At 49.7% G+C, this 121687-nt stretch overlaps 2 protein-coding genes across 3 annotated transcripts; one reads left to right on the top strand and one right to left on the bottom strand.

Moving 5' to 3' along the window:
* Nucleotides 1-3803: 3803 nt before the first annotated feature.
* On the bottom strand, nucleotides 3804-4650 carry OR2AT4 (olfactory receptor family 2 subfamily AT member 4). The gene is given in 3 exon segments (XM_074901631.1): nucleotides 3804-4216; nucleotides 4219-4326; nucleotides 4329-4650. Coding segments are annotated over 3 exon segments (843 nt in total).
* Nucleotides 4651-25546: 20896 nt separating this feature from the next.
* On the top strand, nucleotides 25547-92016 carry SLCO2B1 (solute carrier organic anion transporter family member 2B1). 2 transcript variants are annotated; one of them, XM_074919359.1, is made up of 16 exons: nucleotides 25547-25637; nucleotides 39835-39938; nucleotides 52164-52301; nucleotides 52402-52564; nucleotides 53947-54174; nucleotides 55277-55375; nucleotides 57808-57938; nucleotides 68539-68647; nucleotides 75074-75238; nucleotides 76841-77033; nucleotides 77804-77963; nucleotides 82783-82952; nucleotides 84711-84775; nucleotides 85739-85859; nucleotides 86887-87093; nucleotides 91393-92016. In XM_074919359.1, exons 2-15 carry the CDS (start codon nucleotides 39858-39860, stop codon nucleotides 87059-87061), a joined length of 1998 nt encoding a protein of 665 aa, XP_074775460.1. In that variant the 5' UTR covers nucleotides 25547-25637; nucleotides 39835-39857; the 3' UTR covers nucleotides 87062-87093; nucleotides 91393-92016. The 2 variants fall into 2 exon arrangements, with proteins under 2 accessions (XP_074775460.1, XP_074775452.1); XM_074919351.1 differs by lacking the exon at nucleotides 91393-92016 and having other exon boundaries at nucleotides 86887-87476.
* The last annotated feature ends 29671 nt before the right edge of the window (nucleotides 92017-121687 follow it).

The raw sequence follows: 121687 nt of genomic DNA, 5'->3' as shown, positions 1-121687 counted from the left end.
ATATGCTGCTTGGATGGAGAATATTATGCAGTGTTGTTCTGTCTGACATACAAATTGGGTACGGGAAGGATTTGTGGGTTCATGTTCACAAACAGACTGCATCTCCTGGCTCCAAAATACCCAGCTACGTCTGGAAAACGGGTGCTCAGAGTTTGCAGGTTCTGCTCAGTGTAATTCTTACTTATTTCTTTGTTTCATAGAAAACTGAGATGAAGGTTTGGAGCAGAAAACACATTATGTGAATGCAATGTCTTGTAAAAGGCAGCTGCAGGACCCTCTGGATATTAGTATAATGCTATTGCTGCAGATAACAAATAATATTAGCTGGAAATGGTTTCTAGCTGTTAGGCAAAATTATTATATTGTCAAATGTGATGAATGAGGGAAGTGGAGAAGGCTTTAGCATCCCATTTTGGTAGTTATGTTCTGTAATATTATTCTGAATGCTTCTTGCAAACCTCTCCCCTCCACCTGCTCCAACCTTCCCCTTGAATGCAGCCTGAGGTCTTTGCTTCCCTCTCGAGCAGCATCAGGCTTTACCCAGGTAAAAAAGTCCAGTTCCTCAAAGCAAACGAACAGCTCACATTGTAAAAAGGGGGGAAAACTCGATTTGAAAACTGTAAAATCCTTTGGGTGGATTTCCTTCTTTTCTGCGGTCATGCTGGCAGTGAGGTGCCGCACTGGGGCTCTTCGTTTCAGGCTCCACTTCTTCTCAGGAGGTCCTAGAAAGGTCCCCTCCTCCTCGAGGCTACGTCCCAGCAATACAGCGTGCAAGGAGGGACAGAAGTCCAAGAAATGGCTTTATATTAATAATTTCCAGAGATAAAGGCGCATGCGCTGGAAATGATGCCTCCTGGGTGAAGCTCCTGTGAAGGACACAGCGGGGACCCCAGTGACTTGGGGGAGGTTTATTCCCTTATAACAAAACAAAATTCTAAGAAGTGACAGGTGATGTTCATTTTTTTGGTCCATTTTTGGGGCTTTTTTACCCCCGTTTGCCCATAGGCGATGGAAGGGGAGGAGCGGTGCTGCTGGGGGGTCTCAGCATCTCACCCCTGTGGCTGCAGTGGCTGGTTTCCCACTACAATTCGTGGTGATGAGCCATCACCCCAGACCACCACGGGATTTTTATGGCAGCTGGTAACATCCTACCCGCTGGCGCTGGGGAAAACCCAAATTCATCCTTTCTCCACAGCTTAATTTTTCTTTTCCTGATGACTAACCGAGGGGAGAGCACAACACTCCCCATTTCCTCATAGACCGTGCTCCCTCTCCCTCTAGATTGCAGTCAATTTTGAATCCTTTCCAGTGCCCCATCCCAGGGATTGGGGAGGAATTTCCAAGCTGTGGATGAAAAAGGCATGCAAGCCTTGAGGGGTTGGGGGATGGCTAAGCACCTCCACGACGCTGGGCTCTGCACAGCTCCCTGCTCCATGCTCTGGCTGCTTCCCGTCCTCGGGGCACTCCCTGCAATTAAAATAGTGACTAAAATTAGTATTTTTTTCTTTTTCTCAGAAAAACTCATCTCTGCAAAATGACTTGTAGAGAGGAGCAGAACAATCCTATATGTATCAGGAGGGGAACGCTGGAATCATTGTGTAGTGATAATCTGTGTTTGATGATGGTGCAGCCAATACAGGATTATTACATCAAGTTTTAATGATTATCCTTCAAGAAGAATGTTAAAACATAAAGAAGGTTGGGAGAAAAATCATGAGAATGGTTAAAAGTTTGGAAAATGTTTATTACAGTGGGAGCCTCTGGGCACTCATTTCATAAGGAAGAGTATGAGCATCTCGTACATGGATATACACGGGCAAGAGGGATCTGGCATCAGAGAAAAAATAAAACAAGATCTTGTGGTGGGAAATGAGTAACGAGTGAAGTGGAAATAAGGCTTTAGTTTTTAACAGTGAGAGTAATAAAAAAGAAAACAAACATTTTACTGGTTGTTATGAACGGTTCTTCACAGCTAAACAGTCTCTTAGGAGGGGATTTCAACTGAAAACTCCACTCTAGTGGAACTAGAAGTGATAGAGCTTCGTGCTGCAAGGAGACGTCAGCTCTCCCAGACTGAAGGGCCACCGGGGCCAAGGGAAGATTAACGATCCATGGCACCCACTCTCCAACACAGCCTAATCCTGGAAGTCCCCAAAGCTCTTCAGAGACCTCCTGGTCCCATGAAAGCTCTTCAGGCCCCTGGCCTTGGCGTGCTCCTTAGGGCGTCTGCAAGATCCTGGGTGGAAACCTCCTTAACATGTGTACAGCTCTCCTCTCTTGTGAACAGAGGGTCAGTGCTGACTTTTCACGTGCTAACGAACACACAGGCATCTTTTTTTCCCTGTCTGGAGCCCATGGTGCCTCCTCATTTGGAGCAAGAGCTGGTACCCAAGCATGGTGGCCGCTTTTAGTCAGCCAAGAGGCCAAAGCCTTCAGTGACTCTTACAAGCTCCTGCTCCTACGCTCATGACAGAGAAGATGCCTTGCACGTTAGGGACCCAATGTAGTGGGAAACTAAATATTTAAAAACCATTTTAAACCCCTCCATCTTCCACCAAAATCAACCACCATGTTCAGATGAACTCTTTCTTAACTCTCTTTCAATGAATTCCCAATCTACGTGCAGGAGAGTGGCTGTGTCACGTCCTTGCCTGCCTGGCAGCATCTTCTCCTCTCCAGCCTGTTTGGCTGGAGGTTCTCTGCTCAGAGGCAGCCAGGAGCATTCAAGGTCGATCACATGTGGTAAAGGTGTTAGTACACTGGAAATGGAAACCCTTCTAGTCTGACATGGGTGGTGGGTTGAATCTGAGTTGAATCAACATCTCAAGTTGCAAATATTAATGGAAGAATGAGTGAGGAGACAGCCCAAGCCTTCCCCCAAATCTCTGTCACAGACCCCAATGCCTTTAATGAGCTTTGAAAGGTTCTCTTAAACAGATGCCGTAGGAAAGACACGTATTTCAGTATGTTAATCTCAGAAAAAAAAATCAGGCATGTCTCAAAAGATCAGACATGCTCATTTGCACTAGACTATCTGCCTGCTCTGGAGGAAAAAAATGAATTAAATAAGCTCTAGATAAACAATCACATTTTCCAATGCTTGATAGAATCTCTGCCTAAAATTGGACGTTCCTGGTGTTTCACTGACCGTTGCTTCACATTGACTCCTAGTGCAGGAACCTGCGAATCAGGCTGTTGGACATAAGAGGTGGTTGATGGCACCGTATTGCACACAGACAACCTGTACATGCTGCATTTTAAATTTATCCTTAATGTTTCCCACGGTTCTGCAATCCTGTAAAGTGATTTTGTAGTTTCCTCACCCAGGAGTAACAGTCCAGAGACACCACTGTCGTTTGTAGGGAGAATAACTGCCACCACCCCTGAAACTCTTTAATGGAGGAATGAAATTAATGCATCCTCCACAGTGCAACGTGGAGGGGAAAGTGTAAAGAAATGTGGTACTGCTCCAGTTCAGCTTTATTTAGTGCATTTTCAGCTTTATTTAGTGCATTCACAGCTTTATTTAGTGCATCAGTGAATCAGTCACATCAGTGATTTAGTGACATCAGTGATTTAGTCACTGAAGGATAGAAACCAGAGCAGAAAATTATAAATATTACAGAAAGTCTGCTAAAACCTTCACAGGGACGGGCTGAAATGCACTAGCATAGGATGTACCGCAGTTCAGGGGAACCAAACAGAACTCCAAAGGTGATGATGTCTTAATTAACCAGATGACTGACATAAACGCCATGAGGCTTCCACACTGCTGTGAATTTTACCTAAACAAATAAAATTTTTTAGAAAGGGGAAAGATTTTCAGAAAAAATAGACTTTTTAACAGCAGATTTTACTTCCTTTTTCCGTAAAGTGTAAATGATGGGGTTTAACAAGGGCGTCAAAATAGAGAAGACAACGTTACTCATGATATGGACATCAACGGGGATGTTCACTCTGTAGGACGTGTACGCCGCAGCAGTGGAGGAGTAGTAAGTGCCCTCCACAAGCAGATGGGAAGTACGTGTTGAAAAAGCTTTCACGTGTCCTTCTTTGGAGTTGATCTTCAGTACGGAGAGGACGATGTGTACGTACGAGAGGGTGACAAGCAACAGAGGGACAACCGACACTGTCATGGCGATGGAGAACCCCGAGAAGGTCTGGAAATGGGCACTGAAGTCCGAGCATGTGGCTTGTACCACTGCCAACCCCTGGTTGTGTCCCTGTAAGCTTGCCAAGAGGTCTGCGTGATGGCGGGCACGGGAATTAGCAGCGTGGTGATCCAGGCGCTCGCTGCCAGCTGGATGTTCACTCTTCTTGTCATCTTGGCCCATGAAAACTGTACATCTGCAGAAAACAGCCCCAAAACGAGATGGTTTTAGCATTGGCCAGGAGCATCAGCAGCATTTTGGGGATGGTGGTGGTTGTGAGTAGCACGTCTAACGCAGAGAGCTTAATCAGGAAAAAGCACGTGGGTTTGTGAAGCGTATGGTCAGCCACGCCCACGGTGATGATAACGGCATTACCGGCCAGGATCAGCAGGTAGAATAGCAAGAACACAATGAAGAGAGGGGTCTGGAAATCCTGGAGAGCTGGAAAGCCCACCAGGAAAAAGACTTTTGAGGAATCGTTGCCGCTGCAGCTCTCCATGGTGGGGCTGGTCAGAACGCCTGCAAGGATGAAGAGGGTGTCAGGAAACAGGCTGCTGTGCAGGGAGACGTTTCTCTAAGGAGCTTTGCAGAGGTTCTGCAAGGAAAACACACGTTGGGTGAAATCTTGCAGAGCCGAGCACGTTGCAAGGCACAGCTCAGCCCCTCTTGTCTCTAATCCACAATTAAGATGATTTGGGTTCTCTGTGGATGATGTGTCTTTCAGCTTTGGGTGCGAAGAGCAAGGATTCTTCTCACCTAGCTTTGGGTGCTCGCCATGCAGAGCTCCCCCCTCTATCTGCACTGGTCCTCCCGGGTCCCTTTTCTGTGGGGAAAAGGGACATTTGGGTGGATGCAGCCCCTTTGCCCCATTCTGCGCCGAGGAGGAGATGAGCAGCGTTACAGAAACACCCACTTCTCCTCTCTAAGGGAATTCAGGGAATTAGCTCAGCAGGACTCAGTCATCCATCTCGCTTTTGCTAGTTTATTATGATCTTTGCTACCCAAAGTCATTCTCATCACTGTTTTTCATGCCCATGTTACCTCTGGTTGGCTACTTGCGTCCCACTGCGTTTCCCACGGTCACTGCAGCACGCAGCCGATTCCTGCTGCTGTTACTGAAATTCAGATGAAAATTCAGAATTCCTGTTAGCTTCCAGGTTGGTTTTTGGTACATAAAAGCAAAGGAATTTTCACAGTGGGGTTTTTGTTTGGGTTTGGTTTTTTTTGTTTGTTTGTTTTTTTTCTAATGCAGATCAGCATCATGTCTTTTACCATAGTAAGAAATGTTTTAGAGATTCGTGAGGTTCAAAGACACTCTAATAAAAAAGTAGGGATAAGTATCTGTCAGGGACTTCAGCTCAGACGGAGCGGGACACAATGTATGACAGCTTACAGCCCTTACAGATATTTTACATAATGTAGCTCCACAGTTGCATTATTCATATAAACTTGTGATACTTTCTGGATTTATCCAGGAAGGGTAAGAAAGCGTGTGCCATACTTTTCCATTTATTTTACATTATGAGCTTTTAAGATTCCTGAGTGACAAAGATTTTCTTCCCTCTCAACAGAAAGACTTCCTTTGTTGCTCATAAAGATTTAATGCAGATTGGAAAGGACTGTTCTGCCCGAACCCTATGGAATACGCTGCAGCAAAATAAAGCAGCGTTTTGGAAACTTCCAGCATCTTCTATTCAAGCACTTTCATAGGCACCAATTCCTTTGGAATTTATCTCTTTTCTCTAACACCGGGTAAATCAAAACTCAGACAATGTTCAGAAGAAAACCACCCTTGTTTTGATTAGGTTTATGCTAAAAAAAAGAAGGAGAAATTAAGCTTAATTAAGTTTTCATGCCTTTTCTTGGTTTCCTTACCCCAATTTAAAAGAGGGGAAATAAAGCTCCCTTGGAAATGTTTTGTGCTTGTCCTCAAGTAGTTGAGATTAATGGTTGGCCTCATGCAATTTCCTAACATTATTAAATCTCTGGTAATTTTCCAAGAGTTTTACCTTTCACCCAGAAAGTCATCTCCATAACCATATAGGGGAAATCTATTTAATATTACAAATAAATAGATTTTCTGCCGCCCTGAGATTTAAATACAATTGATATTTTGTTTACTCTCTACCTCTCGTCTAATCTACCTTTCTCCATTTCTCTTTCTTGTTATTATTTTTTCCCAAGGGGTAAGCTTCAAGGATGTAATTTGTATAAACAATGACACACTATTAAAACCCCCAAGATAATTTATTGTATTGAATTAAAATTGCTGGCATGAAATGTCCTTAAATTAGCATTGATTGGAAGTTGTTTTCAGACATAGATCAAATTCTCGTTCTTTGGAGCCTGTTGACATGTATTACAATCACATTTTTCCATCCTGGACCCCGTGAGAAAAAAGTAAATCAAAATGAAACACTTAATTACTCTGAAAAATATGATCATATTAACAGAACAGTACCAACAATAACTCACTTGCGTTTTGAAGTTATAACAAGGTCTTTTCCTTCCTTAATTTTATCCTTGGTGGGAAGTGCACAACTCCTGCAATAAATCAACGGGCAAAGCCACTACCATTATGGAGCATATTTGAATGTGCTGCCCTGCTCCCCACCCGGAGATGCTCCCCAGAGATGACCTCTCGCCTTGAGCTGGGAGACCCACACATTTTCACAGAATCGTCTAGGTTGGAAAAGCCCTTGAAGATCCCCTAGTCCAATAATTAACCTAACAGTGACCCTTCCCAACTCCCCCAGATCCCTCAGCGCTGGCTCAGCCCGACTCTTCAACCCCCCCAGGGATCCCGGGGACTCCCCCCTGCCCTGGGCAGCCCATTCCAACGCCCAACAGCCCCTTCTGCACAGAAATCCTTCCTCAGAGCCAGCCTGACCCTGCCCTGGGCAGCTTGAGGCCATTCCCTCGGGGCCTGGCGCTGGGGCCTTGGCTCCAGAGACTCATCCCCCCTCTCTGCCCCCTCCTGGCAGGGAGTTGCAGAGGGCCAGGAGGTCTCCCCTCAGCCTCCTCTGCTCCAGACTGAACCCCCCCAGTTCCCCCAGCCGCTCCCCAGCAGACCTGTGCTCCAGGTCCCTCACCAGGCTCCTTTCCCAACAGAGCATCTCAACAGTTTTGAATCCCCCAGCTGCACACGGCAGTTCGCAGCAGATGGAGAGCATACAGCAGATTTGCATAGTTAAGGGCAGCGAAGGAAGAGTTTTCACTACACAAAGTTTATCATGTGATGGGAGTGGGCTGTTGTGTTGAGGCTGGTGGAGAAACATGAGAGGAAGAGCAGGCTTTTCTTCCCACATCTAGAGGAGCTTCCCATGGTTCAATATTGGCCCTTCCTTTGGCATTTTCTTTCCAAAGCCTGGCTCGTGATCTGGAGGGCGTAAAGTTCTCCACCTTCCCCTCTACGCCACCCAAGGCATAGACCGAAGGTGTAGCGCACAGCCAAGGCAGAGGAGCAGCTCCCAGGTAGGATCAGCAGCAGCTCTTCCAAACATGGGCACAGCCCAAATGCAAATCCAACCACAGAAGATCCCGGCCTGTGCCTGTTCGGCTCCATCTCCTTTCTCCAGGATTTTCAGGCCCAGCCCGGTGCACGGCTCAGCTGGTGCAGGAGGAGCGGGCACTCACAAAGCCAGTGTGCGTGGGACTGGGCTGGGCAATACATCTGCCTGCTTGGGAGTCTGCCTGGGTGCCAGCCCCGCAGGCTGGCCTCTTAATTCCACCTCGGACAGGAGCTCAGGACTGCTCCATGCACACCATGATCAGGTATGTCTGGGTGTGGTGGCCAACATACAACCCCTTTACACGGACAACGAGGTGACTACTTCGGCCACCCCTGCTCTGTGAGCAGCCTATCTCCTGGCCCTTCTCCATCCCCGAGGCCATCGCCTCTAAACCTCACAGCTCCTTCTTTTGGAGGCTTTGTCAAGTGTGGCTGAGGCCAGGGGGAAATGGCAGCCCTTGAGAGCTGTGTGGACTGGGAAACCCAGGCATGCGGCATGAGAAGACATTGCCACCTGGCTCTATAGTCGATGGAGGGAGACGTTCCTTTAGAGGGACAATTCATGGCTGCTAAATTAAACTCCTCTCCAAATGTCCTCCCAGACAAGTGTCCTCTCTCTCCAGATGCCCACATAAATGTCTTCACTCTCCCCTAAGCAGCTTCAGTGAAAGCTGTTGGATGGCAATTAGAAAGGCTTAAATCCTCTCCTGTGTAAATAGGTTCTGAGGCACTCGGGCTTCTGTGGCGCAGGATGCATCCTTGGGCACCATACAGAAAAATACAGATTTGATTAAAATATTAGCAATTCATGAATGATGCACCCACCTGCATCTCGGGAGCATCTAGATACATAACAAAACCTCAGACTGGTCTCACTTCCATTGCTCCAACCCAATTATTCCTCCAAACTGCAGCCCTATCTTTGATAAATGAAAGCTGGAGAGCTCTGCCAGGTGGTGGGATCTGGTGGGTGCTCCTGGACTGTGTCCCCATAGTCATTTTTGCCCAGGGTGATCCCTGGGAGGAGACATCAAGCCAGGATATAAGTGAGGTTTATGTACCAGATCCTTGGGTCCGATGTCTGGGGCTGAATCCTCAGAGTGGGGAAGATGGGGTCAGCAGAGCATCACTGGGGGCTTGGGAAGAGGTTGAGATCTTCTGGGGATTCTGAGGACACCAAGATGGATCCCAGTTTGGTCTGACGTGTGAAGCGTGAGACGGATTCATGCCAGCTTGGATCAGATGATAGTTTTTAAACAGAATCTTTGAAATAAACTTTTACTGTACTGGGTGATTTACATGTGTCCTTGATTCCTCAGTATATTTTCATGAATATCTCACCCCCTGCCAGTCTCCAGTCACGTCTGGACCAAAAGCCGTCACAGCCAAAACCAGTGATATGGTGAAGCCGTGCAAAGCCCCACCTGCGTGAACTTAGTGTCCTTGACAGCCTCCCAAGCGCTCACACCATTTGTCGAGGTTTTGGTGTGGGATTCACACCTTCTCCACCACATTTCTGCTGTGGGTGTTACCCTGCAGTCCACATCTTTCTCCAGGGACTAACAGGGGACACCAGCTACGTTTCCAAGCAGAAAACCCCACATAACTATGGCTTCCCGAGCTCAGAGTATGGGTGAGAAAAATCTCCCCTGCCTTTGGTCACCTGAACATTTAGTTCTAATATTCTTCTAGAACAGGTGATAAAACATCTCTTCCACGGCATGAAGGAGGAATTCATTGATGATCATAAACCATTCGAGCTGTGATCTTGTCTCTTATAATTTAATTTTTAACTACAGGTAGTTTCAGATACACCAACTATAGATGATCCTGGCGTTATCTACCTTCTGCTCATTCTCAACAAAAGTGGTGGGAAAATGTGTTAGAGGACAACCACCCCTCCTTCAGGATGGTAATTTTATTAAACTGCCCAATCCTGTGAAACATCCACACACTCAGGACTGACCTCTCTGGCTTAAAATGTCATCCCTGGGGACAAGATTCTCAAGGTGTCAGTTGGTTCACAACAGTCTGCTAGACTTGAACGTTGTATGGTCTTGAGCACCCCACTGGTGGTATCTGAGATACCTCCTCCCAGGAGTGCAGCGCTGTAGGAGCCTGGTGCTGTCACCACCACGGTGTCTGTCCCAGGTGGGATGGGGCCATGGTGGGGGGAAGATGGAGAGGTCAGCACAAGCGCTCACACCCTCAGCAGATCTGAGGTCCCTGTTCCTGTTCTGGGCCATGGTGGGTGAGATGCTCCTCTGGGGAAGCTCATCTCCTTCGGAAGCAGGTGTCTGGGATAGCTGGAGAAGTCGCACCGTGAAAATGCTACACATGAAACCACGGGGACTTGCTCAAGTGTGAGTAGTAGATGTCAGCAAAGGAGGCTGCTAAATGTCAGATAAATGACTGAATCACAGAGCTGTGGAGGTCGGAAGGCACCTCTTGAGATCATCTGGATCACCTGCAGCAGGTTCCCCAGGCCCCTAGCCAGTTGGGTTTGAATATCTCCACAGAGGGAGACTCCACAACCTCTCTGACCAACCCGTGCCAGTGTTTGGGCAGGGGACAAATCCCTTCCCTGTGCTATGGTTGCACGGAACAGCAGCGTCCCCGTGCCATCCCCCCCCAGCACATCTGGCCAGGTGTGGGACAGGACAGCAGAGCTGTCAGAAGCCAACCAGACCTTCCCGAATGAGACCATGGTGCCTCTTGAAGGCCAAGTCCTTCCCCCGGGGAGTTTCCTAGCTGGGATCACCCACTGGGATGGCAGAAGAGCCAAGCCCCATGCTAGTTCAGCTCAGTTCATTGCTTACAACCCATAAGATATTTCTTTTTATCTCCTTTTCTTCTCCCTCCCTCCATCTGCCCTCAGACTTGTCAGAGCTGCCCTCTCCTGCTGCCACACCCTGCTCTTCCACCTCATGAATCACTTCTTCTCTGTCTGCCATTGAGTGAGTCTCACTGGTGCTCCCTATGGGCTTCCTCCCCACTCCTGGAGCCCAAACCCCCCCCATATCCCACCCTCACCTTCCCTCCGTCTGCAAATCTGCAAATATTTTTTTTTTCCAAATTTTCAAAAATTGCTGATTTTCAAATCAACACTCCTACCCCGTCCCCCCTCGCAGGCTCATCTCTGCTATCTGGTTTCTGCTGTCACTTCTTGGAGCACCTCTTGGTGCAAGAAGCCCAAGGGCATGTGTCTCCTTTTCCCCATGCAGGAGGCAGGATCTGGCCCTGCTCATGGACACGAGGGCACGTAATGTCAGCGCTAAGCCATGATCACACTCAGCACAAACAGGGCAGGTAACGACTCTGCTCGTTTCACTGCGTTTTCTAACGTACAACTTCTGGAGCAATTTCCCACTTCAGGTTCCGATTGCATCCGAGTGGACGTGCTGCCCCTGGCAGCAGAGCTCCTGGGTCCTCGTGTTAAAAATCCTCCCCGCAAACATTCGAGAGAAGTTGTATTTCCAAACACATTTGTTTCAAAACACTAATTCTTCCACTCGGGTGGCAACGCCAGTAAAAACAGCGCAAATTGGTCTCTCGGTGACTTGGAGATCTTTGGGGCTTCAGAAATGTTTTTCAGAATAATTAATATCCAGGGACGGTGACATCACGGTTTGCACGGCCGGTGCTGGAGTGTGATGAAACCTTGGGGAGCCCGAGTCTCAGATTGCGTGGGTCCTAGGGAGCATGCAGTAAGAGTTTTAAAAGTCTTAAACTCTTTTAAACTTATTTATTTATTTATTTTTCCCCAGCCCTGACCTGTTAAGAAGCTCTGAGTCACTTGGTCTTCAGGGAGAGGTTACACTTTGGGCTGCGCTGCATCTGTGGAGCATCATCCTGGAGCCACTTTCTTCTCCCATAAGTAAACTCATGAACACGGCTGATCCCTGCGGATATCCCAGAGCAGTGCAAGGGCTTTCATTCTCCTAATTATAACTTGCTGGAAAATACTTTTATTTTCATATATATACTAGATTTAAAGAGAAAAGACCCAGTGAAGAAATCATTTATGTAAAATTTTCTTACATTTATGCCATCTGAAATAACTTTCTCTTTATTTCATTAAAAAAGAAAACAAAAACAAACATGTCTGCATAAAAATAAATTAGCAGTGTTTGGCCAAGACCATAAGAGCACAGCTGATGCCCAGGCGTGTCAGACCATGGCCCAGCTCACCCCGTCTGCCCTCTGCAGTGGGGATGCTGGCGGGGAGAGCCCCTTCCTGGGCTCCACTGCCTTCACGCCGCCCCAGCAGCCAAAACTGTCACACTGGCCCTTCGCCGCCTGTTCACAGACCTTGTGTCTTGTGCCCATCAACTTGACCTGGTTTTCTGCATCTCTCCAAGCTCATGGGCTGCAAATCCCCAGGAAGCTCTGTCTGCTGCATAAAACCAGGACTTTCCTGTTTTAAACCATTCCCTTACTGGTTTTGGTGAGCATCCCCTGGTCCTACTGTTGGGGGGTTCAGATGTCAGATCTGCGTTCACCTTCTCTCCATCCCCCTCACCCTAGTCCTTCCTCGAGAGATCCTCCATAGGACCAAATTAATGCTTTTGGAATAACGAACCCAGCTTGCCCCAGTTTAAAAGATTATTGACCACACCATTGATTTAGAGTTTCAGAAGTTCTGGGGAGGCAGATGCTCATTTCCCTTTGTGTGTCTAAAACGCTGAATGTCCCTCTTCAGCTATGCAATTTCACCAAGCCTGCACAACTGATAATTAATAAAATAGCTGGATAAGGGAAGATTAATAAATGGATATGCTATGAGCAAGGTGAGCGACGCAGCCAGAGCCAATCAGCCTTTGATGCCATAAAAATATATTTCCCTTCAGCACGTGAATTCTGTGTAAATCACCCCCATAGCTCAAGCTGCACAAACAAGAACAGAGAGGGGTGTTGGGGCAGGATGAGGGTGACACCTTCCTTCCCCCGCTGCTGTGCTTGTTTTTTTTCTGTGCACCAGGCATGTGCCATCCTGTTAAAAGGGGGTAAAGGACCCAGCAATTCCCCAAAGCTCAGCTGGTCCCATGCAGCTCGTACCCCACAGCCTCCAGGATGCCCTTCAAGTGAGCAGCCCCAAATTTATAGGCAGGGCTGGGGGGTTTTCTGTGCAGGGGATTGAGAGGCGGGTGGCTGTGACTCGATGCATTGGGCAAGTTGTCTGAAGAGCCCTGACTTTGCAGATGGGGAAACTGAGGCTGGAGGGAAGCTGAGATGTGTCTAGGAGCCACTCAAGGTGTGGGTGGGTGCAATCCCAGCTCACACAAAACTGTGAGTAGCAGGAACCCAGAACTGCTGTTTGGTTTTTCCTTTTGCTTAGCTAAAAAACGTCAGTTAAATTATTTTTTTAAAATTTCTTACATTTCCTCTCTTTGCCCAGAGATAGGCACAGAAATAAAATCCATCCCTAGCCCCTGGACTCTCTGGAAAGCTGCGGCGTGAGGATGCTCGGGGCTGGGCGTCCCGACTCCGGGACTTGCATGGAGGGAGCGTCCTCCTTCCCTGCTCTAACACTGCCACCCCCCGGCACACCGGCACACAGCTCCCCGGGCCTGGCGGGGCCCAGTGTCCCCAGGACCCGCCAGACCCCTCCTCTCTCTGCCAGTGACAGGAGAGAGGTCATCCGTCCATCCGTCCGTCCATCATCCATCCATCCATACATCATCCATCCATTGTCCATCTCCACCCCGAGCTGCGGTGCGAACCACCAGCTGATGGCTCTGCATGTTCCCACCAGCTTTCCAGCAGATAAAGAGCCCCCACATAGTTATTTTGGGGTGTATATCGCCCAAGTAACTGGCATTTGGGGAGAGTCCCTTGTGCCTCCTTGCAGTGTCCATCAGCTACAAGCAAACCCACTGTCTGGATACAGCATTCAAGTTTCCACCCGCGGGCAGATTTATGACTGATGGACACGTTTTTAACACTCCCTAGTACAGTGCTGTGAGATAAGAAGGGATCTGGGATCATATCAGCACAGCCATGCCTAGCCCAGGGACTTAGATAAATGCTCACCAGGGTTTGTAGCATCAGTTCTGGACTCCTGGTGCAGACCCTGGAAGAATTAGCTGGAAAAACCTTTGTGGCCACCGACCCAGCCTCCCCCTCCAAACGGGACTGTCACCCACATGGGTGATGGCATCACATCCTTAGAACATCCTTTTTTTTTTCTTTTCCCTGTTGAGCCCAGAGGAGCTACCTGGAGGTAGAAATCTCCCCTTGGTCAGGTGAAGGCCCACCATGAGATGTGGGCTGGTCAGGGCCCTGCAAACCTCATGTTACAGTCACAGGGGGGGTTGGGTTGGAAGGGACCCATCTAGTCCAACCTCCCTGCCATGGGCAGGGCCATCTTCAACTGGATCAGGCTGGTGAGAGCTCTGTCCATGATTTTTTCCAGGGATGGGGCATCTACCACCTCTCTGGGCAACCTAAATGCCCCAATTTGCCCTGTGACTCCCATGGAGCCACCAGCGGGTGCATCAAAGAAAGAGGAGGTGGCTCTTCATGTGGAGTCTCATCTACCCTGTTGTAAAACTCCCTCCCAGGCGACACTACGAGATAAAGCTGACACAAGCTCCAGGAAGGACCTGAGATGTCAGTGGAAGAGAAATTCAGGGTTGCTAAATAGTTAATGACCGTCCTGACTCAGGGAAACGTCGGGTTGTAAATGATTATACTCTTGGGGCCACTGTTGGACCATCTCATGGACGAGGTGGGCTGCTGGCCACCAGGATGTGGGTGTCCACTTCTTAATTGCTCCTTAAGCCTGTGAGAGTTCATCACAAGCAGGATGATTGCTTGGATGTGGACATTTTCCTCTCCTATTTAGCAAATCCAGCTAGTCTGGCCTAAATGAGAAGGTGCCGTTGTGTCTGGGAGGTATTTTACTGATGTTGCCACAGCTGAGCTCGGCCCTTTGGAGAGGTGGCCAAGTGTCCTGCTTGTCGGAGACTCTCTTGGTGTAAAGCAGAGATCAGTGATGTGATCAGCTTTGCTGCGAGACCTGATCATCACTTGGAAATCAAGAAAAAAACCAAAAAAGTTAAAATTTAATACTTTGAGGCTATTTTGTGTCATCCTGCTTAGGCAGAGGCTCTGACTAAGAGGACTTCGGAGCTTGTTGAATGTCACCATGGCACTGCCCATGCTGACCTTCCTCAGCTGTCAGCAATAGTTGGCTCTAAGCTTGGCTTATCTCTGCGTTCAGCCAGCATGGTGAGGCTTAGCGTGGCTCCTGCCTGTTTTCTCAGCTGTTTTCTCTCTGCTCTCTTTCAGGTTTACAGCCTCTTACTGTGACTTTCCAAAGTCAGCACTGGAAATAACCCTGTCCTTAAGTCCTCCAAAATAAGGCCCAGGCAATTTTAAAATACTGAGATGATCTAATCACTCCCAGAACTCCTCTTTCACCCTTTTTGGCTGTCCATTCCCCTCCACTGTAGGTGTCTACTTTGCTCACAGCTGCAGTTGACATTCTGGTGAACAGTGATGTGAAAAAGCCATTAAGCAGTGTTGGCTGGCAACGCCACCATGGAGCAGAAGATCAGTTCCTCCCTGGACTTCCTCCTTTCCCTGTGCTGGTGGCCGTCCTTGCAGCTCTGGTGGCCGTCCTTGCAGCTCCGGTGGCCGTCCTTGCAGCTCTGGGTGCCATCCTTGCAGCTCTGGTGGCCGTCCTTGCAGCTCTGGTGGCCATCCTTGCAGCTCTGGCGGCCGTCCTTGCAGCTCTGGTGGCCGTCCTTGCAGCTCCGGTGGCCGTCCTTGCAGCTCCGGGTGCCATCCTTGCAGCTCTGGTGGCATCCTTGCAGCTCTGGTGGCTGTCCTTGCAGCTCTGGTGGCATCCTTGCAGCTCTGGTGGCCGTCCTTGCAGCTCTGGTTGCATCCTTGCAGCTCTGGTGGCCGTCCTTGCAGCTCCGGTGGCCGTCCTTGCAGCTCCGGGTGCCATCCTTGCAGCTCTGGCGGCCATCCTTGCAGCTCTGGTGGCATCCTTGCAGCTCTGGTGGCTGTCCTTGCAGCTCTGGTGGCATCCTTGCAGCTCTGGTGGCCATCCTTGCAGCTCTGGGTGCCGTCCTTGCAGCTCTGGTGGCCGTCCTTGCAGCTCTGGTGGCCGTCCTTGCAGCTCTGGTGGCCATCCTTGCAGCTCTGGTGGCCGTCCTTGCAGCTCTGGTGGCATCCTTGCAGCTCTGGTGGCCGTCCTTGCAGCTCTGGTGGCATCCTTGCAGCTCTGGTGGCCGTCCTTGCAGCTCCGGTGGCCGTCCTTGCAGCTCTGGTGGCCGTCCTTGCAGCTCTGGTGGCCATCCTTGCAGCTCTGGGTGCCGTCCTTGCAGCTCTGGTGGCCGTCCTTGCTGGCTGGATCCCCCCTGCCCGCTCCTGCTGCTCTTCAACATTGTCCCAGCAATCTTGCCCAGCTCCCACCTTCTCTGGGTTTCCTTCTTGGCTTGAAACCAGAGCATCAGACCACGCTCTTACAACACTCCTATCCATCCCTTGAACTGACAGTCCCTCATATCTGTGAACTCCAGGCTATTGATGTTGTTAGTTGCCTGCAAAGCTTCCTCCACCTGATCTTCACGGCTCTGAAGAATCCTCCACCAACAGTGTTCATTTTCTTGTCCCATCTCCTATGGGTTTTCAGCCGGTCTAATTCATGGCATGGTCTGAACTTCAGAATAAATCTGTCCCTCTGCAATGGTGCAGAAACCATCATGCTCCTCTTTTGCTCCTGTCTGCCCTTCCTGAAGTCATTAGTCCTTTTTCTATTAATATTCTCATTATGGAAATTGTTTTGCTGGGTCTCTGGTGGGACAGTATGACCCATGTCCAGGCTTCAGGCTCTTCCTGTTCCCCTCCGCGCTCCTTGCATAAAGATACATCTGGGATGCAGAGTGGACTGACCCATCATCATCTTCATCCCTCTTTTCTGCCCATGTTAGGACTAACCCTATTTCTACGTGGATTTAAATCCTCATCCGGGTCCTGCTCCTTCCCTGCGCTCCCTGCTTGCTGCCTCTGCTCCTCATTCAGGATTTATGGATGAAATCCAGTGAGGCTTTGTGCAGAGATGCTCATCGTCAGATCAACTCTCTCACATCACCACTGGCCTCCTTCTCCCCAACAAAGTCTGCTCTAGGCCAGAGCAATTTCAGGACTATTTTGGATATTACTGAGTTTTCCTGGTGAGGATATGATAAAAAAATTAAAATCTTTCACCTGCAGTATTTGCCCTCCCCTATCCCCTAAAACCTTGTGATATCCAGCCTGTGGCATCACAGAGAGCAAAACCCCAGAGTCCTTTTCTTCCCCCAAGGCTTTTCATATCTCATTTATTTCATGGAATGCATTTCTCAAAGGACGGTGTCTCTCAGTCCTGCAAATTTTAAACTGGAATTCTCCCAGATGGATTTTTTGTAATGTCAAAATGGTTTTTTAAATTACTTTAGCCCACAGAGTAAGTGTCTGGCTTTCCTTCCCAAGGACTTTTCCATTCTAGAAACCGACTACCATTTCTTCATCCCTTTAGGTTTGAGTGGGTCTGGGCTTGGTGGGATTATATTTCAACTGATAGGTGATAGTAAACATCTTAAAAAAAAAAAAAAAAAAAGAGAAAAAAGATACTGGTGAAAACAGGAAGGCGGCGCTTTATCAGGGCTGTAACAACACTTACATACACAGCAATTTATTTAGCCTACTCCAGTAAAGACAAAATGTATTATAATTTAGATAACTTTGAGGGCTGATAACAGCACAGTTCTTCTAAGGATTTCTTTGTATAAATTCCTGTAAAATTTCACTTCAATAGCAACTGCAAATGATAAACGCTTCCAAGAAGCAGGAACTCGTTCAATTATTAAGCATCCGGCGGTGCCCGCCTTGCACTTGCTGTGCAGTCTGGCTCAGTGACTAATTACTTTTCAGTAAGATGCTTCTTAGGAGGAACTCTGCCCCTCCTCATCGCATTGCTATCGGCACTCAGGTCATTACAAGCAATTAAGCCTAATTGTAAGCCTGCATGGACAGAAGGGCTTTAGGGAATGGCAGGAGATGGCAGGACCTTGCATCTCGCCTTTAGATGTGGAGCAAGCTGCCTACACTGGACATGGTTTAGGGGCTGTTTCCCATAAATTAAGCTTCAGTAAATCTGTTGCCATCCCAAATGCCATGAATTAGCACCCCTCAGCAGAAAGAATATGCAGGCAACAAAGGTGTTGCAAAGTACCTTCTGCAATTTAACGCTGAAGGGAGGGCGGGTGGAAGTGGTCACCCAGCTGACATCCTCCACCAAGGAAAGACCTTGTCTTCCACGATGCTCTGAGCTGTATGACGTGTTTCATAAAAAAAAAAAAAAAAAAAAAAAGAAGAGAGAAAATAGAAAACCAGATGTTTCCTCAGTGCATTCTTGCTGTGTGCATACTCCTGTTTTGGCCACCGGCCTTTATATAATGCCATTAGCTCTCCTAATTAACACCTGGTGCTCAGAGGTAGTGAGGGGTGGGAATCTGGACCAGACTGTGAAGGATGATGACTTGCAAGCTATGGTGGTTTTTTGTTGTTTTTTTTTTTTTTTAACTGAATTACAAACAGCACGATGGCCTCTGTCCATAAATCGCAGTCTGTCTGACACCACGTCCCCGAGGAGTGAAGTGCATTAATAGACTTGAAACTCTCCGAGAAGTGCATCTTGTGCAATTATGCAGCAACATAAATGCTCTGAGCTCAGGCAGCCTCTGAGTGCGCTGTTAATCCCCCGCTGGAAGATTTTCAAGTCGAAGCACATCCTCCAGGAAATGTTATTCATTCTGTGTTATTCATAAAAACCCATTCTCGTCTTTTGAAAGACTTTCCGAGACTGAAGGCATCTCACACATCGCAGGCGATGCTGTCCCAAAACAGTTATGCCCAAGGGAGTGGGCTGGTAGTTTTGCAAGAACAGAATGGGGGAAACTTGTACTTTTTCCCCTTTCTTTGGCTTTCTTCTTCCTTACCCAGGGCAGGAGTTCTCTCTGTCCCTTTCCAGCTATTGCTGCAGATGTTGAAACCCAGCTCTTTCGCAATTTACTCTCCCGTGTGTCTCTATAGCACTGCCCATTCATAAAAATTGACATTTCTGTTGAATATATGCCTCGAAATTTCCCTTCTCTGCTGCTATAGAAGAATTCCAGGATGAAGTCTATCAGCAGAATAATGAGGATAGTTCTCACTGCATTTGCACAGCCCACGAGATCCCTCGTTCTTCAGGACAGGAAGGAAAGTCCCGTGGTTGAAGGACAGGAAAGGGAACCACGAGTTCAGCCTCTGCTTTTGCCTTTGGCTTTCCTTTTCTGAAATCAGCCTGCATCGACATCTGTGCCACCACAGTTGCTGACAGCTCTCAGTGCAACTCCTACGTGCAGTACAAGGCAGGGCAGGGATTCAGAAAGCAGCCCCAACGTATATAGAAGCAAGGCGGCTAATTACCACCAGTGGACTCCAGCCACCCGGTTTAGATCCCAGCTCTGCAAACAATTTCTGCAGAATTCTAAACATTTGCATCTGGGATTTTGGCTGGTTCCCTGTAAGACGTCAGCAGGGCTCAGATGTAAAATCCCAGCCCTAATCCAGCTGTTTTTTCCTAACCCCACAGGCAGAAAAGGATCAGCCTCAGCCCCACAGTGGAGAGGTGTCCCATTTTCCCATGCAGGACACTGAGCTGCTCCTTTGCAAACCCAGTTTAACTCTTGGACTGGGAGCAGAGTTGGAGTAACCAGCAGAGCCTGGGCAGATAAAAGCTCACAAATGTGGCCTCTTCCAGGCTGGAAACCCCAATTTATTAATCTGTGGACATCTATAACCTCAGACACTTGAGATTTTATAATCTCTTTGCACAAGTGCTGGTGTTGTTTGCTGCAAACTTGGTTTAATTGATCCAAGAAATCATCCTTCCACCACAACCTCCGGCGGATTTAACACCACTGAACTGATTGGAATGAGATTGGTATTTTATATTATAAAGCGCTTTGCTTCATGTGGCGCACTCAGGTTTTAGTCACTGGGTCTTTCTTAACGCTCAGTTTTCTGTAGGAATTATCCTTTCCACTTATACGAGGTCTGCGTGTCCAAATATTTGAAAGTCAAAGACTTGCAGTGACCTAAAAGCTGGAAGAGCTGCAGGAAAGCTCTTGGTCAGAGAGTGGCAGCAGCAGGCAGGAGACTGCTCCGAGCTGGGAGCCTCGGGGCTGGTGCCCCAAGAGAAACAATTCCCTTCCAAGGACTTCAGGGGTTTATTAGAATCATAAAATAATTTGCGTTGGAAGGGACCTTTCAAGGTCATCTAGTCCAAGCTCCTGCCATGAGCAGGGACATCTTCAACCAGACCAGGTTGCTCAGAGCCCCGTCCAACCTGGCATTGAATGTTGCCTGGTATGGGGCATCTAAACCTCTCTGAGCAACCTGTGCCAGTGTTTCTGCTGCATCCCTTGCCCACATGATGCAATATTAATTCATACTGCTAATATACCTAATGAATGTATTGCTAATTGAATTCCAGCAGCCCAGGAGGATGGCAGCTGTTGGTCACCCCTCGCACAGGAGTGTGCGTGGTGGCCACGGCCAGGCTGCATGTACCCACTGACCCGTGGCATCCATTACAGACTCCCAGAATCATTGTGGTTGGAAAAGCCCTGCAGCTCCTCCAGCCCAACCATGACCCTCCCCCTGACCGTTCCCAACTCCCCCAGATCCCTCAGCGCTGGCTCAGCCCGACTCTTCAACCCCTCCAGGGATCCCGGGGACTCCCCCCTGCCCTGGGCAGCCCATTCCAACGCCCAACAGCCCCTTCTGCACAGAAATCCTTCCTCAGAGCCAGCCTGACCCTGCCCTGGGCAGCTTGAGGCCATTCCCTCGGGGCCTGGCGCTGGGGCCTTGGCTCCAGAGACTCATCCCCCCTCTCTGCCCCCTCCTGGCAGGGAGTTGCAGAGGGCCAGGAGGTCTCCCCTCAGCCTCCTCTGCTCCAGACTGAACCCCCCCAGTTCCCCCAGCCGCTCCCCAGCAGACCTGTGCTCCAGACCCTGCCCCAGCTCCGTTGCCCTTCTCTGGCCACGCTCGAGTCATTCAATGGCCTTTTTGGGGTGAGGGGCCCAAAACTGAACCCAGGAATCGAGGGGCGGCCTCCCCAGTGCCGAGCCCAGGGCTCAGATCCCTTCCCTGGCCCTGCTGGCCACGCCAGTGCTGACACAAGCCAGGATGCCGTTGCCCTCCTTGGCCCCCTGGGCACACTCTGGCTCATTCTCAGCCCCCCCAGCCCCTCTCTGACCGGCAGCTCTCCAGCCACTCCTCCCCAGGCCTGTAGCCCTGCTGGGGGTTGTTGTGGCCCAGGTGCAGAACCCAGCATTTGCCCTCAGTGAAGCTTTAGCTTAGACCCAAATTCCCCTTCCGCTCTAATGCTTTGCAGAAAGCTGTTTGCATCCTACAAAGGAAAAGCTGAACGAGAAGCCTCTGGGGCTGCAGGAGGAGCCCACCTGACCATGGAGGTGCAACCCGTTTCTGTGCCATGCAGTAGCCAGCTTGGACCAGTGGGACAAGGGCACTTTGCTCCAAGGAGACAAAGCTCCTCTGTCTTCAAGGGTGCTCCGGCAAACACCCGGGTCCTGGGGTGGAGCAGCAGGCTGTGCACTTGTAAAACTCATGCTGGCTCGCAGCAGCTAGAAATGAGATGCTGAGGAAGAGGAGTCAATAGATGGTGCTCTTCTTTCATGCAATATCACAGCATGATGTTGCTGCTGAAAGGGGTGTCCACCTTTTCCTGCCACTCTCTAGGCATGGAGGGTGATGAACCCCTCGTCCAGGCCATTTTGGGTCTCTGCGTCTTGCTCCTCTGCAACTGGAGATTCTGCTCTTCCCACCGGGTAATTCCCCCCGCTTGAGGAGCTCCAACCTCCCATCCCCAAATTAATCCAGTTTTGTGGGTCCTGGGGGGCTGCCTGTGCTCGTCGCACAGCCTCTCTGGAAAGAAAGGAGTTGTGCCACTGTAAAATATTAATAATACTTTTTTAGATCTAATAATGCCTTCCTGAGATACCGCAGAGCCGATGAAAGCTGATAAAGTTTATTTTCTCTGCAGTGCATTATCTGTCTGATGCAGCCCTCCTTGGGAGGACAGCTCAGGGTCACTTGGGCAAAGAGTATTTTTGAACACAGTGATGTGGCTGTCTCCTACTTAGGAAAATGTCTCACTGCTGCTAGAGCTAATAAAGCGGTTGTTTAATTATTATTTAATGAGCTTGTGCAGGGAAAGTAGATAATCTTCCCTTTGGAAACATTTAAGTCCCTCTGCCCAGCATATCCCGTGTCCCAGGGCTGGTCATCCCACCTGTCAGACCCCAACAAGAAATGCCGAAAGGAAAATGTTTGCTGTCCTTTCTGGGCTGCTGCTGCACCACAACCCTGAGTTGAAAATATCCCATTCAGAGTTTCCATCTGGGAGCTTGTTGTGGCTTTAGGGATGAAAAGAGAATGGCAAACCCACCAAAGGTCTTTCCATCTCCCCCAGTACCTTATATTCTCCTTGGATGTGACTTTGCAGCCGTCCTGGTCCCCAAGCTGCAACACCGTAAAATCCAAGTGTGAATTCACACCCATTTGCAGCTGAGACAGCCCTAGAGACCGATGTTCAGGGCAGCTGAGGCTGTGCTCACCCAGACATCCCTGGGGAAGGCAGCGGGAGGGACCGGCAGCAGCACCTGGGCAGGGTGCAGTGCTTTGGCCAACTGAAGGGATGGACTCAATCCTCCAGAGCTTTGAAATAATTTGAAATCCAGGTATCTGAAGAGGTTCAAAACACCTGTTTGGCTCTTGTGTTTTGTTTTGTTTTGTTTTAAAAAAAAGATGCCCACAAATGGCTTTTATGGAGGCTATAAAGTGAACTTGCACAAGTGTGTGCAGAATAAGGGTGCATGATCCACTGAGAGTCAGCAGCTCATGGAGTCTCATGGCATTTGGTCCTGAAAATGTTCCCTCCGGAGACTGTGGGTTATCAAGCAAACCAGTAAAACACCTTCAGCATGAGCTGTCCAGACCCAACACCTTATTTCAGCCTTGCTTTGCCCTCTTCAGCCCATCAAAAGCTCAAGGGAGGCAACGACAGCCACAGCAGCCTGGAGCGGTACCAAACCAGGGCTCCCGAGGGCATGTCTGAGCCATGGAGGATCCATAACCGAGGCTGCTCTGCTTGGTCCTTTCCCTCCTTGACCTTTTTCCAAGCTATCAGGTCCCCGAGGAGCCCCTGGGCTTCCCACCTCCATGGCACAGCAGCAGGCAGAGAGTGAGAAGGGAGGGAGTTGGAAGGCACCGTCTTCACAGTCCCACCTAAAAGCTCTATAAATTGGACTCTTGCACTTGAGCTAGTCCATCTGCAGGTTGTTTTGGAGAAGCTTTTGGATTTTCAGAGCAGGGAAATGTATGAGCAGGATTAGGGCTGGTGGGGGGAGCCAGGTTTCCCAATAAACTGTGGGAATGCTAATTTTTGAAGCTGTAAAAGGCCAGCGGGACTGAAGATCCGGAGGATGGAAATCCAGGGACTTGTTTTTGAGAGAAACAGTTTATGCCACTCTCTGGAGTTCCTGCAATACCTTGTTTTGCTGATGAAGGATGCCAATTAGACTGGGACACCAGAGTGAAAAGAGTAGGCGCATTTTACTAGTGATAACCAAATAATGTAACAGAGTAAAACATGCAGTAAGAAAAGGCAGAATAATGCACCTAAAGCAATAAATAGGAAAATGCAGGGTAATGCATCAAATCATTACTACCTGAGAGAGAGAGAGCAGTGGTTAAGGAGGATCCATCACCACCCGCACCCGTTCCCAGCATCCAGCCCCGCAGTCCCTGGGCAGCCCCGGGTGCAGCGAGGGTTTGCAGAGCCTGTCCCGGCAAGTGGGGGTCCTACGGGGTGCGTCCACCCGCAGCTGAGGCCTCCAGAGCCGCTGTGAGCGGGCCCGGCCTTATACACCAGAGATGGGTGAGCCAGCGCAGCCGGCACCTTTGTTTTGAGCAGGAAATTTCTGGTTCCATTCTCCTGTTGGATTCCACCCAAAGCCTGGCCAGGGCCCAGCGGGGAAACCAAGGCAGTTTCTGACAAGGGCAGATACTCGGGTTCTCAGCCCTGAGCAAGGCTGAACAAGGGACGCTGGACACATTCTCTCCTCACTCCTGATTCTATTCCGCCTGAGCTGCACCCTTCCCCAGGCAGCTTACACACTGTGGTAAGGATTACAGACTGGTAGCAGCTTCGGCTTGGGCCTGTTGGTCAGGCGGCAGCGGTTCAATGTTTCAGCACTTGTTCCACCAGCACAGGGGGGTTGTGGTACCTCAGTACAATACCCGCTAGCACAAGGGTTATCAGTTATACATATACAGGATTAATTTATAGGTGAACTCTGGCCTGGGCCGGCTGTCCAAGGCACTTCACACCCCCAGCAGTGGTTGGTGATGTTCCCATCACCTCCTGCAGACAGAGAAAAGCCTCCTGGTGTGGATCAAGCTTCTGGAGTGAGTAAGGCGAGTGTCCTCACCTGGGCTCTTGGCCATATTTCCAAGCCCACTGGAGAAATGCTGGGGTTTCAACCCCAACCCCAAATTAAGGTTGACATGGGGGTGATTCCCACAGCCCTTCCCAAAGGGGGGTGAGTTTCCCTTTAGGCTTCCCTCCAGGGTGCTGCGGCCTGGCAGACAGAGCCATTGGGTAAAGGAGCCCCAGGGGTCCCGCAGTGAGTAACCCAAGGTCAGGGGTCCCACTTGGGGATGAAAGCTGGGACCCCTGGCAGGAGGGGCAGTGTCTGTGTGTGAGGGGGATGCCCTGTGCAGAGTTCCCTGTTGGGGAAGGACCTCCCGCCTCCCTGGGACTGGGCTCCACTCAGGTCTGGCTTTTGTAAACGCGGGCTGTGTGGAGATTCAGTTGTGTGGCTTCCTTGGTCTTATGTATTGGGCTTGTTGACCTGGTTGTCTCCCCTCCCTTCTATGGGAAACTGCATGTCACCATTTATCCCACCCATTGTTGGTCGAGCGGTGTCGTTGTTGGGGTCAGTGGGGTTGATGTTGATTATGTATAATCTGTTTGTACCCCCAGCGCTCACCCATGTACTGACCCTTTTGTGTCAAACACAATTTGGTTATTGGTTCATCTTTGTGCTGTTGTATCCTTTATGCCAGGCCTGATAATTGGCAAAGCAGTGGGTTAAACACAGCCCCTCCAGCCGTCTCCTGGTGGGGACCACATCCTCATGCTACACCCCTCTGCCTCCACCAAAGATTGTGGGTGTCTCCTCAGATGCAATGAGATAAACCCCTTCTTACTTTGCCTCGGTGGTGGGTCCTGGTGGCTCCTGGGTTGTACAACTAGTTTTTATCTGGAAATGCCTTAGTGATTAGTGCGAAAAAGCAATGGGGAGAGTTATTGAAAAAGAAATAATCTGGGGTTATATAAACAAACACTCCTGACCACAAATCCCAGGCTAACACCACGGTTTTGAAAGTTAAGGAAATAAATGCAGCTAAAGCAAATGGAATAAGAAAACGAATGTGAGGGGAAAAACCCCAGAGGGATGGGACCCTTGCACGGAGGGGAGGGGGGACGGGAGCCAGGAGACAGCAAAGCAAAGACCAATTTGGACTGGGACTGCGTAAGCAGTTTGCAAAGCCCTGTATCAACAAACCGCAAGGACAGCTCTGTCATTTTTGGATTGCAATTTCAGGAGAAGGAAATTAAAAAAAAAAAAATAAAAACATCAAAAATCCTATTGAAAGACATTGCAAAAGTTTTTTGGTTAAAATGTACTCCGGCTTTTGAAATTGCAGCCTAAGCCCCACCTCCACACACCCATCCCCACCTCCAGGCTGGGAAGTAAAAGTAGTGAATGGCCCCAGCAGCGGCTGCCAGAGGAAAACTTTTGCTCCCAGTGCGGTGGGATTGGGATCGGGAGAGCCCTGGAATTGTGAGTATGGCAGCACCTGCCCGCTGCGAGGAGATGCTGAGGCTGCTTCTGGTACCGAGCTCGCTCGGGGTCTGCCTCTGAGCTGCAGGACAGCTTTAAGGGTTTGGGACATGTGAAGTTTCTCGCTTTTTTTTTTTTTTTTTTTTTTTTTAATTCCCCGTGTTGTTTTGCAAGGCTCCGTGAACTCATTTGGCTCAGGAGCTGGATTTTTCCAGCAGCTTAAAACCTAAAGCGGGGGGAAAAAAAAATGTTCTGCACGCCTGTTCCATGCCGGCTTTCTGCACATGTATTTTGTTGCTTCCCCCTCTGCTTGTGCTTATTTATTTATGTCTTTTTTTTTTTTTTTTTTTCCCCAATAAGGCAGCTCCATTTATATTCCCAACCCCTGAGGCTGCTACAGTTGGTTTCTCTTAGTTTTGCTTCTTTTTTTCATGACAACGCCTCTTTTGAGCCCAGGTCTTGGTGGGCTCTTGGGGAGAATGCCAGGCAGGTGGGGACCTGGACTGGCCCAGTGTTGGTGCCATACAGGGACCCTGCTCAAACCCAAATTCTCCAGCAGCACATTGCTTGGCAGAGGCATCGATTCACCCCGAGCCAAAGCAGGATCGCAGTGTCAGTTACAAAAAGCTGATGTGACCTCCTGGCTTTGGAAAAAAAAAAAAAAAAAAAATCGTGGCAGGGAGCAGGAAAGGGTTAATGCAGGGGGAAAGCCTTTGTGCAGCTCTGCAGGCTGTGGGTGAAGATGCAAAGAGCTCAGTGACCGAGGGGTTACATCCCTCTTGTTTGCTTTGTGGTTTTGCTGCTCAGGAGAGGTGTGGGCTTAGCCTGGGGGTCAGGGCTGAGCTGCTGCCTCTGCCCCCTCCTGCCAGCATCCTGCTGAGTTTTTCTCCTCTCGGGTGAAGCCGCCGCCTTGGCTTCTCCTGCCTCTTGCAAATGTGGAGCTGGTGTGTCCCTTAAAGCCTTGGAGGTGAGAATAGCCTCCTGCTGACCAGCCTGTCCTCCCTGAAAACCCGGATTTTTAACAGTGAGAGATGAGATTAAATGCTGGAAGAAGGCTCTTGTGCTTGGCACAGCCCAGCGTTGGCCACGCTCGCTGCTTCTCACTGGATTCAGCTGTATTGTCCCCACTGGGCTTGGGGACAAGGGGGCTGGGACGGGCTGGGCAGATGTCCCACCCTGGGTGGGGGCCGCTGCACCCCTCGGCTTCCAGCCCCCGCGGATCTGGGTACCAGGGGCAAGGCTGCCCCATCCTTGGCGGCAGATCCGGGCTGTAGGGAGAGGGAGCGGAGGTTTATCTGGGGAGACCTCAGGGTGCAGGCTTGGGGTCACTCAAGGATGCTTTAGGTCCATCTATAGAGGCTGTAAAACCTGTCACTGGTCCAGTTATTGAGCTGGTTTCTCTCCCTGTGCACAGATGCACCCCGGATCTCTTCTATTTCTGGTGTTTGGGGTAATTACTGTGTCAGAAAGGCACATCCCTCCCTCCCTCCTCCCTCCTGTCTCAGTCCTGTCTGAGGCGCCTTCTCCCAGTCAGTGTGTTTGGGTTTGCAGCTGTGCCACGGGCTTTCTCCACCTGGAACCCCCAACAGTGCCCTGGGAAACGGGTGGGATCTCTCTGGACCACGGTGCTATCAGGTCCTGCTGCTTCGTGTCCAACTCGCGCAAACTCTGAGCTCTTCAGTCCGGTGCTTAGCGCTCCAGGGCTGCAGCAAAAAGGAAAATGCTGGTCAAGGATGTTGGAGTGAGTGAAAGAACAAGGGCAAATGAGGCGAAAAAGAGGCAGAGAGCTGGTTATGAGCAGCACCCAGGGTACCCTGTCATACAAACAGATCAGAGCTGAGCTGCTTCAGGAGCTTATCAAAATTCACAGCTTTATTTCACCCCTTGTGTAACATTTGTCTGAGGCAGTACTGCCCATGGTTACTGGTACAGCTCCAGTGGGCGATGGAGCATCCTTTATCCAAGCTCCCATCAGGATCTGATTTCTCACCAGAGGTCCAAGCCGTATCGATCTGCTCCAAAGGACCTTTAATCAGTAACTTGCAGAAATTCATCCCTGCATTTCTTTTTCACACCCTGCCCTGGTCTACGGTGTCCTGTGCTCAGGCAGAAGATGCCAGAAAAGTGAAAAAGCATTAGAAAGGAGAATCACCTCCCCTGCTGAGGTGCTGAAAAGCCGTGGAGCCTGAGCGAGGGTTTGCCCCCCACCTTATTTGCACAGACATGTAGAAACCTGTGCTCTGCTTTGGCCAACTCCCTCATCAAGTTTCTGAAGGGCTGTTGGGGCAATCACTGGCTGTGGTTAGCCGGACTCGAGAGCTGGCTGTGAAAACCCTCCTGACTCCCAATGCTCCTGGTTGTTATTTCTTATTTGGTTATTTTGTAACATACTCTTAATTTCTCTTCATTTTCCCTCCTTCCAGTTTTCTTGCTTTTGCCAGCCGTGCTGCTGGGCATGGGTGACATTTCCAGGCTCTGAAATGCTTCGTCCTGGCTCACCCGAGCAATCCCAACCCACCTGTTGAGCCTTGCTGGGCTGCTTGGTTTGCTGCCTCCCCTGCAGAAACCCAGAGCTCTCTGAGGACCTTGGTCTGGCCAAAAATAGATGCCAACCCCCCTCTCTTTGTGGTTCCTGGCTCCCAGTTTGGTCCCAGTGCCTCCCTGGGGGTGCTGGTCTGCACTGTGCTGCTCTCGCTGTAGCTCAGCAGCACATCCCAACTTTATCCTGACCCTGCTGTACGTGCCCTGGTTTCAGCCATCCTGTGCATTAAAAACTTGGTGTCTCTAGCCATTACCTTGCTAAGCGTGGACTTGAGGGATGGCTTGGGAGCCTCATTGCCCATCCCAGGACCTGACATTAGCTCCCAGGCTTTATAAAAGTTAATTTTCAAAAGAAATAGAGACAGTGGTGTAAGGTGCTGCAGAGCAGCGAGGGACGCAGGGAAATTCTGTCTGAAACATGATTCAAACACTGCAAGGCTCTGAAATATCCTCTGGGATAAACTGATAGCGGGTGGATGGTTGGAAAAACCCAGGGACAAATCTCAGCCAGGGGTGCAGGCAAGGACTTGCCACCCTGCAGACAGCCAGCTCGGCTGGGGCAAGATGTGGCTCCAGCCGCAGGTCTGGGGACTTCCAGTAAATAATCTCCATTTTCCCTGGGCTTCCTTGATCTGTCTGAGTCTGCCAGCCCATACCTGCTGGCGGGGTGAGCTGGAGATGCTTCCTCCAAAGGGTGTAAAAAAACCTGGCAGCAGGGAGACCAGAAGCACCATCCCTCCGTAAGACAGACTTTCTGCAGTCCATTAATATTAAATAATGGAAGAAGGACAGTTAGTTGTGACATGAATTAATTCCCCCTGCTACTCAAAATACCAATGTTTCTTCCCTTTCCCATGCCAGCCCCGGATGGCTGCACTGGCTCGGGGCTTGCTCCTTGTTCCCCATAATGTCACCAACAATCTTCTGGCCACAGCATTTCCTCGTGGTTGTTTATAACCAGCTGTTCTCTGCCTCGTTTTTGCTGGTTAAGGAAGTTTTTCACTTCTCCTAAGCTCTACTCTCAGTTCCCCCCCTGTTCATCGTAGCAGCATTTCACCTACCCTTGGATCAATCCCTCTTGTGTGCGGGTGGCTGACATCATTCCTAGCTCCTGGTGAAGTAAATCTTACTGCTCTCACCCCAAAATTTGAGGATGCTTTGATTGCTAATCTGTGGATTAGTCTGGAGGGAGAAGAGTTGCCCTTTGATGTCCCGTGGAAATAAATGAGAAGAAAGCAAATCAGTGTGTAACTGCTCCTCATGCAATACTTAGCATCAGTGTGGGGGATCAGGCCCATGGTCCTGGGCAGACCATGTGTGCAGATGGAAAATCCTCATTTTGTTTCATTTTTTGGAAGTTTTAGACAATATATTAGTGAACAGCATGTGGATTGCTCCAGGAAGAAATGCTCCAGGTGGCTACTGGGACTTTCAGTCAGGCTGCACGTACCAGGCACGAGGGTTCTGCAGCGTCTCCTGCTTTTCATTTTGCAATAGCTTCCCCTTCAAAAAGTTAGTTTTTGTCATCGGAGCGTGTCTGCATCCTCTGGCTGCAGGAGCCCCTCTGGCTGCTGCCTTTTTTCTCACTTTCATACGTTTCCTCCAGCTGCTCGTTGCAAAGGGCACTGCAAAGTCTTGCAGCACTTTCAGAAAGACTTAGCAAAATGCCCATCTTTTTCTCAGTCTTCGCTCCTGTCCAAGCATCAGTAAAGTATGAAGAGAGAAAAAAAAAAAAAAAATTAGCAGAAAGGTATTTACAGTGTATAAAACCCTAAATTAGAAAAACTCTGGTTCGGGATCACTTTCCTTCAGACTTCTCTTGGCAAATGTTTCTCTGCAGACTCGAGCACCATGTCTGCAGCCTACAGAAAGGCAGGCCCCCGCTGGGGAAAGGACTTTTCATACTTCATTCATCATTTTAACTCCTATCCTGAGGTTTTGAGCTGCTTGGAGCAGGGAATATTTCCCTGCCAAACACACAGGAGGTGGTGCTAAAATAGAAAATCCCCAACGAGGACATATCACTTTTTTGTGGTACACACCACGTCTGTTCGCCCCCCATACATGAGTATGCTCAGCATCTGGCACGGTCCAGAGGAGAGGGATAACTTTTTATTCAATATAGTACATAAAATGGTACAAAGGAGGAGTAAAACTTGCCGAGCCCTCAGATCCCTGTCTGGCAAACGTCCTTGAGCTGAACAGCACAAACACACCCGTAGCTCTTGGGGAGAAACAAGGGTAGAGCTGCTGGGAGGTTTACACAGCACCCTGTGAGAGCTTGGGGTGCAGCAGGAGCAAGTGGGTGGCCAGGGGGGTTTCTGGGGTTACCAGCACCCCCCCTGACAACTGTAGCCCTGGGCAACCTTTGTAAACTAAACCACGGGAATGATTCATGGCATTATGCAATTCCCAACCTTGCTGTTGATAGCTGGCTGAGACGGGATCTCAACCACACCACCTCCCTCGCCCCTAACTCAGAGATTCCTTCCCTCTGCACTCGGAGCTGCTTTTGCTCTCGGGTGCTGCACTCCCTTGCAGGTGAGGCCACCGCAGCCCGTGCAGTGGGTGCTGCCTTCTTCCCAAGGATGCATGACGGTGGCAATGCCACCACGAAGGTCACCCAGCACACGGGGACAGCCCCACGCCGTGCTTACGGCACTGCTGGCCTTGATCTGCAGAGCTGCAGGAAAGCTGCGTGCTCCTTCCGAAATTACCGCCCAAAACTAACCCTTTCTTTTTTTTTGCAGTGGGGAGAGGAGAGCCTCTCCTTACATCCTGCCAGGGAATGAGTGGGACTGCGCCTGACCTCACCTTAGATCAGAGTGCTGGACTTTGCGCAGTGTCCCCAGGCTGAGGATGTTGTCCCCTTTGCCCTTAGCAAACACGCCATGAGGATGTGGCTGGCTCTCACGCTGCTTCTGGTGGCCACGTTGGGTTGGGGTGGGCCATGGGAGCGATGGCTGACCACAAGTGTAGCGCAGGAGGTGGTTCAGGGGCAGGTGTCCCCAGTGCAGGTGTAGGGTCAGGCGAACCCCACAGCTGAGTGACGGCATCTGCAGCTCCAGCTCCTCCACGTCACCCTTCTGCAGTGCCTCATGGCCGCGGGGGACGGTGTGAGAGTTCCCATCTCGGGTTCGTAGTGCCAGGTGGGCTCCAGCCCCTTCACCGCATCCTGCAGTGCTGGAGCAGGTGAGGGCCCCTCCAAGAAGGGCTCCAGCATCTGGCAGGATGTGCCGAGGAGGACGGGGAGCTCTGTGAGACAAAGGTGGGGGGGAAGGCTTCATCCTTCCCGAGTCAGAGGGGGTCAGGGCTGGCAGGGACCTCCAGAGAGCAGTTGCTCCTGTCCCATGCTGGGGCAGGGCTGGTGCCTCTCCCTCATCACCTGTGCTGGTGTTTCATGGGTTTCCACATCAGTTTTTCTCTTTCTTCTCATCTTTTAAAATCTCAGTAACAGATTTCCTTTTGTTTAGCTTCTCAGGAGGTTCCTGGGATGTGTCATCCCTGACACATTTCTCATTACAACGAGTCACCGAGCTGGGCTGATCTCATTTTCACTTTCTTTTTGCCAGTTGGTGCTGGATGGAACCAGCTTTTGGGCACATCTACACATCCCTTTTATTTCTCAGTCTTTTTCCAGGGAGGGAATGATCTGTATACACTGTCTTTTCCTTCTATTGGATTATAAATCATCTTTGCACCCATGTTTTCCAAGCCAGCTTCCCATTTCACACAGGCATGCTCATAAATACACATACACTATTCCAGTTTTACTGCTGGTGAATGTGAATTACCTAGAAATTCAGCAGAAGGAAGACAGATTACTGGATATTTGCTGGCATTTTGTCTCCCCTGCTGGGATTTAATTTGCTGTGTTACATTTGCCTTTATTTACTCAAGCTCTGCTGAGCCCAGCGCGTGATTTTCCTTGTTCAGCTAACAGGAGCAGCGCTGCTATTAATAAAGGCGTTGTGATAGATTTCTGTCCTCAGGAATGGGACAAGACTCTGGTGTCACCAAGCCCTGTCCCCTGCTATTGCAGCCAGGGCCATTGCACAAGTTCCAGAGAAACTGGGATGTTTTAGGGTTCTTCCGCTGCCCTGGTGTCAAAGGAAGGACAGTTTGGGGACAAGTGGAGCATCTTAATCTGTGCTGAAAAGGTTCATGAGATTATTTGGCCAAGCTCTGTACATATGGGGGTTATTCCCCACATTGTAGCCCCCTGCTTTGCCACTTTGGAGGTCGGTGTCTCCTGGGAGCGTGATGAGATGTCAGGCAAGCAAGGCTGTAATTAATGGCAATGTTTTATTGTAGCCTGGTGGCATCAGTTGGTGTGGGACTGACATGCTGGCACATCCCAGCTCAGCTCCCTGTACCCACAACACCCGGAGCTTGTTGTGCCAGGCTCTGCCTTCCTGAGGGATGCTGTGACCCAGGACAAAAATGTGGAAAAAACCAGGGCTCTGAGGACAAATCCTTCATCTGTAGTTGAAGGAATGATATCAGCTGGTGGATCTGCGGCATCAGGCTCCTCTGCTCTCCGAATGAGCATCCATCCATCATCTTCCCTGAAGTATGTGGGTAAATCCCACGGGTGCTTGGTAGCTGCAGGCTGGGGTCCTGCTGCAGGAGCCACTCCACCGAGGCCCTGCCCTGGAAACATCGGTCACCCTCGGTGAAACCTCGCTAGACTCTTAAGCACTGCTGCTGAGCACGGAAAGTCCCTCTGAGTTTTATGGGAGAAGCAATTTTGCTTGAGAGTTTACTTGGAGGCATATAAGGAAGCAATTTTCTGCTTCATCAGGGTGCAGCGCTGGTGTTAAAGGGCTTTGTGCCAGGGTCAGTGACACGGCTTGTGGTCACGGATCCTGCCACCTCCGCCTGTCACCCTGCGTCTCACTGACACCAGTCGCTCGGTGGCTGTGGCTTCCCTAGCAAACGAAGCTCCTGTGATTTGAGGGGGGAGGAGAAAAGGTGAAACACAGTCTTGAGAGCTCCAGCAGAGCAGTGTTTGGCGTCAAGGAGTGCCTCGCTGGGCTGAGATAACACCCGTCTCCTCTGGTGATGTGTGTAGATGAATCGAGCTGTGTCGGAGCTGATGGATACAGCCAGAGTGCTGAAATGCTGGGGCTGGCTGCTCTGCCGTGGGGCTTCACTCCTCGTGGTCGAGCAGGGGGAGGGAGGATGAACAGTGAAGCGTTTGGATGCCGATGTTCAGAGGGGTTTCTCAGAGCAGAACTGCAGTGCCAGGCTAGCGAGAGGGGAAGGTGTGATGGGGAGCAGCCGCTGGCTGCCCTGTCTCTGCTTGTTGTCCATGGTGAAGACCATCCCAGGAGGAGGAGACCCCCACTGGGAGGGGTTCAAGGAGAAACATGCCTTTGCCATCACTCCTTGCCCCAACCACTGTGTTTCTCAGAGGTCCCTTCCCATCCATGTACGGGGTAAACTTCAGTGCCCAGGAGGCCATCAGCTCCCCAGTCAGGCGTCCAGGAGCTGCCATGTCCTGACTAACAACTTGCCAGGAGCTGAGGGCTGAAGTTAAGATGTGGCACCTCCTCCAGCTTTGCAGAAACGGCCCATCACCAGCGCCAATAGACCAACGTGCAGAAACCGTGGCTCTGCGGTTGGCTGGAGGGGGCTCGGGAAGGAGGGGGGATGAAGGCAGCTCTGCCCTCACTCTTGCAGGCAGGGGTTTGCCCGTGGCCGTTGGCCACAGCCTGGTTCTTCAACCAGGACATTGGTTGAAGGTTGACCACAGCCTGGTTCTTCAACCACCCCAGCCCTCAAGACAGTGTTCCCCAGCTCACAAAGAGCAGACGCATTAAGCATGTTGTATAATCATGGCGTGTTGTGCAAATGCAGCCTAATTGCTCTTGGGTAGCTAATTAAGACACGTGGGATGGCCACTTTGGGCTTGCTGGCCTCCTGCATTCATAATGTCTGCAAGAGCCTGGCCTTGCAGAGCCAGGGTTAGTTCCTTCCTTGCGATGCTGCAGATGCCGTATCATTGCTTGCAAAAAAAAAAAAAAAAAAAGCCCTTGCAAAATGCTTTTCTGGGAAGGAGCTTACTCACCTCCCGCAGCTGTAAGAGGCACCAAAGCTGCCCCTGTCACAGCACCCTGAAAGCCAAAGGCAACGTTTTGTTGCTTGGCTTAAACCCCCCCCTGCGTGTGGGGTAACCTTGGCCCGACACCCTCCCGGTGGTTGTGAGCTGGATGAGGTGGGTTGGCACGGAGCAGGTCCTGGGCTGGAGGGATGCTGTGGAAGCTGTTAGAAAGTCCAAGCTCTTGTAGCAGCATCTCAGCTCGTGCTTGGTTGTTGAGGACAAAGTTCCTTTCTGGGCACAGCTGGGTGCAGGATGCAGAAGTTGCATGGAGGAGTAAACAAGGCTCTTTGCAGCACCCTTCCCTCCCCAGCACAACCGGGGAACAACCCACGGCCTTGGCTGTCCCAGTTTATCCAGCGCTCCCCAAACACTTCATAGAGACAGGCAGGATCTATTCCCTGGCTTCTTGGGGAAACTGAGGCACAAAGATGGGAAACTACTCGCTCTGGACTCAAGGTCGGGAGCAGGTGCTGTTGGTCCTGGTCCTGCAGGGCTGGTCTAGGAGCGGGTTTGGGTCGGGCTTTCTGAAATCAAGGGGTGGTGTCATGGCCCAGACTGGAAGCCCAGAGAGTCACAATGGTTCTGTGATCCTCTCGGGTTAAATTAAGGTGAAATGACAGTAAACAACCGGTTTAAATGTTTTACTTGCGGTAGAAAACAATTTAAACTTGGAAAAGGATAATAAGCAACGTGATCTGTTATAAATCTATAAGAGGGAAAGGAAAGGGGAAAGGAGAAAGGAAAGGAGAAAGGAGAAAGGAAGGGAAAGGAGAAAGGAAATGAGAAAGAAATGAGAAAGGAAGGGAGAAAGGAAAGGAAAAGTCAAAAAAATCCAGATCACTGTCCCTGGATCCAGGGTTGTCTCAGTCTGGTAATCTTGGGTGGTGGGTGCACACCCAGCAAAGATTCTGTCGCCTTTAAAACTCATTTTATCAGCTGAGTCGCACACTAGATGAGGGGGGGCAGGGATTCCACCCGCTCATTTCCATGGGAGACGAGGAAAAACGTGGAGCAGGGGGGTTCTGCACATGCACTGGGGGGAGATGGGGTGCCACCACCCCTTGTCCAGTTGGGTCGGTGGCCGCACTCTCGCTGCTCACCTTTGGTTTTTCCTCTGGTCCCACAGATTTTTGCTGCCTTGATGCTTCTTGAGCAATCATCTGGGGGCAGCAATGCTCACCTCTTATCAGTTCTTGTCACCTCTTCAAGGGTGAAGGGACAGAGCCAGAGATTAGCGGTGCCTGTGCTTGAGGGGAAACATTTGGGTTCACTTGGTCCAGTTTCCCCCTTTGAGGATTTGTCAGTGCAACTGCAAGGGAGAGGGGGGGTGTGCATCCTTCACTCCCTCTCCCTTGGGTGACGTTCCTTGGACTAATCACAAAGGCCACAGCTTGTCCTTGAGGTTTTCTGTATCAGTGAACGCTTGAGGCATTCCTTCCTTCAGTTCCTTGCAGGTGACACTCAAGAATCGCCTATTTCTCCCCTTTTCCCATTGTGCTGGCGCGGCCCCACGGGTACCGCAGCGAAGTGCTGGGTGCCTGGAGCGGGAATAGCAATTCCCACTCTGCATCCTCGGCCTGGGGAGCCGGAGGGGGCTTGGGCCATCAGGGACCTGCAGACCTGAGACAGGAAAATCCCCCCCCACCAGTCCCCTTGGGTTTTGCCCTTTTTGCTTGCCTCTCTCCTTACTCTGATGCAGGTAAATGTGCTGGTATTTGCTTCTCCATCCCTCCTTTCTGCCACCTCACCCCTCCTTCCCTGCCGTACCCAGCCTGCAGCACTAATCCTGCAGCACCAGCTCTACTTCCTTCCTGCTGCGGAGTGGATTCAGGGAGACCTCTTGACCTTAGGAAAAACTGCACTGATCAAAAAAATAAATCTTTCTTTGCATCTGGAGATGTCCATCTACTAGGAGAAAAACACGGCTCTCGCCAAGCAAGTGCCATCCCTGGAGGGTGCTGGCATGGCTGGGCATGATCCAGTCGAAGGAAACAAGAACTAGACTAGCCTTAGCATGCTGCTGTCTTCATGCTTTTTTTTTTTTTTTTTTTTTAAATATCAGTTAAGCCTTACCTGCTTTTTAATTTGGTCTGCTCATTATCCTTTGTGCTGCATCACAGTACTTCTCTGTTTCATTTTATTAAAGAAGCGTTGTGGATGAACCGCATCTCAGGTTATTCTCGGTTTTATCTGCTGGCAACCTCTGCAGCACTTCAGATCTCTGCCGAGTGTTTCCCCTCGGGTCTCTTGGACTCGCACCAACCCTCCCTCTTTCACACTCCCAGGTAATCCTGCAAAGGCCACGGGGAACCTCGCCGAAGGCGAGATGAAGGTGTGTGGGGTGGGCTGGAGTCGGACGGGGCTGTGCATCCTTGGCCACCGCCTGCTGACAGATGATGCAGGTTGTCCTTAAGGACACCCCCGGAGAAAGAAGAATCGAGTTCTCCCATAGTGGTGTGGGAAATTTGGGATGATTATGGTGCATGGCAAAGGGTGAGGGGCTTTTACGCCCTGCTGGATTAGTGGAAACATTTCTACCAGTGTTTCCTACCATTTCCTGCTAACAAGAAGACTGTGACAGCTGGCTAGGGAAGAGGTTGGACTAATTCCGGGTGTAGCAGCTTCCTGGAGACCCTGAAGGGTTAAAGGCTGCACGCGTCTAATGGCAGGCCTGGAAAGGGTGGGCAGGGTGACCAAAATGCTCCTACAAACCCCAGCATTTGTTGTTTGCAGGTCTAATTAAGTGCATTTTTTGTGAGTAGGGCTAGCAAAGACATTAATAGAGAGAACCAGGGAAAGAAGGTCATTAAGGCTACAGTGGTTACCAGCTCCATGAACATGCCCATGCTCAGAAATCCAAGCTCAGGCTCCTTTTAGTTTCTTCTCTCACTACCCTGGCACCCTTTTTCTTCCTCTGTGTCACTCCTGGGCTTTCAAGAGGCTCCAGCAGCAAAATGTAGCTGTAAATAATTAATCACAGTGCTGCTTCCAGAGACAGACAATATTGGACACCATAGTCCGGAGACAGGCAGGTGCTTTTGTTCCTGCACTGCTTAACCCTCCAGGGGTTAAGGGGAGCTTTTCATGGATGCTTTAATTTACGATCGAATTTACTTTATTGATCCCGTCCTGTATTTTGTTGTAGCAATATCTCGTCTCTCGAAATGGGGCTGAGGGCAGCGATTGCTTTTTGCAGAGGATGCCGTGGAGCTTGTAACTCAGCGGTGTGCAGGTCCCCCTCTTGAATTTATTTCTCCTGTGCACTGCACTTAAGGGTTGTATAAACAGCACAGTTAAGACAGGCTCCTCTTTCTAGAATTTACATCAACCCATACACGCGTTAATTTGTTTGAGGCTACGGTACTTGCTCCTTTGCCTCTCATCATGGGGGAAATAGAATTACGCAAAATAATAATGTAAAGCCTTTCACCCCATTTGCTGTAGAGCTTGCAGATGCCGCTGGGATGGAAACATCTATTAAGAGTGTACGGAACAACAAGCTAAAGCCTAATGGGTTTAACATGCCTCCAAACAATGCAGCTTCCTGAGCAGGAAGTCTGCGTACTAAAAACCCAACAAAGACATCATCCTCCTGCACATCATTCACTCCACAGATGTAGCCGGTGAGAGGAGAGGAGGGCGCTCAGGTCTGAAGGGAAAGCGGTTAGCGGTGCACGGGGCGGGGGGGATGGTGGCTTCCCATGGATTTACATTTCTTTGTGTGGTTAAATTTAGGTGGTGGTTGGGAGCCGGGAAGCAAACGTGGAAGGATTCTTCCAGGGGAGATGCAGGTGAAAAAGAGAGACAGGAAAGGAGGACTTTAATCCCTTGGAGACCCGGCGTATGGAGGGATGGAGAAGGGCTTGCTGAGCCCACCTCCTGCAGGCAGGAGCTCCTGCCTCCGAGCCTGTGGGGAACCCCAAACCCACCCTTATTTAGGCAGAGCAATGGTTGTCTGTAGCCTGCTCTCGGGAAGGAGATTTGGCCAGCCAGCATCTCCCAAGGTGCTTGATCTCATAAGCGCAGTTCTACCTGTTACGGCCCAGTACAACCCAGCTGAAACCAGTTACATTCTATGATGACGTATAGCAGCCAGTGTGACCTCAGCCACAGCTGGTGGGCTTGGCCGTGCCTTGGGACCTTCACGTCTGGGCAGATCCCTCACACTTGGCCCAAGACTGCTCCAGCACCGTTCAAGGGCCGGGCTGATGCTCAGCTGGGTTTTACCTCTCACCCCTTTTCCTATCTCAGGGCTGCAGATATTTTTCTCACTTCGTAGCACTGACCTTCAGCTACAACTCACGGTGTAATGAATATTGCAGACATACCTAGACAGTTAAGGCAGCTTAATATAGTGCAATAGATAATGCAGAGGCTGGATCCTGGTCTAACCGAGGTTAGACTAACAGGGTTCTGTCTAACCAAGTCAGAGGAGCTGCTCCGGGGTTTGTGGAGCTGCACTACCATGAGAAGGAGAACAAAGCTCAATGAGATTTGCACCAGCACAGTGGAGAATAGAGCCTGCCCCAGGCGCTGTATGAAGACCCTGGGATGCACCTTGTGGCTGGGGTTCAGGGTGGAATTAGGGGAGGTCTGGAGATTAATTGCTTATTAATAGGTTTATTAATTGACATGGTTGATCTAGGTGTGTGGTTGATACCAGACAAAAAGAAGCCGAGATGTCTTGTGTGATTCAAAGATCTGAAGGGGTTGATGAGAGCAGTTAGAGTCCCATACCTTGGGACAGTAAAACCGCCCACCTTCCTCCTATGGGTATTGAAATGATTATTACAGGATCACAGGACGGCTGAGGTTGGAAGTGACCTCTGGAGATGGTGGCAACACTCCTAATGCAGCCTGGCCGGCTTTCCTTGCTCTGAGGGAGTGTTGCTGGCTCGTGTTCAACCCCAGGTCCTTCTCTGCAGAGCCAGACTGTGCTGGTGCTTGGGCTTGGTCCTCCCCAGGGGCAGGACTTTGCACTTCTCCTGGCTGAACTTCGTCAGGTTCTCCAGCCCATTGAGGTCCTTCTGGATGCTCATTTCTCCAGCCCGTTGAGGTCCCTCTGGATGGAAGCACAACCATCACTGTGTCAGTTGATCCTCCCAGTCTTCCTGCCAACTGACTGGGGGTGCACTTTGCCCCATCGCCCAGGTCATTGATAAGGATGTTAAACATCAATCACCCAGATAATGTTTAAATGATATTGTCTGTGATTATGTTGAACAGCCTTAGCCCCAGTTATGCTCTAGTGTGGCTGGAATTCAGAAATATTGGGATCCCTGCCCAAGCAGTACTTTGTTGCTTTGAAATGAAATAATTGATAATTTTTAACCTCTCGGGTGCTCTGGTGATTAGCACGTTAGTGTTTTGCATGCTGCTTTGCTGCTTTGCAGAAGCAAAGTGCTAAGAGCAAGTGAAAAACACAAATAATTAATAATTGCTTCCAACGATCTGTGGGTGTTTGCAAAGCATGACAGGATTTTGCTGCGCTAGGCAAGGCGAATTCAGGCAGAGCAACTTAGCATTGTGCTGAATGATTTATTCTGGCAGGTGGATAAAGCAGACCTGACAGAATGACAAGTACCGCTACGAAGAGCAGCTATCCGGATCGTTCCCAGAAAACACTCTGCAGGAACCCATTTCTCAGTATCAAGGTAAATACCTCCTGCTTTCTCTAATCCCCCCTTAGATTACTGGCCTGGTAAAGAGGAGTTTAGCTTTCTGCAGAAGGCACTGATAGGATTTCTGTTTACCAAACGTGTTCGGAAAATGCCAGAAATACCACTGGATGTGCGGCCGCCTCCGTCCAAAAGCAAGAAGCAGGACGGCGATGTTGCAATGCAAGTTTGAACTTTCAGCTTCTGGTGTATTTAACTTCTGTCAGTGAAACTCCCAGACCACAAAGCAAACGTTTAGAAAAAACAAATCCCAGATCTTAAAGCAGCTATGAGCCTCGGTCTTTGTGGAAATAATTTTTCTATGATATCCATGATAAATGCATGTATGTAATGGGGGCAGCAGCAGTGGAGGAAAAGGGGAATCGATGCTCGCTCTTGGAGCTTAGCACAAAGCAGCCTGCAAAGCTTTGGGTATTAGTCCTCATTTAGGCAAGGAATAGTTGACTTAAACCCTGCCTTTGCTTGAGTTTATTGAAAACATATGTCCTGAGCGATGGTTCAGGTCCCCTGCCCTGCAGCGCTGCCTGACCCCAAGCTCACCCGGCTGCTTTGCTGTTGTGGGGCTGGGGCTGGGCAGGGGGGTGGTTCCCCCACACCTCCACCCCCGAGCTCTGCCAGGCCCGGTGCAGGCAGCCGGACGGGTGGACTTCGTGAAGCCCTTTGGAGAAGCCCCAGAAGTTGGTTGTGGTGGGAACGGCGGGGGGGGTGGGGGGGTGGTCACTGCTGCACGGCCGTCTGATGGGTGCCCGGGGAAGGCAGAGGACCAGCTCGACTTGCTAACGTGGGCATGAAGCCATGTTCCCTCTGTCCTGGGGCTGATACAGAGAAAGATGGCTTGTTTTGAGACTTACTTCTTTTCTTATAGCAAACTGCTTAGCAACTTATTTACTTACTTATAGCAATTTATAGTATTTTTGAATGTTGCTAAGAATCCTGCTTGCCCAGACTGTTCTGTGGAATTTTGCCCAGGATGACTGTGTCCATCAAAACAAAGCAGTTCACTGTGAAAGTCTACCAAGAACTGCAGTGTTCAGCAAAAATTATACTTTTGCCCTCGAGGAACAGGTGTGCTCTAACGAGTTAGAATTTTGCTAATGAGTAAAGGTAGCCGCGTACGGACGGGAGAAGTTCCATTGGTACCTTTAGATAAGATAGAATGTGTAAACCGGCTGAAAAACACTCTTGTTGGACAAGAAATTGGCCAAGAGAGTCTGCACATGCTCTGGGGAAAAATACAAGGTGAGAAAGACCACGAGCCTTCCTCCCAAGGCGCCCCAGAGACGCGCCCCACGGGCAATGGGCAGGTGCAAAGAGAATATCAACTGCTGCCACCGGCCTCTAGAACTGACCCAGCCTCATCCTGCACACGGGTGTTTGTGTGATGGAACCCGATGAATATGGACATCCACACTCGACCAGTTGTTGGTAAAATGTGCAGTGCGGGTGCGAGCTGTGTGGAGAGATCCCCTTGCACCCCGGCGCTGGAGTCAACATCCCTGCCGTGTAGAGTCTGTTTTCCACAAATCAGGGCACCCAAACTACTGAGCCATGGGAAAAGCTGGGCGAAGGTCCTTTTTTCTCCCCTTATCAAAGCTGGGAAGAAGCGTGAGGCTGGATGCAGTAGAAGCTGAGATCTTCTGGTGGTGGGGCCAGAGCTGCCTGTTTGGGATTAGCACACTGACCTTGAGCTTGCCTGCACACACACATGGCTTCTTGCCTCCTACCTGCGGCTCTGTGGGCGCCAGGGGGGCTCCTCAGCTCCTTATTTGCATTCTCAGTTGTTTGCAGAGGATCCTGGGTTACGGAGGTGGTGGGGAATCCCTTTCTCTTTGTATAGTGCTAATGGCATTTTTTTTGAAAAAAACCCTGTGTAACGATGATGATCACTTGTGCAACTGCTGGTCTGCTGCAAGGTACTTTTGGAGAAGTGTAGCACCACTCAAACGAAGAAAAGGTGCAAACATTTTGATAAGACAAGCATTTGCTTGTGAAAATTAAATAATCAGCGTTGACCCCGGTGATGTCGAAAGAAGCGGGTGCTCAGCTTGCATCAGACTCACGTTCATTTTTCCACCTTCTTTTCTACAAAAAGGACATTTCGGAAGGTTTGTGCTCTTTTCTCACAGATCACAAGGAAGCAGGAAACTAAAACTAAGCCAGCTGTCCGTCTAGCTGGATGACAATTGCTATGTTCAACGGAGCATATAGTTTGAGCTTGTGAACACCGGCTTTCGAGATGCTCTTGTTTGAACAGAGATGACAGGTACGGAGTGTTTTGCTGTGGGAATAGACTGCTGCGAGGTGGGAGCTGGAGACACAGACATCTCAGGGAGCCGAAGGTGCTACGATGTGGGAGAAATCGAAACCTGCTGGGTGAATAAACAGGGAACAAGATGGAAAATGTTTTTTCTGTTATTATGCAGCCACAGGTTTGGGGATTGTCTCCGCACACGTGCAGTAAGCACATACGTGATTTAGCATGAGCTTCTCTTAGCATGTCACTGCAAGCGTGTGCAGGAAACGATGGTTTCATTTCCTCGGGAGAGTTGGAAGGGACTTGGTAAGATGGGAGGTCAGATTCTTCATTCTCTCTGTTATCTTTTCATTTAACAACGTAAGCCAGAGCCAGTCATACAAACCTCGCTTCGGCTGAATGTTTGGGAAGCTCTTTGCAGAACCACGGGCTGCACTTGGGGTGGCTCCCTCTGTCCTTCACCATCAGATTTGTTCTTTTTTTTGGCTGAATAGTTGCAATTTTTCAGTAACCATAGCATTATTATCCATTTATTGCTACATTCAATGTAGCTGGTGGAAGCCTATTACCTGACTCATTAGAGAGTCTCACCAGGCTGTGGAGCAAAAAGTGGCAGCCAGTGTTAAAGTCTTAAGATTTCTCTGTCACTTTTGTGGAGAAGATTTTGGATTTTGTTTGTTTGTTTGTTTGTTTACAAAAGCTGGTGAATTTAATCACCCTCATCCTTTGTGACAGAGGGGAAATGAGCTCAGAACTCACTGAGGCAGAGGGTTACCAGAGCTGCAGAGGCTGGAGGCACAGAAGAGGGGAGAGCTTGGTGCCACACAGTCCTGAGGTTTCTCCCTCAATCCTCTTTTCAGTCCATTCAGCTGTTTTTTTGTTGTTGTTGTTTTTGTTTTGCTTTTACTTACCAGCAAGATTATCTTTAAAAGTAAAGTCCCATTGATTTTTCCTTCTGGAGATATTTGAACGGGGTTTGGAACTTCAAAGATTAAAGCTGCTGAGGGGGAAAAGTCAGCTCGGGTCTGTGAGCAGAACCAACATCTATTTTGCTGAGCCAAGGTATCGGTGAAGGTAGAGGTAGAGGAAACTCTTGGCGGGGAGTGTTGCAGCCAGACCTGGGCTGGGCAATGGGCAGCTCTGAACTGCCCCTGTCTGCTGGAGATTGTGGCTTTCTGAAGGGTCCCTGGAACCCACCCGGAGAAGGGCAGAAAGTGAGGGATTTTGGTGGAGACCAGTTCTGTCCTGATGGACACCCTGCTGTTGGGTTTCTTCTTGCAAAGCTCAGCAGGGGAACCCTGATTAATCCTTCCAGGTCAGAGCAGCCTTGCAGGAGGCTGCAGGGATGATTGCAGTCCCAGCAGGCTGGCATCAGCCTTGTTGAAGCCATCGCCAGGCGTTATCCCGGCTGCAGCTCGTGGCCAAGGAGAGCAAATTCTCTCTTCCAATTGTATAATTCTCATTAAACTGCTGAAGGACTTGTTTTTACCCCTAAGCCAGAGGTGACCCAACCATGCGTGTTACCAAAAGACACAGTTATACTCAGCACAGGATGTTTTCCCAAGATCTGTTGTGGTTTTTTTTTTTTTTTTTTTCAAGAAGTTAGGTCACCCTGTCCGGTTTCTAAATGACTTCCCTCCGAAAACATAACTTCAAGACCAGGGTTTGAATGATTCTTGCAGAAACGCAATGCTATTGCACAATGTGGTTTATGTGTTTGAAGTGGCTGAAGGACCAAAAATCACAGCGCTGCAATTTATATATATATATATATATATATATCTCCAGAGAGACTGCATCATGAAAACGAATTGCCACGTGTCAAAATGCAGCTGAGAGGCATAACTCAAAGTCATCCTCTGGGGAATGCTCCTGGGGCTGAGGTCCCTGAGCCTTTATTGATACCTGGCATGAATTCCTGCAGTCCCTCAGAGCAGATTAAATATCTTTGCTGCTGCATCCCTTAAAGTCCAACATCTTGTCTTGGTTTCAAGGAGCATTAAGCATTCCATGCTGGACACACAAGTTCGGGAAGAGCGGTCTTGCCAAAGAGCTGCCTCCCTGCAGGGTTTTTCAAAGACGTGGAGGAGAAGTTTGGGATCCTGTGATGGAGACATTTTTTCTGAAAGATTATGTGTGTTACGGCACCAGTTCTCCCGTAAATGAAGAGGAGTCAGACTGAGAGCGATGACTCGCCGGGCAGTAAAGCATAGTGCGTTGTAGTCAATATAGAGATTTTGTCCAATAAAACTGGGATATCTGGAAGATTTGAAAGGCCAGTTGGACATCTGAAGACTGTGGTTGCTCAAGGGGTCCCTGCTGGGTTATTTGAGGTGCACATGTTTTCAGGCACCGTGCTGTTGACAAGGTGGGTGAAACCCCTCCTGGCAGGGACACGTGTGGGAAGGTGAACGGCCCCAGGGGAACGGCAAGGACACGTGTTTCCCATCCCTGCTAGACCTTGCTGGTTGCCATCCTGCACCTTGAGGATGTGCCTGATGACCTTCATGCCCCAGAGGTGGCTTCCAGGTTCATTTGCAGACACAGCTGTGGCTCCAACACCCCTCCTCAAGGGATGGCGTGCATGTTCCCTCTTCCTAAAGCCATCGAGGAGCTGGCTGAGGACATTCACCCTCTGTGGGAGCTCCAGCCCTTGATACTTTCTGCTCTGTGCTGTAGTTCAAGAACAAACTAGAGCTGTTCCTACCCCGTGCCTTTATTACAACAGGATCTGTGCAGTGGCAGGGACTTGTGCTCGCTTACACACAACTGGTTTCAATTAAACAAGCTGATTCTTCCCAGACTAATTTTCTCCTCTCTGTAAGCTCAGCCCAGCGCATGGGATTTTATCACGTGCTGAAGCACAAAACCGTTTCTTAAAATAGCCACAAAAGTCTCCCAAACCCATGGAAACAGTGTAATAGGGACTTCCCTGTGACAACTGGGGCAAGACTCTGTGTGCAGCTCTCAGTGCCCTTACATGGAGGATTTGTTGCCAAACTGCATGATCAACACTAGAAACAAACGAAGCTTTGTGAGTTTTCATCCAGACCACCTAGAGAGGAGATGTTGGTGTTTAGTCCCCAGTTCTGCAATTTATTGGCTGCTTAGATCTGAGTACATCTCTGTGTTCTCTTACACATGTGGAGTGGGAGCAGCAATACCTCCCTGACACGATGTAAGGCTTAGGAGAGCAAAGCCTGCAAAAATACATTCAAAAAGACAGAAAAAAGCAGAAAAGCCATGAGAGCATGCTCCTCTGAGAGCGTGCGAGTGCAGGGAAACTCCTCTTTCAACTTGTCACAGAGCGCAGACGCTCTGATCCCAGTGCTGCTTGCAGAGGGTGTAGACATTGAGTTGGGACGTGGCTGCCTGTGGGTGAGGGCACCTCAGCGAGGGCCTGGCGGGGATGCTGCTCTTCCCTCTGGGGCACTGGGAAGGTACCTTGGACACTGTCCGTGCCTCGCTGGTGGTGGGAAGCGGCGGTGGCACATCTCTGAAGGAGGAAGGTTGCTCTGCGCCCTGGCGCTGCAGGGAGGTTGTTTTTGGCAGGGGTACATCAGTACCAAGGACCCTCTGGCCCTGGTCTAGTGCGATGTTTGATGTTATCCCCACACAGAGCCTGAGCAGGTTCTTCTGATAATGATTCACGGATGTTTACTGAAAAAAAAAAAAAAAATCCATTAAAAAACCTCTCCCTTCCTTCCTCCTCAACCTACGCAAGCGCTCGGTTGGATTCTCCGAGTTGTTTTAATTCTACTGCTGTAGAGGGGAAAGGATGTGAGCGTGGCTTGGCCCATAATGGAAGAGAGGTGCCAGACAGCTGCGCTTCCTTCTAGGACCACCCAGCTCTGGGGCTGCTCCTGTCTTTCTGTGGGTAGGTCCTGCTGTCAGGGCCCAGATCTTGGGAAAAGGGTGGTGTCTGCAGGCCCAGGCCACCTTCTGATCTTCTCCTGCTGCTGGGGTAGCCCATCAGACCCAGGCTGGCCGATCCCACCAGTCCCAAGTCCAGGCGTGGAGGGACTCCAGCCTCAAGTCCTTGGGAAAAGAAACTAGATGGCACAGAAAGAGGATGCAGAGGATCTGCGTGCCCTGTGGCATGGGCTCTCTCCCAGATCTAGCTGAGAAAAGTGAAGGATGGCTTCTGAGTCTGCACGAAGTCAAGCCCTGCACCAAATACCACAGGAGGTTCCAGAGGAGCCCCCTGATAGACACACTGCTGGGGCTTGACCACCCGCCACCATCATCACAGCTACAACTGGAAATTGCACACTGGTAATTACCAGCTCTCTACTTCTCGCTCATTAAAATATTCCACAGCCTAAGAAAGCCCCGTGGTTAGGGTGGTTGCCCACAATGTCCCCCTGAGGAGCAAGAAGTAGACTTGGCCTTGCAGAGCTTTAATTGCGAGACCTCCCACTTTGCTACCTTAGGAAAGTGAATCACCATCATGGAGAAAAGGGAAGCACAGAAAGTCTGGCAGATCCTGCAAAAAAATGAGTTTTTCTGTGACATTTTCCCCGAACCAGTTGACTTAGAATCACTGCAGAAGCTGGAGAAAATGCAGGCAATGGGCTTCACATTCCTGGTTTTTCCTTCCTTCTCAACCATTTCCATCTCAGTTGTGACGTTCTAAATGTTCCCCTGCTTGCTCTGGGGTTCTGACTTGTGCTGAAAAACTTTTGTGCAGCAGCCGGTGCAGTTACCATCTGGGTATCCAGGTTTTGTTTTTTTTTTTTTTAAAGAGCAAAGACCAAGGCTCTTTCAACACACAAAGTGCAGAAGCGTTAGATGTTGACCCCTCTAATGTATCTGGTTGTTTGAACTAATTTTTTTTAAAGGCATGCATTGAAGAAAAGAGATTGAAATGTTTAATTAAAACTGTTATCGACAGCTCGATCTTAGGAAGCTCTGCTGGGCAGCCTCTGGGGATTTCCTTCCCTTGGTTTCATCCTGTTGTTTGCTGTGGCCAGATGCCTTTGCAGCTCTTTCACCGCCCTCACTCCCTCAGCGGGACTCGGTGCCTACCTGAGGGTTCTTCTGGGCTGTCTCTAACCCCACCAGCACCCGGCCTTACCCAGGCTCCCATCCTCTGCCTCCAGTTTCCTTAATCCCCTCAGGATGTCCTCAACGAGCTCCTCAGAGCCGTGCACTGACCTAGGTTTGGCTCTTCTCCGTTCCCCAGGACCTGCAGTACTGCTTTTCTCCTCCAGAAAAGGGAAAGATAAGCCTAAAAAAAGGCACCGCCGATTTCAGCGAAGGAGCTCTCAGCACTCCAGCTCTGGATGTTCATCCCCTGAAGTCCTGCCCTCCAAGGCTGTGGCATGGAGTGCATCCCCTAGACCCAAGCAGACTGGGGAGGACATAGGTGGTGATTGTGGGCTGCAGAGAGGCCCGGATCCTTCTTCCAGTGTAGGAAGATGGATCCTAAATACTTGCTGCGAGAAAACCCAAACCCTTTTATGATGGGCGTGGTGGTGTCCCTGGGCACATCCCCGAGCCTGCCCTGCACCTTCACCCCAGCACAGGCTGGGGGAGCACAGCTAGGCACATTGACACCGGTCCCCAGATTGGTTCCTCCAAGGATGGAGGGGCCATTTTGCATGCTGAGACCCCAAGCAGACCTCAGCATTCCAGCTCATCTGGCTGTACCTCTGAATTACCACCTACTCCATGACCTGGCCCTGGACCAGCTACTACTTTCCTGAAAAACTGGGGAGCTGAGGACTGGGGACCATTCCCGGCAAGTATTTTGGGTGAAACTGCCCTATTTTGAAGGCTTAGTGGGTTTGGGGGGATGGATGCAGGCTCTTCCATTCCCACTGGCCTTGGCAGCAGAGAATGGCCCCCAGCCTGTTTCATCAATAAGTATAGACTCAACCTTTGGGGCTCAACCAAAACTGGGCTTGCAACCACACACTGAAATGGAGGAGACCTGAATCGTGGCTCTTGGTGTCTGAAGTGCTAAGGTTGGACAGCAGGCCTAAGCCGGAGTTGCCCGAGAGATGAATCCTGTATATGTATAACTGATAACCCTTGTGCTAGCGGGTATTGTACTGAGGTACCACAACCCCCCTGTGCTGGTGGAACAAGTGCTGAAACATTGAACCGCTGCCGCCTGACCAACAGGCCCAAGCCGAAGCTGCTACCAGTCTGTAATCCTTACCACAGTGTGTAAGCTGCCTGGGGAAGGGTGCAGCTCAGGCGGAATAGAATCAGGAGTGAGGAGAGAATGTGTCCAGCGTCCCTTGTTCAGCCTTGCTCAGGGCTGAGAACCCGAGTATCTGCCCTTGTCAGAAACTGCCTTGGTTTCCCCGCTGGGCCCTGGCCAGGCTTTGGGTGGAATCCAACAGGAGAATGGAACCAGAAATTTCCTGCTCAAAACAAAGGTGCCGGCTGCGCTGGCTCACCCATCTCTGGTGTATAAGGCCGGGCCCGCTCACAGCGGCTCTGGAGGCCTCAGCTGCGGGTGGACGCACCCCGTAGGACCCCCACTTGCCGGGACAGGCTCTGCAAACCCTCGCTGCACCCGGGGCTGCCCAGGGACTGCGGGGCTGGATGCTGGGAACGGGTGCGGGTGGTGATGGATCCTCCTTAACCACTGCTCTCTCTCTCTCAGGTAGTAATGATTTGATGCATTACCCTGCATTTTCCTATTTATTGCTTTAGGTGCATTATTCTGCCTTTTCTTACTGCATGTTTTACTCTGTTACATTATTTGGTTATCACTAGTAAAATGCGCCTACTCTTTTCAGTCTGGTGTCCCAGTTTAACTGGCATCCTTCATCAGCAAAACAGTGTCACACCCCTCTTCCAAGCTCGTGTCAGGCTCGTCGCATGGACAGGATTCCCAGCCTGTACTTTGAGAGGGTGGAAAGCGATGCTCTAGGCTGGGAGGTTCGTTTCCTGGAAGCTGATAAGCAGGGATAATTTGATTTTAGTGTGTTGCCTTCTTTCTTTCTTGTCTGCTGCTTCTCCCTCTTTTTGCTGGGAGTATGAAGAAGCAGGCTCTGCTGGCAGGGAAGGATTTAGATGAAAGGAGGCTTTGCCTGTAGGGTTAGCCCTGCTGAGATCTCCTGGAACAGGAGAAGGGCATGTTGGTGTGCATGTCCATATGACCTCTGGCAACTTGGAGATGCCCTGGGGCTCTCAAGCAGAGCTGAGCTTATGCTCTGCAGCAGTTGGTCCTCAGTAAAATCTCTCCCTCTGTTTACAAGGGTTGAGGGTCACGCTGGTGTCAGTATATGGTCTCTCCTTCCAGGTGTGAAGAGCATCTTTCCAGACCATGCAAGTTAGGCAGCCAGAGGTCTTGATCGGATACAGAAATATAAACAAGTGATTTTTGCTGCAGGACACAACGCAGCATCATGTGTGCAGCCAAAGACAAACAGGGTCATGTATCTCCCCAGCAGATCTGAAGTCCATGAGTCTGTTCCTTCTTTTCCTGGCAGATCACCAGCTGCACTGTGATCTGATGGCAAACAGCCCCTGGAGCCAGGAGAACTGGGGTCCCTGCCTGGTGTTGACACCAAACCACTGCAAGTCCTTTGCAGGGCCATTTGTCCTTTCTGTGCTTCAGTCTGCCCAGAGAGAGGGGAATAACAGAGCAGATTTCCAACCCATTTTGACCTCCTGTGCTGAAGGGGATGAGGGGGGGTGGTGGGCAGCTGCTGAGCTGATGTAAAACCAACGTGCCATGAAGGTTCTGGGTTTGCAGACCCCTTGGGCTGCGTGTTATGGATGCCTGGAAAAAAAACATGAATGTGGCTTCAACATTTCCATCTGACCTCGTGCAGGAAGAGAACAGCGCCTGGATGTAGCCAACATGTCGTGCAGGAATGTAAGAGGTTTAGTAAAGTTGACTCGGGGAAAGTTTTCCTTTGGCTGGGTGGCTTTTTCCTAGTCCAAACATGGTTGCACCCCTCAGTGGTGACTGGAAGGAGGAAGGTCCCTGGACTCCATCCTGCTTTGCCTGATGCCAACACGTCACTTTGAGAGGTGGTATCCACACCCTGGCGCTCTAGTTCTCAGGGAGCTGAGGGGGCTTGACCATCCTCTTTTTTTCCCTTTTTGGGCTGTAAAGAGTCTCTCTGCTTACAGAGCAGTCCAGTTTGGCTGTGACCCCAATTCAGCCCCGGGTCAGAATGAGACACAGCAGAAATCCAAGCCAGGCTGAGCAGCTCCTCCAGGCGAGAGTCCTGCCTGGGGGGAGCTGGCTGCAAAACACCCAGAGCCAGGGAAATGCCCTCTCCGGCCAGCGACTGGGAAAACATCTACCAAAAGCAGCACCTCGTGGCTTTGAGCAGCATCCAAGGCTGAGGGCAGCAGCTCTGCAAGGACCCAGGGATAGTCAGCCTGTCTTAGAGTGAAATGAATGGTCCCTCTCCTTAGGGCATGGGACAGTTGGGGTTGGTTAGGTTATTTTATCTCATTTGGGGACTGGAAGGATGCCTGTGGAGAGCCACGTGGCATCAGAGCAGGAGATTGCTTGCCAGCAACTTTCCTTTGCTGGGTGCTTTGCAGACCTGTGGATGAAGGGGAGGTGGTCTCCATCCCTCCTAGGGCAGTTCCGTTGTCACTGAAATGCCGGGGTTTCAACCCCAACCCCAAATTAAGGTTGACATGGGGGTGATTCCCACAGTCCTTCCCAAAAGGGGGGTGAGTTTCCCTTTAAGCTTCCCTCCAGGGTGCTGCGGCCTGGCAGACAGAGCCATTGGGTAAAGGAGCCCCAGGGGTCCCGCAGTGAGTAACCCAAGGTCAGGGGTCCCACTGAGGGATAAAAGCTGGGACCCCTGGCAGGAGGGGCAGTGTCTGTGTGTGAGGGGGATGCCCTGTGCAGAGTTCCCTGTTGGGGAAGGACCTCCCGCCTCCCTGGGACTGGGCTCCACTCAGGTCTGGCTTTTGTAAACGCGGGCTGTGTGGAGATTCAGTGTGTGGCTTCCTTGGTCTGATGTGTTTGGTTGGTTGACCTGGTTGTTTCTCCTCCCTTCTATGGGAAACTGCATTTCACTGTTTATTCCACCCATTGTTGGTTGTGCGGTGTCATTGGGATTGTTGGGATTGATGTCAATTATGTATAATCTGACTTGTTTGTACCCCCAGCGCTCACCCATGGACTGACCCTTTTGTGTCAAATACAATTTGGTTATTGGTTCATCTTGATGCTGGATGTGTCCTTTATGCCAGGCCTGATAATTGGCAAAACAGATGCTTGCAAATCTCCTGTGTGAGGAGCAGGAGGAGGGATGCTGCTCTCAATGGGGCAGCTGGAGCCACACGTTCACCTGTGCAGCCAAGCACCAGTACGTCCCAAACTCTGGTGGAGATGAGGTCAGGTGATTTTCTGGGAGATGATGGTCTTTGACAAGGTTTCCTTCTGGGAGTAGAAAAGAACCATCATATTTTCCCAAAGGAGACATGTCCTTTACATCCACAGCTTCGCAAGAAGGAAAAGAATTCAGAAAGTCTGAAATATTCTCCCTGACCGTCCCCTGACTCTCTCTCTGAAGAAGCTGTTTGTTGCTGTGTTTGGAAGGGCTGGTTCCCATCCCAGAAGAGCTCCTGCCAGCACTGGGGATGGCTGCCTGCCTCAGGCCAGATGGAAGTGAGAATGTTGTGCAACCTTCCACTTCTGCTGCTAGATCCTGGGGTTGAGGCCAACACAAGCAAGCAGCGTCCCAACTGAAATGATCTGTTTGCCCAAAGCCACTTTCAGCTGAAGAAAAAGACACTCTCCTTGCAAATTCTAACCCTATTGTCATTTTTGGCAGAGGACTATTTAATTGACCTGATTTCAGATGACCACTGATGGCAGAAGCAGGGGTAATATTTCAAAGGCTCACGGTCAAAGGTTCATGTTCAATAATTGTGCCTTTGTGTAGGACATGCCGTTTGTTATGTTGCAGCACACAGTAAACATGCTGGATGCTCTCTTTTTGTGTTGGCAGTTCTTTGTTTTCTGCCACGGGTTCCTGCAGCTTTCCCAGCTCCTGGTCTCTGGCTATCTGAAGAGCTCCATCTCAACCATCGAGCGACGATACGGCCTCTCCAGCCAGACATCAGGGCTGCTCGCTTCCTTCAATGAGGTAAAAACCAGCTTGCTTCTCCTGGTCTGCCCTGTGAACGCTCTCTCCCCGCTCCTGTCATTCCCTCATGAGACCTCTTGGTCCGTGTGTCCTGCTGCAGGTTGGGAACACGCTGCTGATCGTCTTCATAAGTTACTTTGGGAGCCGAGTGCACAGACCCCGTTTCATCGGCTGTGGTGCCATCCTCGTCTCCTTGGCCGCATTCCTCATGTCTCTCCCCCACTTCATAACTGGACCCTACGAGTACGACCGGTCCATTGCCAGTAGGTACTCTAGGAACTTATTTTATGCCTTTTGGGACAGATAAAGGAAATTACTTTTCCTCAAGGGGTTGGAAGTTGGAAGCTGAAGGTTTGCCCTCTAGGAATTTTAATTTTACAAGGATGAAATCATCTCAGTGCCAAGAGACAATGGCTGATGGTGGGAAGCAGAGCCAGGGGACAGCTGGAACCACAGGACAGCACATGAGCCCCACCAAAACACAGGCTGTGCCTCTGATTGCCCTTGTCTTCTGCACATCCATGCAGCAGACAAACACTGGGCAGCAAGGCTCTCATCCTCCGTGTGTTGAGCCAAGTTGTCCCCATGCCCATGAACTGCTCCCTTATTTTCACAATTTCGATAAGATAAGGCCTCATAAACACTGAAGCCCTTTACGGGAAGGAAAGGAGGTACAGGAATGAGCTTGACTCAACCCGATGGGGCAGCTTTGGGGGTGAAATGCTGTTGTCTGCAGTGAGGGAGTGTTGGTTTCATACCTAACTCCTCACGCTTGTGGGGCATCTCATCTCTCTTCCCCTGTCTAGCTGAGCTGCCTTTGAGGGGATGTTTTGAGGTTTTAGACCCCACCAGAAAATCAACCTCTTGTGAGAAACGTGCAGCTGTAAATCACTCACGGAGGAGCAGGTCAGGGTGGATTTGGTATTTTTCTCCCTGAAAGAAGGTGAAGGGATGAGAAAAGAAAGGAGAAAACCACCCTCATTACCTTCCCAAATACTGCCATGAGCTCCAGCAAGTCTTTCAGCTAAAACAGCTTTTCTCTGGCTCATCAGAGAGAGCGCAGCTGGTTCACACAGCTGCAGCCACCAAAGGAAGACTTAATAGGTGATTAATTCATGGATGCAAAGAGGGGTCAGGTGCTAACAACAGCTTGGAAACAATTAGCCATGCGTTTCAGGAGGGCTGGTGCAGGTGGCCCTGCACTGAGCACTTGGAGTTCCATATGATTTGGGGCATAACTGTGGAAATCCTGCTATAAACACCACCACCCCCTACCCCGGTGTTTTCAGGAAGATGAGGGTGCTAGAATCAGCACTTTCACTTAGGCAGCTTTGTAATTTATTTCTGGGGAAAATGAATTTTCATTTCCTGGGTAACTCTTCACAAAAGCTGCAGTTTACTCACTTACCTTTATTGCACGATCGATCAGAGGTCCTGGAAGTGTTCTCAGCTCGGCTTTTTCCATGGAGGTGGCTTTTTGTGGCATGCACATCCATCTCGCTGTGGACACCTGCAGAGTAGCTCTGAACTTTGCATTTTCTTTCACCTGACATCTACTGAGTGCGTATCTATGTGCTTGCTGCTATCTTAGAGAAGTTTGTTCTCCAGACTGAGCTCCTCAGACCCGCTCTCCTTGTTATTGCAGGCGTGTTCAGCAACACCACCGACCTGTGCCAGCCCGGGGTGCTGGGGTCCTGGGGGAACCTCAGCAATGCCAGCTGCACCCCCCATGCTGCCAGGGAGAACCACGAGGTTCTCCTCGTCATGTTCATTGCCCAGGCACTGCTGGGCATCGGTGGTGTCCCCATCCAGCCCTTTGGGATCTCCTACATCGATGACTTTGCCAGCGAGAGGAACTCCCCCCTCTATTTGGGTAAGGCTTGGGCTGCTGTGGGAAGAGGAGGAACCAAAATTAGGTTGATAATGAGGCCAGACAGTACTAATTTGCATGAATGAGAGCAGAGCTTGCTATAGCTCTTCTACTCTACCCAGTGCTAGGAGGGTTTCTGCAAAAATAATTTATTTGCTTCAAGCTTGGATAAACTGCAGATGGTCCAGGAGTGCTGGAAAAGATGATTTTGGGGTGATGCTGGGATTTTTGACCCAAGAGTGATAAACTGGAGAGGGACATAATCGTGTCCTCCTTCAAAAAGGTTTCCACAAGGATAGAGGAATAATCTGATCTCTCTGTTCACAGGAGGCAGCTCTGGGCTTAGGATGCAGCAATGAAGGTTAGTTTAGATATAGGGAAAATTATAGGAAGCTAAAAAAGCAGGAGCAGCCGTCTGAGAGGTGGGAAAGTATCCTTCAGTGGAGGGGGTGCTGGAGAACAGCTTGGGTACATGCCTAAAAGGGATGTCCCAGGATGGACAAGATGGTCTCTGTTGACCCTTTCCAGCTGTTATCTGTGACAACCTTTCAAACTGAACGGGACAGCAAAGGTGGCTCAAGAATAGGTCATTACTGTCAACAAACTGGAAGCACTGCATTAAATTTTGCTCTGGTAGGTGCTCCAAACCTCTGAAATATATTTGAAAGGATCACCTGTAAGACAGGGGTTGAATCCTGCATGCGTTTTGATTTTTTTTTGTCAGTAATTCACGTAGGAGAGTTTGCTGGTAACTTTTTTCTCCTTAACCTTGTAAAAAAACCCAACAACCCTTTGCATTTCTGGGATATCTTCTGCCAAGGGTGACAGCTTGTTCCTGGGTGTATTTCATAATTTCTAGGAGGCTGTAGAAAAGTGGCAGGAAAGATTTGAGTCTTGCAAAATTTTTCCTGAGAAGGGAGCCTGGAAAGTGTGGGGTTGTTATCCTTTGTGAGGTGTGAGGTAAGAAAGCTGCCTCCAGCACACGCTGTTTCCCTGGCAGATGTGGTGGACCCTGGTTGAGCATGGTCCTGCCTCAAGGCCCCCCCTGCCCCCTGGGGTCCCTCTGTGCAGGGCTGAGCCCCCCTCTGCTCTCTCCCCTCTGCAGGAATCCTGTTCTCCGTGACCGTCATCGGGCCAGGGGTGGGCTTCATGCTGGGCTCCACCATGCTGCGTTTTTATGTCGACGTTGACAAAGTCACTGGAGGTGAGTGAACGTGCCCTCGGAGAGCCAACCTGCACCCTTCGCCCTGCACCCCATTTTCTGAGCCAGCCCAACCCCCAAGGTGCAACCGGTGGGGCAGGGGCTGGTTCCCTTTGCCTGCTCCCTCTGTTAAATCACTTCCATCACCTGGAGATGCTTTGGGATGGTCTCCTTAGTGCTCAGATGGATGGCCTCAATAAGTGGGTCTTTCCCACTGAACTCAGTGTCTCTCACACATCTGCAGGGTTAAACCTGGCCCTGTGGCTGCAGGAATCCTGTATTTTAATCATCCTACAGACCTGGGGTTCCCTCGCTCCTGGGCTGCTTGTTACAGAGATGCCCATCTGCGTTATGCTTTTAGAACAAACCTGATTTAAATTCTTCCATGAATTTTCTGCCATATGCCAGCAGCAGAATTTTGCCATCAGCCAGCACCAGGGAGGATTTGGGATGTGGAGGATGAGCAAAACCCAAAGAAAAACTTGAAAGATGGAGGGGAGAGATAAAAGTACCAGGACCCTGAGACACGAAGAAGCAGAGGGATGGTAGGATGGGAGGAAGGTTAAAAACAAATAAGGAGAAATGCTGGATAAGGCAAGAAAGGAAGAAGAAAGAGATTTCCTTTTCAAATGTATCTTCCTGAGGCATGCTATTAAAGCATTTGTAGTCATCTCCTTTTTGGCTGCTCTTGAATCTTGGCCTGGAAAACAGGAGGGTTCTTCCTGGTTATTAACAGAGCAGACACACATGATGCAGCTCAGCATTATCCTCACGTGAGGAAAGGATGATGGCTCCTTTGATGGTGAGCAGACAGTGTCAGCTCTGGAGCTGGACGAGCAGTGGGTGTCGACGCTACGGAGGCATTAGCTTTGGCTCCGTCCCAGAGCCTCTGCCTTGTTCCTGCTCACTGCCTTCACCGGAGGTTTTTTCACCCGGACTTTGTCACGCTATACATTTATGATATTTGCAGCTCAAGAGCACACTCTAGTCTTGACACTGCTGCCTCCTATCAAACGAAGACCAAGCTTATTGCTGCAGCCATCCATCTTCCTCAGTGGGTGAACCTCAGCGAGGTGTCTGCAGTCTTGCCTCTACCCCTGAAGGATGAAGAAATGGGATTAGGGTCTGCCCTCTGCCCACTCCAACGTTGAGTTCTTCTGAGCCATCTTCTGCAGATGGATGTTGAATGAGAAACGTGCTCGAGTAGCCTGAACTGGAGAACACCCAGTTTTAGAGCTATCTTCAGCCTAAAGATATCTTCAGCCTACCACGAAAATCTAACGAGCTGTGTCTGCTTAATGCTAAATCTAATTTAACCTCACGTTTTCCTAGAAAAAAAAAAAAAGGTGTTTAGTCAGGGAGGGATTTAAAATTCCAATTTGCTAAATGCATCGTGCATGAAGGAGATTATCAAATTTCTTTGACCTATCACTTGTTACTTCCAGAGATGGGAGATTAGATGTGGCAGTATCCAACGCACCGAAATCCAGTAAACTGATTGCAGTTTTAATTGCACACCCCGCCCCCAGCCCAGTGAGAACAGCTCACTTCTGCTAAAGCTCACAGTTGAGGAAAAGGTTTCTGAGAGGACACATTTCCTGGGATCGCCCGTGAATACTATCTAACCACAGGTATCCCATTTTTCTGTAGAAATATTTCTTGGTTCAGACTCACCCTGTTGTGAATTTGCATTCTGGCTGCTGCATATCCCGTTTTATTTATGCCAAGCACCCTCCCCACAGAAAATGTTGTCTTTGGCTGAGTGCTCTGAGGGTGACAGGAGAGGAGGTTGGGTGAACTGAAGGAAGAAAGGCAGGAGGACGGGATATAATCCTCATTAAAGCAACTCTAAAGATTGGCTTCTGTGGGTCGAACTGCAAACCAGGCACTGGCTGATGGACCAGACTGGTGGGCACAGCTCCGGGGTGCTGTGAACAGGGGGTCCTTGCGTGGGTAGCCAGACTGTAAAAAAACTAAACCAGTCCTCTTGGATGCTGAAAGTTAACTGTACTTAACTCCATTTTAATCATAAGAAAGGATTTTCCCTCCTGTATTGACAGACATCATGACTTAATCCCCTTGAGAATTTCCGAACCTTTTCACCACATGGGTATCCCTTCCCTTCAAAAGCTGTGATGGGGATGCTTTCCTCCTCTTTTCCAGGTCTAGGACATCCCTGTCCCAGTTGCCTCCATCCAAAGGGCTGCGTGGGTTTTTAGACACCCTGGTGATCATTCAAAATGAAATGATTTAGCACTGTGGGATGAGCCAGGTGTAAATACTGCTCAGACCCCAGAACTGATGGCCCCCAGGTTGGGAGCCACCAGTTTGGAGCTGGCTGATACTTGGGGGGCCACCCACCCCCATCCCTTTGGTGCACTGAGGTCCCTCCATTCACGTTTGATTTAATGCCCATTTCTCCATTTGTGTTGCAGATGAAGTCCAGCTCACGAACAAAGACCCGCGGTGGGTTGGGGCCTGGTGGCTTGGTTTCCTGGTCGCAGCCAGTCTCGTGGCCCTGTCTGCGGTGCCTTATTTCTTCTTCCCACGGGAAATGCCAAAAGAGGTAGGAGGGGTGCTGCAGGTGGCCCTTTTGGCAGCGCACACGAATGCTTCACATATTTATATGCGTGTTTCTCCCTCGCTGCCGGCATTACTTGCTGCATCCATGGGAAACACGAGGATGGAAGTGGTCGTGCAGTTTAGAGCTGCATCCCAAAATCAGATGCGAGCTGGGGTTTGCTCTCGCCTCCCGTGTCAGAGGCTCCTGCGTGCTGAGCAGGTGCTTAGTGAAACCCAGAGTGGTGCCAGCACCTTAATGGATGTGATAATTTCCTTGGTGGGGCACTGAAGTAGCGCCTGTGTGTTGGTTCCTCTGCATGGGGACATGTAGCATCAGGCAAGCTCTGTGTGGTTCTCACAGCCACCCTCCTGGCTCACCTGGAGGTGGGACTCCTTGCCTTCCCCAGGGAAGCGATGGTCCTGCTCCTTCTGCTGCATCTTGTTTGGGCCAAAACCTGTTGTTTCCCTTCAGGAGGAGCCACGTGTGCTTGAGGAAATCAGTCCTAGGTCATAGCAAATACGAATAACGCATCAGGAGCCTTCCCTTAGAAGGGGGTTGGACCCTAGGACTGTTTGAAACACTGAGACTGGGGGTTGGTTTGTCTCATTTCCACCATAGAAGCCCCTTTTCATCACGCACAGTCCAAGGGACTCGGGGTTAGCTGCTGCTCCAGCACCCAGCTTCATCCACCACCTCTTCTCACTGTGACCTCTTTGCTGGCCAGACAGATTTTAGGCACTTTCCAGCCCCTAAACTCCCTGGCTCATCCAGAGATAAGTGGCAGGGAAAAAACTTTAGCAGCCTGAACCTGTTATTGCAACCCAAACCGATGTCTCTCTGCCTGCAGTTTGCTCAGGGGATGCTTGTCCCTGGCTCTTGCTGAAGCCCGTTGGTGGGACAATACTTTGCTCTGTGCTTACTACCAGGGTTTTTTACTTCTCTGGAGTCCTTCTGAGTGCGTCAGTGCTCATGCCAGGATGTGAAACAGCTTGTGAGCTTCCCGAGCGCTTCGCTGGCTTCGAGTCCCGGTTTTCTGGCAACCGGCGTGTCATGAGGGATAATACAAAACAAATTATTCTTTTAGAGGAGGCAGCATGCTATGGTTTTGAATGTTATTGAAGTCGCTGGGACGCTCTTAGGAGGTGAAATTGAGCTCGTCTCCATGTCTTGGCCATGCTCTAGCCTGGATAATTCTTTCACATGCATTTTACCTTGGGGCAGTGTCGAAACATTCTTGTCTAAACAAGTCCACGCACTGTCTGGTGCAGAATAATTCTTCATTTCTCCTGCTGCTGCCTGAATTTCCACAGGAATGAGGGATTCTGTGGGAGATTTGGGTTTCACCTGCCTGCAAAAACATGACCTGTTGTACCAGTTGCACTTCTGGGGATATAATAAACTCCTGGGTTATGTATGCTGTGAGGTTTGAAAAGGTGCTGTGGTCCTGAGAGGTAATGGGGTGGAAACGGCTCAGCGCTTTGTAGGATGAGGGCAAGACTGGATGCAATGTGCCTGATTTATCCTCATGAAGCTTGGTTCGCTTTAGAGTCATTATGGATGATCTATATGAGCAGAACCTGCTCAGTGTGCAAGGGTGGCACTCTCCATCTCAGGAGAAAGGTTCTTTATTAGGGCTGATGGGAATATTAATTTCATAAACAGGTTTTGAGAGAAAATAATGTACTTCAATCTAAAACAACTGCAGTTTTTTTGCAAGGGCTGCACTCTGATCAGTCTGAGCAGTTTTGAAGAGTTTAAGGAAGGACTGGTTGGATGTTGATTTGAAAAAGCAGCAGGAAGTTTTCACCCTGTTCTACTGGCTGATACCTCTGGGGAATGTTCCCACATAGCTGAGCACCTGTTTATCCCTTTCCAGCCCAGACCTTCTTGAATTTCTCTCCATTTCCTCCAGAAATCTTTTGAAAACTGCTTACAGGAAAATAATCTAAGTGATGGTAAAATTCTACCACCCACCCCACCCCTTTCAGGATGGGAGATGCCAGGGCCAGCCGAGCCATCTTGTGCCTGTCCCATGGGGGTATCAACACTAGCAGCAGCAGCAAGGGGTCCTGCTTAAAAAAAGAAAAAAAAGCCTCTTTAGAAACTTTGTCAGATGGTGTTCTGGGTAAAACATTTGTCTGCTATGGGAGCACTCAAAGCTTTGTAGGAAATCTGCATTATCATGGTGATTATCAGTAGATATGGCAGGAAAAAATATTAATTACTTTCTCTTGCTTGCTCTTGGAGTAAATCACTGTTCGGCTAAGGGTGTAAGGGTTTTGCATCATGAAGGGCAGCCTCCTCTCTTCTCCACTGAGCTGGAGGAAGCAACTCAGGTCACCTCCACTCAGCTGGAGGAAGTATCTCAGGTCACCGAATTCCTGCCGTTGAGTTTGCTAGAGCCATGGTTCCCCTCCAAAAGAACATCAGCCAGGGCCACATCACAAAACCCTGCAGAAGGGATGGGTAGAGTTGCTAAGACACGCAACAACAGGAAGGAAATGTGTGTCTCCAGGCACAAAGTTCAGTGCTGGTAAAACGCTGGCCCCAATTTTGCCTTCCTTTGCCCCAAGTGGAAGAGCCGCCCTTTCCTGGGAGGTCCCTGGTGCTGCGGTGGCTCTGGCTCGTGCTGTGGCTTTGGGGTGGCTTCCAGGTTTCCTCTCACGGCACAGAGCAAAGCTGGTGGTTCTTCTTGTGCTGGGCTCTGGTTTGGGATGGAGAGGGGGAGATGTGGCGTTGCAGTGAGGCAAGGTGGGACCTCTGTGGTAGCCTGAAGGCTCATCCCCAACACACTGCAGAGGGGAAGGGAGGGATGGGGTCAGTGCAGGGTTTTACAGACCAGCGGATCAACAGGAACAGCCATTGTGATAACCCTTGGGTCAACTCTGTCTAAATACAGCTGCAGCTTCAAAAATGGTTGGCATTTCCTTGGCTGCCTTCAGTTTCAGGGTTTCTGCCTGCCTGAAGCAGGAAAAAAGCAATCAGCAGCAGAGCATCCACAAGCTGCAAGCACTTGAAGGCATCCACTGGGCTTTTCCACCATTTTGTAAAGCCCCAGCACGGTATTTTACCCACAGCAAATAGGAGAAGCACAATGTGCTCTGTCCACAGAAGCAGCTGAGATGTTTCTGCACCACCAGCTGTGGGTTTCATTTCTGGAGGTCAAAAAGAAATTTTAGGTGCCCCAGGTCAAGCTGTCCTTGGACCACTTGCTGTCTGCAGACCCCTGGGACCACGCACGTCTCGGTAGATGATGGGACTGCCTGGGAATAACGTGCCCACACCAAGTTGTGGGAACATTTCCCCGCTGCGGAATCCACCAAATGAGATCACAACAGCAAAGACTGGCCCATGGCTCAATCCTGCTCACTGCTGAAAGCACTATTTCTTTTCTCTGATTCCCATAATACTTTCATTTTCCTTTCTTTCTCCTGCCTCACTCTGTACGACTCATCTGGGCCCTTGGTGGTTTCTCCAGACCAAGGACCATCCTTCTCACTGGGTATCATCCAGCAAACGCTGAAAAACAGCACAACCCTCTGTCTATTTGGAGACTTATTTGCCTCCCGTCATCAGCCAAGACAGATCTAGATTATTAATTCTACCTCCACATTTCAGCTTCACCTTTTATTTGATAGCTTTTTTCTTTGAAGTTCCTGGAGTGACTTGTGCACTTAATGTTAACATTAATGATAATGAGAGTTCTTTCTTTTGATCTTTTTTCATAAATCAGTCAGTCCAGACTTGGAACATTTTTATTTCTCTGCTTTGATACTTGTCAGTAAGTTTCCATCACCAAAGTATTGTGAATAATCCTATTTGAGGGACGATCACAGCAAAGCTATAAAGTTGTCAAGAGCTCAGGCAGGGGATGAGCGGATGATGCTGTTACTGGACAAACTGTTTCCTCTCAAGACTAGTTTTTTCCCAATAATTCCAGTTTGATTAATGAGCCTGAACCATTTCTTGGGGTTGTGTCATGGATTGTGGCAAACTACAGCCTTTGAGTATTTTCCAGTTGCTGAGGAGCCAAAGGTTAGCTGGTGCTTTATCACCTGTCAGCGATGTCACCGTATCCCAACCCATGCAGAGGTATTCTGCCTGCTAAAGGCTTTCCCAGCTCTGTGGGTGACATGAAAAGAGCTTGAAAAGTGGAAAGGTGCTCTCAGGAGCACCTTAAACAGAAGCAGGAGCACTGCCCTTGCTCAGCATTTCTCGTCTGCATGATCTGTCTCGTACACTCAGTTATCTCACGGTTCAGGTTTCGCTCTGTGACGCTCCCCAGTCACGTAGAACCAAACATCCCCCAAATGCCGTACAAAGGGGTGAGTGACACTTCCTCCTCGCCCTGACAAAGGCTCTCCTGTAATGTCAGCACATGTCATCTGCAAACAGATGCCTCATGAGAAAGCTCAGATGGGTTTTTATGGGAAGCAGGTCCGCACATCCTGGTCGTGTCCAAGTCCTGGCAGCTCCGCTTCGCTGTCACGCGATCCCTCTGGATACCAGTCCCTCTCATCAGGGCTTTCCTCCTAAGCCTCATTGGGAGGTTTCCAGAACTTATTTCTCTGCATGTTGCAAAGCTTTGTCTAATCGCCAGTCTCTATTTTACTCTTTAGTTGGTTATTCTGATCCTGATTAAATGTTTTTTCCTAATTGTTGCTCTGTTGGCGTGGTTATAGAAAACCTTCCTTTAGCTGGGTGAGGGAAGCTCACTAGTCCTCTGCTGCCAAAGAGCTTCTCCATCCCAGCCACAAGATGGTTTTCCTAGTGCTGCACTGGTCTGGATCTGGTCTCCAGTGGTGGTGCAGCAGGGTCTGCATTCCCCCAGCTCTTCTGGAAACACCATCCTCGGTTCTTCCTCATGTCATACTTACTCCTTCCATGGCTGCACCATATGCTTGTGCAGAGATGGACCCAGAGCTATTTGTCATTCTCCTCCTCTCATTTCCAACTCTTCCAGCTGTGCAGCAGAAATTGTTTTAAACCCTAAGTGCATGGCTGTGCCCTCTGCACTAGGTTTGGTTTGGTTTCTGTCATTTCAGCCCTCTAGTTGCCTAGTTTTGCCTATATGGTGTCCCAGCCCACCCTGTAGGGACAATTCCCACCTTCCTTCTCCTCTGCAGATTAAGTAGGACATGTCTTCTCACTATGCCAAGGGGGTTACTGAAAATATTAGCTACGGTTTCTGTGCCAAACCACTAAGGAAGCCGCCAGCACCTCCCAGCAGCTCAGTACATCCCGCCGGGATGCTCCGTTCTCTTGCTTCTGTTTATCCATGTCGTCTTTACTCTCCTAAGTTTCACATTTAGCCAATGGTTTCTCATTTGGTGCTGCATATTCTGCTTTGCCCAGTCTGCAGGTATTACATCTACTGCATTCCTTTTATTTATTTAAACACTGATGGTGTTGAGGAAGGAGAATAAGCTGTTGCTGATCCAGCAGGCTCTAACCCAAGGTAGCCCATCCATCTGGGGGACATGTGGGTGCTAACCAGAAGAGATGAGCAGGATGATGTCTCTTTTGTGTTGAGTCCTTCATCTTCATCCTTTAAAGGGGCTACAGGAAAGCTGGGGAGGGACTGTTGATCGGGGGGGTAGGAATAGGACGAGGGGGAACGGTGTTAAACTGTCAGAGGGGAGATTTAGATGAGATCTGAGGCAGAAATTGTTCCCTGTGAGGGGGGTGAGGCCCTGGCACAGGCTGCCCAGAGCAGCTGTGGCTGCCCCCTCCCTGGAAGGGTTCAAGGCCAGGTTGGACGGGGCTTTGGGCAACCTGGGCTAGTGGAAGGTGGCCCTGGCCAGGGCAGGGGGTGGCACTGGATGGGCTTTGAGGTCCCTCCCAACCCAAACCGTTCTATGATCTCAAAGCTTCGTCTGTGGCACTTCAACTGGGAGAAGTGCAGAAATGAGGTGGAAAGGAACCATGCTTCTTCCTTGACGTTGCCAATGGGGGAGGTGGAAGGAGCAAGGTCATCTTGGGCTGGGATGGAGAGCCTGGCAGAGGCTAGGAAGTGAAATCCTTTGCAGAACAGGGGAGGTGGATTTCTGGAGCTGTTTCACAACGGAGCTGGAGAGACATGAGCTGTGGGAGTGCTCAGGGCATGCAGCAATGTGACAGCTCTGTGGTGGCCCAGCAAAGTGCTTCTGCTGGGTTTTTCTGGTGGGATTCTGGGGAACACGTCCCCTGTCATCTGTACAATATCTCTGGATTTTACTTTCAATTGTTCTGCCTGACAATTGGAGCAGACACTTGAGGAAAGGGGGCAATGCTGAGCTGGACGTGCAGCTCCCTCCTGGAGGAGATATACGTTGCAGAGCAGAGGGTTGTCACCCCCCATTTCCCAGGACAAACCCATCTGTCTGGGCAGTACCTCAAGCTGTGCAGTGAGGAGCCAACAAGTTTAGGACCACAGCGTGCAGGCTGGATCGACTTGTTTCATCCTAAAAAGCACATGGTGCATGGTGGCAGGAGAGGCCTGCAGGCATGGAGAAACCTTGAAAGGGATGTGTTTGTGTCTTGGCTACACATACCCTTCTCAAACGTTTGGGAATCAGCGTTGCTGCTGGAGGTGGCATTGCTTGGCAAGGTCCAGGCAACGCCTGTCCCTCCAGTCCTGAAGTAGAAGGTTTGTCATGAGGAGAAGCTCCTGGGGCTAAAATGCAGATGGGACCCCTCCTGCCCTGCCCTGAGGATGCCCCGTGGACGCTGGTGCTGCTCTGGGCTCCATCACAGGATTGCACCAGTACGCCTGAGCGTCCAAAGAGCCTCCTGTCCTTCTCTAGGGTTGCTGGGGACTTCCCAATCCGCGGAGGGTATTTTCAGGGTGTAAGCAGCTGACAGCTCTGTCTGGAGTTGTCCCCAGGGGTCCCAGAGGAGGTCGCAGGTCCAGGATGGTGGGACATGCTGGGGCAGCGACTCAACCCTTCTGTGCAGGCAGAGACATTGTGCAACGGCGCTGGGGAAGCGAAAAATAACTTCTCCAGTTTCTGTCTCAGGACAGATTGCCTGCATTTATCCAAATCCCCCCATGTTTATTCAGCAGCGACCTGGTGCTCTTCCAGTGCACGTGAAAAGCTGAAAATAACTGACAGGGAACTCTCTTAAATGCCTGCTCCAATTTGGGTTATCTGTTAATGGGGAAAGGTTACAGAGCAGGAGCAAGGAAATCCAAGTCTTTGTTTGGAAACGGTTGCTCTTGGGGCTGCGATGCTCTGAGGCTGCCTCATTAAAGCTCCTAAAGCACCAGCAAACCCAGTCTAGACAGGGCGTTATCTGGGGACTAACTGGGGGCCAAGTGGCAGGGCGTGGTGGTGCCACTGGCATGTTACAGGAATGGGCTGGTCTCTACCTTCAGATTTTCCCCAGGGAGCTTTAAAGCAGGAGCAAACAGCGGCTAAAAATAATCATCCCATTTCGCGTGAGCAAGGTGCCTGCTGGCTGGTTATTTTAACACTTGAGGAAATAGGGCCCCTGGTGGGACCTACACTTGCTGGAGGAGGCATAATGAAGTGTTTGTAAGGAGCATGACCTTGTCAGAAGGAAAAGAATTCTTTTTTTCGAGCTATGAGGTTTTACATTTAGTTTGTTTAATATGAAAAGAACTTCTCTGACCTTATTTTTCACTGAGCCGGGAGCTCCAGGTTCCACGCAGCCAGAGGAAAACTCTGCAAAAGCCTCAGATTAAGCAAGGAAAACCCCTCTATCATGGAGCAGGTCATTTATCCCTTTTTCCAGTGGTGTATTTGAATAAAACAAACCCACCAGCACCTCTGGCTGCCCTTCTTGCAGGTGCAATAGCAGGAGGGTGAAAGCAGGAGCAAGCTGCCTTCATTTGCCTTTCCTTCCTAGCAAGTCCGTGTCTCAGCCCTGCTCAGCCATACCTGAGGTGTTCAGGTCAGGGTAGGGATGCTCTTCCTAATGCAAAGCGTGAAGGAGCTTCATTCTCCTTCCTCAAAAGCCTGTTTGCCTCCTCCCTCTCCCCACCACGCTTGAAGTGACGGCGATAGATAAAATCCCGTTGCAAAAACATCAAGAGCCCATTCACCAGGGGATGTGCAATCAGGAAATTTAAGTCCTTTAAGGAACCTGGAAAATCCAAGCGTGAGGGGCATTTTGCAAGAAGCTGCTCACATATTTTTGTTTTTCCTTGGCATGATGCTGCGGCAGATGGCCGGGGTGGTGCTGAGCAACCAGCCGGTATTATTGCACCTCCCGACTCCGGCTTGCCAAAGCGTTTGCTCTGAGTAATGCTACAGTCCCCTGCGGCGGGAGGATGGCATCAGCAGCAGGGCTTGAGCATCTCTGATGGCAGAGCCAGCATCGTTCACCTCCCTGCCCGCAGTCAGCAGGCAGGATTTGTGCCGGTCCTTCCACAGTTTGCTTCCCCTGTCTGTGTGAACGTGCCTGTTTCACCCCAGAGGAATGCATTTCCTGATCCTTTCAGGCAGCAAAAAAATATATCAGGGGACCGAGCCAGCATGGAGAGAGGAGTTTTCCTCTTTCTCAAGGGCTTTACTCCATGTGCAGACAACAGCTGCTCCTCGGGTGGGTGCTAAGCCAGCAGATGTGCACAGAAATGTCCCGCTTGCAAGGGTCATGCTCATGCAGAGGCATCCTGGACTGAGGAATTTTGGGGGATTTGGGGCTTTTTTTGGGGGGAGGGGGATGTGCAGACAGTGCCCAAAAGACTGTTAACTCTCCAAAGTACAAACAGCTGGTTGCTGAGAAGGCCACAGTCAGTAACAGCCTGAAAGTATTTTTGGAAAACACTACAGTTTAGAGCAGAGAGAAAAGATCCTGTAACCTAATTGAAAAGTGAAAGGAAGCTGGATTTTATCTTTGCGTTTGAAAAAATGTGTTAAAACCTGAACTCTAGCAATAAAAACCATGAAAGGAGTTTTATCATTTATGCCTTGTAGTGGCTTTTCAAAAAGGGATCGTGGCATCCACAGCATGGGGCATTTTGACCTCTCTGATGTTTAATAATCGGTCATGGTTTCAAAGAAAAAGAGATTATTTTAGCCAAAGAGCTGTCCAGTTCTTTCTGTGAATTAAGAACATCTAATTTTTGTTGAATTAACTCATTTGTCTGACTCATATTAAATTTGTGTCAAGAGTTGCAACAGCGTCGTTGCTGAGCTGATGTGGGATGTCAGGGACCGGGCTGCTGGCTCTGTCCTTCTGACTAAAAATATGCTGTGGCTTCTGGTGAAAACCGTACTCCCACTGAACAATTTCTGCTATTACACACATATAGTAACACCTCTAATCTCATTAACACCCTCCATCCAGCGATCCCCCTAAAAGCCTGCAGAATAGGGGATGGGATGGACATCCAAGAAATCCTCCCCTCCCTTGGCCTCCTCTTGCTGGTGGGATGTTGGACACTTGGGCATGGAGACATCTAATGAGGCTGGGATGGACCTCAGGTGATCCAAGCCCTTTATCTTCCACCTCTCCTCTTCTGCCAGCACCGATTTCCTTCTGAGCAGTGGCAGCGTGACACGGGTCCTGCCAGCACCAGGGTTTGTGTCCTGCAGAACTCTAAGCACCAGCTGAGGCTAGATGAAGCAGAGAGGCTTGGACCCATCTGCCCTTCAGCTGCAAAGTGTTGTTCCCCTGAATAGAGAAGGAACAAGGAGAGGAAGCTGCAGGATCTGTTCCCTTCGTGTGGCCCAGGATGGGAGAGGACATCCCTTCTGTACTGCTGCTGTGCAGTGAATAAAAGAAATTAAAAGCTTTGCAGAGAATAGAAGTTGCTAGAATTCAGCTGGGATTTCCAGGAGCAGGACAAGAATGGGAAGGGGCTGGGAGAGGTGAGGGGTTTGCATCTGTTCCCCATCCTCCCCAGTACATCCCTGCTTCAGGTGGCTCTGGGTCAGCCCCTCTCAGCTTAGAAGGTGAAAAATATTTCACCTCCATCCCAGACCCCCTCTTCGCCTGGATCTTTTCCTCCTCCAGTCGCTGCCCACTCTCCGTTCTGGTAACAGGGGCAAAGCAGCTTGTTACGGTACACACAGAGACCCAGGGAAACACTCACCCTCCACCCAAACCAGTGTCCAAATCTGCTGGGGGTGGAGGTCTAGGTGCATCGCTCCTTGGGTTCCTGAAAACAGGGGCAAAACAGTGCTTCTGGGGAAGAAAAGCATCTCCCCAAGGGTATCCATCTTTCCTGATGCAAAGGCATCACCTGAAAGGCAACACCTCCTGAATTTCCATATTCACGTGAGCTGAACACACTTATTCACATGTGTTGTACTCGGGTAATGGCCCAGCTCGGGATTTATTTAAATGTGATTCATTACTGTTGGGAAAGAGCGGAAAGTTGGCTCTTATCCCTGTAGCACAGACATCTGCGAGGATGCTTTCAGCCCCATCTTTGACCCGACAGCACGGACACGGAGCAGTAGCCGTGGGCAGGAGGCCATGTGCCCATCACAACCCATGCTGGGCATTCACAGTGCTGGCTAAACCCAGAAACGTTGCAAACGCTTGTCTGCAACAAGCACGGGCTGCTCTCTGTTATAATTTGGGAGAGAAAAAGGGAGTTGAGTAGAAACTTTGGCATGGTCAGTGCAGACAGCCTCTCGTCTGTCCCCAGGTGGCGAGTGGGAAGGAGAGCAGCAGTAAGAAGAGCAAGGATGTGCTCAGCCAGCTCAGGTCCAGATCTGAACACGCGCAAAACCTCTCTCTAACCCAGTTCATCAAACGTAAGTGTGTGCATCCCCTGCCTCCCACGTACAGGGTGTCTCCGCTTGCACAAACATAGATCCTGGCAATGGGCAGGTTGCAATGCTGGTAAGAAAAAGGGATGTTCCTCCCTGTGCTCAGCTACCTCCTAGATAAACCCTTAAGATGCAATTTAGGTGTTCTCTTGGGTTTAATTAGATCTGCAGATCTCTTCTGCTCACAGCAGATGTTTGCCATCAAGTCCAGGCTACCCTGCTGCACCTCATGCTGATGAAAACACCTGGGGTTAGTAGTTGTCAATGTTGTGGGGCTGTATGGCTCATCTGGGCAGTGGGAAATGGGTCAGAACCTCACTGGAGCCCAAAGGCAGACAGGAAAGAGGGGTGCAAGGTGTGAGCCTGGAGCAGAGCCATGGGAAGGGGAAGACCCGCTCTGTTAGAGGGGGGGTTTGCAGCTTGGGTGCACCCAGCTGCTATTGCTCAGCTCCCAGGTCATAGCAAGAACCAGACCCCCAGCAGGACTGGCAGCTTTTTGTCCCCCCCCAAACCTTCTCAGAGCCCCTCTTTCAAGGGTGGTGACAATATCCGAGCCAGGCTGCCCTCCCTGTCCCACCGAGGATGGCCAGCGCTGCCTGGAGCCAGGGTCTGGGCAATTAAAATCAGATGCATGTTTGTACAGGATGATCTTAATCCAGCGCAATTAGCTTGTTTAGAAATGAGTGGGCTCTTTGTGCTGAAGGGAATCAGCTGGGCTTTCATCTGTAGCTCAGACTGCTCAGGGTTGGGGTTTTTTTTTGAAGGAAATACTCTGTACTTTGGCAATTACTTAAGAAAAGTGACCCTCTGAAGTCAATGCATGTCAGCTTCCTCCATATTTCCTGAATATTATCCCTTTAATTTATTGTGAATTCTCTGTTTTATTAAGGTCGGGGCAGGGCAGGCACGGCCAGACAAGCATGGGCAGGTTTTTATTCTGCTAGTTGCACCATTTACTCACTAGCCTCATGCTAAATTAGAGGAGCAAGACGGGGGTTTATTCCCCCGCTGACCTCCTTGCACTGTCATTTAGAAAACCCGCGTGATGGAAGTGATTGCGTGGGAGCAGATTTATAGCGCTCAGATGGGATTTTTCACACCGACACTCTGCTCTTTGCCTCTGATAAATGAATAAAAATGAGCTCCCTGCTCCTGGGTGAGAGGAGGAAATATCTTACCTCTGCTCGAGCTGCAGGTTTGGCTCGGGGCTTGCATCAGGGCTGCGGGAGCTGTGCTAATAAATTTGTTATTTCTGAGAATTTATGCCCTAAAGCCCAATTCTGAAAAAAATGAAGTGTCTGTATTTTCCGTCAGAAGAGCCATCTTGCTGAAACCACGGTGATTTCTAATTACAAAAACTGGCTTCAGAGCCAGAAACTGGATGGTAGCTAATGCGTGATGGTGTGGATGGGGACCATTTGGGTGAAGTGTGAAGGCTTTAGTGCTAACTCATCAACGGCTCACTGGGAAGAGAATTTTATCTCCCATTTGTGAATCTCCTGTTTATTTTGTTTCTTTGGTCTGTCAACAAGCATTTTTTTCTCTCTATTTTTACTATTCTTTTCTATATGATAATTTATCAGTGTTTGGAGATTTTCCAGCCTGAATCACCTCACAATTTTATACTTTCTGTTGTTTAAAAAGAGAGAGACGTGATGGAGAGATGCTGTACCTGTACCACGTTCATAGTGAGCCTTTTTTACACCACGCTCCAGTACAAAAAGATGACCTAGCTCCTGAAGGAGAGGGGCCCCATTTTGCTGGTCTCAGCAGGCTGGAACTGATGGGAATGTGCTGCGAAATCTTTGAGTTGTACCTCTTTGGTTTTTTTCTGATTGCATCTGGGATCTCGGCGTGGGTAGCAGGAGCCCACTCCACAGAAAGGCAGGAGACGGGCAGTGCCAATCCACCAGCAGAAACGACACAAAGCAGATTCCTATAATATCTTGCAAGAGAAATAGCAGCCTGTATATTAATTCAGTCTTATACTCAAAGGTTTGGTTTTTTTCTTGTAAAAAATATATTAGTTTTATGGGGAAGGGACTAAGCCTAATGCTGATGATGGCTATTGGCAAGAAGTGGATTTGACCTCATCTTCTTGCTGGTTCATCTGCACCTCGAGGGGAACTTTTACAGGGTGCTTTGGTGTGTCCCTGGGACAGGCAGCCCCAGACCTGCCCAACGTTGATGGCGATGGGTCTTCTGTTCAGGGTGGGATGAAGGTCGTTGATAGCTATGTGTTCCCTGTTCGGGTGGGATGAAGGTCACTGATGACCATGGACCCCCTGTTCGGGTGGGATGAAGCTCACTGATGACTATGGACCCCCTGTTCGGGTGGGATGAAGGTCACTGATGACTATGGACCCCCTGTTCGGGTGGGATGAAGCTCACTGATGACTATGGACCCCCTGTTCGGGTGGGATGAAGGTCACTGATGACCATGGACCCCCTGTTCGGGTGGGATGAAGGTCGTTGATAGCTATGGACCCCCTGTTTGGGTGGGATGAAGCTCACTGATGACTATGGACCCCCTGTTCGGGTGGGATGAAGCTCACTGATGACTATGGACCCCCTGTTCGGGTGGGATGAAGGAAAGCATCAGGATACCACCAGGGACTGGATCAAACAGGGACTGCACAAGATACAGGTTTTTCCATGTGATATTTCAGTCCTGTTCCTCCCATGTTCCTCTTAAGCCCTCCCTCTGTTTGAGGTGTCTGAACACACTTGAGGTGTTCGAATACTTCAGGTCGTTGCAATTGGCCCTGGAGATTAGGGCCATGCTTTGTTATTTGGCTCATCTACAGCTCTTCATCCACTTTCAGTTAGAAGATCCTTTGCACCTTTGGAGTTGGATCTGCCCAAACAAAGCACTTGGGGTTGGAGTCAGCTGAGTCAACACTTGGATAACCGCCTCATCACTAGTGTTAAAGCCTTTTGCAGACTACCCTTGAACTTTTCACGTGGGCCACCCACATGAGATGGCTGCAAACCTGGCCCAAGCCTGGGGGAAGCTCTGGGTGAGAAAGGTACTGCCTGGGTAGGCTGCAGTTCAGCAAAGTGCTTGAGGCTGCTCCTTGAGCAGAGAAAGGCTGAGGAGTTCCTTTAAGAGTTCATCCTTTCCTTAAGGGCTTGGCAGAGTCAAGCCTTAAATTATTAAGCTGACATGGAGGAGGAAGATGTTCAGAAATGCTGTTTAGTCACTTACTTCAGCTTAAATGATGCAAAATGGAGCATGGTTATGGAGAAGGAAATGCGTTTTGTCATTTGTTCTGTTGCTTCAGTGCACATGGAAATAACTCAGAGCAAAATAAGGCTTGCAGGAATTGTTGCAGTTTACGTGGAACAAAAAGAGGATGGGTTAGAGCCCATCCCATGAGGTGCTTCACATTCTCTCCATTTCTCTGGAAGCCACTGGGCTCTGATTCTTTCTGGGGTGAGGTGTGATGAGCAGAGAGCAGACTGCAAAGCCCTGGGAGCTCTGCTTCAAGGACGGGAAGAGCTTTTCCATCCACAATCAGCAATAACAGGATGGAGCTGTGTACAGGATAAATACCGAGGCAGAGCACTGGGGACATTTCCAAACAATGAGGTCAATTACCCAAGAAGTGAGCAGGCTCCACTTGCTGGAATTATTCAGAAGTGGGAAAGTCAAAACACTGTAGGGAATGATCTTGGCTCTTGCACAGATGCTCTGTGTGACATTGGGTTGCACCCTGCTCCTCGTACACACAAAATGCTCCTTTTGCAGGCATTGAACCTGCTCACAGTAATCAAGAAAGTAGGATTTAGCTAGCCTGAAGTCATTTCCATTGCTAATTTCTAGGCTTCTGTTGAAAACACCTGGGAGGATGTGCAGCTTCTGTTGCACATACTGGGAATTAATCCATTAAAGGTGATCCTCAAAGCAATTAAAACGCTGAGCTTGTGACTTGTTTGTTTCTCTACAGTGCCTAAAGATGGTTTCAAGGATATTTTTTTATCATTATTTTAAAGTTTCTACTGCTTTTGTTATCTACCCTTCTCCCTCTCTAGAGTTGTAAGGAAGATCGAATTAGGAATGCGATGGTGATTGCAGAGGATGGCAATCTTGCTCTCTCCCACCATGAAGTGGGGGACTTGCTCGCTGTTGTAGCTTTATAGTGCTGATCCGGGGTGGTAGAGGGTGTGTAGGTTGATTGAAAAGACCAAAGGACTCTAGGGAAAAGAAAACTTTGGGGTGAAGGATTCCCATTACCTCCCACAAAAGGCTGGATTAGCTCCCAGGACATCTTTCAGCAAGAAAGTGGAGGTTTCATATTTGCAATATGTCTGAGATATTCCAGGATGGAAACTAGGCAGGAGTATCTTCAAAAAGCAGGACCTCTGTTGATACTGAAGCGCGAAACCACCTCCCCTCTTTGGGGTTCACCTTGGTCTATCGCAGAGATATCATCGCAGCTCATTCCCTCTCTGGTTGGCTGCTCGTCTCACAGTTGCCCGCCGTGTTGGCATTTCAGGGTCCTTGAACTTGTCTTGAATGCTTGGGCCCACTCTGGTGCCCTGTGTTTGCTGCTTCCCAATGTCTTCAGCTCCTTGCCTAACCCCGAGAGCAGCGTGCTGAGCTGGAGGGGCAGCACTCCCATGAATGAGAGCTTTGGTTTTGTGTATAGGGGACCCCCTCGCATCCACAGAGAGACATTTGCTCTTCACGTAACTTTTTGGGTTAAAGTTAAAACAAATACACAGCTTGGGGCAACTCCCAGACAAGCACCGGATAGTTCTCCCTGCTTCAGTCTCCCGGTGCCTCTGTGTTGAAACAGATATAAAGATGTCTCGATTGTGAGCTGCTAAGAATTAACACTATTAACTTACAGCAGGTCCTTGCATTAATCCTCCCTGTTAATTCCTTATCTTTGCTTCAGCATATTGGCTTTCAGAGCCCTCATCTGAGAAACTCATCATCTGTTTGTCTGGAAGTTGCCCTAATGCACAGCCTTTGCCTGCGCACGGGGGGAGGTGACGGTTGTAGGGGGGAGCAAAGCTACGAGCAGAAACTGCGTTTGGAATGTGCACGAAGGAGAAATCGCTCCGGGCTGGAGAACTGCAGCCTCCCAGCTGGCGGGTGTCAGCGTCGGGCACCCCGAGCACTTTGCTGAGCAGGCTGAAGTTATCTTTTTCTCGAGCAGTAAGGGTTCAGCCACCGGGGAATTTGCTGGAGTGCTTCTTGCCAGTAATCAAAAAATACATTTTTAGGATTGAAACAAAAAGGGCATTGAAATTGCAACCAAAGCAAACAAATAAATTAACTTTTAATGGCTTCCCAGCTACTTTCATATTTGTTGTAGCAGAAGCTCTGCCAGAAAGCTTCAGGGAAAGGAACCGAGGCCGCGTTGGCTCCAGCCTTATGTGTTTGTGACACCCTGTAACCACAGTGCCGCAGCCCTCAGGTTTCCATTTTGCTCTCGGGAGATACAGACGGTATTTACAGAGGTTCAGCAGAGGCTCAAAAACTATTGCAGAGCCACCTGCATTTCTCCTGCGGCATCGTAAGACCTTGGCAGCTCTGAGAAGAATTGCTCAGCAGGAGGTGTCGCTGCAGAAGGCACCAGAGCTGGCCTCTGCCTTAGCAGATGTTCAGGATTGCTTGAGCACATCACCCAAGTGTTGATGCGAAATATCAATTTTCTTGGGTCAAGATGCTTCATTTAGAGTTTACTTAGGAAGCATTTCTTTACCGAGAGGGTGGTCAAACACTGGAACAGGCTTCCTAGAATGGTGCTCGATGCCCCACGCCTGTCAGTGTTTAAGAGGAATTTGGACAATGCTCTTAATAACGTACTTTAACTTTTGGTCAGCCCTGAAGCGGCCAGTAGTTGGATTAGATCACTGTAGGACCTTCCAACTGAAAATCTTCCTCTCCTCTCCTCTCCTCTCCTCTCCTCTCCTCTCCTCTCCTCTCCTCTCCTCTCCTCTCCTCTCCTCTCCTCTCCTCTCCTCTCCTCTCCTCTCCTCTCCTCTCCCTCTCCCTCTCCCTCTCCTTTTTTGCTTCCTCTTTTTCAACAACTAACTTCTGCTGTTGATTCACCGTCCCATGGCCAGTTCCTGAGGCAGGGGGGTGAGGGGTCATCGCCTTCCCTCTCTCTCCCTGTTTTGCAATTTTCATGTGTTTAATTTTTGCAATGCCCTGATGTTTCATCTTGACTTTTTTAATATCCAAATGGTCAGGCAATCAAGCCCTGAAATGATAAATCCTGAAAGCAGACATTCTGCTCTTTTGTAAACAAAACGTTCAGAAGAGTTCACCATTCCTAAAGAGTTAATTCCTCACCAAAATAGTGAAGGAAGATTCAAGGTTTTTCCACTTTCCACGGATTACTATTTTGCCATACACCTCCTTTGTATGCAACGGGTTTCCCCTTTTCCTTTCAGATTTCCCTCTGGTCCTGTTGAGGAACCTGCGTCATCCCGTCTTCCTGCTGGTGGTGCTGGCTCAGGTCAACCTCTCTGCCATGGTTGCTGGTTTAGCAACGTTCATGGGGAAGTTCCTGGAGAGACAGTTCTCCCTCACGGCCTCCTTGGCCAACATGATCATCGGTAAGTGTTGCTGCCAAGGCTTGCCAGATTTTGAGCACCTCTTAGAAAATGGTCTAGAGGTCACTAAGAAGCAGCTCTTCCTCTGGAGCGGCCGCTCTCCTCCCATCACCTACAGGCAGACGTGGTATGAGATGTGATTCCTCAGAAACTTTCCTTCCTTTACGTTGTAGCCTGAGCTTGCTGGATTAAAATCTTTTGAGACCTGGAGAAATGTTTGTTATCTAAAGCTGTTCACTGTAATCAAGGAGAGGAAACCAACTCATTGCATCAAGGGAACAAAGAAACATCAGCAGTGAATTGTGCACAGTTCTGTAGCAGGGATTACTGACATCAATCATCAGGTTAAAGGCCTTTAAAAAAGTAGACAGTAAATAAAATTAAAAACTGCAGTAATGTGTTTGTGCGTTTTGAAGACACTTGGCAGCAAGAGGCCGGTCAGGTTGATGTAATAATCATGCTTAAACTCTTCAAAATGTTTGCTATAGTTAAGACTAATTGCTTGTACCAGTTGGGCTAATTGCTTGCTGTTGGTATCATTAAGAAGGAAAGGACTGAGTGTTAAACAGGATATGTGCTTATGAGATTAGATTGCTTTTGCTTCTATTGTAATGGCCGGAAAGTCCTGTCTGGGGCTGAGGTCTCCCTGTGAGAACTTGTCATGATAATAAAAATATATGAACAATAAAGCCCTTGCAATCAGTTCGAGAGTTCAGAGAACTAGACGCAGAAATATTTTAAATATATTTTTGAACAAACAGCATTGCGTCCTCGGGGAAAGAGACTTCTGAAGTCTGCAACAAATAAATCAGAAGAAAAGTGAGCAGAGCAGACTGGTAAAGCCCAGCAACCCAGGCTAAATACAGGCAGAAAGGTTAAATGCTGAAGCAGTGGTGTCCTCTGCTGATGTGACCCGCTGAGTCGTTCCCAGGCTTGATTTACTCTCTCTGTTAAAGACGTGCACCATATTTCTTGTTTGAATTTCTGTAGCTTTTGTTCCCAGCTCCTGAATCTTGCTTTGCCTTTTTTTTTTTTTTTTTTTTTTTTTTTTTTTTTCCCTGTTAGATCAAAGAGCTTTCTGTAGCTGGAAAACCCTTCCTTGTGTGGGTATTTATGGGCTGAAAGCAACCTCCCTGTTGATTCTTTGTGGAATTAAACAGATTGCACTTCTTTGGTATCCCATTGTAAGATGGGTTTTGCAAATCCCCAGGTCTGTCATGGAAACCTTCATGGTTTTGTAAAGATGACAACAGAAGTGGGCGCATTACTGCCTCACGTAGAAATTAAACATCCTCTCCAGGTTTCATTCATTTTTTCTCCTGTCTACAGTGAAAAATCACATTTTCTGGATTAAGCATAGCTTTTCACTGGTGCCTACATCCATGCATGGATGCATAAGACAGCCAGTTTGCTGTAGAGTCCCACTGTTTTTGCAAAACTCTTCTTCCTTACCATTATTCCACCAGTCTCTGCAAAAACCTTGGTGCCCTCCAGATCACCAATGCTGAAAAATAGGAACCCAACAACAAATCCTCTGTGATTTTGCTATAACGAAGGGACTGATACAGCCCAGAGGATGGAAAACAAGGATTTGCCTTTCCCCAGGTGCTGTGAACATCCCCGGGGCCATGGTCGGGATCGTGGTGGGTGGTGCCATCCTGAAGAGGTTCCAGATGTCCCTGAAGCAATGCAGCGCCATGTGTGTCCTTGGCATGTTCCTATGCCTGCTCCTGGCTTTCCCCCTCCTCTTCCTCGGCTGCCCCACGCAGAAGGTCGCAGGTGTTACCTACAGCGAGAGGTACCAGCAGCTCCAACTAGACTGGGCAGGGGTGGGTCATTCCCTGGGCTGTGGGTATGCCCCATCCCCAGCTGCATTCCTCAGGGTGGAGGTGGAAGTGAAGCAGAATACCCAGAAATGGGCTTATTCCCTCTAGAGAAACAGTTAATGGTGATAAAGTAAGGCTAGAAATTTGTGAATAAGCACTGAATCTTCTGCGTCCTTACTCCTTCTAACTTCAAAGCAAACACATTTTGGCACAAACGGCACCAGATTAAAATTTCATCTTGGAAAGTGCAGCGTGTTACTCACAGGAAAATAATTTGGGCAGGGGCCAACCCTTGGATCACACCTTCAAAGCCGTGGAGGCTTCCCTACACAGCTAAACGTGGGCAGGACCTTGTCATCCCTCGAGGCTCCATCCAATTTTCTGCAAATTCACGTTCAGCATCCTGTGGCCTCGGTGGAAGCTGGTCCGAGCCTCAGCGGGAAGCTCACCACCTCCCGCAGCGTGGTGTTGCGCTACCCCAAGACCCCACGTTTGGGGCCAGATAGGAAGGAAGTGGGTGGATCCCTTGACTGTTCGTGGTCGGGATGCTTTGCCCAGGCAGAACAAAGGCTTGGGGGAGGTTATAGCAGAATTTCTGTGGGTCCTCACTTACACATGGGGAAGGCTTTTTTTAAGCAATCAACTGTTTCTATCAATCTCAATATACATGCAGTATATTTTCTATATAAGATTATATTAATGATGCTCAATACCATGCATTAACATTTTCTTTCTGCTGTAGCTCTGAATTTGGGCACCACGCCTTGGAGTGTAACCTCCAGTGTAACTGCCCCGAGAAAGCCTACAACCCCATCTGTGGCTCTAACGCCATTGAGTACATCTCACCCTGCTCCGCCGGCTGCAGACTCGTAAATATTGATGCACAAACCAACTCAGTCCTGGTGAGTCTCATTCCCACTGCGCTACTCTCCTGGCTTGGGATGGCTAATGAGCGATGACCAACGCGGTGCTTAAGTCTGGCAATTAGGTTTTCTGAGGTTCGTTAGGTTTCTGACATGCTCTGCATGACCCTGTGGGGTGAGGGAGGGAGGGTTGAGAAGGTCCAAGAAAAAAACTGGTGTCTCTTAACACTCTCCAGTACAACGCAGCCCTTGGCCGTATGGGTCCTTGGCCAAGACAACGAGCAGAAACCTTTAGGTATCCAAAATTTTAGGATATCGAGGTGTCCTTCCCCATCCACTGCTCCTCCCCCGGCTCAGGTTTTGCTCCACAACCCTAGCTTCAATATCTCCCTTGCGAGCCAGCAGCTTGAGTAGACTTTTTGCATGGAAGATGCAAAAACCTTCGGCTTTCCCTTCCCACCTAAACGGTGACCAACAAGGTCACCTTTCTTCGCTGTGTTTTGTGTGGTGGGATGGGAGGGAGACGTGCAGTGTGGGAAGGGTTAATCACAGCACCCAGCATGACCCCACGTCCATGGATGATGCCTCTTGAGCTCAAGGGCTGCTTTCTCCACCAGCCAGCCTACCTCCGGGCTCCTGCTGTGAATTGTCCCATCTGTGTTCCTTGAATAGGGACCTACCAACACCAGGCTCCCAATTCAGGCATCACGTGCCTGAAGTTCTCTGAAAGTGGATGGAATCCAACTGCTTCGATTTTTCCAGGGTTTTGAAGGCAAAATATCAGTGCAAGTGGGACATATTTTCACATACCTCGATGTCTTGCAGCAGGTCTCACCCAGCTTGCTCACACGATAACATTTGCTTGGGCTTTACTTAAAATAAGGTAAAGCCTAGAATGAACAAAGCCTAGAATGAACAATTCATTGATCTATTTTCCGAAGCAAAGTGCAAAACTGCACATGGTCCAAACTGCCCTCCTGCAGTGGGGGGAAATACCAGCTGAAAACACTCAACTGATACCTACAGTTGCAGAAGCAGCCTGGGTGTTTCCATCATATAACTTGTTTTAGCTGTGCTACATCTACAGATGAAGAGAGAGGAGGTAAATCTTGCTCAGAGGGAGCAACTCTGCATGCTGTGGGCAAGCCAAGCCTGGAAGGACCATCGCCCCAGTACACAGAGCACTGACATTTAGCAAACCTTCCGTGAATGCTTGGGGAGGGCCTCGTTAGAGGGATGTGATTGCACCTTTCAGCCTGAAGATTTGCAGGTGAAAAAGTCATGGTGCATCCCCTCCGCAAGTCCCGACTGACAAGACAAGTGTCTGCATGAGAGGATAATTCAGGGGAGAGTCCCGATGCGGGGGTTTAGAGAAACAGGGTTTGCTCTTGGCTTTCCCTTGATTTGCAGACCTGGCGGGGTTATTTTTGCTTCTCTCTCTCCTCTGCTGCTCCCTGCCTGTCACCAAAACCCCAACAGGGCTAGAGTTTTCACAGTGCAATTTTGTCTGTTGGGTCTCCAGGCAATACGGTTCAACGAATAAATAGTCAGGAGGTCTTTGCCAATTCAAATACCTGTCTGAAAAACCTTAGCAATCCATACAGGGTGAGTCGTTTTCAGCCGTGCTCTTGGCACAGGATAGAACGGCAGCGTGGAACTCTCTGGATGCTTTTTAGCAGCATTTTGTTAATTAACAGCACTTCATTTTAATAACAATTATGTTTTCTGCCAGAGCTTAGTCCCAAATGTGCTTTTCTGCATCCCTGTGGCTGCCTTTTGTACAGCAGATCCTTTTCAACTGCTTCTTCCTCCTCAGAGATGCCTCCACCCCTTTAACATCCCTCGCTCCTGAACGTGCCCCACACCTGCATTTTTTATCTGTATTATTATGTGTAGCCTCAAGCTACAACAAAATCAGGGCTCCCATGATGGTGCCATGCAAATGCTACTTGGTAAAGCCATCATTAGCTCTTCCTTTACCACTGAGGTGATTTGCTGAATCTTCTTTCCACCGATTGCTGCATCTTGACCCAGTTTAAACTGTGGGAGAGCTTCTTCGGCAGAGGGACTCTATTTCAAGATGTTGTTATAAATTCCGAGCCGTGTGTCAGCGCGTAGTAGCCAGAGTTACATCTCCCTGGGATGGGGGGTTCGTGGCACGCAGGGATGTGGCTACAGATGCTGAGCTCTGCTCCTTTATCACTCTGGACTACGAGCTGAGCTCAGGTGTCCACAGAACAACCTCAGTCCCTCTCCAGTTTTGGGTATTACCTGTTGCAGGAAAAATGAGATTATTGCATTTTATGGCATTCCTCTAGCTGCTGCTTTCTCTGCTATATTACACTTTTCTCTCTATTTTCAGCAGATCTTTGTCAGTTCAGGGACCTGTTGCCTACTGCTTTCCATCTCCCAAACACCTGGGTTTCTAGAAAACCTCCCAGTGTGCAGAAATACCTACAATTTTGTGCTCAGCTTTGCTGCAGCCCTTCCAGAGGAGGTTTGCACAGTGCAAGCTTGGCTTAACACTCTTGAACACTGGAAGTGATTTGCTCTTTGCATTGCCTGATGTCCCCAGATTTCACGGGCAACAGCAGAAGCCTTCAAACTCTGCCCAAGAGCAGGAGCTTGCAGTGACAACCTCTCAGTGCTTTGCTATTTGTTCGGGTCCAGTGTGACCTGTTGAAGTGAGGTGGACACGGGGCTCCGGGGTTTCTAAGCCCTGGTCTGATGTCATTGTGCATGGCCGTGGGTGGGAGAAGGGACATCCCTCTGCTCCCAGCTGGGTCAGATCTGAGCTGGTCAGCACACACCCCAAAATTTGAGGTATCAGGAGATCCCAGCTGGGGAAAAAAAAAAAAAAAAAGTAGAAATAAAACAACATCAGGCAGAGCTTGATGTGAGCAACCTCCTTTCTTAAGAAAATAATTGCTAAATGCTACTCTTGGGGATGTTTGACGCACAGCCCCGAAAAACCCAGGTCTGGCCAAGTGCCCACCCCTGCCCAGAAGCCACAGCCCCTGTTTCAGGGCTGCTCACCCTTATTCTCCTCTCCTCGCTTTGCTGGGTGGTTTTCCCCAGGCCTGGTGCTGCGTCAGCCTCGTGCCACTGCTGCCTGGATGATGCATCTCACAGGGACGGGCCACCGGCGGCTTCGTGGCTTGTCCAGGAGGTTTTTGCAGCTGGGGTCATGCTGCCTGCGCTAAAATCTTCCAAGGTTTTGAATGAAAGGGGCAGAGCCCTGCCCGGTGCCTCCATCCTGTGCACCTCCAGCCCTCTGTCTCCATTTGGATTTATTCAAGTCCCCTCAACTTCCTGACTCTGATTTTCTGTGAAAGGTGGAGGTCATGCAGATTGAGCGAGTTTTAATTTATCTAATGTCATTGTTGTTAACTGCTTTGGCCTAAATTCATCTCAGCTATCATAGGCACTTATCTGTGGTGGGTCCTCTGGAGACCCACCTCTCCCTTCGTGACTGCAGAAGGAGCCCAGAGGAGGAGTTTGGTTTAGTTTGTTTCAGATGGCTGAAGAAGATAAACCCCAGTTTTAATTTAGAACATTAAATCCTCTTTCCTAGAGGTGGGAGGAGGGATTGTGTCGCCTTTCAGCCCAAATCTTTCCCTGTGCTCTCAGGCAGGAGCAGTTCCCTGTGGGTCTCTTTTATGGGCATCGCCTGGGCCACTTCCCCAGGCAGTGATGTGGGAATGGGGATTTGGGAGACTCCGGGCAGCTCCTGCCTCTGCGATCACCTTTCTGCAAACTGCCATCCCGTTGTCAATCTGTCCCCCTCCGGCAACAGTAAGATCATGCTCATTTTATTTAATATTTAAAATCTCTTCCAAAAAAATGAGGTTTCTTGTTTTTTATTTTTTTAAAAAAAGAGAACTGTGACTCAAATCTGGAGAAAAAGAAAAAAAAAAAAATTCATATCCCTCGCCCTGCGGCATCTTTCCTTTGCTACCGCTGTGCCAGTTATTTATGACCCTCTCTCAAAGGTGAGGTTTTACATTTTCCCCTAGCAAGTGTTTTCTGATTTAATACTCCCCTGAGCCTGGGCTCTGGTTTTGATTGCCAGCTCTGCTCTACACGTAGCTCCTGGATGAAGGGCAGGAGACAAGCCGACATAGCAGGTACAAGTGAGGGAGCCCAGGCTGCTCCCCTGGAGATTTCCCCCAAAAGATATGACGCAGGAGAGTAAACTCACATCAGGCTTGAATGTTTTCTCAGCTGTGGGTGAGACTTTTCCAAGCCAAAATTCCAGATTTATGCAGGATGCCAAAGCATTCAGCTGGCAAATGATGACACTGGAGTCAACCTGTGTGTAAGCATCTTTGTTGTACAACAGGCGTGAAACATGGGTCTGGAAGCACAAGTGTAGAAGGGTTGCTGCTGGGAGGCCTTGCTGGGGGTCACACCAACAAGGCAGGGATGTGTCTGGGTTGGGAGATCTTCCAGGTGCCTCTGGAAGCGCAGAGAGATGAACCACGGTAGCACCGGAGATGAACCAAGGTACCACGGTGGTCCCAGTTCCCCATCAGCTGTGCATGCTCAGCCGTGTGACATCCTATCAGTTCCCGTGGGACCTGGTGGGACTGGGACCTCCTTTTGGGGACAGCAGCAAGCTGCAAGCAGGGATGGGAATATGTGTTTCCTCATCCACTCAGTCTGTTATCCCCAGCCAGTTTCGTTGTGTGTGTTTCTTTCCCCCCACCCCTGCTCCCCAAAGTGTTGAGTGCTAATTACTGCTAATTATTTACAGACGAAACCCAAACACCCTTCCTCCCTGTGGCAGCTGGCAGCTATTCCTGGTATCTCCATAGTCTTGAGCAGATGCCTCTGGATTTTTCTCTCCTCTTTGCAGAACTACACCGACTGCAGCTGCATCTCCAAGAACGGGCTCGTGGGATCTGCCAAGCCCGGGACCTGTGGCACCAGCTGCTCCCACTTCTTCCTGCCCTTTGTGGTCCTGTCCTGCCTGGCAGGGATCCTCGCCAGCACGTCCCACACACCGTCCTTCATGCTCATCCTCAGGTGAGCGAGCTGGGTTGGCCGTGGTCTAGGTGCAGCCAGAAAAGGCATCCAGAGGTGGCATTTGGAAAACCAAGGGGTCCTTGGATTGAGGAGGAAGGTTTTCTCCAGCTGAGGGACTGGAGGGTTAAATCAGCTCTATATTGCACCTCGTGCCTTGCAAATACCTTATGTGGTATTTGCATGTCTTGGAGCAGGGAATGGGGAACGGGGCTTCCCTGCTCCTGTCATCTGGCAGTGCATGTGGTTGTCCAACTTCTAGGCTGTGCCTGTCTCAGGAGCAGGCTGTACTTTGCTAGCAAAGACCTGGCATGGCTGAGCAGGACAGAAACATTGAGCATCTCCAGGCTCAAATATTGAAGCGGGAGAGACCTTCAGGACTTGCACTAGCAGAGCTCCCGCTTCCCTAAGATGACAAAGGCTCTTCCAAGGTCTCTCTGGCTGTTGCTGCTGATCCCTGAAAAGTTAAGCAGCAAGTGGAGGTTCCAGGCTGCTGGAGGCTTTATCGTGGAGCCACCAGTGCTGCATGGCCAATTGCTCTTGCAGGCAACCAACAAGCTCAAGCAAGCAGTGGGTGAGTGGGTGTCCCACCATGCTGGGCCCCCGCGGCACCTCCACCCGTTCATGCGGTTGTGGGGCTCACAGGAACCCCACATCGCCCTCAAGCACGCCCCATTCCTGCTCTCGGCACAGCCTTCAGACCCAGCAGCCGTCCTGTTCCTTCTCCCCACCCACGGCTGATACCTCAGTAACGAGATGCACCATTAACTCGGCATTAATTTAGCATGGCAGTACTATGGCACTTTTTAATGCAGCTCCGTGTTAGTTAATTACTTTCCTTCTTTATGATGGATCTTGCCTTGAATACATCCTCCCTTCCCAGTGCAGAGAAGCAATTAGGACTCTAGTTTCCCACCCCCTTGGAACCAGCCTCAACATGAGCTCAAGGCTGGTGGGGCTGGAGCCTGGCCCAGGCAGGAGACGCTGAGCCTGTGCTGGGAAGAGGAAAAAATCATGGGGAAAATCTCTGTGTTAGTCTATAAATAATATTTCCAAGCATATTTCTGTGGTCGAAGCACTCCAAACAGTCTCTTTTTAGGGAAAATCTGTGGTTAAAACTTGGTTTTACCTTGACTCCCAGGCATTATTAAATCACCTTTTATGCCATGAGTGAGCTCTGTGTGCACTAGGCAGTCAGAGAGGAAAAGGGAGGCTGAGTGCCCTGAGATGCTCTGACCTCGAGGTCCTCTGCCACCCAGTCCTCTCCTGTGTGTGACCCCAGCAGGAACCAGAGCCTAAAATATTTATGTCAGAAAACAGGTACCAGAAAAATATATACTGGGGCATCCCACCTCAAAACAAGCCACTTCCTCAATGGGTAAATCACTTTTCTCTTTCAGTTACAAAAAGCATCCCCTGTATTGCTTGTGTTCGGCAGAGAGAGCCGCTGTATTAGTTTCTGTTTGTGTTTTACTTGTAGAGATTCTTTAAATTAAAAGCCAAAAAAGCAACCCCGACCTTAGCTGAGCTCCTCCCTGTCTCTTAGGGCGTTTGGGAGGTTTTTCAGGCCAAGGAAAGGCTGTGCTAGTCCTAATGACTGAAACTTCATCATTTTTGCTGACGTAAATGGGAACTGCCTGGGGTCCTTGGCGGCTGGGTTGAAGGATGGCTTGTTGGGTGAGGTGCCATAAGGATGCCAGAGAGGGAAGCATCCATCTTTGCGGAAATGCCAGAGGGCACACTTTCCATTTTGTTTTTCAGGAGCATCCAGCCTGAAGACAAATCGTTTGCAGTTGGGATACAGTTCATGCTGCTGAGAGTTTTAGGTAAATTAAAACGTGTTGAAATGCCGTCCTGGAAATTCATGGCATCTCTTGGGGATTTCATCCCCGAGCAGCCCCAGGGCTGCAGAAGTGTTGTTAATTCAGAGTTTCAGACTGACTAAAGCCTGTCCTAAGCCAGGGAAAAATGCTGCCTTGCAGGGTCTGGGGGGGCTGCACGCAGTGGGGAGGGGATGAGGCGTCTCCATGGGGGCACATCTACATGGCTAAATGAAAGAGGGCAGGAGTAAAGTCTGGGTCCAAGAGGGCAGCCCTTGGCTGTGTGCAGATACTGCCATGTCTGCCTCCAGCACATCAGGGCGGCTGCAAACCGTGTCCTATGATCCCACTGGTGGGTTTTTTTTTTCTATGGTGAAAATTCATGTTCACCGCGAGGCCCCTCAGAATGTGCCACTGCAGCCGTGGAAGGAGTGTACATGCACAGTGCATGAAGGACTTTTTACAGGGGCATGTAGTGATAGGACGAGGGGTAACGGTGTTAAACTGTCAGAGGGGAGGTTTAGATGAGATCTGAGGCAGAAATTGTTCCCTGTGAGGGGGGTGAGGCCCTGGCACAGGCTGCCCAGAGAAGCTGTGGCTGCCCCCTCCCTGGAAGGGTTCAAGGCCAGGTTGGACGGGGCTTTGGGCAACCTGGGCTGGTGGAAGGTGGCCCTGCCCGTGGAACTGGATGATCTTTAAGGTCCCTGCCAACCCAAACCACTCTCTGATCCTGTGAGGTTAGCATCACTCCTGGGCTGCACAATGGTCCCTTATCAAAGAGCAATAAGAAAGAAGGACCATCTTGCATCTTGGTGCGGTGCAAACACACAGCCAGCCCTTGGCGTGCTGTGCAGGACCAGCGGCTTCATGGACCACAGCAAAAAAGACCATCCCGAGCCACTTCCCACCCACTTAGCACATGGGAAAGTAGCAGGGTCGGGTCTGTCCCAACTGACCCTCTGTTTCCAGCGTGGATGCCGGGGCCCGTTCTGTATGGCAGCGCCATCGACACGACCTGCATCCTCTGGGAGAAGAAGTGTGACAGGAAGGCAGCCTGCAGATACTATGACAACAACCTCTTCAGGCAAAGGTAAGAGTGAGCAGTCAGCGTAAGGGCGGCGTGTGCAGAGGGAAATCAGGGGGAACTTGGCATCAGGCCACCTCTGGTGTGGAATAAATTACTGTGTATGCTGTGGTAAGCACACTTGCACCCCCCTGGCCCATGCTAACTCCCAGCAGTGCCCAGGAATGGTCTGGAAAGACGTTGGCACAAGCCAAACCCCTGCCAAGGACCATGTGAACTTGCTGCTATAGACCACAGAGATCCGCTTCCAGAAGCACTCCCTGCCTGACAGAACAATCATTCCCTAGAACAACCTCCCCAGGGACGTGGCAGAGTCCTCATCACTGGAGGTTTACAAGATGCAGGTGGACAAAGTTCTAGATAATCCCAGCGAGGCTCCTTTTCCCACAAAAGGTTGGACCAGATGATCTTCTGAGGTCTCTTCCAACTTGGGCTGTCGCGTGATGCTGGGATTACTCATTTTACCAGCACAGCCACAGGCAGCTTGTCCTGACACCTCTGTGGCAGTAATGCAGCCGTCGGGGTGACCCCAGCCCCAGAGCTGCCTGTGAGGTGGCGCAGGGTCCCTGCAGGGTGCCTTGCACCCTGGGCTTCATCTTCCAACAGAGTGGCCCAGCTCGACACACAGAAGACACCAAATCCAGCCTGTGCGCGGCGGGGAGGCTGGAAGGGAGCTGTAGGTGGTCTTTGACCCCCACTGCAAGTTCATCGTTCTTGAATGATTCACTGACCAGTAGCAAATCCTACTCGCCCTCAACCCCAAGGCATGATTTGATACGCCTCCTTCTTACCGGGAGATACTGTCCCTTGATGTAACACCAAAGAGAAGTGCCTCTTGATAGCTCCTCCATCTCTTCCTGTCACCCTTCTTGGGACTCAGGCTTGCAGCAGTTGCTTGCCCACTGCTGGATGTGCCCAAGGAACCCATCCCCATGTTCAGCATCTGCTGGGTGCCTGGGGACATCGGGTGTTGGTGCTTGGCGCACGTCAGAACACCCTCGCTACCCTGATTTATTGTGTTTCCACACCACAGGTATCTCGGTCTCCAGTTTTTCTTTGAGGTGGGCGCTTTCCTGTGCTTTGTGACCGTGTATGTGGTTCTCAGACGGCAGGAGAGGGAAGCCAGCAATGCAGCAGAGACAAAGGCAGACCCAGAGAAGGAGAAACTGGCAGGAAACTCCATAAAGAACCCGGAGTCCAAAGTGTGACACCAAAAATGTGAATTGTGATCTTTGTCCGGGTAGGTGAAGCCGTGTGAATCACCCCACACAGGAACTGTGAAGGATGGGTGCTGGGAGCCATGGACAGTGGGGCTGCTTCTTAATCTTTTGGGTGGGATGTGCTAGGTCTGAACTGCCACGGGAGTCTGTCCATAGGCTGTTCTCCACCTGCCTCCTCCACCTCAGCGGGCAGCTTGCTCCTTCACGTGGATTAGTCCACACACATTAACCACTGGACACTGCAGTCTTCTGGATTTATGTCCTCTAAAACACTTGTTCCTGCTGACAGTCTCAGTGATGCTGGTGCTGAGCATTAACCACATAACCACAAAAAAAGGGGGGGTTTATTGGTTTTTTGTGGGTTTTTTTTTTTAAATAAATCATTTATAAGAAATGGTTCTGTACTGAACCTATACGTCTCCATGAATGATGGTCTGTCCTTGCCCCCAAAATGTCAGTTGTGCTTATTCCTTTTTCTGTCGTGGTGTTAGATGGTCTCTCTTCCCTGAAGGCTTCATCCAGCTCCAGCTGACACTGATGGGATGTTTGTCCCAGGCTGTGGGCTGCTGCAAGGACCAGCTCATGCTTCACCCAGCTGCTCTGTAGGTGCTGCTTTGGTGGCAAGAGGCAGGGATGAGGATGGTGGGGAGGGGAGGACATCAAAAGGAACCACAGGTCCAGCCCAGAAGAGAAACTCCGGTATCCACAGACTTGTAGCGCTTTGGCAGCACGGCCACGTTTCACAGCAGCCACAATAATAATAATTCTTACTTATGCATTACCAGTACTTGTCACAGGAGCTCACTGAAGCATGTGAGTGTTAAAGTTTCTTCCCGTTTTCCAGTTTGAGAAAGGCAGAACTTTTCTCAGGGATGTCAGACCAGACAGAGAGGTCGAACCCAGCCCTCCTGCAGACTGGGCAGAGCTCGTGGCTAAGCCGTTTGACCACAGAGCCAGACAGCCTCGCTGTGCTCCTTGAAGGGGCTACTGTCAGATGCAGCTGTAATTATGGGCTGGAAGTCAAGCCTGGTGTTATTTTGGTGCAGCCGCCTCTATTTTCTGCATTCTTTCCATCTTGGGGCTCCATTCCACTCAAGCACAAACTGTGTTGTTGGTCTCCTACCATCAGTGTACAACCACAGATCATTGGGTAACTTGTAATTTTTGGCTCCAGAATGGAATTCAGTAGAGAAACCAAAACTTCTAAGTTCAGCTCAAATATGCAGAAGAGTGAAGAAAATCCATTAACTCCTCACACCCTGGCAAATAGTCCTACGGTAAGATCTGAGGTGTTGGAAGGTGGAAAGGCCGGTGGTTAAGTGGCTGGTTTAGATATTTTCACCATTTTGAGAGACCCAATTTTATTTTTTTTAGGTGGGTTTTTTTGCATATTTTTGTGCAGTGCCTTTTGTTCATTGAGGAGGTGATTAAGAGAGTCTACAACCCTGTTCACAGGTAACTACACACAGAAGTGACTTCTGGCTTAAAAGGAGGTGTTAGAAGACAGACGTGAGATTGGATGCTGAAGAGATGTAGGGGGACTATTCAAGGAAGGACGAGTAGCATATGCTAACCGTGAGCATCGGAAAGCCAAAGCTGGCGGAGTTTTGCACTATTCTCAATTTTCAGGCCATGACTAGATAGCATCTGTTTCTAAAACAGACTAGGAATAGGAGCGAGGTTCTTTGGATGGGAGTAGGGAAGAGGAGGCCACAATGTTCACAGTGGTCCCTCCAGCTCTTGGCAGCCCACGAATTTGTGGCACTCTCGCTGCATCTGGTGAAGAAGGTTCTTTCCCGGCTAAGCACAAGCTCTCGGCTCACAGGCGGTTTCCTGCCTCGTTTGGCACAACCTCACGTCACTCCGGGGTACTTTCCAAACCACAGCAAACTAATGACCACACAATTCGTTCCGTATGGTGTGAAAAGTCGAGAGCTGCAACGTGCTTTGCCAGGAATACCCCTGGATCAGGTTGAAGAATGACTTTATAAAGTGAGAAAGGCTACACCTCCCTACCGTTAGGACAGCTGGCTTCTGATGGGGACCAGACCATGCTCGAGCAGCACGGCCTGGTCGGTGGCCACCACAGAGGTCCAAGGAGTCCTGGGCTCTGTGTTTTGGTCTGCCAGCACAATCCTTCTGCAGAATCCCTGCTGACCCTTTGCTCATCCTGTGCTGCTGGATTTGCCAGGCCGGGCTGTTGGGCAGTGGTGGGACAGGTTCAGGGGGTAGCTGTGTTTTTGCAGAGCAGACAGCACAGCACTAGACTTCTGTTATAAATCAGAGGGAGACTCTCAGGGGGATGACTGTGCGGCCTTTGTGAAAGCCCCCCCAGATTGCATCAGCTGTTTCTTAACCTCAGGATTACCAAAGCAGCGGTGTTGCTTATAGGAAAGGAGGGGGGAAAAAGAAAAAAAAAAACAACCACCAAACAACAAACAACCAAACACCCTAACACAGCAATTTGTCTTGTAAATTTGTTCACGAACACCATCTCTCAGAAATAAACAGCGAGTTCGGTTACTTCCCTTGGATTGGTGGTGTTATGTCAGGCAGCAGGCAGGCTGCACCATCCCTGGCCTGGAGTGATGGCCACGTCTGCTGGGCTCGTGATGGATGCAGAAGCAACTCACGGGCTGGCCTGACCAGCTCACTCCCAGCCTGGCCTGTTCTCACTGCTGGGCTCAGGACTCCACATCCATTTTCCACTTGGAAAACTCCTTTCACATCATACAGAGATTTTTCTCAGGCGATACACAAGCTGGTACAGCCTGAATTCTTCCTTTCCTCATTACCCCTCCATCAGAGGAGAGTTCCCTGTGGGTAAACATCCAAGGCAGTTGCAGTGTATCTTAGCTTTGTGGTCAGCTATAGGCCTGTTATTATGCTTTTGCTGTGGTAATTTCCATTAATTTGGGCTGGAGTTTCTATAAAGAGAAATAAACCCACTTTTTCCCCGTCCCCTCCTCTGTGCTATTCAAGAACACTGTTGAAAGGGACTGACTTGCAAGAGAAGATTAAAAAGAGGCAAGGCTAGCTCCCGCTGGCAGCAGGGAGGGAGATAAAAAACAGGAAATATGAAAAGGTTGTCAGCATCAAGGTAGGAGGAGGAGTGTTTAATGGAGAGCAAGGGGCAGGCAGGTAGGAGGACTGCAAAAAAAAAAAAAAAAAAAGGAAGCAAAGGAAGGTGCAGCATCAGCAAAATCCACCCTTGCTGCTCTGCTTTGCCAGGTTTTCCCCAGAGGAGATATTCCCCTGGAGATAGCTTAAAATAGATTTTACAAAGCACTTAAGGATATACATTAGTCAACAGCCATAAATTGCATAAGGGAGGTTAACGTGAGTCAATCCAGCTGGGCCGTAACTCCGTTGACTTTCTTCAGTCTTGCTCCTTTGTGCCCCGGGAAGGCTAAAGGAGATAACCTACAGCAAGACAGGAAAAGGAAAGACATCCAGAGCAGGAACTGAATGCACTGAGTGTTTCTGTGCAGCACTTTGTAGTACCAGGGGTCACACACCTCGAGACAGAACCTTTAGGGGCTGCTGAGAATTGCACAGGGTCAAGAGAAGGAATTAAAACAGGAGGGAAGGGTATTCCCCAGCTACAAGAAGGCTTTGCAAAGTGCAAGGAGGTTGGGTGGGTGGCACCAGTTCCAGCAAAGGCAGCAGACCGGTTAGCAGAGACAGTTGGCTCTGCAGGAAAATATCTCCAAGGCTGGGAGCTGCTTTTGTGCAGGTTTCACTTCCAAATCACCCCGTTCGTGCCAGTTCCTTGCAGATTCACTGGTGGTCTACAGCATCTTTTCATCATATGCTGAGGCCCTTGGTACCTATGTTTTTAATGTGGTTGTGGAGGCTGGTCTCCAGTACAATGCATCCTCTAGTTTAACTAGTCACTGAAGCGTTGCAGGAGCCCCTCAAGAGCTCAACTTGAGGGTCAAGATCACAGAAATGTCCTAGGAGAGCTCTGGAGGTCATCTAGCCAGCAAGACCATCACCAGCACTAAATGAAGGCAGCTGTGACTTTGACCTGACCTAGAAAAACATCCGAGGATGGAGATGCCTCCCCCCTTGTGCCAGTGCTGCACCACCTTTCTTGGTGAAAAATGCTTCTCCCGGTGTTCAGCCCGAACAGCCCAAACTACATCTTGCGGCTGTTGCCCTTTGTCATGCTGTCTGCTATGGCTGAGAAGAGTTTCGATCCATTCTCTCTACCCTTCAGGTGGATGTAGGGTGATGTTAAATCAACATTAACATCCTTCTGGGTAGACTAAACAAATTGGCTGCCTCAACTTCTTCTCACTGACCATGTGTTCCAGGTTCTCCCCAGGCCCTGTCCAGTTTATCCACATATCTCTTGAACTGGGGAGCCCCAAACTCTGCACATGGCCAGCAGGTAGGTGCTTCTGCCCTGCTGAGGAGCCTCCAGCCACCAGCACTGCTGCTACAGTGACCTGAGGTCTCTATCAGCCTGAGATATCCAGCCCAGCACCTTCCCCAGATGGATCCGGTTCCTCCTCCTCTGTTACCAGCCCTGAACTCATTTTCCTGGCAGATCTAACCCAGACTTACACGTTTTTCATCCAGTCCCCACAAACTTTCTGTGCCAATGGCTGCCCAGCAGCCCTCGGGAGCCAAGACAGCATGATGCTGGTAGAGCGGTGGTAACCAGACAGTGAGGCACCACCCCACAAGAAGGTACCGACTGTCACCCTCAAACCAGAAGGAGTTGAGACACCAAAATAAAGCTGGACCAAGCCTCTCAGAACTGGCCTTCTCCTTCTGCCCACACTGCCCAGCTCAGTGGCCAGAGCGCTGAGAAGCCCTTCAGAGCAGACAGCTCAAATCTTCATTGCAAAATTATCACATTTCCTCTTGTCTTTCATCGGGAGACACAGGGGAATACCCGATTGTTATCCTCTTGACAGCAACTTTTTTTTACTTATCCGTTACCCTGTGACCTTCCCTTTTCTGGAGTAAACAAAACCAAGAAATTCAACCTCTCCCTCTTAGTTTGTGTTTTCTAAGCCCCTAATAAATCTATCAGTGTCTCCTTCAGTCTCTCTCTGGTTCCTTCATACATCTCTGGAAGTGCAGCACTTGACTAGGCACAGCTGGGACTTCCTCAGGACTGGACAGAGCAGAAAAGTGATGATGCTCAGTGCTAACACCTCTGGAGGGCAGTTTGACCCCTCCAACTGGGAGAACCCACAGCACTGGGCTGTGTCCAGGACAGGCTCTGCATGCCCAAGGCACTGCTCAGGTGCTGGGGAGGTGGGGAAATGGTGGAGATGGCGTGAGAGAGGGTGTGGGGATCAGCACAACGCTCGACAGAGGCTCACACTCAAAGAAAAGAGGATGGATGGAGAGGAATTTGAGAAGTTTCCCAAGATTGTTCGATTTCCTCAAAGCAGGGCCAAGGCCACCTCCTCCATCCCAGCTGAGAGGTAACCCAGTCCTTCCCAGCATCTCCTTGCCAGAGACCAGCAATTCCTCAGGCAGAAGATGTGACATCAGCGTCCCAGCCAGGGAGGATACCTGCCTCATTACTGAGGAGTGACAAATGGTGGCACAAACGGTGAGAGCAGCAAATTCAGTAATTGCTCTTGTCAACTGTATTAAATTGAGACAGCTTTATGCAGCAGTTCTTCAGGTGTCCCTGGCCAACGCTCAGACTCCATCCATCCAGCAGTAGTGGGGGAGCTGGGTGCCTGAAGTCCCACCAAGCACAGATGAAGGCTCAGAAAGGGGCACAGCTGCTTTTCCAGTGCTTGATGTGGCAAGGACCCGCTCCTGGCTGTGAGAACCCTCCCCGCAGTCTCTTACACAAGACAGGGATGGAGACCAGCACCTCAAAATGGGGTTCACAAAAGCTGAGGTGCAGTACTGGGAGCTGCTTGAACCCAGCAGAGATAAATACCAGCGAGGTGTGAGGGAGAGATCTCATAGCAACTTTCTTTTTTGATCTGATTGCCCAATGATTAGAGCCTTTGCTTGGGGCAGAGAACCAGACTCCAAACCTCCATCTCCATGAGGGTTTTCAGTGCCATACCTGTTGCAGACATCTGCACTGGTGCCTTTCACAGAATCATTCAGGTTGGAAAAGACCATTTTTCTGGCATTTTAACCCCTTCCCACTAAACAGCTCTAGTCCAACCCATGAATATTCACTGTTGGTTCAAATCTCTGTGGGAGGAAGAAGAAAAACATCAGTAGAGTTTGCCAAAGATTCAGTGAACCCGGTTCATCACTGTCTGTCTGAGTGGGGAAGGATCCAAGGCATTTATGGAGCTGAGAGCTACTTTATAGCTAAGCACAATGCTCATTCTTCTGGAAAAGAGCAAAGCTAAAGCTTTTAAATGACCTAGCATCCCCTTGGTCTATTTATCTCAGCTAGATCTCTCCCTGGGCTGCTCCTGGCCACTGCTCTGCTGCAGTCAAAGCCCAGAGGGTTTCTCCTGATCATTTGCTGCTGTTAGAGGAGCAGGTTTCTCAGCAGAGGGGATAGGGATAGTCCCATGGGGATTTGGTGACTGTTTGCAGAATGCCAACAAAAAATATGTATCAAAACCCACCGAATGTTTCTGTAAAATTCACTCATACTATCTCTGGCAACTTGAAATCTGTTCCCAGAAAATGCTTGTTGAAGAGACCCAGTTTGTAGCAAAAACATGGAGTGCCTGGCCATAGCCTAGGACTGAGGCAGAGCTGCCAAAGAAACCCAGTCCCCAGGCTGGGAACGAGGAAGGCAAATCATTCACATATGTATATACAAAGGGTAGAAATACTCCGTTTAGAAAGGTCTGGAACGTTCCCACTAGGATACTGAAAAGATGAGCCAAAGAATCACTGAACTGCCACTAAATAACCCCACAATGAGCAGAGTTTGGGGGTTTCTGGAAGATTTTAGAAAGGGAAACCAGAGAAATCAGGCAGAACCAGACCCGACTCAGCCCTGAGCACCAGAAAGATGCTGAAGCAATTGGTAATCCATGTCCAATCACTTGGATAATAATGTCATGGATAGTCACAGAGAGATCACATCAAAATTTAATTTATCCTTTGGGCAGGTAACTGGCCCATCTGGGGAAGCTCTGCTACTTCTTGACTGAAGTAAGGATTTGGACTCTACCCCACCATATTTTCATAAACTAATTGTCAGCCATAGGAAATTATCGTGCAGAGAGAAGGAAGAGGATGGGAAAAGAGCATGCTTCATTGGAAAGCTTCAATTCCAGGGGTTACAGGTAGTTTGCTGCCTATCCCAAAGGATTTATCTAGCAGAATCTTACTAGGGTCTGTCCTGTCTCCAGCACTAATCAATATTTTAATTAATGACTTGGATGATGAGAGAAAGAGGAGCTAATAAAATTTCCGCCTGCGGTTGCAAGCGCTGCTGATGGCAGGATTAGAATTCAAATCAGTCACAGCAGATTGGGAGAAAGGGCCTGAAATCGATAATTCTGGGATTCAACATTGAGAGCAAGATGGTGGTGCAAAATCTGCCCTGCGACAAAGGGGATGTGGCAGCCACCTCTCACACAGAGGAGTAGCTGTAAGGAGGAGGGAAGATCAGTTGTTTCTAGGAGAAAAAAAACCAAAAACTATCAGTTGGGGAAAAGATGTAGGTGGAGGAGCAGGAAAAATCTTTTACTGCAGTGAGGTGCCGAATCACATCGGTCCATCAGTGGAAATTTTTAGGAATGGGACATGCAAGTATCCATCTCTCTAATCCAAAGTTGCAGGGTGACTCTAATAAAGGCAAAGTCTTTTCTTAGACCAAAATATATAGGAAGCTGTTGAGCCCTTTCCAACCTGCCCTTCCCAGGCTCCACTGAAGTGTTGAAGAGCAGCGAAGTGGAGGGGCTGCCTTGGGACCCCAGGGGGATGCTGTGTGAGCTGGCACTGCCCGGGAGCTGGCAGCACTGCGGGGGTCACTGCCCTGTCAGTGCTACCTGCGGGGTGACGGTGAGTGAACCTGGCAGGCGACACGCTCAGTATAGTCACAGGAAAGATTTTCCCAAAGAACAACTTGTTTCACCTGCGCATCTCGCTGGCGGGTGGAAGAGCTAAAGCCAAGACTTATTTAGGCGTTAAAAGGGTGTAAAATTCATATAGATCTTGCCCAGAATTACATTATGCGTGGCTGTAAACGTAAAAGGGAAGAATATCTCATACTTTAAAGTATCTTCTGTCCGATGGGGAGCAGGACAGCTTTGCTTTTGGGCTTTCTGCTGTGGTCCAGCATCTGAGACAAGTTATAACACAATGCGAAGCTCTGTTGTGATTCAGTCTGGCAGCACCCGTGTCCAACAACACATGCCTCGGTCTTGTGGCTTGTTCCCCAGCTGGCGACATGAAAGAAAGCAAACCCTGACATGGACAAGTGTAAGAAAAATCCGTGCTTCCTGTTGGAGATCACTGCGCTGCGCAGACAAGCATGAGAAGAGCCTCCAGCACAGCCACCAGCCAGCTCGCTGCCTTGCTTGGTGGGGTTTAACCACACATCTGGGTCCCGGCATGGGAACGGGGCCAGCATCCCGGGGGCTCTGCAGGCCCAGGGACTCCAGGGTTTGAGCCTGGCTTCCCACCCCAGCACCAGTGGGGATGTGGGAGCAGATTTGGGGACCTGTTACTCCAGTCACACAGACCCTGCAGTGCCATAGAAACATTTAGGTTGGAAAAGACCTTCAAGATCACCGAGCCCAACCGTTAATTTGACAGACACTACCCATGGACAAGGCAATATGAGGCTTGTAGACCCTGTAGTGCTGTAGCAGGTAGGGAATCACTGAACCACACCTACGTGACCTGATCTGAGGCAGCTTTCCAGGAGGTCTCACACTGCAGCCCAACAGTACGGCAAAGAAAGGGTCACCTGCCTTTTCCATTACACCAAATGCCAGGAGGAATGGGAAAGCTGAAGGATTTGTGGCTTCAGGAAGGATCTGAGCTGCTCCTCTGCTTCTCTGTGCTGCAACCGTATCTTGTTGCACCACTTACAGAAGTGGCACAGATGCTTCTCCACTGCATAACAGGTATCACCCTCCAATTTTTTACCTTCTGCAGAGTCTCTGAAGTTTCGGTTTTCCAAGCAACTTGAATCATACAAAGTCAGAGCCACGCACTGGCTCTGCGAGAGCTCACAAGTGGAACAGGGGCAGCACCACTCCTTGGACAGGAGATGGTCAGGAAGAGACCGTGTGCTGCAGGAACCGTTGCTGCTGTCCTCTAATGGTTGGCTTTTCCCCTGGGTTTGATCAGTGACCCACTGCCATCTGGGGTCGGCCTGGTGCGGGGCAGGGAGAGGTAGGACACAGCTGTGTTTTCCAAAATAGTGATTTTTTTTTTAAAGACAAGAGGAACCAAAAAAGAAATACCTCAGATCCTATGAAATGCTACTGCTTGCTTGGGTGGGCTTTTCTTGTAAGCAGTAGTTGCACCATGAGACCGAGACCAAGAAAATCACCCCTGTTAGCCATTTATTTGATGACTCCTTTCTTCGTTTCCTGTTCTGAAGTGCTGCGTGGCATTTGACTGTCCTTTTAAAGGGGTTCTTGTGTCACAATTCTAGTTATTTGGGTCAACGTGTCCTTACAGAGCTGGGACACCAAAAGTCCCAGAGGACATGCCGTTTACAAACCTTTCTTCACTCAGCTAAATCTCAAAATTCTTTCAGGAAAAAAAAAAAAAAAAAAAAAAAGAATTAACGAGCTGTGCATCGAAGAACGACCATCCCATCCATGGGATGCAACCTTCTCCGGGGTGACCTCCCTGTCCCTTGGCCAAGGGCACGGAGGACTTGGGGACATGGCAGCTGCTGAGGTATATAATTGTCTCCCCGTGTTGCTGAATTGAATGTGTTTTCCTACTTATGCCGCGTGCCCTCCCCTCTTCTCTTCCAGTTGTGCTTACTTGAAGGTCCAAGACAAACAGAGCAGAATAAATCAGGAAGTCTCTTCTGTGTTTAGAGACAGGTTGAGTAATGATTACTCATGAAATATGAAATTCATCTTCGGGGCTTAATGTACTTATAACGAAGTTGTGCTGGAGCTTGTTGTTGAAGGCTCTGAAATTACTGTGGCGAGGGAACAACATCCTTTATCCTCCGGATCTGATAAGGGCTGACACTGCGTCATTGAGCATATTCCCAGCTTCACCCTAATCTGTTGCTTTCAGGGTGCTGAAGGACAGAAGTGCTTTCAGACAGTGCTGATAAAGGCTGCCATAACATTTTAATCCCTCTCACCTCACTTTTCTAGTTAAAATGTCATTTGCTAAAGAGAGCAGAACCTGAGATGGTTCCGAGCTGTGCACACCGTTATAACTTACTGAGCAAACTTCAATGAAAAAACACATTCCCCAGCTAAACTTGCTATTGAAACCTTCTCGCTGTTATACATGCTATTAAAAAAAAAAAAAAAAAAAAAGGTTTCCCTTTTCACCCTGCTTGTTTCTTGCTTCTCCCAGTGCCATGACCTAACTACACATCGGTGACTGAATGTATCCAGATTGCACTCTGGGGACTTTGCACCCATCTCTAGTGATAGGCTGATGGCAGCTTTTTTCCTCCCAGATTCTGATGTCTTATGACCACAGGAGTGCTCTGGAACAGAGGCTGGGCACAAATACAGAGATATTCAGAAATCTTTGCAAGCAGGGGGACGAGCAGCCACGTAGGGAGGACATGGGTCTGGCCAGGCTGAGACACGGTGGGTTTGCACATCACCCACTCCTTCAGTCTCAGCTCTGTTCGTAGGCAGCTCCCAAGGGAAACCAAGGTGGGATGTGAGGGAGGCAAGCGAGATGCGGATAGATAGCTGCAAATATTTGCAGATAGATTTTCCATCAGGCAACCATGAAGAAAAACAGGGAGATGTGGGTAAAGCAGCGATCTGGGGGCTGGGGGACTGCCACAGTGGGCAAGGACACAACATGAAGGACCTTGATAGCATGGAGACAGTACCTACACCTCCAGGGCTGGAGTAGATAGAGGCTTAGGGAGAAAGATAAGCATGTCAGAGCCTATGGAGACCTCACGGATATGGAGGAGAGGAAGGAGGAGTGCTAGAGAGGAATGAGTCATGATAGCCAAGGACAACACTTCTCACCAGCTGTTGTGGCTTGCTGCCTGCAGAGTCTCCAGAGAAGCAAGTGGAGAAAGGTCTTGTCTCTTCATCCTCTAAGTGTTCCCAGCATGGGGACAGGAGACACCAGCTGGCTTTGCGCCCTGGGCTGCGTCCCAGCCTGTATCTCCCAGGGGCCTGTCACAGAGATGCCGGGCTTGGTCTGAGTGGGTGGTGATGGGAAATGCCCGTGTGTGAATGCACCTGTAGAAACACTAAAGCCAGCTGGATAGGGATGGGATGATGACAAACGGAGACACCGTTGACAGTGAACAAACTGGGAACACTGGGGAAAGCCCTACTCCCACCCTGCCTGACAGACACACTCCTGTGCAGCTCCACACATCACCCTTAGGTGCAGACCAGGGAGGGTGGCAAGGAGCTGACAGCTCACGCCCCATGAGCTGCCCTCACCCTGCTGTCCCACTGGGAGACAGGCTGGAGCCACGCCTAGACCCAGGGAAAGGAGATGCAGCCGCTTTTTTCCCCCCACAGCCCAAATAAGCAAGATTTTGAGGCAAAAGATACTCGCTACAGACCCCATGCCAAAAAAGATTTGTCATTGCCAACGAAGACGAGTCCAAGGGAGATGGGAAGGCCCAAACGTTTTGGAGCCTTGATCTTTCTCATTGCATGTAGATGATTCTGAGCAGACTGAGGCACACACACCTTGGTGCTGGCAGACAGGTGGGTAGCAGGGGGGCAAGAGGGTGAAATCTAGGAGAAAAAGGCTGAAATGAGTATCACCTTCCCTTCCAGAAGGTCTCACATTGAGTCTTGTTGCATTGATCTCCTACACCTGGAGCAGAAAGGGGCACAGCCCTCGTGACTGTCCCCTCCAGCAGAGATATGACACATCCATGTGTCCCAGGTCTGACCTGGGGCTCATCCTGCTCTGAAGATGTTTAGGTGCACGAGGCAACACTTGCTCTTGAGCCCGAGTGATAATGATCGGCAAGCCTAGAGGAAATGACAGCTTTACTGTTTCCAGCAAACTGGAGCAGAGCTGCGATTAACGTGCTAATGTGATTCCCTGAAAACCCAGCTACAAGGTCTCCTGGATTCCTCATCCCTCAAGGGAGCAATAGCAGAGGATGTTCTGGGAACAGAGGATTCAGGACTGCAGGGTATCTGAAAAAAAAAAAAAAAAAAAAAAAAAAAGCAGGAGTCTTTGGCAGCTCAAGCAAGGTATCAGCTGCAGGGAGCATGTTGCAAAGCAATAACATGTCCTGACTATGGGATGCCTGCTCTCCTGTGTGGTCTCCACCATCCCATTCCCATCTCCCTGGACCTGCCTGAGGGTACTGGTCTCACACACCCATTTTCTGGGAGACTTGGAAAGTGCAAGCTGTGCCCAGATGAGGGAAATGAGCCAGTGACTGTTGAGGCCCATGATAATTTTTGAGCCACAAGCATCTTTCCTCACCCCCCAGAACAGATGCTGGGATGTGATTCAGTTGCACCTCACATCCCCTAAATGCAGACAGCCACGGGCCGCCGTGTGCACTGAGTATTTCAGCTCCAATTACAGCCTAGATTGTGCTGCACAAACACAGCTGTGTGGTGTTATTTAAGACACTGGGATCCTAAATGTTTAAAAGATGTTCCTGCACACCCCATCCAGCACGAGCATCCTGAGGGGCTGGCGTGTCATGCAGATGCACACAACCTGCCGCTGCTGCAGGCTGTGATGGATCAGGTTGGGTAGCACCAGGGCGGTTTCTGCCTATGAAGCCTCTCTGGGAGAGGACAACGGGAGGAGGATGCACAAGGGTTAATGTGGGACCTGCCCTGCCTCATTGCACCAAGAAATTTTACGTTTATTTTTCTCCAGAAATGTAAAATAATAAATGTTTTTCTGGGTTCCCGGAGGGAAACAGTTCCTTCCGCTTGTTTCTGGGCTGGGGAGCCAGAAGGCTGTGCAGGTGCTGGGAAATGCATAGGAAGGGGCTGTTCCCCAGCACGTCCCTTTGGGACCAGGAGCACATCCCACTGCGGGGTCCCCAGCCCGCCCCTCCAACCCACACAGCCCCCTCCTTCATCCCTTTTCCACTGAATCATGCAGGATGTAAACTATTCAGAGGAGCATGGCAGCGCTGCAGGACCGAACCTTTCCAGAGACAACGGCCCTGCTGTAACTGTTGAGGTTTAGTTTGGCACGTACCATACAAACAGCCAAGCCTTAAAGGACATGGTTGTGTGAAACATGGCAGATCCTGAACGCCCTCCGATCCCACTGTGCTGGAGATGCTGGAAAGCAGCTGATCCCAGACCTGGAAGGTGATGGAGGTTTTCAAAGACACCTCTAATGTTTTTGTGGTGGTGCAACTCCCCTCTTGGGCTGTTCGGTGCTTGGTGTGATTTCCCCTCCCTGGGCCACATGCCAACCCGAGAGGGGTTGGGAAAGGCAGTGGACCAGAGCGTTAAGGCACCCCCTTAGCATGCCCAGTTCCTGCCTCCCCCCCCCCGCTAACTGTTTGAGAACAATAATGACCATCAGTAACTCCTGACAGCCCAGTACATCAGTACTTGGGTTGCGGCCCAAAGGGGTGATACCAGAACTCCAAGATCGAGCAAGTTCTCGTCCTGTGCAGCTGGTGAAAACTACCAGAATGTTCCATCATCTGAGTTGGGCTGAAATGGGAAAAGTACCTGATGAAAGTCAATTATCTTGGACCCTATAAACAGGGATTCTAAAGCAAGACCCTTTGAGCTCTCTTGAGTTTTGAAGATCATCTCCCCACAAAGCCAACAAAAGGCCAGGGTGAAGTCAGGCTTCTTCTCAAATCTCAGTTATCACCTGTTGAAGAATGCTGGTACACTGAGGGATTTTTGCTACAAACTTGAGAAGAGGGAATTTTTAACTGTAGCCTCGTCTCTTCCATCCACCTCTCTTGAATACGCACATTTGCCTTCATGAGTATGTCCATATATTTCAAATATTTCCGTGCTGTATGTGTGTGTGTGGATGTTTTGTGTTTATAGATACGCACACATACATTTTTTTTCCTTTAAATACCTTGTAGTAAGTTAGTGTGAATCTTATCACTCCCAAATCTGCAATTAAGTCGCTATTTTAATCACAGCATACTCTACCAAATCTCCTTGTTAATCTTTAAATTGATTAATCATTAAGTGCTGCTAAAATTCAACTTTTCAATCCACTTCCCACCGTTAATAAATCTTGAATTGCTGCTAAATCATAACCACGTCAAATATTTTCATCTGCGACACTCTTCTGGTCCATGCACAGCTGCATATTTGATTTCAAGGCATTTTTTTTGAGGCAGAGGACCCGACTTGTAGCCTGGGCATAGTAAAATAATAGAAAAGGAGGGAGAAATTAGGCAACAAATGTGTTTATTAATAATAAATAGGGAAAGAGAAAGAATTGAAGAAAAGCAAAGCAGGAGTGAAAAGCACAGATGAAATAAGTGGAAAGGGACGCAGGACACCACGGCCAGCTGTGGAGGAGAAGGCTCGAGGTCCCTCTTGGCTTCATCTACTGGGGCTCTGTCATGAACCAGGGAGTTGCTGGCTGGGTTTGGGGTCAGGCGCAGCAGGCACCGCGCACGTTGTCCCACGGGGAGTCCTCGCAGGGATCTTGGGGAATAAGAGCTGGGAAAGCCTCATCTGGCTTTTGCATCCAACATCCCTCCACAGCTGCAGGACGAGGGTGAAGTTTTTGCACTTTGTACAAGTAGTTTTAACTCCATCCACTGATAATCTCCATACGCTGCTGGCCAGCGCAGTGTGCTCCTCCCTGCATGGCAGAGCTCTCTGTTTTGCACAACAGGGTGGAAATTTAAGTTATCAGAGTCCCAACATGCCTGTGTCACCTGCGACCAGCCACTGCACCTCAGTTGGGCTGCACCAGCCCTGGGATGACCGTATCACCCTCAGCATCTACCTCCATCAGTGCCAAAGCATCGGGAACAGCCAAGAACTGCTGAAACATGAATTGCAAACGCAGGGCAAAGCAGCCCTCCCCATTCCACATGCTTGGTGCTTTCTTCATTAAAAAAAAAATAAAATAAATACAGTGGTTTGGTGGTAGCAGAGTGATAATCCCTGTCACAGGACAATCCATGTGTATAAACGAGCCTGGGCCAGAGGGCATCAGTGCTGTACAGAGTGAAGGGGGACATAGGAGCAGGGATTTCGCTTGGAAAGGTCAGAGATGAAAAGACTGGGAAGAGAAACTGTTGTCCAATGTGAGCCAGCATGCCCCACTCCCTTGGATGGGCATTCAGGGCTCTGAAAAAAACCACTGACTGTGTACCCAGAACACCTCTGCAGCACAGCATCAAAGCCACAGCGAGAAGCAAAGCACATGCAAATACTCAATGTTGCATTTCTGGGCAAGAAGATATTCTCTATCACTCTCTATAATTCAAGAGAGAAAAGGAAAAAAGGGAATTACGTGACTATTTATCTGTGCTGTGGAAGGAAACGCTGCTCAGCTTCTCTTCTTGTCCTCCTTCTTGTTGGGCTTGTTCAGTCTGGAGAAGGGAAGATTCTGGGGAGACTTTACTGTGGCTCTTCAGTACTTAAAGGAGACTTATAAGAAAGATGGAGACAAACTTTTTAGCAGGGCCTGTAAACATAGGATAAGGGGTAATGGTTTTAAACTGTCAGAGGGGAGATTTAGATGAGATCTGAGGCAGAAATTCTCCCCTGTGAGGGGGGTGGGGCCCTGGCACAGGCTGCCCAGAGAAGCTGTGGCTGCCCCCTCCCTGGAAGGGTTCAAGGCCAGGTTGGACGGGGCTTTGGGCAACCTGGGCTAGTGGAAGGTGGCCCTGCCCGTGGCAGGGGGTGTGGACTAGATGACCTTTAAGGTTCCTTCCAACTCAAACCATTCCATGACTCTAAAAGTCAGGGCTTCTGGAGTGGAGGGAGAGTTGTACCCCTTGTCCTACCACTACAGGCCCTAATAAAATGTCTGTCCCCATTTTTTAATTTTTTTTTTTTTAATGAGCTGCAGGAACAACAACTCATTGCCAGGGCACTTGCATTGTTTATGATCCCACACTGTTTAGCGATGTTCCCCAGAAATTGCAGCTTCCCCCTCCGCCGCCTTTGCTTTTGATTTGAGCACACTCCAGAGAAGACTGGTGAGGTTGCGGGGGAGAGAAATGGATGCACCGTGCACGCTGCTGGGCTGTCACAGCAAGGATGGATGGTGCAAGCGCCGTTTATCTAATGGGGCTGTATAAATCAAACCCAGGAGAAATGGGGGCCTTCGGGAAACCCCAGGCGTAGAGCAAGAGGAGATTAGGAGGGAGTACAGTGTGGCACCGATGCATCGTGGAGCCCTTCGTTCAGTGGCGCTGGGTGGGAGGGAGCAGCAGAGGTGCCAGGGGATAGAAGACAGCAAGCGGCTGATTTGCACAAGAACCCAGAGGAGCACAAATTGTGTTTGTGTGTCTAAGGGCCTGAAAATGCTGAAGACACTCTCCTTCCCCCAACAGACCCTAGTTATTGGTCTTCAGGACCACTCCAGCTTTGGAGAAAGGCACTGTGTGAACCCAAGAAGGACGTTAAGAGGAGGAAGGGTGCTACTGTGCCTTCTCTGTGTTCTTCAGTCAGGCTTTTGAGGACTTTGTCACACAGTCCTCAGCAAATGACCTCTGTGTCCTCCTGAGCTGCCCGATTGGTGTATCACCTCTAAACCCACACCCTACAGTAGACAAAAGGATTTAGGGTTCCTTGAACATGTGCGGAGAAGACACAGTGGAAATCCTGGGGCTACGCTGCTTCTCTTACAGAGCATCACCCTGGGGCTTTGAGCCAAGCAATGGGCTGAGCACTGCGGTGGCTTGCCAGGGTGATGTTGCCCTAAGGACCAAGGAAAATAGTCAAATGTATCAAGCAGAGGGACACAACAGGGTCTTCAAGACAATCCAACACTCAGCAAACTGCACCCACCTTGCAGCACATCCTGGCCCCATAAGCCAAAAGATCTTGGAGGAAGGGTTTTTCCTTTTTAGCTAATCAGCATCACCCTCAGCATATCCAGAGAACCAAGGATCTTTCAGAGAAAGGCCAGAACATTCTTGGAGCTTCCGAGAAATGCTGGAACTCTGATGAGTGTCCACCACTCATTGTGAGCTTCAGCAGCCAAAAGCTGAAGTCCTTGTCCAGACGCTGTAAAAACCAAACTCTTGGAAAACAAAGGTCTGAATTTCCTGTGCTGTGCAAGGCTTCAGCTGTATTAAATACTCAGTAAAGGACTCGGGACTCAGTCTTGAAGCTTCCCAGGGAGAAGTTGCTCATTGTGACTGAGGGTCCTGCGAGCTCTTTTTTTCTTTGCAGAGGGCAGGCTGGGATGTTCTGCACTTCACCTGCAGATTTTCTATGAAGAGCAGTTGCTTGAAACCAGCATGTTCTGGGCAGCCTGGATCTACCCGCATTGGGCTGTTAATGTGGCCAGAGTCAGAGGCTTTGAGGCCAGGGCATAAAATATCTCTTTAATTTCTACTAGATTAAGCAGGCAGACATGCAGTTTGGTCAGCTAAGACCACGAATAAGATGTTGGACAGATGACAGAAGGAGCAAGCCAAGTGAAACCCGGGCAGGTCTGCAGGTTTGTCTATTCTAGCAATTACCAGCACCTCTCAGGATAAGGAATGGTGGCTTTAATGCTGTGAATATGGGAAAACTTAGTTAAAAATTAATCCCTTTTGTGTTTCTGTGTACAATCTCTGATGGGGGTGGCTCCATAGCCAGGAGCAGAGAGAGGATGGCACTTCTCTGCTGGCTGCTCTGATGTCCCTTCGCTCCCAGGACCACCTGGGCTGCTGCTTTTGGGTCTAATCATCTCGTAGCATGGATGGTGGGATGGGTGTGCTGCAGGCTCATGACAGCCACGGGTCTCCCCAGCCTCCACCAGACCCTCTTTCATCCCCCGTACCACCAAACAAGGGTTGCTGCTTGCTCTCCTCAGTTGCTTCAGGCCTCAAGAGTGAGGACATTCAGATACGAGCCAAAAAGCACCACTCAAGCTAGAAGAAGTCTCCCTGTTGATGGCCTCGCCACTTCTTTCTTATATCACCCTCGATCCAGAGGAGAGCCAGACAAGCAGTTTCTCATGCCCATAGATCATGCCAGTAAAAATAACCCTTTCCAATGCATATCTGGTGTTTATACAGTAGGAGAGAAAATCCACATGAAAACAGTTTGTGCTTGGGTGAACGCCACAGCCAATACTGCCCCGAGGTCAGTGACATACCTGCCTGTGTGTTCAGCATCTGATAAACTTGGGTCAAGGCTCCCCCTGTAGCCTATAGGGAGGGGTAAGCAGAGGATGGGCTACGCACATGACCTTGAGGCAGGATGAAGTGGCCTCCAGACCTCTCTGCTCCTCCCCATCCCCAGGAGAAGGAGCCATATAAGTCAAGATGCCAGCAGCGAGGTGACCCAAATCTCACTGGATATTCACAGAGCAACATTTCCATGGGCTGTATTTTGCCTGGACAGCTTTGAGCGACCCAAAGCGTGAAATATCCAGAAATTCCCTGAGGGAGCAATTTCAGAGCTTTATTTACAGTTTCCCTGCTCCCTTCCAGCACTCAGCTGCAAGAGGACCTGGGGCTCCATCTAGAAGTGAATATTGCGAGTTGCTTTCCAGTCTCTCTATCAGTCATACACAAGTCATCATTAAGCCTCAACATCCATCAAGTGAACGGGCTATAATAAACTGAGACGGCCGTGAGAGCAGAGCACGCACGCAGCTTGTGGGAGAATAACTCAGCAGAGAAGCCAAGAAAGGAGTCGGGGTGATATTAATTGTATTCAGATCTTTTTACAGATAGCAGTGGGAAATTAAACTCTCAGGGAAGTGTTAATAATGGCTCTGCAATCATGGCGTCGTGGTTTGCAGCACTGTATAGGGCAAGGGCAAGGGCTCTGTGGGGCTGGACTCACGGGTAAGGGGTGGGCTGGGACTCTGCCCCCAGCTCCATCGCTGTCACCTTGTCATTGGGTAAATCACTTCATCCCTGATGGCTCCAGAGCCATATGGAAATAACAGTTCTTCTTCGGTCCTGCAGCACCTTCTGGGTGAGCCAAACAATCCAGACTTTATGAAAACTAGATGAAAATATATCCTCAAGTCTGGGAGTCGCAAGCCTGGCTGTGTCCTGGCCTGGGATGGTTTGCCCTTCTCGCAGGGGTATGACATACGCTGCCTTGCAGGTGACAAACTCCACGGGAGCCTTTAGGGACCAAAACACCCTGCTGCAACTTTAATGTGACTGACTGAGCTTAACTAGCAGGAATTGGACCTCCTTGTTCTTGCTCTATTACTCCAGATGTGATGCTGGATGCAAACTCACCGTCAAGAGAGAAGATGTGGAGCCCTGCTCTGTCAGGAACTGTGCCAGCCCCAAGGCTCCTCTCCTCGGAAGGAAGCTCAGATCCCACCCTCCCTGCTCCACAGATCCCATCACCTTGGTGCAATACATCCACCCTTGACCTTGGCTGGAGGAAGCTCGTGCCCAAAGAGCTGTCATTCTGCCCTGAGATTATTTTCTCTCCTCTGCTGGCATTTCTTAAGCCTATTTTATTCTTTCTTGTCCAGAGGCACAAAATGCAAATAAAAGGGCCAGTGTGCTGGGTCCAGCCCCTGAGAAATGGCAGATTTATAAGGGAGAGTATAAATGTGTGCACGTTTCCTGTGAAGCCAGGAATAGCCTTTTCCATCACATAGCACAGCCAGCAGTCCAGTGGCTTTCCTTTTTTTCCCCCTTCCCCAAATTTCAGCCGTGGCCAGCCCTCACCCTGAGTGCAAGGAATCACTGAAGTTCTGTGGCTGGACAGACCTCCTCAGTGTTGTGGTTAATGCATGTGTGTGCATGAAAAGTCTTACATGAACATGCATGAAAAGCTTTATGTAAGCGCAGACTAGCTAGGTTCAAGAGCAAAACCTCTTGAATGGGGTGAGCAGCCAGAATATGAGACCTACAAGAAGCCTCTGCTCTTGGTGGTTGGCAGCTGGGGTCCTGCCAGGAAGCCCAAGGGCATCTCAAACTGCTCTGGACACCTCTGGTAGACAGCTGGACCAGTATTATTTATGCAGAAGAATCGGAGGGCCCAAGAGATAAAAGCACAGACTTGGTAGTTACAACTCAAAAAGCAGCACCAGAAACTTCTCCACAACCCTTTGCCTTCTCAGCCCACAGATTTATTATCTTTCTGCGGCTCATTTTCACTGCAAGGCACTTCGCTGCTCAGGAATGGTTGTCTGAACTAAATTGTACAGCAAACTGTTTAATCTGCAGTAAACCCCTGTGCAACTGCACTCACTCACCGCTAAAGACTGCGAGTCTGTTAGTAAATAAGAGGAGGGTGAGAAGCCCAGCCTCTGCAGAAATGAACTTCCTCCCTTCCTTGGCTGACAGGCTGCTTCTAAATTGCTTATCTGGATCAGACCTCTGGTCCTTGTTGTTCTCCAAACCACGCGCAAGCACGGTCAGGAAAAACCACAACAGCGTTCCAAGAATCAACTAACAATGAAGCAATCTAGGAGATAATGAGCAAAGCCTGGAGCTCGTGGCTCAGCCCTGGCTGGTTTCTAGTGCAGAAAGAGCTACAGGGTTTTAGTTTTGAGACAGTAAATTTCACTTCCAAGTTTGCCTTCTATGAAGGGAAGAAGCTAGATCAAGGATACCTGATTTCTGTGGGAGGGGAAGAAAAAGAAAAAAAAAAAAAAAAGAGGAAGAAAGGAGACGCTTCTGTTGTACCCTGAACCCACTGCATGTCTTTTAGTGTTCTGTAATGCAGCACTGGTTTCTCTGGGAATCACGTCCTTCCCAAAAGTAAGCTACAGTCTCGCTCCAAATCAAGCAAAATTAAGTCTTTTGGTCAAAACAAAATCACGTGCTGCATGTGGGGTTGGACACCATGGCCACAGCACTGCAGGGAGGTTTGTCTGACAAATACAGCAGGGAAATGTCTCTGTCAAAGCCACTATCCATGGGCCAACCTACAGTCAAGGAGAGGACATGGGCATTTCTAGGTTGGGATTAGCGTCTGCCCAATGCTCTGCCCAAAGGAGTCTCAAACGATGGCTCAGCCCCCAGACAGCCCTCATTCCTCTTGACCACAAGAACCCATCTGAGAAGTTGACCCTTTGTCCTAATGGAGTTTCCCAGCACACAGGACATGTGGGTGGCCCCTTCTCCCTCTGGGCAACATTCCCACACTCCCATCCATCAGCCATCCAAGAATTCAGAGAAGGGAACATTTCCTGGCACATCTATTCATGCCCCATCATCGCAGCCTGGAGAGGAGGAGAAGGGTTGGAGTGAACACAGAGGGAACAGGTGATGCTGAAGACAGCCTGACTCTGCCAAGACAGCTTTGGCATGGCTGCCTGGGCTGGTGTCCAACCCTGTATAAAACAGCCTCTTCATGACTTCCACAATCGCCTTTTTTCTCTGTACTAAAATGGGGATATGAAAACCCCCAGGAAAGAGGCATCCTCTTTTTTTTTTTTTTTTTTTTTTTTGCTTAGAGTCTCCTCATGTACGATGGGGAGAGCAGGAAAGACTTTCCAGCAAGCTGATAAGCTGTGGCTACCCCCATCCTGGAAGGGTTCAAGGCCAGGTTGGATGAGGCTTTGAGCAACCTGGTCTAGTGGAAGGTGTCCCTGCCTGTAGGGGTTGGAACTAGGTGATTTTTAAGGTTCCTTCCAATCCAAACCAGTCTGTAACTCTGTGATAACAATTTGGGGCTGTTGGAGACAGGGGATGTTACCCTTTGGGGTGATTGCTCTCTGAGATCCAATCCTCTGTGCTTAATTCTCCACAGACTTTTTCAGGCACAGAAATAAGTAGTGAACTTGAAATCCTGAAGCCAGGGATAAATCTTGACATGGGTGACACTTGTAATTGAGAGTTTCTTAATTTGCTGTGTTTGATTAAAGAGAGCTGCTGGTTTTGTGATTAAAATGTAGAGAATTCAGAAACCCAGGGAAGGAAGAAAAGAGGATAAGATGATCGGAACAGAAAAGTGCAAGATCAAGGAGAAGAAAGACACAGGAGAAATCTTGTTTGAGTACCCGAGATAAGTGAGACAGAAAAGGAATGAGTGGTTTCACTTGTGACTACATCTGTGCTTATTTCTGCCCTTTTGGGGCAGAAATACAGGGACTTGTACTCTCCTGCAGTGAAACGTGGCAGCTATTTAACACCATAAAGTACCGAAGATGAATACAGCCTATCAAGAAGAACTAAAACCTACCAGGAAATTACTTTTTTTTTTTGGTTGAAATAAAATCCCAGAGAAATAGGAAAAGCTTTCTTTAGAACTTAGATGGCTGCGCTGCCAAGAGGTTCCTGCTCCAAAAAGGCCTTGAGCCTGCAGCCCAGGGCATCCCCTGCGAGCCCGGAGTGTCTCCTGGTCCTGCAACTCCAGCCTGAAGGACTCCAGCCAAGGCCATCGCAGGTGGTGTCAGGCCTGAACGGGACCCTGCTGGGATGGCAGCTGGTTCTCTAAGATATCCCGAAGGGATCTTCCCTCTAATGTCTGAGAGGGATTCATGGGGAATCCAAGTCAGTGGTCCCTAGGGCAATGATGAGCGTAAAGAAGAAAAAAGAATAAGAGGAATGGGGAAAGATTCCCTTTTTTGGAGGATATAGAAGAAATCTGTGTCATTCCTTCCTTCCTGGGACGTTATTCACTCACATCCAAGCTCTTTGCCAGCATGTAGTTGCTGGGCGGTGTCTGCATGCAGAGCAAAGCAAGGTGCTACGGGGAGCAGAGCTGTTGAAGAGCCCTTCTCCCAACCCACAAGATGAAGGGAGGGGGTTCCAGCCAATTTTCCATCACTCTTTGGTGCAGATTTTGGGCTAGGCAGTCTCCTGAGCCCCCCCAGCTCTCCATGGTGCTGGGGTCACAGGGATGTCCTTCCCGCCGCGTTGAGTTACCTGGCAGAAGGCACAGCTCTTCGGCCTGCTGGTTTGGAGTGGTGTTTGCCTCAGCTGATGCGAAATGGGAAAAATTTTATGTCCAGCTTTAAGAAGAGGGAGGTTGCCACAGGATGTGTGCACTCTCCTGAGACCTTCTTCTTTTTCATCGTTTTCTTTATTTCCAAGTGAATGACAGAGAGTAGGAGCCTGGCTATGGTGCTTATGGTTGGATGGGCAATGATGCTAGATGCTGTAAGGTCAAGGTTAGTCTAGCTAAACCCTCAGTCCTGTACAGATTTTTTTCAACTCACATGACCTTTCTGTCTCTGTATGAAATGCTTAAGATTGACCTCATTGTTTCTAGGCAGAAGTCAGAGGCTTTGCAACACTGCAAGAATAAAAATACTCCCAGTTTCCTCAGCCAGCATTTCCACCTGCTTTCATTACCTTCCTGGCTTCTCTCCGTCATGTCTCCAGCCAGCTCCGAGCCAGTCTGTTCTCTGAATGCAAATAATATCTCTGTTATAGATTAGTGGAAAGAGAGAAGAAGGAGAAATCTTGGTGCAGAAGAGGTTCGTAGGGGAGTTTGTGTCTGGGCGCTGGCCCATGCTGGGGCCAGGATGTCAGCTACTCCACTGGGGATTTCCAGGAGTAAATGCACAAACAGTTCTAGCTAGAGCCAAAATCTTCAAGAGACCCCCTGAGTCAGCTGCTTTGCACAGAATGTTACTGGGGCTTTTAAAATACTATGAATGCACCACAAAGAGCTTAACTTGTATATAAATTTTGACCTGTAGAAATCTTTATCTTGAGTGTAAACAGACTGAAGACTATAAAATTTGGTGTAGTTTGCAAATAGCTCTTTTTTTTTCCCCCTTTAGAAATCTTCAAATATATGGTATGGTTATCATGACAAACAGTATACCCTCCCCAATAATCACCCTGCTCCAGCAGCGTCCGCAGTTGCTCATAAAACTTCCAGACTCATTAATTCGTTCTATCATCAGCAACAAAACTCGTGTTTGGTGATTTCTAACGGTTTCCTTTGTGAACAGAGAATTTAATCTGACCTGCTTCGTTTGTACAACTGTCAATTGCTTCTCAGTGATGGTTTTTTTTCCTACAGGTCAGTTATGTCTGATTCTCTTTAAGGATTGACAAATGCGAGAGCTGCTGGCACAGATGAATGGCACATCACATTTTCAGATAGCTTGGGAGCATCTTAATTGCCTTCCTCTTGTCATACATCCTCAGTCTTCCTTTCTGTGACAGCAATGTCCTCCGTAATTTCAGGACTGTCACCATGGCTTCCCGAGTGAAACTGGTTCTGGAGAACCACAACCCATTTATCTCCATGATCTTGCAGCATTAGTCCTTGCTGGGGAACCTGTATGGTGTAATTCCCTGAAGCAGCATCCTCTTGGCCTTTTAATACTTAAAGGGGGCTTATGAGAAAGATGGGGGGAGACTTTTCAATAGGGTCTGTAGCGATAGGACAAGGGGTAATGGTTTTAAACTAAAAGGGAGGAGATTCAGACTAGGTATAAGGAAGAAATTTTTCACAGTGAGGGTGGTGAAACACTGGCATGGGTTTCCCAGGGAGGTGGTAGATGCCCCATCCCTGGAAACATTCAAGGCCAGGCTGGACGGGGCTCTGAGCAACCTGATCTGGTTGAAGATGTCCCTGCTCAGGCCGAGGGGTTGGGCTAGATGACCTTGAAAGGTCCCTTCCAAGGGGGACCCTTCCAACCCTTCCATGGTTCTTGCAAGCCAGCTCCTGGCGTGCAGGAACAATACGAGCCTGTGGAATCCATCAGGGTTTATTTCCCCTTTTCAGGCATGCGCAGACCTCTGCATGATCCCTTGGGGCTGACACGGGGAGGAGGGGACAGCAGAAGTGGCAACTTGCCTCTTTTCCACTTGCAGACCACAGCTGGACCGCTGGGTCCCGTTTCAACGTCTCATTTCAAGGACAACCCAAAGAGCGTTGGTGTGACAGTAATAAGAATAATCAGAGGCTGGGAAAACATGAGCTATTGGGAAGCAATTGGTGTCATTTAATCTGGAGGAAGGACAGCTGCGAGGAGACACAATAGCAGTCTTCAATTATGTAAAAGGTCATTGCAAAGAGGAGGAGAATAAACAGCTCTTCCAGGGACGGGACAAGGAGCCATGGACTGAAATTACAGAAAGGAGAACCAGGCTGAGAAAGACTTTACAGGTAGAAGGAGAACACAGCCTGGGGCTGAGCGCTTGTGGAGGGCGTCAGCCAAGAGAGACTTCATCACTTCGACCCTCTTTATGGGACAGTGACTGTCTAGTTGAGCTCTCCCAGTCCCTCCCAACTGGTCTCACACATCCCAAACCCCCACAATGGTTTGCACTATGTTTGCTACAAACAGCCTGCGAGCTGAGCACCATCTATTTTGGGGTGACCCACCTCTGGGATGTGCTAAGAGGAGCACGTTGTGCAGGAGCCAGGAGGTGCTGTTAGCTGTAGCTGCACTCTTTGGAAAGTCATTTTGAAATGATGTATCTGTGCCTGTGCCCAGGCTCTAAAAGAGGAGAGAAATAAATGGGAATGGCTGTGGGGAAGAGTTATACGAGTGATTGAGGAGCTAGAAAAGCACGCGCTACTGCAAGAGATGAAAGAAGTCCTGGCTATGGAGATTATTGCAGCAAAGGTTAAGAGGCTGTTAAATTGCTCTCTGTGCCTCCCAATGAAGACAGAGAATGTCTGATAGGAAGGGAGGCTTACCTCCAGCCAGCTAATGGATAGCAGATAAAAAGGGCCAAACACTGCATGGTCAAACTGCAAGGGAGTCACGTGTTTTTAACATTGAGGGTAATTACCCACTACCACAGATTATGGCAGGATGCAGAGATTTTCCATTGCTTTGAAGAATTGGGCATTGATCTCAACATGCCACAGTCTCCCTCCTTGATCATAATGGTTCCTTGTGGTCTTCTTGCCCCTGGGCTCAGCACTGGGGAGGCCGCCCCTCGATTCCTGGGTTCAGTTTTGGGCCCCTCACCCCAAAAAGGCCATTGAATGACTCGAGCGTGGCCAGAGAAGGGCAACGGAGCTGGGGCAGGGTCTGGAGCACAGGTCTGCTGGGGAGCGGCTGGGGGAACTGGGGGGGTTCAGTCTGGAGCAGAGGAGGCTGAGGGGAGACCTCCTGGCCCTCTGCAACTCCCTGCCAGGAGGGGGCAGAGAGGGGGGATGAGTCTCTGGAGCCAAGGCCCCAGCGCCAGGCCCCGAGGGAATGGCCTCAAGCTGCCCAGGGCAGGGTCAGGCTGGCTCTGAGGAAGGATTTCTGTGCAGAAGGGGCTGTTGGGCCTTGGAATGGGCTGCCCAGGGCAGGGGGGAGTCCCCGGGATCCCTGGAGGGGTTGAAGAGTCAGGTTGACTTAGTGCTTAAGGACATGGTGGAGTTGGGAACTGTCAGTGCTAGGTTAACTGTTGGACTAGACGATCTTCAAGGTCCTTTCCAACTCAGTTAATTCTGTGATTCTGTGAAAATCACTGAGTCCACGAGCACCTTGAGATGGGAGGAGAGAGTGTCCCTCACTGCCTTTGCCACGCTAAACCCGGGGAGATGCTCGCTGCCCCCAAGGGCAGGCAGCATGTCACAGCGGTGCCCACACTGCTGAATCCTCTCCTCTCCAAAACTAGGAGGGCTCATCCACTTTGCCACCCAGGAGCAATCCCTGGTCTGTGCCACCCTGCTCCATGTCCAGGCATTACTTGGAAAAGAGCTGGCTGGCACAGACTGGAGGAGAGCTACTAATTAAGCAGTGTGGATAATTACAGGTTGCATTCCTGTAAGGAAATTAAGAATTACAGGTTGCATTCCTGCAAATCTGTAAGGGCTCACTAACCCCAAAGGAATTGGATTCTTCCGCGTTGTTTTGGTTACAGACTTAATCGTGTCGTCCCTTGTGCTCTGAGGATCCTTCTCAAACGTGCTTTTGGTAAGTGCAGATGTTGGAAGCTGCAAGTGATGGAAATCCCCTGTGGAGGAGGTGGGATTTGCCTCTTCGGGGAAAGCCAGAGGAGAACCAAGAGGTAAAGAGGCGGGGAACGGGCCAGATAGCAGCATGTCTGTTTGGGGGCAGTACCGCTGCACGCGGGCCCTCTTCTTCACCCGGCATCTGCTTTAGACACGGGACACTAGGCTGAGGGGACCTTTGGTCTCAACCACACAGTTATGCCTATGGGGTAGGGTGAGAGAGAGGAGCCTGGTGAGGATGGGGATGTCCTGGGATGAAGAAGGAGCTCAGATGGAGGACCAAGGGTGCAGGGCAGAGCGGTGGGAAATGAGGGACGGGGGAGATCCTGGGGGATTTGAGCTCTGGGGCAGGACAGGTAAGAGCTGTGGGCTGCAGCCACGGTGGGGGTCGGGTAGGAGAGGTGTGGAGCATTAGCAGATGGTTTTCCACCCAGCAGAGATCATTAGCTGGTGATGGACACATAGAAGGCTCCTGCTTTCCCTTCTCCCCACTGCCAGCACCAGATCCCCTCTTCTTTCTGCTGGAAATACAGCAGCCTCGCTCCAACGCCGTGGATAAAGAGCCACAGAATCATCATCTGGGTTGGAAAGGACCTTGAAGATCATCTAGTCCAACCGTTCATCCAGCACTGACAGTTCCCAACTCCACCAGATCCTTAAGAGCCACACAACAAAGTCCTGACGCGAGCTGGATGGACAGGGGCCACCTGTCCAGCTCGGCCCTTGTGCCAGCATTAATGGCACTGCTTCCTTACCCGTTTCACAGCTGACATCTCAGTTTTGGGTCATTCCAGACACTCTTTTTCTCCTCATCCAAAACCAAACTGGACAGCCTTGCTACAAAAGGCAGAGCACATCTTTGCTTACAACTTCCTAACCAGCTTTTGACTGTGTCCATTATCAATTAAAAGGGAGATGAAACCCGCAAAAAAAGTCATTAGCAGTTTAGCAGAGGGTCGGAAAACAGGTCATTGACTTGCTTTATCAGAGCTCCAAAATTCTCCTAAGAATAGAGCACTTTAGATTAATTGGGGGAAAAATGGATTGGAAAGTTGCAATTAAGTTGATGTCATAATTTTGAAAAAATCAGGTGCTCTGCTACAGCTGTTGTTCTTCTCTCCCCGACTTTAATTGGTGTTCCCAGTCCCAGCTGGCTGTATTGATAAAATGCTGCCCATAAGAAAAGTGTAATTAGCATCGGTTTAAGAGGTACAAACTTTTTAAAGAAAAAAAAAAAAAAAAAGAACGAGGCTAACTGCAGCACATTTCTTTTTTTACCTTTGGGAAGCTTTGGGTAACTGTCTCAGCTCTATGCAAGAGTGAGGTCAGATAAACGGGGCGGGCAGCGGGGGAAGCATGATGCTTAATTGCACAGACACTGGAAGGGTTTGGCAGTGACCTCTCAGCTACATCACTTGACACCAAGGAAATCATTAGCTGGGTTATCACTTAACCGTGATCCGAACAGTGTCTAAACTTTTTGCAGGTCTCTAAGATCCAGGCGTGACCTCAGCTGGAAGGCAGTATTGCTGGAAACAAGTATTCCTGCAAGACCAGGTGGGTAGGAAGGAAACACAGCCCATCCACAGCTCGGTTGGGTGGACCTTGCTGTTAACAACCCTGTGGGAGAGGCTTTTCCAGTCCGGATGACTTACGACTTTCTAGCACTACATTTACCTTCCTCTGCAGAGCCAGCTTCTGACCAACGCAGACAAATGGAAGTTTCTGTTCAAGCAAGTCTATGATAACAAACTCTAGTGCTTCAGAGGAAAGCAGATACTGCTCTCTGTGCCTCTGCCTTGACCAGCATTCGCAATATGTGTCGGCACCAGGACAAGTCTGCAGGGTCCTGAGCTGCTTTCCCAGTGCTCAGAAGATGCAGCAGTGCTGAGCACAGAGTAATCTGAGGCACTGAGGAGCCTGTGCTGGGGAAAGGGGAGGAGAAACGGAGTTTCTGGCCTTCTAACAATGTCTCTGCTGTATTAGGGCCATTAAATTGCATTTAGTGAGTCTTCATCGCATTTAGATTAAAGGCGGGAATCTGGAAGTTTGGACCCTGATAACTGCAGGCTTGCGGAGAGCAATTCTCTTTGCTTGCCCTGAGCCTTTCCCAGGAGCTTTTGCTGAAACGCCCCATTTCAGCATTCCCACCGCTTCTTTTTGGGTGCTTATACCCTTCAAACCACTTTGCACAGACATCAGTTCTCCTTTGCTATCATTCACTTGAGCTTTACATATTTAACTCTTTTAATCTCCCGCCAATAAATCACTCCTTTCTAACCCTTAATAATTTTCAATGCTGTCCTCAAAAATCCCTTCAGCGTGATGACACCCGTCAGGTACCGAGTTAATTAATAGATGGCAGATCTCTTCCAGTGCTGAGCTGCACTTCTGGAAAACAATTTGAAAAGCGCAAAGGGAAGAGAAGATCAAGTTTAACTGTTGGATGGGGCAGCCACATCTGTCTCGAGAGGAAAAGCTGAGGAGCCAGTGGAAAAGAAGAAGCCTGTGTTCATCCTGGAAGTGGCCTGACCAGAGGAGCCGTAGGCTCAGGCTGGATGTGGACTCTCTGGACCTGGGGCAGCCCCATAAATTGCAGGTCAGGCCTGTAGCACAGAGGTAGCAGAGAAATCTTTTTTTGGGCTGCAAGTGTAACAACACTCAAAGGATCTTACGGCATGGAGCAGTCTAGGGGATCTCATTTTGGTGGAACATGTGGGTACAGTTTGGGTCCAGCCTGCAGACACCTCAGTGGAAGTGTCTAGGAAGAAGTACCCGTGTGTGTGCTCAATGTCTAACGTCCTCTTACACTCAAGGCGGAGTCACTGTTGTTGGTGGAGTCTGGAGAGCAATTCTGCTCACCCTAAAGTAAGCACCTACCTACCAATAACCCTGTCCTCCACTGGACTCAGTTCAGCTGCCCTTAAGCATCCTGCTTGGCCTCCAGGTCTCTCCCACACCTGGGGCACCTCCAGCACAGCTCTAGACACCCATATATGTCATAAAATCCCTCGGCTCAGTCCAGCTGCCTGCACATGAGCATCTGAAACCTTGTGAGACCTCAGGGTATGTCAGTCATACATCCACAGAGGAGTGGCAGAGTGGACACAGGACCTATGGGCACATGGGCCATGCTAGACTGGCTGGAGGCCAGGTGGGGTGCAGGAGGATATCTCCTGCCTGGTGGGATGCAAAAGGACATCTCCTGCCTGATGGGGTGCAGGAGGACATCTTCTCCCTGGTGGGATGCAGGAGGACATCTCCTGCCTGATGGGGTGCAGGAGGACATCTCCTGCCAGGTGAGATGCAGGAGGACACCTCCTGCCCGATGGGATGCAGGAGGACACCTCCTGTTTTGGGGTCTGCAGCTGGTAGCTGCCTGCCAGCCCCAGTTGGGATGCAGATGCCTAAGCCCATGTGCACAGCATCACCCCTGGACCTCCAGAGTGTCCCATCTCCTCTCTCCCTGCTGCTGTCTCAGACGCTCTGGCAGGTTCATTCTGGCTCACCCTGGGGAACTGCCCTCACCTCCCCAGGACTGAGCTGCTCCACACCCACAGGGTGCAATGAACAGCAGCGTGGGGCTGGGCTGAGAGCAGGGAGCAGAGGGTCAGAACTGGGAGCCTGATCAGTATTCCCCTGCAATAACTCATCCCCCTCTCCTAAGAAATACCCACCTCTCCTTCCTTCAGAAAGAGAGGAGGGAGCTCAAAGCAAGGCTTTGCAATGTGGCTGAGCAGTAAGTGAGTGTCACATCTTTGTGCAAGGCCAGGAGTGGGGTAAGGACACTGGAACAGTTACTGCAAAGAGGAAGATTTATTAACCTCTTGTTTCCTTTTTTCAGCACTCTCAAAGTCACCTATGTGCTTCTGTATCACTTCCAGAAAAAAAAAGTTGCAGGTGCTGATAACATCTGACACCTCTCTGATTTACTGACAAACTGCTGGCAAAAGAAAGCAGAGATAAAGGAAGCCAATTCATCCAGCTCTCCCTTGCGGATGGGTCCTCTGGAGGCTACACAGCTTCATACCCTTCGGTGTAAATCATCCACGCAGCCTCACCTGCATCGGGACCTTCGGGCACAGCTCTGCCGTAAGCCCTTTGGCTGCAAGGCAAGTCCCTGCTCCAGCTTCTGGGCAACATGCCCATGGCCTGGCTCAGCCCTGCCCTCCCTCTTGCAAGGTGCAGCTGGGCAGAGAGGGGTTTCTGCTGTGAAACGGGGGTCACGGCATGGGGAGGAGGCTGTGTACCAGCTTGCTCCTCACGTTTGCACCACATGGTTGTCCTCAGTGATCTAAATGCCGTGGATCTGGCCTCGAGTTGCTTGGTGCCCGGTATCTGGCAGGATGGGGAGGTGAAAGGAGATAAGCAGGGCAGTTTTGTGCATTGGGGATGTTGCAGCCACACCAAATGTCTGCCAAAGAGTCTGGGATGCTTGTTGGGTTGCTCATGGGGGGCACCACCAGCTCCAAGATACAGATGAAAATCTGCAGCCTTCCCCTGATCTCTCTCCAACATCCATCACCAATGCTTTGCCTACGGCCCTCCCCAGGCGCCTTCCAGTTTGCTGTCCACCCCGAGTTTCCCTGCCCATGTGGGCAAAGGAGCAGCAGGCAGGTCCTGAGTGTGTATCCAGAAGGCAGGGAGGATTCAGGGCAGGCCTGGCTGGATGCTCCAGCCAGCTCCTGCAATGTGCTACAGCTGTGTGTGGATTGACAAGACACTGACAAGGAGAGACAGCACCAGATACAGAGCATTCCCATCTCCTGGTAGGCTCATTGTGGAAAATTGCCCACACTTTGGTGGAGAGAGTCAGTCCGGTGGCTGGTTTCATGGCTAACTAGCTGACAAGCAGTTGCAGAAACATCTGACAGCATCTCCGCATGTCCCTCTAAGATCCCTACCATCGTTCCAAACCTTTGATGAGTAGGAGAGGAGGAACATGTTCATGCGGATGTTATCCATATGAATAAGACTGTTGACCTTGCACTTGACAACTATGCAGGCATTAAGCCCATGTACTTACTCTGTGGGCTGGAGCTAGTACAGATGATTAATCTTCAGAAACAGTGTATGAAGCAGTAATGCTTCTTTCTGGTAAAAGGAAAAAAAAAATGTCCTCAAATAATAGCAGGCAGGAGAAAAGCTCCATGGAGAGGTCAAGGACAGGGACTAAGGGCAACTGCAGAGGCTGAGTAGGTGTGAGCAAGGCTGCAAGGCACTCGTGAGTGTGGACAGCCAAAAAAACCACTTAACGCACCCTCTGGAGAGCTGTGGGAGAGCTTTGAGGATTCATGACTTGCTAGCGCTGAATTCCATGCGAGGGCTTTGCCTTCAGTGTTGAAGCTGAAAGCAATGGGTATTTCGGAGGTGCTCCCCTGCTTGGCTCCTCTTGGTCACCCCTTCCTTGCAGCTCACCTCTCATGGCAGAAAGCTGAACCAGTGAAACAGAATGATCCAGGTTAAGAGAAATCCAGCCTCGGTAATCTAATTTTCAGCAGGAAAATAATTCCGAGGGGGGTATGAGACCCTCAGAGGTTTACTGGGCCGGCAGTGGGTGCAGGGAGGGGGGTATCTGATTTAATCAGCCCCTGGACAAACCGCGTGTGTGCTCGCACCCATGTGGAGGAAGAAGATGGGCTTTGCAGGCAAATGGGGTTACGTCAGCAGCATGCCTGATCAATCTTCCCTCCTCTCCAAAACTAAACAGCAAAGCAAATATTGGCTCCCTGGTCAAATGGAGAATGGAGCTGTCCGGGCATATCGCTCCTGTTTGCGTTGTATTTTTTAAAGGGTTATGCTATGACGCCATCAGAGAAAGCCAGAAAAAGAGCAGGAGCATTTCAGGCAGGCCTGGGTTGATGCGTGAGAGTCTTGGGAGTGGATAAACAGAGAACCTCAGCTGGTAGGAAGCAGGGGAGGTGCAGGCTCGAGGAAGGAGTAATTATCTATCCTGGAGAAGCTGAGCGCTGTGGCATGGGCATGGTTGAGGCAGATGTTCCCAGAGATTCCCACATTCATTGCCCCTCCAGATTCCTGAGCCTGCTGTGGCTGCTGGCTCCTCATTGGGAGTATCTGCTCTGAGGGGAACGAGGAGGCAGGAGATGTGTCCTCTCCTCCTGAGCCACCACTGCCCCGAAGGGTGATGCCAGCCTGGTTATATCTTGTTCAGCTGGTTCTTCTCCACTCTTACCTTTAATTTCTCCCCACTGTAAGAGCCTCATGGCAGGTGGTGGCTTTTGCTTTTACTGCAGATAGAGTATTGGGGCAAAACCCAAAGAAAATCCTGTTAACAGCTTTTGGGATGGAAGCTGCCAAGCTGATGGAAGAGATTGCACAACTCCCTGCAGGAGTGGGTGGGCACCCATCCCCGCCAGCGCACGCTGCTCTGAGGATGCACAGCACCTGCATCCCAGATGGGACGTGCACTTGCTGCTTTAACACCACGATCTTAACACCTGGCTCCCAAGAACCCTCCCGATGTCTTGATTTCACAAGCAATCACCATTTTCTACAAAAATGCAATTGTTTTTGCTAGTGTTCCCTGACTCTGACCCTTTTTTCTCCTTTCTCTGGGTACCCCCCAGCCCCTCACCAGGCTGAGAGCTTTCTTGGTAGTGTCTGCTGTAGAGATGCTCCTGCCTTTGCACACTTGGATCTGGGGGAAACTTTTGAGCACTGGCAACTGGACTGTCCTTGAGGCCCTTTTTGGACACCACATTCTTTACAAAATATGTCCAAGCCAGACATGCACACACCTTTCTCCTCTCCCGACAGTGTTTAACCAGGACAAACCCTCCCTGGCTTCTGTCACTAAAGAGAGCAGCAGGTCCACACGCGCTCTGCTGTTTTATTTGTCTCTGACCAATATTTGCAAATGGCTGCATGACATCTCATCTGTTTAACCCATGAGCTGTTGCAATCGATGATGTGTCTCATGATGGTTTAGAGGCAGGCTTGGCCATGGCTTTTGTAGGCTGTTCTCCCCCCGGGGAAAAGAGAAAAGACAAAATGAAGACAGAGATGGTGATTGGTATTGTGGCGGCCTCCCAGGATATGACATCTGAGTAAATCACTTCCCTCCTATCTGCAAGGTTTGATGAGAAAGCAGGCAGCTAAACATCACCTCTGTTCACCACGCAGGGCTGGCAGGGAGGGTCCGCAGCCCCGGGGAAGCCTCTCTGCTCCTGGAGTGTCTGCTGGGTGGTGGGCTGCATGGCACAGGGCATCCCAACCACTGTCAGGCACTGGTCTTCAGACAAGGAAGACCCAGGATGAGATCTGCCAGCCCTCAGCCCACCTCCACACACCGCACTGCACAAAACAACCCCATCACCTCTATTAAACCTTTTGCACTTTGGGTGCCTACTCTCGGTTTGCGTTCACCTCTCCTCCCATCTCCTGGGAGGAACCAGAGGACGATGCTGCAGCCTTGGCGTGGCTGCAGTACAAACCCCGAGCCGGGACTGCAACACCCTCTCCGAACAGTTTATTAAACACAGGGCTGCTCCAGTGCTGGGTTTAGAAAAAGGTGGCTTAATCCTTATCAGCAGAGGAGAATTTC

This window comes from Athene noctua, chromosome 1 (assembly GCF_965140245.1).
Source record: "Athene noctua chromosome 1, bAthNoc1.hap1.1, whole genome shotgun sequence".
In the NCBI taxonomy this organism is placed as follows: Eukaryota; Metazoa; Chordata; class Aves; order Strigiformes; family Strigidae; genus Athene; species Athene noctua.
This window is presented reverse-complemented; position numbering and strand designations above follow the sequence as displayed.

What these genes read in the sequence shown, in the direction of transcription:
- SLCO2B1 (XM_074919359.1), top strand. Translation starts at nt 39,858, where the DNA reads ATGACAAGTACCGCTACGAAGAGCAGCTATCCGGATCGTTCCCAGAAA. An exon ending in CGTTGACAAAGTCACTGGAG is followed by an intron (nt 55,376 to 57,807) that starts GTGAGTGAACGT and finishes TTTGTGTTGCAG; the next exon opens with ATGAAGTCCAGCTCACGAAC. An exon ending in AACAACCTCTTCAGGCAAAG is followed by an intron (nt 85,860 to 86,886) that starts GTAAGAGTGAGC and finishes TCCACACCACAG; the next exon opens with GTATCTCGGTCTCCAGTTTT.